The sequence below is a fragment of the Lactuca saligna genome, chromosome 4 (genome assembly GCF_052625555.1).
Source record: "Lactuca saligna cultivar CGN05327 chromosome 4, ASM5262555v1, whole genome shotgun sequence".
Lineage (NCBI taxonomy): Eukaryota > Viridiplantae > Streptophyta > Magnoliopsida > Asterales > Asteraceae > Lactuca > Lactuca saligna.
This window is the reverse complement of record NC_136420.1, coordinates 36300021-36444199: the sequence shown is the minus strand read 5'-3', so window position 1 is coordinate 36444199 and position 144179 is coordinate 36300021.

Below are 144179 nucleotides of genomic sequence, written 5' to 3'. Positions count from 1 at the left end.
CAGAACCAAATACTTTGTTCACCCGGGTTCGGACAAGATGTACCTGGATCTCAAGAAACAATACTGGTGGCCAAACATGAAAGCTGAAATAGCTACATTCGTGGGCAAGTGTCTGACTTGCGCCAAAGTTAGAGTTGAACATCAGAAACCCTCAGGTCTGCTCCAACAACCCGAGATCCCTGAGTGGAAATGGGAGATGATTACCATGGACTTCATCACCAAACTACCCAAGTGTTCTAGTGGATATGATACCATTTGGGTAATTGTCAATCGTTTCACAAAATCCGCTTACTTCATTCCAATTAAAGAATCATACAAGATGGAAAGACTCGCGCGAATCTACATCCAGGAGGTAGTATGTCTACACGGTGTACCTGTATCCATTATCTCTGATCGAGTAGGTTTACCTCCAGATTCTGGCAATCCCTTCAGAAAGCCCTTGGAACCAAACTAGATATGAGCACGACGTATCATCCTCAGACCGATGGACAGAGTGAGAGAACAATCCAAACCCTGGAGGACATACTTAGGGCATGTTTCATTGACTTTGGAAAATCGTGGGACACACATCTATCCTTGATCGAATTCTCGTACAACAACAGTTACCACACCAGCATTAGGGCTGCTCTGTTTGAAGCCCTATACGGTCGTAAGTGCAGATCCCCTCTGTGCTGGGCCGAGGTGGGGGATACACAGTTAGCCAGGAGTCGAGTCCCCAACAGTGCTCTCACTGGTCCTGAAATCATCCGTGAAACCACTAAAAAGATCATTCAGATCTGTAACCGATTGAAAGCTTCACGTGATCGTCAAAAGAGTTACGCTGATAACCGTCGGAAACCACTAGAATTCCAGGTTGGAGACCGTGTCCTCTTAAAAGTCTCGCCCTGGAAAGGCACTGTACATTTTGGTAAGCGTGGGAAACTTAATCCAAGGTACATTGGACCCTTTGAGATCCTCTCTAGGATCGGTCCAGTTGCCTATAAACTTCATTTGCCTCACGAACTTAGTGACATTCATCCTGTCTTCCATGTTTCAAATCTCAAAAAGTGCTTATCCGATGAAACCCTAACAATTCCCTTAGATGAGATCGAGATCAATGAAAACCTCAACTTTGTGGAGGAACCGATCGAAATCATGGATCGAGAAGTCAAACGTACAAAACAAAGTCGCATCTCGTTAGTGAAGGTTCGCTGGAATGCCAAGCGGGGACCGGAATTCACTTGGGAACAGGAAGATTCAATGAAGCAGAAGTATCCACAAATCTTTTCTGATCCATGATTTGTATCTTGTCTTATGTTCTAAACTTTGAATTTCGGGATGAAATTCCCTTTAACGGGGGGATAATGTAACAACCCGAAATTTCCGTACTATCTTTTGTAACTCTTTCGTAGTACAATTCGCGCAACCAATCGTCGTTTACAAATCCGATTTCCGATCTTCCGTATAATTAATTCATTAATTAGTACACATTTAAAATGACTTAATGGGTGTCTTAATACAATTAGAAATCATTCTAACATCCAATTCTAGTGATCGGAATATTTCTAGATATTACTGTATCGGGTTACGGTAACTCAATCGGGTACGACCAAAAGCCTCGTCTAACGCCGGTATCGGGTAGAATTCCACCGTGTCCAAAACTTAAACACTATATAAACGTGTTTAAGACTCCATTTGAAGCCTTTGGCCAATTTATCATTAAACACTTCCAACCTCTCTCCTCATCCAAGTTTAAGGGATCAAAACTCAAATTTAAGGCTTCAAATCTTTAAGGTACTCTCCCTAGCTTGTATTGTAACCTTCATAGCCTTCAAATTGGATTTCAAAGCATGATTTAAGACTATATTCATGAGTTTACGGCCATGGAACCTTCTTGGGCCGTAAATTCATATAACAAGGGTTTTTAAGCCCTAAAACCCCTCCTAAGCAATGTTAGACATTAGTAATGGCTTAAGGAATTCATGGAAGGGACTTACAATAATTAAAACATGGATTTTAAGGGATAAAAGTGAGTTTATGGCCAACACACATTCTTGGGCCGTAAACTCATATTCAAGGGGTTTTTGAGCCAATTAACCCTTCCAAATCATAGTTGGGACTTAGTTATGACTTGTGGGACATGGGTTTTAGCATCTAAACACCTTAAACATGATTTTTGAGGGAAAAAAGAGAGTTTACGGCCAAGACATATTCTTGGGCCGTAAACTCCTCTTAAATGGGGATTTAGTGCCCTAAAACTTGTCCAAATGCCTTGAAACTCAACCAATGGCCTTGTGGTAAAACCTAGATGCATCTAAAAATAGTTTAAGGATTTGCAACATATCAAAAGTATCATTTATAGGAGTTTATGGCATAGGAACATACCCTTGGCCGTAAACTCATAAATCCATGTTAATGATGCATCAAATACACTCAAACGAGTTGTATAAATTTTTAGAATCACATGTGATTGTCACTAGAAGCTCAAAATCAATTTTTCCTTGGCCATAGGTGAGTTTACGGCCGTAAACTCTTATGGGATGACCGTAAACTCCCTTTTAAGTGTTATAATTTCATTCAATTAACTCCAAGGCATTTTAGAAATCCATTCCCACAATCCCCATGTCTATTTAAGCCATTAAACAACCAAAATCACACCCACATGAGTTTACGGCCGTAAACTCATGTATGTGTGTGTTCAACAGCTATAAACTCCTTAAAATGTTTACTCTTGGGGAGTAAACTCAAGTCCCAAGTCCCTAGTGCCATTAGACGTCCGAAGATGTCACCCGGGTCACCCTAAACGCTCATTTTGAGGTCTTTAACTTCATTGGAGTGTAATGTTCCATATGATTAGCGAATGTCTCTCTAATTGTATATATGTGAACATTATATCACTTTACATAGGAACATCGCGAGTAATCAAACCCCAAACCAACGTCTAGTATTCAAAACCGACACGTTTCCGAGTCCGGTGAGTTCATACCCCTACCCTTTTTCATTGTTTTCACTGTTTTCAGGGGGAACACAAGCAAAGTACAAGGGAATTATTGTACTCAAAACATGTTTTCAAATGTGTGTTTCGTATTTCATATGCTTTTATAACTGATTACCACAACTGATAATCATTTGAACATGCAGATCACGTAACATATATTTGTGAAATAGGTCTTTAAACTATTATGTTTTACATATATTTCACAATTGGTTTTTCCACATTTTATCAGTTAAAAGCATGACATTAGACATTTGAACATAATACCTGTACACTGTTTTGTCCTCGATAACACTCCACACACATACACGAGTGGAGGACTATCTTATTATTACTAGTAAATTTGTTAATCATGTATGATTGGAGACACGTCCTCAGGGAACACTCACCCGAGATACGCGAGTGGAGGACTACACCCATAACCAAAATCTCTGGTATTTAGAGAGCGTGAATTGAGTGTATAGATCTATACGGGGCTGACTACCCCACACCTGGCTGCTAGCTACAGCCGAAGCAATATGGTTCAAGGGTGACGAAAGTCATAAGTATGTGGACGACTTATTGCCACATGTGGACTACTTATTGCCACAGGTTTTCAATCTATTGTATGGTTATGGAACTCGCAATTAGGATAACAGAGATTTACTTATAGTAATAATGAACCGCTTTATACATCTTTTACATCTTTTACATCTTTCACGTACTGTAACTAACATTCAGGAAAGTACGGGACTCTCCTGGGGAAAACATGGAACCTAATCACTATTACATCTTTTACATCTTTAACATCGTTTACATTAGAAACCAATATGCAGGAAAGCATGGGGATTTCCTGGGTAACACTTACATAACTATAAAGAGTAACAAACTGGATAACAATACATATTTTACAATTTGTAACATACAATAAGGAAAGTATGGGACTTTCCTGGTAACACATGATAAGTAAACAGAACAGTTTAACAAGTCAGATAACCAACTATACATTTTCACATGAATAAACATGTTTTCAGTGTACAAACTTACTATACTTTACATTTGTGAAACAATAACCAACTATTAAGAAAATATGGGATTTTCTTGGTGCATATAACATTTCAGAAACAGAAAGGAAACTCGAAACATTTTCACAAACGAAAACCACTTATGAACTCACCAGCTTTATGCTGATTTTTAAACCGCTTGTGTTCTCAGGTCAGCGTTAGAACAGGTACTCGAAGATCCTTTTTGCTTGAAGACGGTGTACATAAAGATCCATTTATTTTGTTTATATATATATATATATATATATATATATATATATATATATATATATATATATATATATATATATATATATATATATATATATAGTATCACAACTATACAAACTTTACTTTTGAAACAACTGTAAAACTTTATTATGTAATGTATGGTTGCTTTACTTTACTTACTATGTGCATTGGATTTGATACTCAACGTGGTAGTCAACCCCGGAAATGTTTTCCGCCTTCGGTTTTCGGGGTGTGACAAATAACTATAAATGCAAGTACGACTTTAGGATCCGACCAGCAATCGTAGCTCTTCAAAGTCTCATGGAACTAAGTTGTGCTATTTTTAGATAAGTGATCATATAATCTTATGTTTAAGATATCAGCCAAAAAAATACATGGAACAACGTTGTACTTATTTTTCCTGGAGTTTGTTTCTTGATTTCCGATTTGTTTGACATATAACTTAATCGAACACATCAAGTTAGTTCTGACCGGGCCCGACACATAAGTCAAAAAAACTCATTGAGGGACCCAAGATATCGCTTTTAACCCTCCAAGGACTAAAAGGAACAGATAAACTTTGACTCATATGCTTGTACTAACTAATCATCAAATTGTACACAACAGCACGTTTTATAACATCAAGTTACTAATGCGTTTTCATACTATTAATGTACAATCCAACTCATAGTCAAAAACTCATATCACTTGGTTTAAAGACTTATATGATATTACCATCTCACAATAACTCGAGATAAATTCCATGAAGTGATACAAGTGAGCACGGGTTGAATCCATTACTCAGAACTTATTAGCACTCATGAATGTTGCAGCAACAATTGCTATGCTAATACAAACCCAATTCTTGACAGTCTTATTTCAATACCTACTTCCAAAGAATGATCGACTATGGATAGTTTGAATAATATAATTATTCTGGAAGTCAAAACATGCAAAATGAAACAATAGTAAATGATTGACACAAGACATTACCATACTAGTAAATAAAAAACACCTTTTATTTAAACATCAAATGTCAATTACATTTCAACTATTACAAGTTTCGAAAGCTACCTAATTACTAAAACTAATATGATCCTTCAACCCAATTCGCGTCGCATGTTGTAAATGCTTAACCCTACACAGTCCCTTCGTGAGGGGATCTGTTGGGTTCTCATCCGATGATACCCTCTTTTCCACGAGGAGTCCTTCTTCTATTCGATGTCTAATGAAGTGGTATTTTCTGTTGATATGCATGGATCTTTCGTGATCCCTTGGTTCCTTGGCTAAGGCAACATCACGCTCGTTATCATAGAAAATATCCATAGGCTCCTTTATAGCTGGTACAACTCCAAGGTCTCCAATGAAGTTCTTCAACCATATTGCCTCCTTCGCCGCCTCACTTGCTGCTATGTACTCTGATTCGCAAGTCAAATCAACTACTGTCTCCTGCTTGGAAAATTTTCAAGTAATTGCACCTCCATTTAGGGTAAAGACCCAGCCTGACTGAGAGCAGAAATTATCCCGGTCAGTCTGAAAGCTAGCATCACTATACTCCACTACTCTCAATTCATCACTCCCACCAAGGGTAAGGACCCAGTCCTTAGTCCTCCGCAGGTACTTGAGAATGTTCTTCACCGCAGTCCAGTGAGCCTTGCCAGGATTCCCTTGATATTTGTTGACCATGCTAAAAGAAAATGCCACATCAGGGCGAGTACAAGTCATAGCATACATGATCGAGCTTATAGCGGAAGCATATCCTACTCGACTCATCTCAACCTCTGTACTCGAGTAGTGAGTCTTACATAGTTTAGCATTACTCTGGATTGGTAAGTCACCTTTCTTGGAATCCTGCATGCTGAATCCTTTCAACACCTTATCCAAGTAGGTACTTTGACTAAGTCTAGTTAGTCTCTTACTCATGTCTCTCAAAATCCTTATCCCTAGGATATAGGCAGCTTCACCAAGGTCCTTCATATCAAAACACTTCCCAAGCTAGGACGTAACCTCCTGCAAGGTTGGGATGTCATTTCCTATGAGTAGTATGTCATCCACATACAATACCAAAAAGCAAACTATACTCCCATTAGCCTTAACATATACACATGACTCATCCTCGCTCCTCGAGAAGCCAAACTCTTTGACTTTCTCATCGAAACAAAGATTCCATCTGCGAGATGCTTGTTTTAATCCATAGATGCATTTCTCAAGCTTTCACACTCTATTAGGTTACTTTGCATCAACAAAACCCTCTGGCTGACTCATGTAAGCATCCTCAGCCAACTTTCCATTAAGGAAAGCAGTTTTGACATCTATTTGCCATATTTCATAATCACGAAATGCTTCTATGGCTAGCATAACCCTAATAGACTTAATCTTTGTTATTGGTGAGAAGGTCTCATCATAGTCAACTCCCGGAGTTTGAGTAAAGCCCTTTGCAACCAGGCGCACCTTATAAGTGTGTACCTTCCCATCCATTTTGGTCTTCTTTTTGAATATCCATTTACATCCGACTTTCTTATGACCCGGTACATTGTCAACCAAGTTCCAAACTTTATTGTCATACATGGACTGAACCTCGCTCTCCATAGCCTCTTTCCATTTGGCAGACTCATGGCTTGCCATGGCTTCCCTGAAGTTGTTAGGTTCATCCAAATTTATCAGTGTACTATCACTGATAAATGAATCACCTTCTATAGTAATATGGAAACCATAATAAAAATCAGGTGTGCTCCTAACTCTTGTGGAACGCCTCAGAGGTACGGACTCATCAATTGACTCAAGAGGAGTTTCGTCCTCAAGTTGACTGCTAGTGTTTGAGGTTCCTTCACCGCTTGACTATTGAAGTTGTTCAAGTTCAATTTGCCTCCCACTATTTCCTTGGCTTATGAATTCTCCCTCACGAAAGACTCCTCTCCTCGCCAACAAGACAACATTGTCACTCAGTCTGTAGAAGAGATAACCAAAAGATTTTTGTGGGTAGCCGATGAAAATACATCGCTCACTTCAAGGTACGAGCTTGTTGTGAGTCTCGCGTCTCACGAAAGCGTCGCAACCCCAAATCTTGATGTGGTCTGAAGTGGAAACTTTCCCAGTCCACAAATCGTGAGGTGTTTTGGCAACCTTTTTGGTAGGGACTAGATTAAGGATATGAGCGGGAGTCTCTAAGGAATACCCGCCGAATGAGATTGGTAACGAAGTTGGACTTATCATGGAACAAACCATGTATAACAAGGTTCGATTGCACCTCTCAGCCACACCATTCAGCTGTGGTGTCCTAGGAGGTGTCTATTGTGAGACAATTCCACATTCCTTAAGATAGCCAAGGAACTCGATACTAAGATACTCACCACCCCGATAAGATCCAAGCATCTTTATCTTCCTGCCCAACTGATTCTCAACTTCTTGTTTAAACTCTTTGAATCTTTCAAAGGTTTCTGACTTATGCTTCATTAAGTAAACATAACCATATCTACTATAATCATTAGTAAAAGTCACATAGAAGCGGTTAGCGTCCCTTGTGGTGGTTCTAAAGGGTCCATACACATCTGTGTGTATGAGGTCCAACTGTGACAACCCGATATTTCAAGTCGATGTAATGACCTAAGTTAAGTATTGTAATCTAATTTTGATATAATAAAAATAGCGTCAAAAATTAAATGTTCCAAAGTCTCAATTAGGTTGCATAAGTTAATAGATATCGAAACAAGGTTTTCAGAAATATAAAGAACACAAAAATCCGAGTTATAACGAAGAAGTTATGACCAATCGAAAATCCGCAGCAAAACCGATAAAACACTATTAAGCGTAAAACGTTAAATTTCAACAAAATACTTTTTATCCTTAGGTATCTAAATGAATGTCGTACATATCATTAAACCGTGAACATACATAAAAAGAATGTCCAAATCTGACTTCGTATGAGGAAGTTAGGATTTTTCTAAGTTTCAGAGTAGCGGTAGACAGCTAAAAACTCGAAATAGAGATCAAGTTATATTTAGCCGACACAACCTAAATGAGAGTTGAAGATCTCGAAAATAGGAGTACAACGGTAAAAAGACAGACGAAAACAGACATTAGATGAAGAAGTTATGAATTTTTAATGGTCTTTTCCTATCCCGACCTATTAAAAATATATAATTAAAAATAAAAGTCAAAATTTGCCAACGAAATCTAAATGAAAGTTGTATATTATATTCTCACCTACACATGAATATAAAAAAACGTCAAAAATGGAGCTCATATATGAAAGTTACGCATTTTAGAAAATTGAGGCTCACAAACCGAGGGGGTACGCCCAACGTACGTCATATGGGGCCTCGGATCGACCACGACTCCTTTACACCCGTCTACCCCCCGTCCCATCCAAAGACTGGCAACCGAGGAAGGCGTCATGCAGGACATACACACCGCGTACACGAGTAAGCCCAACGTACGAAGAACGCCTCGCGTACTTCGGAGTACGCCCAACGTATGAGGCCAAGTTCCCCTCTTATAAATAGGATACGAGGTGCCGACTTTTAGTTGCAAATTTACCACCTTCTCTTCCAAATTTCATACATCTACTCTCTCGAGACTATCTCGACATCCCGGTTTCATATCCAAGCTCTGACGGAAGTTCAAAGCCCTGAAATTCCCGAGGAATATAGCACTTTTTGGTCGAAGTGCTGCCCGAGAAAAGTCTTGTTTTCATCAAATCACCACACATTCCAGGTGAGTTCCTACCCCTATATTTTCACGTTTTTACTATATTTTAGGGGGGAAATACAAGTGAAATGCAACAAAAACTTTTGTTAAAATGCAAATTGTTACATACAGTTTCTAATGTTGTATCTACATTTTGTGTATAAATGTTAAGTAAGTAAAATAATGTTATTACAAATGTTATATTTACATGCAATGTTGGTAACACACTAAGGTTTATCATTCAAAGGAAACACACTTTTGAAAAACTATAATAGGTATAGTTTACAAGATATTCATGATACTTTACACTCTATGAACAATATAGAAAGGAATACTTACATTTACAAGAAAAATGGACTTTTCATACGTAAACCTATTTGATACAAACTTTTGTGAGACATTTGACTTCACGTACTTTCAAGTGTGCATTTTAAGTCTTGTATTATAAACCATAATCTCTTGTAGGGAGAGCATGATACTTGTGTATAGATCTATACGGGATTGAAAATCTCGCACCTAAAATGTTAGCTACAGTTAGACTGGTAGGTCTTGTCACAGCCCAAAACCGGAACGGCGGAAACGTTCTGGGGTGGATGACGTCATGTCAAGTATCACAACACATGCATTATAGTAATCAAAGTACAACAAAACATTGCATTAATAGTAATAGTTTTACATGGTTACATTACAAGACTTTAAAGTAATACAAGTAATAGTATAAATACCGCGTGGTACTAAACTATCTTCATCATCAGCTCCGGGGATGTACCTGTCTAATGCTAACCTGAGAATACAAGTTATTTGAAAAGCGAGTATCAGCATTTTTATAATGCTGGTGAGTTCATAAGCATTTAGTGACATTTAATTCAAATAACTTAAGAAAGTAATAGTTTAAGAGATTTCAGTGTATTAGAGTCCTTTCCTAAAAATCCTATATTTTCTTTAATAAAAGCAGCCTTCTACCAAGACTGGTCAGTGATGTAGGGTAAAAAGTAGTTTTCCCTAAATTACTATCATTATCAAAATATTGAATTTGATTATTGAGGAAAGCAACGACATCAGGGAATATCATATGCCTCAGCAGTGAGGACTGCTGACTAAGGCAAAGAACCATAGACTCCAGGAAAGTATCAAACAAACGACACGCTTGGTTCAGTCTATCAAGTGGAGACACAGACCCCAGAAGGTACCAAATGAAATGTACAGCTGGTAAGGTCTAAAACAGTGAACGCAGACCGAAGACGATACCAAATGAAAGGTACATCTTGCAAGGTCATAACAGTGAAGACAGACCGCAGACGATACCAAATGAAAGGTACATCTTGTAAGGTCAAACAGAGACTCGTAACCATACTGACTAGAGTTCTAGATGCCTTAAAGCCATGAATTATAAGGCAACCTAGGATACTCGTAACCATACTGACTAGAGTTCTAGATGCCCTACAAGCATCTATATATTGTGACATTTGTCACCCCTTGGCTTGGTAGGCCGTGGACTATAGCTAGCAGTCAGGGTGCGGGGTCGTCAATCCCATATAGGCCTATACACACAATGTCTACTCTCCCTACAGGAGACTCTGGTTACCAACTAGACGACGGAGAAGGCTGCGTCCTGAAGATGCATCCCAAATAGAGGATAGTGTGTTACTAGGAGGGAGTGGGTTTCTAATGTAAGTGTAGACTAGAGGTAGAGACTCTTAACAGAACTGATTGGAGTACTTCATGTATGTCCATACTCATATATATAGTATATAACTAATGAACCAAACGACTTTCGGATAGCCACCCGATCCCACCAGACCACATCTCAACGAAGAAAAGGAAATAGGGCGGATGAACCTTCCTAAGTCTTTCAATCGTTACTTATATGTATCTATATAAGCACAGACGTACATCTAACTATGACTGAGTGTGTAATAATTGAAGACATATCATCGTGGTGTGAATTCATACAGTGTGTAATAACAAAATTGTAAAGTATAAGTGTATCAAGTATAAGTGATTCTTGTGAAGTAGGAGTGTCTAACGAGTAAAGTAGGAGCGGTCGCAAGTGAAGTAGAAGTGTCGAACAAGTATAAGCGTATCACGAAGTAGAGGTGACAATAAGTGAAGAAAAAGCGTATCAAGTATAAGTGAAGTGGAGTCGTTATTAAGTATAAGTGAAGAAGAATCGATATCAAGTATAAGTGAAGTAGAGTCGATATTACTAAGTAAGAGCGTGAATAAGTATAAGCGTCATCAAGTATAAGAGACTATAGGTATAAGTGAAAGTGTTACCGAGTCAAAGTATAAAATAAGTATAAGTGAAGCAGCAGTATTTAACCAGTAAAAGTATACATCGAAAAGGGAAATCTTTAATGAAAAACCTTTATGTACAGAGAAAATCACAAATTGTATTCCTTTGTAAAATACGTTTAAAACCTTAGAGGATCTTTCATAAACCAATTTAGAATGAATTTGAATAAATCAGTATAAGTAAAAGTTATGAAACAGGTAAAAGTCATTTTAGTGTCCCACTCGGTAAAACAGTGTAAAGTGGTAAAATCTTGTGCATGCGGGTTATCAATCATATGCGATTGACATGATAACTGGCATGTTTAACATGTATTCCCCCCCTATAAAACATTTAAAAACATTTAAAAGGTTCATTCAGGGGTATGAACTCACCTGGTGTAAGTAGGTCCAACGAGAGTGCTGTTTGGGCGTTCGGTGCCACGTAAGGACTCGAACACACTCAATGACCTATTTAACATATGATAACATATGTTCACATACAATTAGTATATTTTATGCTAATTACACAAATATACGCGCTCAAAGGAGCGGAAAACACTTTTGGCTAAGTGTTTGGGTGTCCCGGGTAGCGTTTAAGGGTGCTAAGGGTCTCCTATCAGTTGTGGAACTTTGCTAAACTCAAATATAAAGTGTGTAAATCGACTTAAAGCATCAACATGGACCAAACAAGGAGTTTACAGCCCAACCTAAGGGAGTTTACGGCCGTAAACTCCCAAGGTCAATTTCTTGGGTGTTTGATGCTTCTAGTTTGTTCATAGAATTATTCCAAGCACTTTTCCTAAAAGGTATGTGTGGGTTTGAGGCCTCTAAGGGTACTTTATAGGAGTTTACGGCCTAGGAACTCTCCCAAGGGAGTTTACGGCCGTAAACTCTCAACCTTTGAGTTTAGAGAAGTTTTAAGCCCCTATTGCCTTCCTAGAATTTTCTTATGAAGTTTGATGCTATTTTGGGTGATTAAAACCAACATTTGAGGGGGTTTTGGGGAGTTTACGGCCTAGATAAATGCTTGGGCCGTAAACTCCAAGAAATACCTCATTTTCCTTGTGTTTAAGCCCTTAAATCCTTCCTAACATTTTATAGAGATAACCTATGGTCATTTGGGGGCAAAAACTAACTTTTGGGCATGATTTAGGGTGTTTACAGCCTTGACCTTTGTCTGGGCCATAAACTCCTTTCTTTAAATCATTTTGGAGTGTTTCAAGTGTCTAAACTCAAGAGGATAAGTCCCTAAATTATGTAATAAGCCCTAGGATGAGTTTGGGAGTGTTTTGGGGCACTTTTGACATGATTTTTGAGGAGTTTACGGCCTAAGCTTGTGCTTGGGCCATAAACTCTTGTTTGAGTCCTAAAATCATGCATTTTAATGTTTAAACACCCCAAGGCTATATCCCCTAATTATTTCCAAGCGTATGGACAAGTTTAGAGGCATGTTTGGCACCTTTTTAGGGGTTTACGGCCCTAGAGTGTTCCTGGGCCTTAAACTCCTTATCCCATGCCTTCTTGGATGGTTTTTGGGTTATAACTACAGCTAGTAATGTTTAGAACAAGCTAGGGTAAGCGGACTTATAATTTGGATGCGTTTGGTTGCGGTTTCGGGGCGAAAACGAATCTAGAGAGAGAGTATAGAGAGAGAGTGTAAAAAGTTTCCAATAGGCTCCACTCACCCTTATATAGGGTTTTGAGTCGGGGCACAGTGGAAATTTTACCCGATACTGCCGTTAAACGGGGCTTTTGGTCGCACCCGATTTAGTGGTCGTAACACAAAACTTGACATTTTCCACCTTAATGGAAATGTGTGTCCTGTGTTTTTATTTCCTTTTATCACGACTTAACAGCTTGTTAAAGGTAATCAAATGGAAATGTTTATTAAACTGATGCCCTCTAATTAACGGAACTTTTCAACAGTGGAATATTCCGTTAACGGTAACGGAGAAATGTAACGGGGCAACTTGGGTTGTCACATCATCCCCCCATTAGAGGGAATTTCGTCCCGAAATTTAGATCTAGGCAAGGAAGTAGGTATTAATGGCCAAGTAGAGGTAAGAGAGTACTTCCTATGTGGTTGTCCTCGCATTCCCAAGTGATCTCTGATCTGTGTTTGTCATTTCAACAAACTCTCGCATACTGGATGTGGATTTCATCTTGTGTAGCTAGTGGGTTCCAACTGGTGTATCTACAAGGTTAGGGTTCTCGATGGGTTCTATCAAGATGAGTGAGGCACGAAGAGTGTTGTTGGGAATTCACGTATCAAGTCTAAGAAGTGAGTCGATCGAATGTGAACCTTGTGGTATATCTGAAAGTAGTAGCGTCCTGAAAAGGGTCGGACCATGTCTCCATGAGGATTCTCGGATGGTCCTAAGCTCTTGGAAAGGAGTAGAGCTTTTCAGTACTAAGAACATAGTGTACTTCTATGGCAAGATCAACACTGGCGTGATCGCCATTACGAAGTTCCTAACGTTCTCACTTGTACTGGATGTGTAGTCCTTCAGGTTAGTCCTTAGGAAGCTCAGGTGGTCTTTGGTTTCATGTCTTCTTTCAAATGGCTGATAGAGACTTTCTAGATCGTCGAGTGGGTTGCGTGACTATGGTTATCGGTTTGCTATATAGAGTGTCTATCTCGCGTTTATGCAAAATGAACCTGGACTTAAGAATCTCGAGATAAGGAAACCCTGAGGGTCGGAGAGATAGGGCTTCACTAGACGAGCATTGGACTATCTCGGGCGGTGGTTCTACTATCTGTGCGCAAGATTGTACTCGTGGAACACCTAACAGTCCAATGAATCTCTAAGACTGTGGTTTATTCTAGCGTGGAAAGTGTATGTTCCTGCATAACCCTTCGACTAAAACCAGGGCTGGTGTCAAGTCTATAATCCCTTCGGGATTTGGGTCACGAGGTTCAATGCAACTACTATTGCACTTTGATCAAGTATTCTTGGCTGCGAAGGTCATCCTGTGGGTTCTCGGCATTCTAGTGTCCTCTTCGGAGAATGTATTTCATCGTCTACGAGGCGACAACAATTTCCTCCATGCAATAGGGTGGAGAATGATAGGCACTACCAGTTTGTAACAGGGTGGGCAAAGTGCCTGAGTAGTTAGAGCATCTACTGCCACTACTCTTCCGAAGGTTATGGGTTTTCTTGGTCTAGGTCAAATCTAGTGAGTTTAAAGTCTTCTCACCCGGAACTTTAACAGTTCAACTCGTAGTGATTTTCTTGACTTCGGCTCCTATGTTATGGAGTATGGTGAAAGTGTTTTGCTAAGAGGTTCGTGGTAGGGCTCATGCCTAGCCCAACCACAAATACCGGGTGTATGCGAGCAGTGTACAATTGAGGTCGGCGGGACGTTCAGCTGTGCGACTCCACCCCAAACCCACAACCCAACGAGGAACAGGGAATAGGGAGAAAACACACACCTTTAATCTTTTTGATCTTAATTATATGCCGCCCTTATGCATATACCTGATTATAGCGGTCAATCTCATGAGTTCTATCTTCTGGGTTCACGAACCTGATGTGCGAGGTGCGAAGGGTTTTCCGAGGGAATCTACAGAGTATGCTTCGGTTGGTTGTTGTCTTCTGGAGTATCTTGTAGTGTGTTTCGCTTCGGGTTCATCTGACTACGAGGGGTTGGTCAACAGTGTATGGTACCCTCCCTTGGGTACTTCGAAAGGTTTGAGATAAGAGGGACGATTGACGGATCGTATTAGGTTGGTTTATTTGTGTTAGGTTCAGGTTCGGAAGAACCTTTATTTACCGATATGGCTATGGAGAAAGCTCTTTTTACACAGCACTAAGAATGTACACATGGTTGTACGTGGTCAAACCATGATCAATAGAGTCGTCGAAGTTGGCACAATCCGACATGATGTAAAGTGAAGATCGATAGAGTCATGTGCCGAACAGGCACACTAGTTCTAGGCGTCTCAGGTTCCGACCTACGTATCACTATCGTGGATACTTGGACTGGTAGAGTCGACGCGGAACTATAGAGAGTTCTAAGTGTTTCCAAATAGAGTATCTTTTCATGAACGGATTCTCACGAGGCATTTTTATAATCGCCTCACATATACTAGTCATGTATATTTAAGGTGGGGAGGACTGTTGACTGAGCAACCCCGCCCTAAATCCACAACCAAACGAGGAACAGGAGATGAGGCGGCATTCGCTCACTCTAGGTCTGTCCATCTTAAATATATATGGCCGTAACGTATATGTTTAGCCACTATAGTTTTACCTAATGAATTTTAAATTTTATAACAGTGATGCGAATTTCGCCTTACTGGAAAGAATTTGCATTTGAATTAGTCTTTTATTGTTCTTAGCTTAGTTATCTAATATCGAGAGTCGTACCAAAATCTACCGAGTTCCTTGACGTTTCTCCCTAAGCAGTAGTGTCAGGATCCTTCTGTGTCTTTGTCTTTTCCTTCGGTTGGGCAGTCCTTCTTGAAGTGTCCAAACTCGCCACATAGGCGGCAAACCTGTGTGGCCGCCGCATTGGCGATTGCTGTTATACGTTCCACTGGAGTTCTGCATACACGAGCAGTATGCCCCTTCATGTGGCACCTAGCACAATAGAGTTCCCGGCAGGCACCATGATGATGGTAGCTGCACTTGCTGCAATGGGGAAGGTCTCCTAGATACGGTCTTCTTGGAGTCGGGAGGGAAGGCTTGAAAGGGATACAGATTGCCTCAGCTTGTTGCCCTTCGGAAGGTCCTTGAGCCGAGGTACTTCCCTCCTCTATCTTGAGTTTTCTCTTTAGTGGGTTCAGTTGAGGTTCTTGGGTGGCTGAGTATGGAAGTGTGGGTTGATGCTGTCCATTGTCAGGATTGGAATTTCCAACGGGCACCTTGCTAACATTGGCGTTGTTAGCATTCAGGTGAGCCATGACAGCTGCTACGGCTGCTGAAACTGCAGCTTGGAGCGTAGCTTCATCAAATAGGAGAGTAGGTTTCTTGCTTGTGGATTGGTTACGCTTCTTCGGTGGCATGGTTTTTCCTACACGGAAAGGAATACAAGGTAATGAGAAACGATGGTTAACCCTGGACGTTTCTGTCCTGAATGTATTAGGCATAATATTTTTCCCGTGCCTCGGGTATTGGTTGTCTGAGTGTCGACCTACATCCCTATGATGTAGTCCTGGTAATCGAAGTGAATGTATGAGTATCGGAAAAAGGCCATAAGATGCGAGTCGTTCCTACTAAGTTACCTTTATACATAGAAGGGTTTCACTCTCCAGCCTGGAGAGACTTGAGAACAGTTCGGAACGAAGCTGCGAAAAGAAAGGCTCATGAGGGCTTATGGCTAAATAACCTCACAGAGGTGTGTGGATCCGCTCTAAGCGTATTACTAGCAACGGGAACAAGGCGATTTACCTAACACATAGCGTGAGCAGTGTAATCACTAACTCACTAAATTGTATTATTTTATGGGTGTATTAGCGTGACGAACACGAGGAAAAGACACTTCTCGGGTTCCACGTACTGGCTCCCTCGGTCTGCCTCGTATCTTTGACTGGAATCGGCGTTGGTTTCCTTCGGGTGGTATCCTAGGGTTCTCTTCTCGTATGGACATATTGAATTTCTACTCCGCCTTTCTTCTAATTCCAACTATGGGTGTCATCAATTCATGATGGATGACTGGGAATCTCAGAAGTTTAGGCGAATTCCCCACCGATGTCCCTAAAAGAATATGGGCACTTGGTGCATTCAATAGTCTTGACCCAGTTCATTTATTTCCGAACAGGAAGTCTTCTAAATGAACCTCTTCGGGGTCGGGATCAACTCTTATGTTATGTATTGAAGTGGATAGGGTTTTCTACAGGGTTCGCGCGAGAATGGAAATGTCTAAAGAATCCTATCAAATTATTAACATTTCGCTGGATGATCCATATCGAGTCCTGCTACGATTACAAAGGGTATACACATCATATATAGCTTAGATCCGATAGGCCTTCGAATACGTGATACTACTCTAGGACCACATCCCAACGAGGAAAAGTAAATAGAGCGAAACCACACATTCTTAACCTATGGGATCCTTATTATATATAACCTTGGAAGTATACCCGCTGTACTTGTAGGTGTATCAATAAGGATCTTTTAATTCTCACACTAGGTTATCTATGTATCCTAAATACTCCTATGGTATTTTAAATTCTTGTTTGGTTCTCGTCTTTGAATTATAATTCTGGGTTTAGTGTGAATCTTTTAGCGTTCTAAAATACTCCTATAGTATTTTAACTTTATGTTTGGCTCTAGCAAATCCTAGTTGGTAAGTTTCAGACCTGTTGCACACCACAATCACTCCCGAGCACACGTTCATCGCATGTCGAATAAAGGTAGTTGATCAGGTTACATTTATTCCAGCGTACGATTACATAACTGCCCAGATTTGTCTGTAGTGCTCAACATCCGAAGACTTTTATTCTTGTTCTTCTTGTGATACTTGTGTTCGAGTGTTTAGATTCTGGATGTTATTATACTTTGGTAAAAATATGGTTATATTTTAAAGTATAATTTCTGGGTCAGAGTGTTTTATCCCTTTTGTATTTATAGGCTGTATATCTTTTATGAATTGATATACTTAGCTCACTATAAACAATGCTCTAATACCAATCTGTCACACCCCAAAACCGGAAGGGCTGAAACGTTCTGGGGTGGATGACGTCATGTCAAGTATCACAACACATGCATTATAGTAATCAAAGTACAACAAAACATTGCATTAATAGTAATAGTTTTACATGGTTACATTACAAGACTTTAAAGTAATACAAGTAATAGTATAAATACCGCGTGGTACTAAACTATCTTCATCATCAGCTCCGGGGATGTACCTGTCTAATGCTAACCTGAGAATACAAGTTATTTGAAAAGCGAGTATCAGAATTTTTACAATGCTGGTGTGTTCATAAGTATTTAGTGACATTTCATTCAAATAACTTAAGAAAGTAATAGTTTAAGAGATTTTAGTGTATTAGAGTCCTTTCCAGAAAATCCTATATTTTCTTTTATAAAAGCAGCCTTCTACCAAGACTGGTCAGTGATGTAGGGTAAAAAGTAGTTTTCCCTAAATTACTATCATTATCAAAATATTGAATTTGATTATTGAGGAAAGCAACGACATTAGGGAATATCATATGCCTCAGCAGTGAGGACTGCTGACTAAGGCAAAGAACCATAGACTCCAGGAAAGTATCAAACAAACGACACGCCTGGTTCAGTCTATCAAGTGGAGACACAGACCCCAGAAGGTACCAAATGAAATGTACAGCTGGTAAGGTCTAAAACAGTGAACGCAGACCGAAGACGATACCAAATGAAAGGTACATCTTGCAAGGTCATAACAGTGAAGACAGACCGCAGACGATACCAAATGAAAGGTACATCTTGTAAGGTCAAACAGAGATAACAGACCCCAGACGGTATCAAATGAAAGATACATCTTGTAAGGTCAAACAGAGATAACAGACCCCAGACAGTATCAACTAAAAGATACATCTAGCAAGGTCAAACAGAGATAACAGACCCCAGATAGTATCAACTGAAAGATATATCTAGTAAGGTCAAAACAGTGTGACTCTGAAAAAGGTGACATCAGCATACAGTGTAAATCGCTGACGAAATACCGTTACCTTAAAGCCATGAATTATAAGGCAACCCAGGATACTCGTAACCATACTGACTAGAGTTTTAGACGCCCTACAAGCATCTATATATTGTGACATTTGCACCCCTTGGCTTGGTAGGCCGTGGACTGTAGCTAGTAGTCAGGGTGCGGGGTCGTCAATCCCGTATAGGCCTATACACACAATGTCCGCTCTCCCTACAGGAGACTCTGGTTACCATCTAGACGACGGAGAAGGCTGCGTCCTGAAGATGCATCCCAAATAGAGGATAGTGTGTTACTAGGAGGGAGTGGGTTTCTAATGTAAGTGTAGACTAGAGGTAGAGACTCTTAACAGAACTGATTGGAGTACTTCCTGTATGTCCATACTCATATATATAGTATATAACTAATGAACCAAACGACTTTCGGACGGCCACCCGATCCCACCAGACCACATCTCAACGAAGAAAAGGAAATAGGGCGGATGAACCTTCCTAAGTCTTTCAATCGTTACTTATATGTATCTATATAAGCACAGACGTACATCTAACTACGACTGAGTGTGTAATAATTGAAGACATATCATCGTGGTGTGAATTCATACAGTGTGTAATAACAAAATTGTAAAGTATAAGTGTATCAAGTATAAGTGATTCTTGTGAAGTAGGAGTGTCTAACGAGTAAAGTAGGAGCGGTCGCAAGTGAAGTAGAAGTGTCGAACAAGTATAAGCGTATCACGAAGTAGAGGTGACAATAAGTGAAGCAAAAGCGTATCAAGTATAAGTGAAGTGGAGTCGTTATTAAGTATAAGTGAAGAAGAATCGATATCAAGTATAAGTGAAGTAGATTCGATATTACTAAGTAAGAGCGTGAATAAGTATAAGCGTCATCAAGTATAAGAGACTATAGGTATAAGTGAAAGTGTTACCGAGTCAGAGTATAAAATAAGTATAAGTGAAGCAGCAGTATTTAACCAGTAAAAGTATACATCGAAAAGGGAAATCTTTAATGAAAAACCTTTATGTACAGAGAAAATCACAAATTGTATTCCTTTGTAAAATACGTTTAAAACCTTAGAGGATCTTTCATAAACCAATTTAGAATGAATTTGAATAAATCAGTATAAGTAAAAGTTATGAAACAGGTAAAAGTCATTTTAGTGTCCCACTCGGTAAAACAGTGTAAAGTGGTAAAATCTTGTGCATGCGGGTTATCAATCATATGCGATTGACATGATAACTGGCATGTTTAACATGTATTCCCCCCCCCCCCCCCTATAAAACATTTAAAAACATTTAAAAGGTTCATTCAGGGGTATGAACTCACCTGGTGTAAGTAGGTCCAACGAGAGTGCTGTTTGGGTGTTCGGTGCCACGTAAGGACTCGAACACACTCAATGACCTATTTAACATATGATAACATATGTTCACATACAATTAGTATATTTTATGCTAATTACACAAATATACGCACTCAAAGGAGCGGAAAACACTTTTGGCTAAGTGTTTGGGTGTCCCGGGTAGCGTTTAAGGGTGCTAAGGGTCTCCTATCAGTTGTGGAACTTTGCTAAACTCAAATATTAAGTGTGTAAATCGACTTAAAGCATCAACATGGACCAAACAAGGAGTTTACAGCCCAACCTAAGGGAGTTTACGGCCGTAAACTCCCAAGGTCAATTTCTTGGGTGTTTGATGCTTCTAGCTTGTTCATAGAATTATTCCAAGCACTTTTCCTAAAAGGTATGTGTGGGTTTGAGGCCTCTAAGGGTACTTTATAGGAGTTTACGGCCTAGGAACTCTCCCAAGGGAGTTTACGGCCGTAAACTCTCAACCTTTGAGTTTAGAGAAGTTTTAAGCCCCTATTGCCTTCCTAGAATTTTCTTATGAAGTTTGATGCTATTTTGGGTGATTAAAACCAACATTTGAGGGGTTTTTGGGGAGTTTACAGCCTAGATAAATGCTTGGGCCGTAAACTCCAAGAAATCCCTCATTTTCCTTGTGTTTAAGCCCTTAAATCCTTCCTAACATTTTATAGAGATAGCCTGTGGTCATTTGGGGGGCAAAAACTAACTTTTGGGCATGATTTAGGGTGTTTACGGCCTTGACCTTTGTCTGGGCCGTAAACTCCTTTCTTTAAATCATTTTGGAGTGTTTCAAGTGTCTAAACTCAAGAGGATAAGTCTCTAAATTATGTAATAAGCCCTAGGATGAGTTTGGGAGTGTTTTGGGGCACTTTTGACATGATTTTTGAGGAGTTTACGGCCTAAGCTTGTGCTTGGGCCGTAAACTCTTGTTTGAGTCCTAAAATCATGCATTTTAATGTTTAAACACCCCAAGGCTATATCCCCTAATTATTTCCAAGCTTATGGACAAGTTTAGAGGCATGTTTGGCACCTTTTTAGGGGTTTACGGCCCTAGAGTGTTCCTGGGCCGTAAACTCCTTATCCCATGCCCTCTTGGATGGTTTTTGGGTTATAACTACAGCTAGTAATGTTTAGAACAAGCTAGGGTAAGCGGACTTACAATTTGGATGTGTTTGGTTGCGATTAGAGAGAGAGTATAGAGAGAGAGTGTAAAAAGTTTCCAATAGGCTCCACTCACCCTTATATAGGGTTTTGAGTCGGGGCATAGTGGAAATTTTACCCGATACTGCCGTTAAACGGGGCTTTTGGTCGCACCCGATTTAGTGGTCGTAACACAAAACTTGACATTTTCCAGCTTAATGGAAATGTGTGTGCTGTGTTTTTATTTCCTGTTATCACAACTTAACGGCTTGTTAAAGGTAATCAAATGGAAATGTTTATTAAACTGACGCCCTCTAATTAACGAAACTTTTGAACAGTGGAATATTCCGTTAACGGTAACGGAGAAATGTAACGGGGCAACTTAGGTTGTCACAGGTCTGGGGTGACATATCATTCCAACGCCTAAAGGACGTTGTTACAGGCAATCTGGGTCAATAGTATGATTATAAAACTCACATGAAGTATTGAAACATTTCAATTACGAGGCTATCAATTGTCTTAGTGCTTATATATACATATATAAATCTACTTACACTATTTTAGGTGTGGAAAATACTTATGCATTCCGGTTTTTAGAACTTTTAAAACTACTATTCATTTATGGAAAATATTGGGATTTCTAGAAACAAACTCAATTACTTTATACAAAAAGGCATATAATTCTTATACAAAATGCTTACGAACTCACCAACTTAATTGTTGACACTTTTTGAAAACTACTTGTATTTCTCAGGGATTCAGTAATACAAGTAAACAACTGCTTTTGGGAAGGGACACTAAGGCGTCAATTTCAAACTTATTATATCATCATAATGTAATTTCTTTTGAAACATGTATTACAATGAACAATGTAACTTTTTAAATTATATTTATGATGGTTGGGTATGCTTTCTTTACTATTTACTCAATTGTTATGATACTACATGAAGTCATCCGCCCTCAAATAATTCTGCCGCTCTGGTTAGGGGGTGTGACACCAACAAACCTTCACCCCTAGCACAAGTACCAATGAAGGGTGATTTAGCCATTTTTCCAAGTAAACGAGATTCGCAACTATCATCTAACTTTAAGTCAAATAACTCCAAGACTCCAGCCTTTTGGATTTGGCCTATGCGTTTCATGTTGACATGTTCAAGACGACATTGCCACAAGGATGCCTTATCCAAACTAGTGGAAGACTCAATATGCAATACATTATTTCCTAAGTTGTCTACAACCAACACAGTTTCATATACACCATCAGAAGGTAATGCTTTAAATTAAAAAAAAATACCATTATAAAAGGCATTAATACCACCACATTCATTATTAAATGAAAAAGTAAATCCGTGTTTGTACAAACCATGAAAGGAAATAATATTTCTCACTATTTCAGTTGAGTAAAAACATTTATTCAAATCTAATATTAACCCACTACTAAGCAATAAAGAATAAAATCCAATCTCGGTGACAGGTGAAGCTTTTCTATTTCCCATGATCAAGTTTATCTTCCCGTGCTCCACATCCTCACTTCTTTTTAGGCCCTGCAAATCAGAACAAATGTGAATTCCACACCCTGTATCAAGGACCCAAGAATTAGTATGTGGTGAGTTATTAGACAATATAGTGTAAATACATGCATGGTTGGGTTTCACTTTCCCATCCTTAACATCCTACAAGTACTTGGCGCCGCTTCGCTTTTAATGCCCTCTTTCCTGAGAGTAGAAGCATTATGCATCCTTTGGGTTGGAAGAGGGAATGGAAAACCCACCTTTGGTTCCACTCGAAGAGGAGCCATCAAGAGACTTTCCTTTGCTACCCTTCGAAGGGGTTTTCCTCTTTTTCCCTTTACCTTGCCTGATTGCCAGAATAGGGGTTGTTGTAGGAGTGGTAACTTCTTACCTTTGAGACTACTTTCAGTAGTCCTCAAAAGTCCTTGAAGTTTGCTAAGTGTGACTTCCTCCTTGTTCATGTGATAAATCATGCGGAACTGATCATAACAAGAGGGTAAGGAGTGTAGAATGATATTTATTGCTAACTCCTCATCAAAGTTCACATTTAACTTTAGCAAACAGTCCATGAATCTTTTCATTTTTTGCATGAAGAGATTAAACTAACCTTTAATCTATAAAGATCGATTAGATCTTGAACAAGTATATAAACAAAAACAATATGAACGCAATAAAAAGAATAAGTCAAGATGGAATCAAACGTGTCGAATGATTAAACAAAATCCTCAGAAGAGCTCGATTAAGAACATCAACTGTAGTGGATTGGAAGGTTACAGCAATGATCAAAGAAACCTGTTATCGTCTAGATGTATCGCTATTTTCAGATCTCTAAAACCTTAACCTAATATGCATGCAAGTGTAAACTTATATACAAAACATAAAAGGTTCACGGCTGGATAGGCCCAAACCGGAATACAAAGTAACACAATCTGTCGAGCCCAAAAGACGCAATCTTCAAAATAATTTTCAGCCCAACAATCTCCCCCTTTGCGTCAATTTGGAGCGAGACCTTCATTCTCTTTTCACAGCAGAGGGCTTCTTTGCCGTTTCAAAAATCTTCGGTATTAAAGCCAGAATATGATGCCTGAAGGTGATATACCAACGAAGCATGTCAGTGAAGTTCTTCTTGTCTGCTGTTGAGTTCTGTTTGCATTGGTGAATGATATTGATAATATGCTCCAGACAATCTGTAGAAAACAGATGTTTGTCTACCAAAGCAAAAAGAAACTTATGCTTGTCGCCTCTGGTGAACATAACCGTCAGATTGGAAGAATCAATTTGCCCTATCTTCATTTTATGAACATCTCCGGTCTTGGAAGTGGGCTTGACGGTCGGTTTCTTGTTCATAACTCTTGCTATTTCCTGATCCATAGTGGCGAGCTCATGGACGTAGGAAGCCAACATTCTTTTAAGATGTTTAAGAATTGGTTCATACTCTCTTTGGTTGGAGAGAAGAATGTTGTATAGCAAAATCCAATCATGCGGATTCAGACTGGGAAGATCTGCCAGAGAAATAAGATGTTCTGTGTTGGCCGTTCCTCTGTTGATTTTGAAATTAACGTTCACAAATTTCCCAGCCTGCATCGGTTTCAGTACCTTGACTTTAATGATTTTCTGAGCACTCCATGTCAAGTACTACGGTTGACCATATTTCAGATAGAAATCTATTAGCTCTCTGTCAAGCTTCAGGTTCGGATGAGGGACATCGGCAGTGACATCAAAGCAATGAAATGTGAAAGCTTTGCGCGTGATGGGCATGTCGAACTGCGAGTCTTTTGTATTTTCACACTCAAAGGATGCAATCGGTTCCAACCAATATATGGAAGGAAACTCAATCGCTTGATTGATGAGTGTGTCTCTATCCCAATCTGGGAACAGAGTCTTCTTGGCTTGAATGGCCTCCTCATCCTCCCTGATCTTTCTTTCCCTGGCCTCGGCCTCTCGAGCTATCCTTAGAGTTTCATCAAGCTCTTTGTCCCTTTTCTTGCGTTGAAGAGCTTCAGTGATAGTTTCGTCTGAATCTGATTCACTCTCAACTAGGACTTGTTTCCCAGAACCCAAAGCTACATTAACCTTCGGTTATGTCTTGGACACACCTTCCTCTCCCCCATGTCTCGGAAGAACAAGCTTCTCCGAGACACCCTTCATTTCACTTAAGATATTAATAGCAGGAAGGAGTTTCGCCTGGAGATGATGTCTAATAGTGAGGGTTAGGAAGGGATCATGGGTGTCAAGAACATTTGTTAGCATATTCTTGACATCACTAGCGCAACTTTGAAGAACTGCCCGCTGAGTCTGTAGCAAAGTAATTTCCTGTTGTGCCTGGGCCAGTTGGATCTTTTGAAGGTCGATGGTTGCCTGGTGCTTGACAAGATCTTCCTTCAGGGTGCTCTCGGCTGCCAGAGAGGCAAAACGTGAATCCAAAGATTTGAGAAATGAAGTGGATTCAATTTTGAGGTCAGCACGCAGAGCCTCAAATTTAGTGGTTTCACCCTGAAGGGTAGCCGAGAAAGAGTCTACAGACGCTTGAAATTTGGCCGCACTAGCATCAGCATCTGAGTTGTGTGAACAACCTCAGAAAATTCCTTGGTGGCTTTTGAGCATGAAGCAGCTGAGTTATCTATGGCGTCAGTTGAATGATCCAAGGCGTCAGCGTACGTCTTGATCGCAGACTCTATGAAGGCTTTGAGCACAACACCCCCGTAGGCTTTATTGTCAGCCAGCAGACTGTCAAGTTTGGCGTGAATTTCCTGAATCTGCTGACTTGAAACAGGGGTATCGGCATCTGTGTCTGTAGGGATCCGGTAGGGGCTATAATAGATAGAGTCGAACTCTTCATCGTCGCCCCCCAAGGTAGCACCGGAGTTGGAGGATGGAGACGGAGATGGGGGAAGGTTGATGACCCGGGTTTCAACCACAGTAGCAACCCCTGTATCAGATACATTGACCGTTACTGGTGGTTGGGAAGAGGTGATGGTAACAGATTCGGTGATAATGGGCGTGGAGATAGAGGATGAAGGTTGAGAAACAGATAAGGGAATGTTAGGTTCTGTTGTGGTTTGGGGGATAGATATAGGAACAGAAAGTGTGACCTTCTGTGTGGGTGATTGGGGAGGGGTTGGAATTTTTGGGGAAGTAGGAGGAGTGGGTGATTTGGTAAGTTGGGGAGATGTAGGTGGAGAGGGTGATTTGGTAAGTTGGGGAGATGTAGGTGGAGAGGGTGATTTGGGAATTGGAGGAGATACTTGTGAAGATGGTTGTTGAGGAGACTGAACGGGTGTTGTTTCGGTTTTAGGAGCAGCAGCTTCTGTTTCTAATGGTGCATTCGGTTCTGATTCAGAAGAAGGAGACCCTTTGGCTCTTTTAGCCATCTTCTTTACCTTTTTCGATTTTGACTGAGAAGGTGCCTCTACCTCAGATTTGTGTTTGGAGGACCTTCTCTTTCTCTCCTTCTTTGGTGCGGTTTCTTTCTTCTCCGCTTTCTCCTTTTTGCTCGCCCTCTTGCCACGATTGGCAGGTTGATTGAGGGCATCAAGAGCAGCACGTTGTTCCTCAGACAGAACCCTAGGAGGCAAGGGTGTTCTGGTGCTGTAGTCAGCCATGATTTTGCTGTGTGGCGTGACGCACCTATACATGGACTCAGGGATCAGTCCATAGTGAGAAAACTTACTTGGATCGGAGACTATGATCTTCTTGGTGTGGTAAGTGGCAATTGAAGCCGTAAGAGCATCCTTCATTACCGGGATGTCAAGGGAATCCATGGCCCTTCTGGTAATAAGCGTCCAAAACCTGCCGCACGATATCTCGGAGTACCTGGCAGTTGTGTTAAGACTCTGAACAACTTGAGCCCAGATTATGGACCCATAATCGAGATTAATGCCGTTGTAAAGACCATACATGATGGTCAGAAACCCTTTGCTTGTGGTGTCAGAACCACCACATCTCTCCGCTAAACCCTTAATTAGAAGGGTAAGCAATCCGTTCCATTGAGACGGAAGACAGGATTTCTTGACTTTGGCAATGGAGGTAAGAACATCCGTATACCCCATCTCATACATCATTGAAAAAAGTTGTGCCGTGGAGATGAAGTCCGGTGAGATGATGGAGGAGTAGACAGCAAGCCCTAGAAGAGAGCAAAACCGTGTTTTGGACACCGAGGTTTTCTTGTCGTGAATGGTGAAGAAGATGCGGTCTTTATGTTTGTCGTAGTTGGCCGTTGTGTAGACTTGGGAGAGTAGGGACATGGGAACGGCCTCCACTTGCGTTAGTGCCAACAACAATGGGGAATATTTGAGGCATTCCACCACGTATAGCATGTATGAGTCATAAAGGAATGGGGTCATCTCTATGATCAAATTCTGATTAGGTTTGATTGAGAGCAAAGAAGAGGATGCAGATTGATCTTGTGCGGAAGAAGAAGTCGCCATTGTTGAGTTGTGGAAGAAGATGAACAGTGGTAACTTTTTCAGAGAGAGAATTCTTGAGAGGTAAATGCCAAAGAACACGATCACGCCTTATTTATACCGTTCACAGGAGAGAGAAAATCGTGATGATGAAGAAACCAAAACGTCACCTGAAAAAGCGCGATTGGAAGTTATGGTGTATCCCAGGAATACGTCAGCACACGTGGGTGTGAAACAAATCAATCGCACGCGCCCAAATCCTTTTCGTACCATTTGAAATTCCTTGTGCCCTTGTTTGGTTACAACTGAAACTTAAAACCACATACCAAACAGCAATTTAGAATGTTGGAAAAATTAATTTCCGTGTATAAGAGTGTGAAAGATAAAGAAGTAAATCAAAGGTGTTTGGGATGTGAGTGTTGTCTATAAAGAAGACAGAAAGCAGAAGATTCCGGGCAAGAATCGCTTCCTTCAAAGCCAAGAGTGACTTGAAGTGCTTGTGTGGTTTCCCGAGAAATACGATCAGTTTTCTTTTAAGAAACAATGAAAGGCATCTTTTGATAATGGCTGAAGGGTGGCTGAACTCAAACCAAGCATCAAGTCTTAACATAAAATTGAGCGTTGGTAGAGTTACCTGTGAGACCAATGAGATCTGTTGAACAGGTAGGTGAGAAGTATTTCGTGACGTGAATGGGATAGACAGAAATCTTAAGAAAAAATTAAATTGGACCTCTTTGGGAAGAAATGTCTTAGGTGGAGACAATTTCATAAAAGATCACACAAAAAGAAAAGAAGATTTCCAAGTAATAGCTTGAGTTTATCACTCACCGTCAATTCATTTCAGGTGTTGGATTTTGGGTTTCACTTAGAACGTGGTAAACGAATCTAAGATCATAAACACAGATGTTGTGCAACCATAAGCCTCAGTGGTAAAGACCGAAAGCATCAAGGGTTACTTTGGGGAATCGAAGGTAAATGAAAAAGATGAGGAGAGGGTTAAGAGACCGAACGTACCTTCTGCTACAGAAATGGGACAAAGCAGAGCAACTCATGTTTCAGATGAGTAGAGGAAGGTAGCTCTAGACCGAGTGTGAGAGAATAGCCTGATTGGGAAGAAATGATAGGTGTTGATCGAATCATTAAGGCATGCTCGAGGTCATAGAGGCTTGCGACAACATACAACAGCATGCTTCTAGGGACGTCTAACTAGTCTGATAAAGAAAAAAACATACCTGGGTAAACACTATAGAAGAAGATGCTTGTATTCACCTGTGCAAAACATACACCGACTAGAAAGATAAAATGTTTTTGTAATTTTGGAATTTTTCTGAAAAATAAATAAAAACAGAAAGATAAAATGTTTTTGTAATTTTGGAATTTTTCTGAAAAATAAATAAAAACAGAAAGATAAAATGTTTTTGGAATTTTGGAATTTTCTGAAAAATAAATAAAAACAGAAAGATAAAATGTTTTTGTAATTTTGGAATTTTTCTGAAAAATAAATAAAAACAGAAAGATAAAATTTGTACAACAAAAAAATTAGGAAGCAGAGAGAGACAGATCGATCTGTGTATTTCGGTGATAGTTTCAGAATCGAGAAGAATTGAGCGGTCTATCTTGGTCGGTTCCGTAAATCTTTTAGAGCAGAGAGAGACCGAGCGTGTTGTTTGCTTGAGCGCCTTTAAATTACTGGTACAGAGAGGGACCGAGCGGTCTGGTTGTTTCGGTTCCTTTATTTTACCAGAGCAGAGAGTGACCGAGCGGTCTGGTTGTTTCGGTTCCTTTATTTTACCAGAGCAGAGAGAGACCGAGCGGTCTGGTTGCTTCGGTTCCGTTAAAGCGCCAGAGCAGAGAGCAACAGAGCGGTCTGGTTGCTTTGGTTCCGTTAAAGCGCCAGAGCAGAGAGCAACAGAGCGGTCTGGTTGCTTCGGTTCCGTTAAAGCGCCAGAGTAGAGAGCAACAGAGCGGTCTGTTTGCTTCGGTTCCTTTAAATCGCCAGAGCAGGGAGCAACAGAGCGGTCTGTTTCGTTCGGTTCTTGATTCTTAAATAGAGATTTGAGGATTTGGGACCGACTCTGCAACCATCATACCCAAGCCTTGCAATATTTTATTGAATGATGCTTCAGGAAGAGCTTTTGTAAAGACGTCAGCCAGTTGATCAGTGGTTCTTACGAAGTGAACTTCGACGTTTCCATCTTCCACGTGATCTTTGATGAAGTGATACCTCAGTGCTATGTGTTTGGTTTTGGAGTGTTGCACGGGGTTATGACAGATCCTAATTGCACTTTCAGAGTCACAATATAGTGGGATCTTCTTCATATTGAGTCCGTAGTCTCGAAGTTGACTTTGGATCCAAATCACTTGTGATGTGCAGGATGCAGCTGCAATGTATTCTGCTTCGGCAGTACAACAACGACACGCACGTTTGTTTCTTGGATTGCCAGCTGACTAACTTCCCGTCAAGAAATTGACAACCACCAGTTGTGCTTTTACGGTCGAGTCCACAACCTCCAAGGTCAGCATCAGAATAGGCTTGAACAAAGAAGCCTGAGTTGGATGGATACCATAGACCTAAGGAGGTGGTTCGCTTGAGATATCGTAAGATGTTCTTCACTGCAAGCATGTGAGGTTCGCGTGGGTTTGCCTGAAATCGAGCACAATAACACACAGAAAACATGATATCAGGTCTGCTAGCAGTTAGATACATCAGTGAGCCAATCATTTGACGATAGAGCGTGATATCGACAGTTGGTTTGTCTAGGGATGGGGTAAGCTTGGTGCCGAATACCATTGGGACTTTGACTTTTGTGTCTCCCATCATACCAAACTTTGCTAGGAGAGTCTTCGTGTAAGCTTCCTGATTAATAAAGATGCCTTCGGGTCCCTGTCTTATGTTTAAACCAAGGAAAAAGTTAATAGGACCCATTGAGCTCATTTCAAACTTAGTCTCCATCAGCTTTCTGAATTCAGCTGTTAAGCTGGGATTCATGGAGCCAAAGATGATGTCATCGACATAAATTTGAACTATCATAAGGTGGTTACCTTCCTTTTTGCGAAAGAAGGTTAGGTCAACCGAACCTTGTTTAAATTTAGACATCTTTAAAAATTTTGTAAGCGTTTCATACCAGGCCCTCGGAGCTTGCTTGAGGCCGTACACAGCTTTATCCAAAATATAGCAATGATTTGGATGCTTTTCGTTCACGAACCCAGGAGGTTGCTCCACGTACATAGTTTCTTCGAGTTCTCCATTGAGAAATGCACACTTGACGTCCATTTGGAAAACCTCAAAGTTCTTGTGAGCAGCATAAGCCAGAAATATTCTAACAAATTCTAGCCTAGCTACTGGAGCGAAAGTCTCTTCATAGTCTATCCCTTCCTCCTGACAGTATCCCTTTACCACCAGACGAGCCTTGTTCCTTATAACATTACCTTCCTTGTCCATTTTGTTCCTAAAAACCCATTTGAGACCAACAACCGAAGCATCTGGAGGAGTTGGAATGAGGCGCCAGACTTTGTTCCTTTCAAATTCGTTCAGTTCGTCTTGCATTGCTTGAACCCAATCAGAGTGATCTAGAGCAGAGTTAACAGTCTTCGGTTCAACTTTTGATACGAATGAGTTAAACATACAAAACTCAACTTTTGAAAATAAGGATGTCTGTTTTGCCTTCAGTTGTGATCGGGTCAGAACCTTTTCAGAGACATCACCCACTATTTGAGAAATAGGATGATTTCTGGTCCATTTGATAAGAGGAGGGTAATTCGGATCAAAGGTTAGGTCTAGTTCAGCATTAATCATTTCTTCTGGCTTAGATTGGCTATCGTAACCGAGCGCCATATCATTATGTTCCCCCTCAATTGATGAGCTTTGAGAAACATGAAGATCAGGTGTTTCTTGTGGTACTGAGCTTCCAGGTGTTGAAGCACCTTCGGTTGGAGAAGCACCTTCGGTTGATGAAGGACCTTCGGTTGAAGTTGTAGAATTGGGCTCCCCCTGGACTTGTGAGCTTGGCTCCCCCTCGACATGAGTGATTGGCTCCCCCTCGACATGAGAGCTTGACTCCCCCTCGACATGAGAGCTTGGCTCCCACTCGACATGAGAGCTTGGCTCCCCCTGGACAGAAGCGTTGTTGGGTGGAGAGTCATTAGTGGTCGATTCTCCTTCATGCATTCTTCTTGCAGCATCTTCGACAATCTGCTTCATATGATCAATTTTGTTGTCTGCTGCACCTGCTTCGGAGAGTGAAGCTTTCTCTGGTTCGTCAAAGAGCTCCAGAAATGTCTCGAATAAATTGGCGACCGAAACTGTGACCTTGTTAGTTAGAGGAAAGATTTCCCCTGCGGTGTCTTCTTTGGCCTGTAGCTTCTTGACATAGCTATCGTCAAAGGTCACATAGTATGTTTCTTCAATCCTTCTCGAACACTTGTTTAGGACCCTGTACGCCTTGGATGTGAGTGAGTAACCCAGAAAAATTCCCTCGTCGGCTTTGACATCAAACTTGTTGCGGTGTTCTTTAGAATTAAAGATGAAACACCTTGAGCTGAACACATGGAAAAATTTCACATTGGGCTTTCTGTTGTTCAGTATCTCATATGGAGTGAGCTTGAACCTCTTGTTGAGATAGGACCTGTTCTGTGTAAAACAAGCAGCCGAAATAGAGTCAGCCCAAAAATAAAGAGGTAAGGAAGAGAAACTTAGCATAGTTCGGGCAGCTTCACACAAATATCGATTTCGTCTTTCGACTATTCCGTTTTGTTGCGGTGTGTAGGGAGCTGAGAAATTGTGACTAATTCCCTTTTCTGCAAGAAACTCTTCAAACTCCCTGTTCTTGAATTCGAGACCATTGTCGCTTTTGATGTTGCGAACAACCTTCTTGAGTTGTACTTCAATTTGCTTGATAAACACTTTCAGCTTTTGAGTCGCTTCAGATTTGAGCTTTAGAAAGAACACCCATGTAAATCGTGAAAAGTCATCAACAATAACAAGAATATACTTGCTACCACCGATGCTTTCGATAGATGAAGGACCACACAAATCGATATGAAGTAATTCGAGTGGTTCAACAACTTTTGTGTTGATTATAGATGGGTGACTTTGACGACTCTGCTTCCCCATTTCGCATGCAGCACACAAATGATCTCTGTCGAACTTGAGCAATGGAAGACCCCTAACATGACCTCCAGTGACAAGTCGGTTGATATCTTTAAAATTGAGATGAGATAATCTTCGGTGCCACAACCAGCTTTCGTCGGATTGAGCTTTTGACAACAAGCATATAGCTGGGTTTCCTTTGATGGGTTTAAGGTTTAAGGGAAACATTTCACCCTTTCGCTCTGACTTGAGAATCACTTTCTTTGTCTTTTTCTCTATGATTTGAGAACCTTCATCATCGAACGAGACTTTGAGACCTGTACCTCCAACAAGCTGAGATACACTAATGAGGTTGTGTTAGAGTCCTTCCACATAAGCCACCTTCCTTATAGTAAAATCCCCATTTGTTATCATCCCGTATCCCTTTATGGTGCCGAAAGAATTATTTCCAAACTTGACGTTGCCACCATTTGCAAGTGATCTGTATTCCCTAAGCTCCTCTTTCCTCCCTGTCATGTGACGTGAGCAGCCACTATCGATGTACCATTCTTCGTCGAACTGCTCATCACTTATAACCTGCAAAAATTAGGCAGATTTAGGAACCCAAAGTTTCTTGGGTCCACGTGAGCTTTGCATGGGAACGGGAACAGTAAGAGAGACGTCAACAAGATAAGTTCGTTTTATGAGAGTTGTTTCATCTTTCCTTTTAATGGTAAAAACTTTTATTTTGTTAGGATTGGATGTGTTCGGTTTGGACTCTGGTTTGGATTCATTGACCTTCTGCTTTCCTTTTTGTTCAGCTGACGAATGAGATTTTTGAGAACAAAAGGAATCAGTTTTAGAATAAGATGGAGATAAATCGGTGGAAGTAGAAGAATTAGAAGAACGAGAAGAATTAGAACGAGAGGGTTTGGATTGAGAGGATTTCCTGGCTGGAGACTCTAGGTGACCCTTTTGCTTTTGATCGTTGGAGGGACTGACCTTAGAGTTTTGTTCTCTTTTGACTTCAGAACCGAACCTTTGCGTTCGGTTGGAGCTGTCTTTGGAACCAAACCTTTGGTTTCGGTTGAAGTCTTTTTCAGAACCGAACCTTTGCCTTCGGTTGATATCTTCTTGTGAACCGAACCTTGGCTTTCGGTTTTTGTGACTTTCAAGCTTTCCTACAAGATTGTTTTCATACTTCAGATTCTTGTCTTGGTGTGAGAAATATGCATTCTGGGAATGCTAGAATTGTTTCCTTTCAGAAAGGTTCTTCCTGTATCTATTGTTCCTTTCTCTCTTCCTATTCCTCATCTGTGTAGGTTGATGATGAACATTTGCTTTCGGTTTCAGTGTCTCCTTTGCTGGTTCCTTTTGAACTGCAGGAGTTTTACTTTGAGTCGAAGGAGCAGAGGGAATGTCTTCCTTTACCGAACGATCATCCTTCTGAGGAATATCTTTTGTACCACTGGTACTTGGCTCATCGAAATTGTCCGGCTTATTCAAGGGTTCAGGTATGTATCTTCCTTTGCTCTTCCAGGAGGTTCTTTCAGATAAACCAATGGTTTCGTTTGCATTATCTATTGGAGCTTCCCAGAAGTATTCATCGCAGCCATCAGCATTGTCTTCGTTTACAATAGCTGTGAGTTCAGCTGTTTGATGTTCGGTAACTCCTGTCACCTTGTATACTTGATTCGGAGTGGTCCTGACCTTTTGATACACAACTGCTTTCTCAACTAATATTGGGGACTTTTGATGGGACAACCGAGCGAACTCCACTAAATTTTCAGAAATAAGATTCTTGTGGTTTTCAGGTTCGGTTTTAATAAATTCTGAGCAGTCAACCGTGTCCTCTACAGAAATTTCACTCATGTTTTCGTCCTCGTTAAGCTCAGATGCATTTTCAACATCAATTTTTTTTTCTGAGCTTACGTTGGCGTTTAAAGAGTCAAATTTTTGCATGGTTTCGGTTCTCAGTTTAAGTCTGTCATTTTCATCCAAAAGATTTTTAAGCATGTCCTTGTGGTCTTTGGATTTAATGAAGGACTCAATTTTGTCCAGTCCATACATGTAGGTCGGATTGACATCATCAGACGATATCACACTCTCACAATTGTAGGCTTCGGCATCGATTTCATCTTCCTTAAACTCTAGGAAGGACAAAATCATGCGGTGGATCTTTTGGCCTATTTCACAATCCAAGTGAAGTTGAGTAATATTAGAGTATAAACATTTAGCAATTAAACAAAAAACATTCCGCTGTTTTAACAATTTTAAATTGTCTCTTTGCAAATAAATGTTTTCGTCTCTAACTTTAACTAGTTCCGACTCCTTTAACTCGATCCACATTCTTCGCTCCTCACTTTTCGATGCCACCCTGCTCAATTGATCAGTTAGGTTAGAATTGGTGACTCGAGTTTGAGTTAAGCTACTATCTAGATGAGAAATTCTTGTATTAACATTTTTTAGTTCTTTCTCATATGAGGTTGATGGTACTTTGGATGAAACAAAAACAGATTGTACCTTCTTTATCAGTTCATCGAGCTCACTGAACTGTTGGCTAAGTGGTTTGGCCGCAAAACACATATCCTCCTGTACCTTCGGTCCATCGCTTCCTCCATCGGTGTTGTATCCCCTCATTTGAGATACGTCAGTCACCATGAAGCATCTTCCTCCACTGCTTTCCTCCTTAGCCACATAAGCCTTTCCATGGGTAGGCTTCCTCACTTCATCGTCTTCTGAGTCGGTAGACCAAACTTCCGTGCTACCGAACTCGTCACCTTTAACCGAACCCTGCACAATAAGAGCATTAACAGAAGGGTTAGCAGTAGACTTCTTCTTTCTCAACTCGTCCAATCTTTTCTGCAACACACCTTCCTCATCATTTCCATCATCTTTTTCAGCCATCTTCTTAAGGACACAGTCCTTGGCATAATGGTTTTTCCCACCACAGGAGAAACAGCTTACTCCGGAATCGCCATCCACCTTCGGTTCCTTCTTGTGCTCCTCAGCCTTTGGTTCATTGTTCACTTTTTCAGAGCTGTAACTCCCCTGCCAGTTTCGGTTTTTGTTGCTGGGGAATCTCTTCTTTATGAACCTCTTGGGATTGGACACCATCATGGCATAATCCTCAGACGTGAGATCATATTCCTCCAGGTTGAGGTCTTCATCCTCCATCACAGCTTTACTTTTAGATAGGAGGGCCAACGAACCAAGACTAGTAACGACATTCTTTTCTTGCACCACAATCTTCTCTTGGGACTTAAGAATACCCACCAGTTTCGCCAAAGAGTATGATTTAAACTGCTCATGGGCTTTGACTGTGGAAACTACTGCTCTCCATTCAGACCTCAATCCGTTCAAGAAAGTAACCTTTTGTTCGATAAGCTTCCTTTCAATATCGTGTTTAATCATCTTGCTGAGAAGATGATTAAAACGATCAAACGTCTGGGTCACCGTTTCTTCGGCTCCTTGCCTGAATTCTCCAAACTCAGATAAAAGCAAAGTTTGAATAGAATGTTCAAGATCCTCATCTGTAGAATACAGTTCACGAAGTCTATCCCAAACTTCCTTTGCCGTCGTGCATGAGCTAACCAACCTGAATGTGTCGGACTGAAGGGCGAATCTGATCAACCTTAATGCCTTGATATTGCACTTGAATTTATCCTTTTCATCTTGTGCAATGTCCTTCACGTCCTTTAGCAGATCATTGTACTCCTTTTGTGTCTTGATGATTCTGGACGATGCAGAATGAGAAAACGGTCCATTGGTGATGGCTTCCCATATGAGATACCCATTATCCTCCGATCCAATCACGTAGTCTTCAAAGTGATGCGCCCATACTTCATAGTCATGGGTGTATAAGATTGGAATCTTTGTCGTCGAACCGATGCTGTTGGAAATATTAATAAGGTTTGATTGCATGGCGTCCATTATGATCGTAAAAACCTGTTCAAAGATCAGACTTGTAATAAAGCAGATTAGGGCAAAACAATAAATATCAAGATACGTCAATAAAGAGATGACGGCTCAATAAATATTGATAATTGCGGAAAAACCCTAATTGAAATCTTTTTCACAGAAAAGATGTGTATCGATTACATAACCTGGCTCTGATACCAATTGAAGAGATTAAACTAACCTTTAATCTATAAAGATCGATTAGATCTTGAACAAGTATATAAACAAAAACAATATGAACGCAATAAAAAGAATAAGTCAAGATGGAATCAAACGTGTCGAATGATTAAACAAAATCCTCAGAAGAGCTCGATTAAGAACATCAACTGTAGAGGATTGGAAGGTTACAGCAATGATCAAAGAAACCTGTTATCGTCTAGATGTATCGCTATTTTCAGATCTCTAAAACCTTAACCTAATATGCATGCAAGCGTAAACTTATATACAAAACATAAAAGGTTCACGGCTGGACAGGCCCAAACCGGAATACAAAGTAACACAATCTGTCGAGCCCAAAAGACGCAATCTTCAAAATAATTTTCAGCCCAACACTGCAGGTGGCCCGTGATAGACTCTCCGTCATTCATTTCTATTGTTATCATGGAGGTGATGATTTCATACCTTTCCTAACAAGCAATCTGATGGTATCTTTCCATCGGGTCCTGGCGGATCTCATAAGGGTAGAAATCTTCATAGGATTTCTGGAGTTCTGCTGTCATGGTAGCCAACATGATACAAGATACCTTAGTGGCATCCTTCTCATGGGTAGTGTACTCAACAATCTCCTCTGGAGTAGCATATGACTCATCGATGACCTTAAGCTCCTTGTCGAGGACATTTTCCTTTTCCTCATAACGAGTGACCATCCTTATGTTCCTAATCCAATCATTGAAATTAGTTCCATCAAAGATGACTCTCTCACAAAGATTCATGAGAAAGAAGGAGCCAGTAGGGTTTGAGCCAGAAGCATTGTTGGAAGACATCTGAAAAGGAAGAAAGACAAATTTAGATTAGATAAATAGCCCTTAATATGACACCCAAATGAAATATTAAGGCTAGGACCCAACACAATATTTTATAACTTGGAAGAGGGATGCCGTAATCCAAGCTACAAAATATTTAAAGGTAGGTAAATGACAATTTACCAATTGCCACCATAAAAACGAAATAGATTATTAGATTTTAATTGGATCGAAACTCCTAGATCTTTTGAGATTCAATGAACACTTCAATGGCATGTTTAAATCTCGATTATGCCCTTCAAGTTTGTGACTGGGATATTGAGGATCACAAACAATGTGTGAATAACCATTCAAATTAACTTGGTACTATTAATTTTATCACCTAATCGATGTGTCGATTAACCACACACGCTCCACCAATCTATGATAAAACTTAAGCCCCCATTTTCCACCCTTGTTAGTCGAAGTTAGTGTGTCGGTTAACCACACACACTCCACTAACAATTTAGCAAGGTGTTAAGTGTAATTTCATGGGTTAGAATCAATTTCACATTTTCCTAAAGTAACTAAGATTGGGAATTTATAAAAGGTTTAGTTACTTTATTATCATTATACTTTTAATGAGAATTATAGTATTTGTCCTACCCGTTCGGCTAACGACCCTCCACTGGTCAAGGAAGCGGTGGGTGAGAGTGGATACTCATTAAGCTGTCATTTTATAGGCAACAACCTTATACCACCTTATAGACCGGCTTCGTGAATGAGGCCTACTAACGGTAAAACTGACTTTATATATATATATATATATATATATATATATATATATATATATATATATATATATATATATATATAATTATTAGACTTTTTATAATATAATAGTATAAGGGTTGAATTTTAAACTTTTGAAATTCTAGGGATTCGAATTAAAGTATTCTAAAGTGACTTTACAAATTCCAAAACTTGAGGGCAAGTTTTGAAACTATTCAAAACCTTTCATTTCTATAACTTATGAGTTTTAAAGATTTTAATGGAAAAGACCTATGGAATTCCATAACTTGAGGACAACTTATGGGGTCCATTAAAAAGCATCTAGATCAACAATTAAACTAACAAGCATGTCAAATAATTTCTATGATCTAATAAAACTCATAAGCATGCATAATTCATATCAACAATTTTCAAGAATCATATATACTTAATATAAAACTTGAACTTTGACAATTATGTTTGAAATTGGATTAGCAAAATCATTACAACATCAAAACAGGTTTAGCAATCTAAAAACGGTTTAGGGTAATGATCCTAGTCTAATTCCATCATTGAAACTCAAAATTCTGCACTCAGGGCCTCCAACTTGTCGAGTGCATGAACCAACTCGACGAGTTGGATGAATTTTAACATGGACTCGTTGATGCCATTTCAATGAACATCTTAGTGATCTCAGTCACCGATTATGTGGTATGTTTGAGTGACAGATATTCTTAAGCGAGTCGCTCCCTTTCTACCAGTGGGACATACTCTGCCCTGAACTTTTCAACAAATTGCTCCTAGGTCACCGCATTCTTCTCAGCATGTGAATATTTCTTAGTAACAAAGTTCCACGAGTCTTTTGCTCCCGAAGGAAGAAGATTTTGTGCATATCTAAACTTCAGGTTAGCCAGACAAGCACAAGTGTAGAAACATCCTTCCACATCTGAAATCCATCTCATGGTAACAATTGGATCCTTGACACCATCAAACTCTGAGGGTTTGGTGTTGTTGAACTCTCGGTAAGGCATTTCCTTGTCTCTAGACGGTGTTGCAGCAGAAACAACAGTAGTGGCTACGGCGGCAGCAGTACTAGCGACCGCAACATACCGTTCATCAAACAAGGCTATTAATTCGGTTTTGATGGATTCGAATATTTCTGGAATCATCTCCCTTACAGCTGCTGATACCGCTGCCTCTATCCAATCCCGTATATCAGTCTCGCTTGGACCTAACCCGTCCGTTCCCGTTCGAGAACCAGAACCGTTTTCTCTTGTGATCATTACTATTCTGATGATATAAAATGGGAATAAATTAATATGCATGTTGTCACACCCCAAAACCGGAATGGCGGAAACGTTCTGGGGTGGATGACTTCATGTCAAGTATCACAACACATGCATTATAGTAATCAAAGTACAACAAAACATTGCATTAATAGTAATAGTTTTACAAGGTTACATTACAACAATTTAAAGTAATACAAGTAATAGAATAAATACAGCATGGTACTAAGCTATCTTCATCAATAGCTCCGGGGATGTACCTGTCTAATGCTAACCTAAGAATACAAGTTATTTGAAAAGTGAGTATCAGCATTTTTACAAATGCTGGTGAGTTCATAAGCATTTAGTGACATTTCATTCAAATAACTTAATAAAGTGATAGTTTAAGAGATTTCAGTGTATTAGAGTTCTTTCCAGAAAACCCTATATTTTCTTTAACAAAAGAAGCCTTCTACCAAGACTGGTCAGTGTAATGTGGTAAAAGAAGTTTCCCTTAATTGCTATTATTATCAAAATACTGAATTTGATTATTAGAGAAAGCAAGAGACATCAGGGAATAACATATGCCTCAGCAGTGAGGACTGCTGACTAAGGCAAAAGAGTCATAGACTCCAGGAAAGTATCGAACTAACGACACGCCTGGTTCAGTCTAACAAATGGAGAAACAGACCCCAGAAGGTACCAAATGAAAGGTACAACTGGTAAGGTCTACAATAGTGAACGCAGACCGAAGACGATACCAAATGAAAGGTACATCTTGCAAGGTTATAACAGTGAAGACAGAATGCAGACGATACCAAATGAAAGGTACATCTCGCAAGGTCAAAACAGTGACTACAGACCGCAGACAGTATCACATGAAAAGACACATCTAGCAAGGTCAAACAGTGTGACTCTGAAAAAGGTGACATCAGCATACAGTGTAAATTGCTGACGAAATACCGTTACCTTAAAGCCATGAATTATAAGGCAACCCATGATACTCGTAACCATACTGACTAGAGTTTTAGACGCCCTACAAGCATCTATATAATGTGACATTTTTCACCCCTTGGCTTGGTAGGCCGTGGACTGTAGCTAGCGGTCAGGGTGCGGGGTTGTCAATCCCGTATAAGCCTATACACACAATGTCCACTCTCCCTACAGGAGACTCTGGTTACCAACTAGACGACGGTGAAGGCCACGTCCCGAAGATGCATCCCAAATAGAGGATAGTGTTTTACTAGGAGGGAGTGGGTTTCTAATGTAAGTGTAGACTAGAGGTAGAGACTCTTAACAGAACTGACTGGAGAATTTCCTGTATGTCCATACTCATATACATAGTATATAACTAATGAACCAAACGACTTTCGGACAGCCACCCGATCCCACCAGACCACATCTCAACGAAGAAAAGGAAATAGGGCGGATGAGCCTTCCTAAGTCTTTCAATCGTTACTTATATGTATCTATATAAGCACAGACGTACATCTAACTGCGACTGAGTGTGTAATAATTGAAGACATATCACCATGGTGTGAATTTATACAGTGTGGAATAACAGAATCGTGAAGTATAAGTGTATCAAGTATAAGTGATTCTTGTGGAGTAGGAGTGTCAAACGAGTGAAGTAGGAGCGGTTGCAAGTGAAGTAGAAGTGTCGAACAAGTATAAGCGTATCACGAAGTAGAGGCGATAATAAGTGAAGCGAAAGCGTATCAAGTATAAGTGAAGTAGAGTCGTTATCAAGTATAAGTGAAGAAGAAATCGTATCACTAAGTAAGAGCATGAATAAGTATAAGCGTCATCAAGTATAAGCGAATATAGGCATAAGTGAAAGTGTTACCGAGTCAGAGTATAAAATAAGTATAAGTGAAGCAGTAGTATTTAATAAGTAAAAGTATACGTCAAAAAGGGAAATCTTTAATGAAAAGCCTTTATGTACAGAGAAAATCACAAATTGTATTCATTTGTAAAATACATTTGAAACCTTAGAGGATCTTTCATAAACCAATTTAGAATGAATTTGAATAAATCAGTACACTACTAGAAAAAAGCCCTTTAATGACGCGCAAACAATGACACGCGGTGATTTACGATACGCAAAAGTGTGTGCCCCAAAAATAATGTCATCTCTTCTAAAATTTGAAGGATAGAGGGCGCGCATTTTGTGTGCGCCCTAAAATTAGTGTCAGAAAAGAAAAAAAAAAGAAATAGGGAGGATGCCTTTCATAAGATGTGCGTCATGTAAGTGTGTCGCTTTATATTTTTTTAATGAAACACGCGTTTCAAGCGGGAAATGAAATCTCAAAAATTAAAACCCCGCCTTTTCTTCCAATTAGCAAGAAAGAATCCTAGGGTCTTTGTCTTCCGCTCTCTCTCTCTCTCTCTCTAACCTAAAACCCAACCTGCGATTTCATAGATATCTCCCATGGCTGTAACAATGAAAAAAGAAAAAAGACGCCACGTCGGTGAATTTAGGGTTGGAAGATAACAATGATGAGTGGGTCAACCCTCATGAAATCGATCCACACTTGCTACTTTTCTCCTACCTTTCTCTCCACCCTTCTCTTTCACCATAATCATCTTCTTATTCATTCACAAAATATTCAACATGAAAATCAAATTGCTGTTTCATATTTCATTCATTCATATAAAGCCCTGATATTTCAATTCGATTTTGAACCCTACCTAAATCATCATCCTGGAAAAACCCTAGCACATCATCCCTAAAACGCCCAATAGAAAAAAAAAACCCAGATTTAAATCCTAAATTGATTCAGACGATGAGAACTTGGATGAAGCCGCACCTTCTTCACCCTCCGGTTCGACTTCATGGCATTGTTGATTCAAAGTTTTAGGTAATATTTCTTGATATTGTTATACTCTTATCTCTTCAACTATCTTCAATCGCTCGCTTCAATGTCTCCAGTCGATTTCATTATCTTCAATCGATCAAAGTGAAAGATGCCTATATTTTCGGAGTTGATTTGTTAGGGTTCTTTCACATCCCTATAGAGGAGACCGCGATCTCCTACTCTCTATGCATCTCAGGTATTCTTTGTTCCTTCTCCCCTATTCTCATTCTTGTTTGATGTCTTAGGTTCGACACTTCTCAACAACATTCGTCGACTTACTCGTAGATTTCCTTCAATTCGATGTTTCTCTTAACCTAGGAAGCATGAATCTGGTGGTTTCGAGGTTCAAGATGTGTCGGTTCCTGATAGTGTCGACGGTGGCGACTACGAGGAAGTCGAAGTTGGCTGAAACAGTTGTGCTAGGTTTTAGCAACAAATTTATGGACATCCATATACATATTGCGATTTCAAAGTCATCTTATGAAATCAACATTCCCTCAATTTGAATTTGATGCAGGTAATACACGACCCAATACAAGTTTCTCTCTCTCTCTCTCTCTCTCTCTCTCTCTCTCTCTACTACTCGACAACCACCAAGGCACCCACCACCCTTCGTCTTCTCTCTGGTTCACCACCGCCGTCAATAGAGCCCCATTATACATATTAGTCATGCTTTAACTGCTACTATCCAGGTTAATTTTTTAAAGAACTCTTACATTAGGAGATATGCAACAATTCTTGTGTACTTACTATTTTATGTTTCTCAACATTAGCTCATGGATAGGATGTTTGATGAATTTGCAAATCTCTGGATGAAAATGAAGATTCAAGTTAAAACCAAAGAAGAGCTTGATTCAAAACAGTACATATTCAGACCTCGTGCTTTTGACATTAAAGATGTCATTGAAATGGACGTATCTACCCTCGAAAGTTCGATTGCCAATGAAGCTTTCTCAGAGTGGAAGGAGTTGGCTTCAGAGGAAGTATCTGTTGAAAGTGAAAAGGTAAGCATTCCTCTTGCTAACATTTGTTAATGCAATTATACTAATGGAAGAAATTACTTCATTTGTTAATCGAAAAATAATTTGGGTTTGATACTGCTGTAGAGGAAGCTCAAAGAGCAAGAAATTTTGCACATGTGGAAGTGGAAAGTGTTGAAAATGGAGTTGGAATAGTGAAACTTATGGGTCGATATAGTGGCAAGTATCTATCTTCAATCTCCTCATGAAATAATAAATTGTTAAAAAGTTAATTTTTTTTTTCTCTCATTTATTCTTCCAAACTTGTTTGACCTTTTTGAGGATTCATTGCCATGTTTTCCATGTTGGCAAGACAAGATGTGGTAACTAAGTAACAAATTTGTAATATTATTAGTTTTATTAATCTGTAAATCAAGAATAAAATAGATATGTTAATAATAATTAATATGTGTTATTGTAATTGTAAAACAGGATTGCTGCCTGATTCCAGAGTCTCCATTTATCTAGAAGGGCAAGGTGGTCTTTTTGAGTTCATTCAACATAGACTTAAAGAGAATGGGCATGTGGTGACTGTGTTTGGCTGAAGGAGCAGACCAAGAATATGTTTCTGAAAGTGTGAATGCAGTTGAAGAGAGAGAGAGAGAGAGAGAGAGAGAGAGAGAGAGATGCATCTGGAAATAAACTGCTTATTGATAGCAACTTATTAGATCATTTGTGGGTGATGATGACCCAATCCCAGATGTGAGGAAGCCTGCCAAGCGACAGTCTGGTAAAGGTTGGTTTCTCTTCAATTGCTTGATTCTTTTACTTATAACAAGGTTAAGTATTACCTTTTCTTTCTGTATCATTTGCAGGTATTTTTATGAAGTATAGAAATTCAAGATTCTCATACACAAAAACTAGAAGAAAAACTACTAAATAAAAAAATTCCGAAAATACCCCTGTATCTTATTTTTTGATTTATCCTAACAGGTAATGCAAATGCTCATTATCTGCAAGCTCGTCTATATCTATATCTATGCCTGAATATAATAATACAATGGACATGTTGATGAGGTTGCTTACTAGTACTAGAGAGGATTTTTCCTTGAACGAGTTGATGGAATAATTTTTAAGAACATGTAATTAAATTAAGCAACATAAATATTGGTACTATATTGTAAGAACATGAAGGGCGACTCAAAGCAACTCCAACTGATTCCAATAAATTTCCAAGAAGACATGCATAACCAGGGAACTCAGCTGATATGTCAACAGGTAATATTTTTTCATAATTTTGACTACATGTTGCCATTTTATGACGATAATACTAACATAGCCCCTGTGAAACATAAGTCTAGACATAGAAACAATGACAAATTTCAATATGTGGAAGCCAAATAAAATAGACAGATGAATTGATGAAATGTTTTTACAACTGAATTACCTCCTTTTGGTGACGAAAAATCTTCCATAGAAAAGGAATTGTTAGAATTTGGGAGGCATAACTCCATTGAAGGTCAATATATGGACAAACACAATACCCTTGACCAGTATGAGTAACAACTAGGGCAAGAACACGCTCCATTAAAGATACACTTCCAATTCGGCTTTCAGAGTTTAAACTTTCCTACAAAAATTTAAATAGTAACAAGTAAAAGATAAGGTAAGACTAAAACAGGATGCAGATTTTAAAAAACTAAAACATATTAACAATTAACATACCCTTCCTGTAATAACAATCTCCCGGAAAATCTTATATATGTTTTGTTGCAAAAGATAACTGGCTATCTTACAAGACCAAGGAAGCTTGGGATCAATCAACAATGCAGCTGCTTTCAACAAGATACTTGTTGGTGTATTTGAGTCCAAATATGTTGATAACAATTGATGAACAACTTGTGGCTTGACAGGTATGCATGCTGTTTAGATTTAATTTAGGGTGGACTTGTAACATGATTGGTTTATTACTTAGAGATTATGATGGAAAAGTTACTCATGAGGAAATGGCATCTGCAGCAATATACTTGAAAGATACTTTAGGCAAGGAAGGGGTTCAGGAGCTTATCACCAACCTTTCCAAAGATAAAGATCACCCTCGTTACTTTACAACTTGTAAAAATTTACTCCAAAACAGAATGCACTTGATTCCCAAAGATAAAGTTCCATTCATTTGGCAACCAAACAAAGCTCAAATTCCAATTCCTTCAAAATCCACACCACACCCTAATAACTTTGTCTTTATACCCGACAACTTGACTTGTTTTGGTATGTGTATTGTATGACAGAGGGGAATATTCTTGTTGAAGACATAGTGAAATTGGGCATTCGAGCAGAGGATGCTGGCTGATTGATCTCAATTCTCTCAACAACCACAGATGAGATGAATAATGGTATTGTATTCTTTTGTTTGATTTTAGATGTAACTAACTAGTATATGTATAACTTCCAATACCTTTTTTTTTTACTTTTTGTAGCCAGATTGTGAGGCTAGCTTGCTGAGTGAGTGAAATGGTTTATTTTTTTAACCCTGATCTATTGTTACTTAGGCCTTGTTTATTTTTTCTTATTCTTGTGGAACCAATGAGCAAATAACGTATGTTTTTTTATCAAGCTGTTGTATCTATTCAGACCCGGCTTAGAGAAATGGTTGCAAGAGATGAGTTCAGAAGAAGAAGAAACAAGGCTGCAACTATAGTTCAGGTACTATGGATGAATTATGTTTGTAAAGTATTTAAGAAAATGATTAGAAACAAGGGTGAATTAGTACAGATTAGTTAGCTACTTGCAGGTTGATCTTGAAAAAGCAAAGGGGCAATGGATTGTATTTTTTGTATCTAATTTGTTTGTAAATTTTTGTTACAACTTCTATTGATTTGTTTCATCTTTCCATGGAACGATTATTTGTATGACATTAAATTTATGCAATGGATTCTATTTTTTGTATATGATATTTTATTTTCTATTATGAAACATTAAATACAAATTTAATTTGAAAATACGTAAATCCAAAAAAAAAAAAAATTTAAACATTTTAAATTATGATACGCAAAAATGTGTGTCATCTTCATTTATGACATGACCTTTCTTGACAGGGGATTTCTTGATACGCATTGCGTGTCATTAACACGCGCGTCGTAAGGTTACGACACGCGAATGCGTGTCGTCTTCCTTTATGACAGGGCCTTCCTTGATACGCATTGCGTGTCGTAAACGCGCGTCGTAATTGTGCGTCGTAAATGAGCGTCGTAAATGCGCGTCGTCTCTCTTTATGACAGGGCCTTCCTTGACGTGCATTTGCGCGTCGTCTGAGCCTTTTACGACGCGCAATGAGCGTCGTAAAAGGCTGTTTATCTAGTAGTGGTATAAGTAGAAGTTATGAACCAGGTAAAAATCATTTTAGTGTCCCACTCGGTAAAACAATGTAAAGTGGTAAAATCTTGTGCATGCAGGTTATCAATCATATGCGATTGACATGATAACTGGCATGTTTAACTTGTATTCCCCCTATAAAACATTTAAAAGCATTTAAAAGGTTCATTCAAGGGTATGAACTCACCTGGTGTAAGTAGGTCCAACGAGTGTGCTGTTTGGGCGTTCGGTGCCACGTAAGGACTCGAACACACTCAATGAACTATTTAACATATGATAACATATGTTCACATACAGTTAGTATATTTAATGCTAATTACACAAATATACGCGCTCAAAGGAGCGGAAAACACTTTTGGCTAAGTGTTTGGGTGTCCCGGGTAGCGTTTAAGGGTGTTACGGGTCTCCTATCAGTTGTGGAACTTTGCTAAACTCAAATATCAAGTGTGTGAATGGGTTTAAAGCATTAACATGGACCGATTTGGAGTTTACGGCCTAACCCAAGGGAGTTTACGGTCGTAAACTCCCAAGGTCATATTCTTGGGTGTTTAATGCTTCTAGCTTGCTCATGGGATTTTTCTAAGGACTTTTCATAAAAGGTATGAGTGGATTTGAGGTTTCTAAGGGCATTATATTTGACTTTACGGCCTAGGAACACCCCCATGGGAGTTTATGGCCGTAAACTCTCATACTTTGGATTTTGTGAAGTCTTAAGCCCTAAATACCTTACTAGCAATTTATAATGAAGTGTGATGCTATTTTGGAGGATTAAAACCATCATTTGAGTGGGTTTTGGGGAGTTTACGGCCTAGATAAATGCTTGGGCTGTAAACTCCAAATCAAGCCTCATGTCATTGTGTTTAAGTCCATGAATCCTTTCTAGCATTTTATAGAAATAGTCTAAGGCCATTTGGGGGTAAAAACCACACTTTTGGGCACATTTAGGGGTGTTTACGGCCTTGGTATAGACCTGGCCGTAAACTCCTTTTAATAATTCATTTTGGAGTGTTTCAAGGGTCTAAACTCAAGAGGATAAGTTCCTAAATTATGTATGAAGCCCTAGGATGAGTTTGGAGTGCATTTGGGACCATGACTTGGGGAGTTTACGGCCTAAGCATGTGCTTGGCTCGTAAACTCTTCTTTGAGTCCTAAATCCATGCATTTTAGTGTTTAAACACCCCTAGGCTATATCCCCTAATAGTTTCTAAGCTTGTGGTCAAGTTTAAAGGCATGATTGGCACCATTTTAGGGGTTTACGGCCCTAGAATGTTCCTGGGCCGTAAACTCCTTATTCCATGCCTTCTTGGATATTTTTGGGCTATAAACATAAATCACTATGTTTAGAATAAGCTAGGGTAAGCAGACTTACAATTTGGAAGCGTTTGGTTGCGGTTTCGGGGCGAAAACGGGTCTAGAGAGAGAGTATAGAGAGAGAGTGTAAAATAGTCTCCAATGGACTCCACTCACCCTTACATAGGGTTTTGAGTCGGGGCATAGTGGAATTCTACCCGATACTGCCGTTAAACGGGGCTTTTGGTCGCGCCTGATTTAGTGGTCGTAATAATAAAACTTGACATTTTCCAAATAAATGGAAATATGTGTCCTGTGTTTTTATTTCCTTTTATCATGAACTAACGGCATATAAACATACACAATTGAAATGTTTATTAAATTTGACGGTTTCTTATTAACGGAACTTTTGAACAGTGGAAAATTCCGTTAACGGTAACGGAGAAATGTAACGGGGCAACTTGGGTTGTCACATCATCCCCCTATTAGAGGGAATTTCGTCCCGAAATTCAGATCTAGGCAAGGAAGTAGGTATGAATGGCCAAGTAGAGGTAAGAGAGTACTTCCTATGTGGTTGTCCTCGCATTCCCAAGTGATCTCTGGTCTGTGTTTGTCATTTCAATAGACTCTCGCGTACGGGATGCGGATTTCGTCTTGTGTAGCTAGTGGGTTCCAACTGGTGTATCTACAAGGTTAGGGTTCTCGATGGATTCTATCAAGATGAGTGAGGCATGAAGAGTGTTGTCGGGAATTCACGTATCAAGTCTAAGATGTGAGTCGATCGAATGTGAACCTTGTGGTATATCCGAAAGTAGTAGCGGCCTGAAAAAGGGTTGGACCATGTCTCCATGAGGATTCTCGGATGGTCCTAAGCTCTTGGAAAGGAGCAGGGCTTTTCAGTACTAAGAACATAGTGTACTTCTATGGCAAGATCAACACTGGCGTGATCGCCATTACGATGTTCCTAACGTTCTCACTCGTACTGGATGTGTAGTCCTTCAGGTTAGTCCTTAGGAAGCTCAGGTGGTCGTCGGTTTCGTGTTTTCTTTCAACTGGCTGATAGAGACTTTCTAGATCGTCGAGTGGGTTGCGTGACCATGGTTATCGGTTTGCTATAGAGTTTCTATCTCGCGTTTGTGCAACATGAACCTGCACTTAAGAATCTCGAGATACGGAAACCCTGAGGGTTGGACTATCTCGGGCGGTGGTTCTACTATCTGTGCGCAAGATTGTACTCATGGAACACCTAACAGTCCAATGAATCTCTAAGACTGTGGTTTATCCTGGCGTGGAAAGTGTATGTTCCTGCATAACCCTTCGACTAACACCTGAGGCTGGTGTCAAGCCTATGATCTCTCCGGGATCCGGGTCATGAGTTTTTACGCAGATATTTTCACACTTGACCAAATATTCTGGGCTGCGAAGGTTATCCTGTGGTTCTCGGTATTCTAGTGTTCACTTCGGAAAGTGTAATTCTTCGTTTACCGGGCGACAACGATTTCCTCCTCGCGAGAGGGTAGAGGATGATAAGCACTCCTCGTATATAGCGGGGTGGACGAAGTGCCTGAGTAGTGTGAGCATATATTGCAACTACTCTTCCGAAGGTTCTAGATTTTCTTGGTCTAGGTCAAATCTAGTAAGTATAGAGTCTTCTCACTCGGAACTTCCTCGTTCGACCCGCAGTGATTCTCTCGACTTCGGCTCCTATATTATGGAATATGGTGAAGGTGTTTTGCTAAGAGGTCCGTGGTAGAACTCATGCATGTCTTAACCGCCAATACCGTGTGTATGCGAGCAGTATACAGTTGAGATCGGCGGGACGTTCAGCTGTGCGACTCCACCCCAAACCCACAACCCAACGAGGAACAGGGAATAGGGAGGAAACACACACCTTAAATCTTTTTGATCTCAATTATATGCCACCCTTATGGATATACCTGATTATAGAGGTCAGTCTCATGAGTTCTATCTTCTAGGTTCACGAACCTGATGGGCGAGGTGCGAAGGGTTTTCCGAGGGAATCTTCAGAGTATGCTTCGGTTGGTTGTTGTCTTCTGAAGTATCTTGTAGTATGTTTCGCTTTGGTGTTCATCTGACTACGAGGGGTCGATCAACAGTGTATGGTACCCTCCCTTGGGTACTTCGAAAGGTTTGAGATAAGAGGGACGATTGACGGATCGTATTAGGTTGGTTTATTTGTGTTAGGTTCAGGTTCGGAAGAACCTTTATTTGCCGATATGGCTATGGAGAAAGCTCTTTTTACACAACACTAAGAATGTACACATGGTTGCACGAAGTCAAACCATGATCAATAGAGTCGTTGAAGTTAGAACACTCCAACATGATATAAAGTGAAGATCGATAGAGTCATGTGCCGAACAGGCACACAAGTTCGAGTCATCTCGGGTTTCATCCTACGTATCACTACCGCGGATACTTGGACCGGTAGAGTCGACGCGGAACTATAGAGAGTTCTAAGTGTTTCTGAATAGAGTATCTTTTCATGAACGGGTTCTCACAAGGCATTTCTATAATCGCCTCACATATACTAGTCATGTATATTTAAGGTGGGGAGGACTGTTGACTGAGCGACCCCGCCCTAAATCTACAACCAAACGAGGAACAGGAGATGAGGCAACATTCGCTCACTCTAGGTCTGTCCATCTTAAATATACATGGTCGTAACGTATATGTTTGGCCACTATAGTTTTACCTAATAAATTTTAAATTTTATAATAGTGTTGCGACTTTCGCCTTACTGGAAAGAATTTGCATTTGAATTAGTCTTTTATTGTTCTTAGCTTAGTTACCTGAGATCGAGAGTCGTACAAAAAATCTACCGAGTTCCTTGACGCTTCTCCCTAAGCAGTAGTGTCAGGCTCCTTCTGTGTCTTTGTCTTTCCCTTCAGTTGGGCAGTCCTTCTTGAAGTGTCCAAACTCACCACATAGGTGGCAAACTTGTGTGGCCGCCGCATTGGCGATTGATGCAATATGTTCCACCGGAGTTCTGCATACACGAGCAGTATGCCCCTTCATGTTGCACCTAGCACAATAGAGTTCCCGGCAGGCACCATGATGATGGTAGCTGCACTTGCTACAGTGGGGGAGGTCTCCTTGAGATGGGGAGGGAAGGGTTGACAGGAGTATAGACTGCCTCAGCTCGTTGCCCTTCGGAAGGTCCTTGAGCCGAGGTACTTCCCTCCTCTATCTTGAATTTTCTCTTTAGTGGGTTCGGTGAAGGTTCTTGGGTGATTGGGTATGAAAGTGTTGGTTGTTGCTGTCCATTTGCAGGATTGGAAATCCCGACAGGCACCTTGCTAACATTGGTGTTATTAGCATTCAGGTGAGCCATGACAGCTGCTACGGCTGCTGAGACTGCAGCTTGGAATGTAGCTTCATCGAATAGGAGAATAGGTTTCTTGCTTGTGGATTGGTTACGCTTCTTCAGTGGCATGGTTTTTCCTACACGGAAAGGAATACAAGGTGATGAGAGACGATAGTTAACCCTGGACATTTCTGTCCTGAACGTATTAGGCATAATATTTTTCCCATGCCTCGGGTGTTGGTTGTCTGATTGTCGACCTACATCCCTATGATGTGGTCCTGGTAATCGAAGTGAGTGTATGAGTATCAGAGAAGGCCATAAGATGCATGTCGTTCCTACTAAGTTACCTTTATACTGAGAAAGGTTTCACTCTCCGGCCTGGAGAGATTTGAGAACAGTTCGGAACGAAGCTGTGGAAAGAGAGGCTCATGAGGGCTTATGGCTAAATAACCTCACAGAGGTGTGGGGTTCCGCTCTAAGTGTATTACTGGCAACGGGAACAAGGCGATTTACCTAACACATAGCGTGAGCAGTGTAACCATTAACTCACTAAATTGTATTATTTTAAGGGTGTATTAGCGTGACGAACACGAGGAAAAGACAATTCCCGGGTTCCATGTACTGGCTCCCTCGGTCTGCCTCGTGTCTTTGACTGGAATCGGCGTTGGTTTCCTTCGGGTAGTTTCCTAGGATTCTCCTCTCGTATGGACATATTGAATTTCTACTCCGCCTTCCTTCTGATTCCAACTCTGGGTGTCATCACTTCGCGATGGATGATTGGGAATCTCCGAAGTTTAGACGAATTTCTCACCGATGTCCCTAAAAGAACATGGGCACTTGGTGTATTCAATAGTCTCTACCCAGTTCATTTATTTCCGAACAGGAAATATTCTCAATGAACTTCTTCGGGGTCGGAATCAACTCTTATGTTATGTACTGAAGTGGATAGGGTTTTCTACAGGGTTCGCGCGAGAATGGAAATGTCTAAAGAATCCTATCAGATTATTAACATTTCGCTAGATGATCCATATCGAGTCCTGCTATGATTACAAAGGGTATACACATCATATATAGCTTAGATCCGATAGGCCTTCGAATACGTGATACTACTCTAGGACCACATCCCAACGAGGAAAAGGAAATAGAGCGAAACCACACATTCTTAGCCTATGGGATCCTTATTATATATAACCTTGGAAGTACACCCGTTGTAGTTGTAGGTATATCAATAAGGATCTTTTAATTCTCACACTAGTTTATCTATGTATCCTAAATACCCCTATGGTATTTTAAATTCTTGTTTGGTTCTTAACTTCTGAATGTCATTCTGGGATTAGTGTGAATCTCTTAGCGCTCTAAAATACTCCTATAGTATTTTAACTTTATGTTTGGCTCTAGCAAATCCTAGTTGGTAAGTTTCAGACCTTTTGCACACCACTATCACTCCCAAGCACATGTTCATCACATCTTGGATAAATGTAGTTGATCAGGTTACATTTATCCCAGCTTACGATTACATAATTGCCCAGGTTTGACGGTAATGCCCAATATCCGAAGACTTTTATTCTAGTTCTTCTTGTGATACTTGTGTTCGAGTGTTTAGATTCTGGATGTTATTATACTTTGGTAAAATATGGTTATATTTTAAAGTATAATTTACTGGTCAGAGTGTTTTATCCCATTGCATTTATAGGTTGTATATCTTTTATGATTTGATATACTTAGCTCACTATAAACAATGCTCTGATACCAATCTGTCACACCCCAAAACCGGAACAGCGGAAACGTTCTGGGGTGGATGACTTCATGTCAAGTATCACAACACATGCATTATAGTAATCAAAGTACAACAAAACATTGCATTAATAGTAATAGTTTTACAAGGTTACATTACAACAATTTAAAGTAATACAAGTAATAGAATAAATACAGCATGGTACTAAGCTATCTTCATCAACAGCTCCGGGGATGTACCTGTCTAATGCTAACCTAAGAATACAAGTTATTTGAAAAGCAAGTATCAGCATTTTTACAAATGTTGGTGAGTTCATAAGCATTTAGTGACATTTCATTCAAATAACTTAATAAAGTGATAGTTTAAGAGATTTCAGTGTATTAGAGTTCTTTCCAGAAAACCCTATATTTTCTTTAACAAAAGCAGTCTTCTACCAAGACTGGTCAGTGTAATGTGGTAAAAGAAGTTTCCCTTAATTGCTATTATTATCAAAATACTGAATTTGATTATTAGAGAAAGCAAGAGACATCAGGGAATAACATATGCCTAAGCAGTGAGGACTGCTGACTAAGGCAAAAGAGTCATAGACTCCAGGAAAGTATCGAACTAACGACACGCCTGGTTCAGTCTAACAAATGGAGAAATAGACCCCAGAAGGTACCAAATGAAAGGTACAACTGGTAAGGTCTACAACAGTGAACGCAGACCGAAGACGATACCAAATGAAAGGTACATCTTGCAAGGTCATAACAGTGAAGACAGACCGCAGACGATACCAAATGAAAGGTACATCTCGCAAGGTCAAAACAGTGACTACAGACCGCAGACAGTATCACATGAAAGACACATCTAGCAAGGTCAAACAGTGTGACTCTGAAAAAGGTGACATCAGCATACAGTGTAAATTGCTGACGAAATACCGTTACCTTAAAGCCATGAATTATAAGGCAACCCAGGATACTCGTAACCATACTGACTAGAGTTCTATACGCCCTACAATCATCTATATAATGTGACATTTGTCACCCCTTGGCTTGGTAGGCCGTGGACTGTAGCTAGCAGTCAGGGTGCGGGGTTGTCAATCCCATGTAGGCCTATACACACAATGTCCGCTCTCCCTACAGGAAACTCTGGTTACCAACTAGACGACGGTGAAGGCCGCGTCCCGAAGATGCATCCCAAATAGAGGATAGTGTGTTACTAGGAGGGAGTGGGTTTCTAATGTAAGTGTAGACTAGAGGTAGAGACTCTTAACAGAACTGACTGGAGAATTTCCTGTATGTCCATACTCATATACATAGTATATAACTAATGAACCAAACGACTTTCGGACGGCCACCCGATCCCACCAGACCACATCTCAACGAAGAAAAGGAAATAGGGCGGATGAGCCTTCCTAAGTCTTTCAATCGTTACTTATATGTATCTATATAAGCACAGACGTACATCTAACTGCGACTGAGTGTGTAATAATTGAAGACATATCACCGTGGTGTGAATTTATACAGTGTGGAATAACAGAATCGTGAAGTATAAGTGTATCAAGTGTAAGTGATTCTTGTGGAGTAGGAGTGTCTAACGAGTGAAGTAGGAGCGGTCACAAGTGAAGTAGAAGTGTCGAACAAGTATAAGCGTATCACGAAGTAGAGGCGATAATAAGTGAAGCGAAAGCGTATCAAGTATAAGTGAAGTAGAGTCGTTATCCAGTATAAGTGAAGAAGAAATCGTATCACTAAGTAAGAGCGTGAATAAGTATAAGCGTCATCAAGTATAAGCAACTATAGGTATAAGTGAAAGTGTTACCGAGTCAGAGTATAAAATAAGTATAAGTGAAGTAGTAGTATTTAATAAGTAAAAGTATACGTCAAAAAGGGAAATCTTTAATGAAAAGCCTTTATATACAGAGAAAATCACAAATTGTATTCATTTGTAAAATACGTTTGAAACCTTAGAGGATCTTTCATAAACCAATTTAGAATGAATTTGAATAAATCAGTATAAGTAGAAGTTATGAACCAGGTAAAAATCATTTTAGTGTCCCACTCGGTAAAACAGTGTAAAGTGGTAAAATCTTGTGCATGCAGGTTATCAATCATATGCGATTGACATGATAACTGGCATGTTTAACTTGTATTCCCCCCTATAAAACATTTAAAAGCATTTAAAAGGTTCATTCAGGGGTATGAACTCACCTGGTGTAAGTAGGTCCAACGAGCGTGCTGTTTGGGTGTTCGGTGCCACGTAAGGACTCGAACACACTCAATGACCTATTTAACATATGATAACATATGTTCACATACAATTAGTATATTTAATGCTAATTACACAAATATACGCGCTCAAAGGAGCGGAAAACACTTTTGGCTAAGTGTTTGGGTGTCCCGAGTAGCGTTTATGGGTGCTACGGGTCTCCTATCAGTTGTGGAACTTTGCTAAACTCAAATATCAAGTGTGTGAATGGGTTTAAAGCATTAACATGGACCGATTTGGAGTTTACGGCCTAACCCAAGGGAGTTTACGGCCGTAAACTCCCAAGGTCATATTCTTGGGTGTTTAATGCTTCTAGCTTGCTCATGGGATTTTTCTAAGGACTTTTCATAAAAGGTATGAGTGGATTTGAGGCTTCTAAGGGCATTATATTGGAGTTTACGGCCTAGGAACACCCCCATGGGAGTTTACGGCCGTAAACTCTCATACCTTGGATTTTGTGAAGTCTTAAGCCCTAAATACCTTACTAGCAATTTATAATGAAGTGTGATGCTATTTTGGAGGATTAAAACCATCATTTGAGTGGGTTTTGGGGAGTTTACGGCCTAGATAAATGCTTGGGCTATAAACTCCAAATCAAGCCTCATGTCATTGTGTTTAAGTCCATGAATCCTTTCTAGCATTTTATAGAAATAGTCTAAGGCCATTTGGGGGGTAAAAACCACACTTTTGGGCACATTTAGGGGTGTTTACGGCCTTGGTATAGACCTGGCCGTAAACTCCTTTTAATAATTCATTTTGGAGTGTTTCAAGGGTCTAAACTCAAGAGGATAAGTTCCTAAATTATGTATGAAGCCCTAGGATGAGTTTGGAGTGCATTTGGGACCATGACTTGGGGAGTTTACGGCCTAAGCATGTGCTTGGGCCGTAAACTCTTCTTTGAGTCCTAAATCCATGCATTTTAGTGTTTAAACACCCCTAGGCTATATCCCCTAATAGTTTCTAAGCTTGTGGTCAAGTTTAAAGGCATGATTGGCACCATTTTAGGGGTTTATGGCCCTAGAATGTTCCTGGGCCGTAAACTCCTTATTCCATGCCTTCTTGGATGATTTTTGGGCTATAAACATAAATCACTATGTTTAGAATAAGCTAGGGTAAGCGGACTTACAATTTGGAAGCGTTTGGTTGCGGTTTCGGGGCAAAAACGGGTCTAGAGAGAGAGTATAGAGAGAGAGTGTAAAAAAGTCTCCAATGGACTCCACTCACCCTTACATAGGGTTTTGAGTCGGGGCACAGTGGAATTCTACCTGATACTGCCGTTAAACGGGGCTTTTGGTCGCGCCCGATTTAGTGGTCGTAATAATAAAACTTGACATTTTCCAAATAAATGGAAATATGTGTCCTGTGTTTTTATTTCCTTTTATCACGAACTAACGGCATATAAACATACACAATTGAAATGTTTATTAAATTTGACGGTTTCTTATTAACGGAACTTTTGAACAGTGGAAAATTCCGTTAACGGTAACGGATAAATGTAACGGGGCAACTTGGGTTATCACACATGTATAACTCAAAATAACAGACCCTTTACAGTTCCTTAGTAACTTTGTGGCTTTTCTTGATTCATGTATAGATCCTATGCTTCCAGTATTACGGACCCATACTACTTTCCACACCTATCCATACTAGATCCAAGAATTATCCCAATGTTTCCAAGTCACTACACTTCTCTACCAATAGGCCTTTTCACACACATAGTTTTACAGGGGCCAATCTATTAGTTTCCCTAGACTTTCTTCTAGGATTTTTACTAATCGTACAATTAGAAATCTCTCCTAACATCAATAGTCGCCTTGTGTATGCAAATCGTACATAATCCAGGATCGGATAGACAGTCAAATAAATGATTCTACCCTAAGTCCACAACCAAACAAGGAACAGGAAGTAAGGTTGAATTAAGCATTCTAAGGCTATAAAATCCTAGTTAGCAACCATTTAAAGCATACATTTAGTAACTATTGATATCAACATAGGTTTCAAGTAGCACATAAAAGCAATCCCTAGGGCTACAAGGCACACTAGATATTAGACAATTTAAAATGCAACTCCTGAAAAGATCCTTAACCCTTAAACTAGCATGCATTTCTAATAATTCACATATCAACAATATAAACAATATGGATATATTGGGAATCCTTTCCTTTCTGAGCTCCGGCTGACTGTACGCATCACATCCTTTCCATTTAAATAAAATTCTTTCAAAATAACACATATTCACCATGAATAAATGAAGATGTACGGATGCATCACTAAAACTTAACACGTTTACTCCTTACAAATTGGAAATATGGATGTTTTACAAACCAATACGTGTCATCAAATCTTGCCACAATTTCTTAATAAGCCTTAATGTTTTTCTTTAAAAGAAATTCTCATAAACACGTAAAATACTTATTTGTGAAACTAAAGCAATCTAATTTATGAAACTAATATATATAATTTTCCTTTTATAAGAACGTACTTATTTGGTTAGCGTACTTATTTGGTTTGACTAACTTTATTACGTTTATTATGTGTCCATTTTAATTTTCAAAATAACATATTAATTTTCTATTTATAATAACCAATAATATATATAGATCGTATATTTATGATCGATATGCTTTTACCTTTATTTTGATATAGCATTGCCCTAATTCAAATTATATCCAATATATTTAATAAAATATACTTGGATATTATTTTACGATCAATCTAAATTTTATAATTAATAATCAACGCCGTAAAATATAATTGGTTAATTGTAGGTTGAAAATACGGGTATTACAAATATACTTTTAACTTTTATAGTTGGTTAAACGTCTTTAGTTGGTTTATACGAAAACAACAAGTATTATGGTTAACATAATGTAAAAGTATATTTTAGGTTATAATAACATAAGATATTTATGAAAAAGGTAAATGGTACAAAAAACACTCTTTTTACACAGAAATTCGATTTTGACACCGTGTTTTTTTTGTGTCAATTTTGACACTGTGTTTTTCAATTTGTTACAATTCTGACCACTTGACCGGTTAACCAAGTTATATGCTGATGTGCATGATAACGTGTCAGTTTTGATGATGTGGCATGCTGACGTGTCAAAATTGATTTTTTTTTTCCACAAAAAACACTAAGTTTTCACTTTTTTTTCGATTTTGACACTAAGTTTAATTTTTTATTTCAATTTTCACACTATATTTTTTTTGTTCCAATCGAACATTATTTATCAAATTTTGTTCAATTTTATCTATTTTTCATTTAATACCGTATAAATATATTTTTTCTATTACATTTTAAACCGTATAAACATAGTTTTTTCTTTTAAAAACCACATTTTTATTTAGATACAAGGTGTTTTTTTTTTCTTACATTCAAAGCATTAGTTATATCATTAGAATCAAACTAACCATAAGCTTCTAATAAGATGTAAACGTTTGATGGGTTACAAACTTGATATCCGAGTTTTGATAAACTACACGCCTCCGAACTTCCAAACACATTTTAAAGTTGCATATTTAATATAAAATGCAATTTTTATATAACTAGTACATATTTATACATAAAAATATGGTTTGAGTGTAAAAAAAATGTGTTCATACAAAACTATGGGTTTTAAATGAAAAAAAAAAAAAACATATTTATATGATTTAAATGTATTAAAAAAATATTTATACGGTTTCAAATAGAAAATTGTCAACATTGTACAAAATTGGAAAAAATGATGTTCGATTTGGAACAAAAAAACATAGTTTCAAAGTTGAAAGAAAAAAATAAATTTATTGTCAAAATCGAAAAAAATAAAAACTTAGTGTTTTTTGTGAGAAAAAAATTCAATTTTGACACGTCAGCATATCATGTCAGCATGCAACGTCATCATGTCACGTCAGCATGCAACCTGCTTAACCGGTCAAGTGGTCAGAATTGTAACAAATTGGAAAACACAGTGTTAAAATTGACACACAAAAAAACACGGTGTCAAAAACGAATTTCTGTGTAAAAAGAGTGTTTTTTGTGCTATCTACCTTTATGAAAACATATTTTTTAAATACATAAAAATACAGATTTTACAATTATAGCACTGTAATACATATTATACGGAAACATATTTTTAAATACATAAAAAAAAATATTTTACATAAAAACACATATAAATTATTTGGAATTTTTTTTACAATACACTAAAATTATATTTTGTTTGATTAAATAAAAGTTTTTTTTTTAAATTATTTATTTCTAAGGTTTTTACGATTTTACATATTATAAATTAGTTTTATGAAATATAAATTATTTGTACTTTTAGCTTGGTGACTAAAGTTTTTGACTCCTTTTATTTTCTAGCATTTCTCAGACAAATTATAAAAATGGTTTGTGGCTTACCAAATATCATTAGTTCAATACATTTTATATCTGAAAAGATGAGAAATACCCTTACGAATTAAGTCTGTAACGACTGAAAATAGACAACGACAATAAAAAAGGACTTTTCATGCAAGTTTTACAAACCACAATGATCATTTATGACAAAAAAAGATAACGAAGACAACGTTTGTGATTTTTGATAAACCATATGAACTATTTACTTAACTTGTCTATATTTAATGTATACAAGATACTTAATTGGAAAATCGCATCAGTCTCATATTTTAACTCACTTACGTTTATGATAAAAAAAAAAATCACACAATTATGATATCTTAATTCCAACTTAGAGCAAGCCGTAACAATCAGTAATAAAAATAATTGAGAAGTAAGATTCGTGATCAACCAGAAAGTCTGTGAATTGGTAATAATTAGGAGCAACAATCGATAATAGGCTCACAGAAAACAACCATTTTATTGAGTCGATGGAGAATTATCAACAAAAATCACACTTATACAATTAAGTTTCCGTGAAATAACTAAAGATTTTTTTTAATTAAAACTTAGATTAATCAGATTTGTGGAAATCACTCAAAACGATGTAGTTTAAGAGTTAGGTATATAAGTTTATAGATGGTTCTCAAGTATATTCACTTTTCATATATATATATATATATATATATATATATATATATATATATATATATATATATATATATATATATATATATATATATATATATATATAGATATATATATATATATATATATATATACACTAGCCGTTACCCGCGCACAGCAGCGGGGACAAATAGCTTCTTTCAACGATATTTTTTTAAAGAAAAATGTTATGTTCCAAAAGAAAGTTCATGCCGTGGGTGAGAGGAATAGCGGTAGTCGTGATAGTGGTTGGTTGAAAGCGGAAGGAGGCAGAGCGGCTGTGGTGGTCGTTATACTGTCTTTGTTACTGGTTAGGGTTCTTCGAGAGAGTGTGCGTATATTTCTTACTTTGAAGGGATTACGAAGATAAATATTATGAGATGGCTTGTTACCAATGTGAGAAAAAAGATCCTCTATAAATTGTTGACATTGACCGCTTCAAATGGCTGAAGTGTTGAGATTGACGTGTTCAATTTGCAAATTAATTTTTCTATTAATTTGATACGAGATTTTTAGGGGATAAAGGATAAGGTTAAAGTTTTAATATTATTATATTATAAATGGGTCGTACTTCAAGCTTAAAAGTTTGGACGTCTTAAAAAATAATATTATTATATTCAATTTATTTATAGAAATAGTTAGATTTCTTTTATAAGTAGTATATATATATATATATATATATATATATATATATATATATATATATATATATATATATATATATATATATATATATATATATATACTACTTCGTTTTGGATTTGATTATTCATTTATTGCTCTTATTATCTAAGATATCAATTGCGCGCTATAGCGGCGTTATGGCGTTTTGCGGAGGTCAGGAACCGCTATTTTCAACTTAGCATTTTCATTTCGCCGTACCGCTATTAGCGGCGCTATTCACCGCTATTTACCGCTATTTCAATAACCGCTATAGCGGCGCTACGGGCGCTATTCCATTTTCATTCAAATTTTGGGTCATTTGGTTACTTTGTCAATGAAAAACTAGTTTTAATGATCTCACTACACTTTCATTTTAAAATGACCAAACAACTAATATAACTAAAAACATTCAAAGCAACTACGTCTACCGACAATTCTCTTTCTCATCTCTTTCTGTACTCACGACAACTTGAACAACTATGGTCGGACTCCATTAATGATTTTTGTAAATCGAACCACACCTATGAGACTACGACTTGGGACTTAACTCTTTATATCAACCATGACCTACTAATATGATATTGAACACGAGCAATACAATTAAACTCTATTTGTCACTTTGACACTACCTAGTTTCCATATTACCATAATAAAATATTATATTATGTTTTTATATGACTTTTTAGGTTTATGATATTAATTCTATATAGACTTATAGTATTAATACTCATATATATATATATATATATATATATATATATATATATATATATATATATATATATATAATATTATAAATTATACGTAATATTAAAAAACCACTATATCACCGCTATACCACCGCGATAACCGCGATCTCAAATAGCGGCATGTGACCGCTATTGAAATTTTGACCGTGATAACTGCATAGCTTATTATATACACATAAATTGCGCTTAAGCCTTATCTATTCAATTGATTAGCACCATTAATGTGTAGTTTGATTCCTCAAGTGAGGAGTAAAGATATAATATAAAAAGAGGAAATAAATGAAATAAATGCTTTCACAAATATGATTAAGCTTATATACCTAATCCTCAAAATACGTCGTTGGGTGATTTTCACAAATATGATTAATCTAAGTTTTAATTAAAAAACATTTTCCTTAATTATTTTCCATAAACTTAATTGTATACTTGAGATTTTCCTTAATTATTCTCAACAGACTCAATTAAATGGTTGTTTTATATGAACATATTAAATTAATTGCTGCTTTTGATTATTGTTAATCCACACGCTTTCTAACTGATCATGAATCTTATTTCTTAATTATTGTTACTACTTGCTTTAAGTGGGAATTACGATATCATACTTCTGCGATTATTTTTTATCACGAACCTAAGTGAGAATTAAAATATGAGACTTATGCGATTTTTCCGTTAGGCATCTCGTATACATTAATGATAAACAAAATTACATAAATGGTCTTTGTGGGTTACCAAAGTTCACAAAATCAGTTCCAGCTAATTTTTTTTGTCATAAATTGTCATTGTAGTTTGGAAAACTTGTATGGAATGTCCTTTTTACTAACTCCGTGCAAATCGTTAGGGACTGAAATCGTGAGGGTATTTTCATAAATTGTCATTGTAGTTTGGAAAACTTGTATGGAATGTCCTTTTTACTAACTCCGTGCAAATCGTTAGGGACTGAAATCGTGAGGGTATTTTCATATTTTTAAACATAAAGGGTATTGAATTCGTGAGATTTAATAAACCATATGTATCATTTATGTAATTTTTAGAAAATAAACGGAGGATGATTAGAACTTGGGATCTCCTCCCCTTCCTCCTTATCAACTAAAGCCTTTAGCCACCTTGTTAAAAGGCACAAATACTTAATAGTTCCTAAAAGTAATTTATAATATGTAAATTCGTAGAAACATTAGTAATAAAAAAAATTTAAAAATTCATATTTTTACAATTTTTTTAATAGAACAAAATATATTTTTAGAAAAACTACAAACAATTCATATGTTTTTTTACGTATTTATTTTACATAAAATATATTTTTTTATGTATTTAAAAAATATGTTTTAGTATAATATGTATTACATTGCTATGATCATAAATCATATTTTTATGTTTTCGTAATTTTTTTACATTCATGTAAAAAAAAAAGTTTTTTTTTTACATATTTATTTTATGTAAAATATGTAATTTTATGTATTTAGAAAATACGTTTTCATATAATATGTTATTACATTATTATAACCATCTAAAGACGTTTAACCAACTGAAGACTTTAAAAGTATATCTTTGGATTATAACAACATAATAATATATTATACGAAAACATATTTTATATATATATATATATATATATATATATATATATATATATATATATATATATATTACGTAAAAGTAACACGTAAAAGGAACTAATTTTTCTACGTGAAAGCAAAAATGTTTATTTTTTTTATGAAAACGTCAAAATATGTTTTAAAATCATAGCAATGTAATAAAATATTATAGGAAAACTTATTTTTTAAATATATAAAAAAAAATTACGTAAAACTAATACGAAAAAAATGTATAAATTGTTTGTAACAATATTTTTTTTACAGTACAATAACATATATTTTGTTTTATTAAAAAAGTTTTTTGTAAAACTATGTTTTGAATTTTTTTTATTATTAATGTTTTTATGATTTTACATATTATAAATTAGGTTTAGGAAATATAAATCAATGATTTAGCGTAGTGGTTAAAGACGTTGGCTGATAAGAAGAGGAGAAAAGGTCGTTAAAAATGGAAGGTTTCGGTAAAAATAACCTTTTATACAAGTTTTGCAAACCACAAGGATAATTTATGTGAAAAAAGATTAATAGGAACCGAGTTTGTAATATTTGGTAAAATATAGGAGCCATTTATGTAACAATGTCTTAATTATACATTAATGGTGAGTTTGTTTCTATTTTCTTTTTTCTTTTTTTTAATTCGTGTTTGATCATTTGTCAAACCATCTGTTTCATTAATTTATGTTATTACTAGGTGTGAGATATATGTATTACATGAGTTTATTTAAAAAAATTAAATATGAAATTTTAACAATTTGAAAAGTTTGAATTTATAAGAAAAATGAGAAATCTTTTGAATTATTAACATTAAAGAGACTTTAATGTATTAGATACATTACATATATAAATTATTTCTAATAAATATCTTACATATATTACCTTACATATTAAATGTGGACTTTTAATTTAATAAAATGAAAAATACAATAAAATAACAAGTGAAAAATAGAAAATTTAAAATTGTTAGAAAATAACATGTGTCCAAATGAAGGATAAGAGAACATGTGGCAAAAAAAGCTTTGATTATTATAGTAGATATTATATTTTTTTGAGGAATCAAACCATACAATAATGGTCGTAATCAATAGCACGGTTAATGGTCAACACAATTTATGTGTATAAGGTGAATAAAACAAATAATCTCTTTCAAAAGGAGAGTAATTTAATTATCAATTGCACAGTGAAGGCTCCACACAATTTATGTGTATATAATAACGAGAATAACGTGTTTTCTCTCTCTCTCTCTCTATATATATATATATATTAGATTAATGTGAGATGGTTTAATTTTGTGAGACCGTGAGACGCATTTTTTTATTTATTTTTTTTATTTTTTTTAAACTTTTTTTAGTTAATTCAAGTTTTAAAAAAAGAATTTTTTTGATTTTTCCATTTATTTTGCATTTTAAAATTATTTTTAGAATATGTACAGTGTAATATTCTATTTAGAATATTTCACGTATTTTTCAAAAAAACTAGGATTTTTATTTTTTATTTTTTATAGTTAATTTAAGTTCCGAAAATAATATTTAAAAAAACAATTTTTAGATTTTTCCATTTATTTTGCATTTTAAAATTATTTTTTAGAATATGTCAGTGTAATATTCTATTTAGAATATTTCACGTATTTTACAAAAAAAAAAAAAACATGATTTTTTTTATTTTTTTTTATTATTTTATTATTTTTTTAGTTAATTCAAGTTCCGAAAATAATATTTAAAAAAAGAATTTTTGGATTTTTCCATTTATTTTGCATTTTAAAATTATTTTTAGATTTGGTCTAACGATTTCACAAAATTAAAATGATCTCAAATGAACACATATATATATATATATATATATATATATATATATATATATATATATATATATATATATATATATATATATATATATATATATATATATATACACATATATATCAATTGCACAGTGAAGGGACCACACAATTTATGTGTAGATAATAACGCGAATAACGTGTGTGTGTGTATATATATATGTTCAGGTTCATTTGATACCAATTTAATTTTATGAAACCGTGAGAGCAAATTTAAAAATAATTTTAAAATGCAAAATAAATTGAAAAATTGAAAATTTGTTTTTTTAAATATTATTTTTGGAACTTGAATTAACTAAAAAAAATTAAAAAATAATAGAAAATTTTTTAAAAAAATCTCATTTTTTTTAAATACGTGAAATATTCTAATAGAGTATTACACTGACATATTCTAAAAAAAATTTAAAATGCAACATAAATGGAAAAATCTAAAAATTATTTTTTTTTAAAATTATTTTCGGAACTTGAATTAACTAAAAAAAATAAAAATAAAATTTCATTTTCTTTTTGAAAAATACGTCAAATATTCTAATAGAATATTACACTGTACATATTCTAAAAAATAATTTTAAAATGCAAAATAAATGGAAAAATCCAAAAGTTCTTTTTTTAAATATTATTTTCGGAACTTGATTTAACTAAAAAAAATATAAAAAATGTGTCTCACGGTGTCACAAAATTAAACCGTCTCACATGATCCTAATTATGTATATATATATATATATATATATATATATATATATATATATATATATATATATATATATATATATATATATATATATATATATATAGGGTAAAGTGAATATACCTAACAACCTTATATAAGCTTAGGTACCTAACCTTATCAAACTACGTCATTTTGCATTAAATTTTCATTGCAATCATCCAAGGTTATTAAACTTCATCCCTAAAATTGATTTACTTCAAAAAAATTTGGAAATTCATCATTATATTTCTCCTACATCCTATCATTTGTAGCGGTAGGATATGAAGCCCATCAATTGGTATTCGATAGAAAGACGTGATGTAAAGGAAAGATATTGTTGAATGTCCAAAGATTTTGGAAGTAATCAAGTTATGGAGTTGAAGTTTAAGAACCTTAGGCAATTACAATATAAATATGATACAAACCGATGTAGTATTATGGAGTTAGGTATATTCACTTTACCCATATATATATATATATATATATATATATATATATATATATATATATATATATATATATATATATATATATGTATATATATATACATATATATATATATATATATATATATATATATATATATATATATATATAAGTTGATATCAGTTGAGAACTCATAGTTTACCGACAACTTGAGAACTAAAAATGGAGTGTTACATCAAAATTATCTCATTAAGGGTATGACCGTAATCTTATCGATTTCATGTAATGTTTACTTTTTTGTGTTATTGGACAGGATTAACATACTAAATCAAATTTTGGATTTATTTTTTTAAATAACTTTTGATTTTTTTTAAATGGAACATTTTTTTTATTTTTTTTTTAGAAAACATGACTTTAAAAAAATGGAAGAAAAATAATTTTTTAAAAAACTGCAATTTTTTTCAAAAAAAAAAAAACTAAAATTCTTTTAAAAAACTGCATTTTTTCCCAAAAAAACTGTAATTTTTAAAAAAATGCATTTTTTTCAAAAAAAACTACAATTTAAAAATAAAAACTACGTTTTTTTTTAAATCTGCATTTTTTTCAAAAAAAAAAAAAAAAAAACTCCAATTTTAAAATAAAAACTAAAATAATAATTAAAAAAACCCTAATTTTTTAAACAATAAAAAAATCAATGTTTTAGGTACGTATATGCATCTTTTTTCAAATGCATATATATATACATATTTATTATATTATAATGTTCATAAGTAAATCATAAAAAATCTTGTTTTTAATAATGAATCCATAAAAATAATAGTACAAATATTTTATTCGATACAAAATAAAATATAAAAACTAAAAAAAGCTACAAAGATTTACAGGGTTATCATTTCTTCATCTCAATATGTTTCTATATTTTTTTTCAATTTATCACTTTTTACATCTTTAAAATTTTCCACAAATTCTTTCAAATCTGCAAGAAAATTAAAAAGAAAAATGATTAATCGAAGAACAATCACAAAAATGCATATGTATATATTATGTGAGATTCGTATGCGATTATATAGTATGATATTCAGATGTGATTATATCTTTTAAGATTCAAATGTGAAGTTCACAAAAAAATAAAAACGAAGAACACTCACACAAAATGCATGTGTGCATATAGACGTAATTCATATGTGATTTACTCGTGAGTTACATATGAATTACATGTGATTCATATGTGAATTACATGTGATTTATATGTGAATCACATGCAATTTATATGTGAATCATATGTGATTTATATGTGACTCACATGCAATTTATATGTGAATCACATGTAATTCATATTTGATTCACTTGTGAAATTACATGTGATTCATATGTAAATTACATGTGATTTACATAAGAATCACATGTAATTTATATTTCATATGTGATTCACTTGTGAAGTATATGTGATTCATATGTGAATTACATGTGATTTATATGTGAATCACATGTAATTCATATGTGATTCACTTGTGAATTACATGTGATTTATATGTGAATTACATATGATTTATATGTGAATGACATATGATTTAAATATGAATCACATGTAATTCATATTTCATATGTGATTCACTTGTGAATTACATGTGATTCATATGTGAATTACATGTTATTTATATATGAATTACATATGATTTATATGTAAATAACATGTGATTTATATGTGAATCACATGTAATTCATATTTCATATGTGAATCACTTGTGAATTACATGTGATTCATATGTAAATTTCTCATTTTTTAAAGATGGATTTGAATAACATTGGAATTATAAGAAGGCCAAGAAGCATTCCCTGAATTTAAAAAGAAAATGTAAAGTATGATTTATTGGTGATTTTGAAAAGTATATAATTAAATAAATGTTTTTAACAAGCATACATGTATAATAGTGTTTATATCACTTCTTTCCACCCCATATGTAATAGAACTCAACCTTGATATTGTACATGCAAACATATCTCCAAAATAAACAACAAATCCAGCTGTAACAAAGTACTTCACCTAAAATAGAAACAATTGCTTTAGTTACTGAAATTGTAAAATGATGAAAAAGGAAAGCGAAGAAGAAGAAGAAGAAGAAGAAGAAGAACATGCTGGAAATGTGTTGAGAACTTGTTTAATTAATTTCACAACTGATACCCCATGACATACAATCCACAAAAAAAGTCAATGCCATGTTCCATTCTTCCAGATGCAAAAATTGAAGTACAAGTTTTGAAAAAATTGAGTTCTGAGGGGTAAATTAGTCAATGAACTCACCGGAAGATGATTTTGCAGCAAAAGATAGATAGCACACTATTGTAAACAGGGATATGGAACTAATGTTGAACTTCATATGACAATCGTTATGAAGAGATGTAATTCATATTTCATATGTGAATCACTTGTGAATTACATGTGATTCATATGTAAATTTCTCATTTTTAAACATGGATTTGAATAGCATTGGAATTGTAAGAAGGCCAAGAAGCATTCCCTGAATTTAAGAAGAAAATGTAAAGTATGATTTATTGGTGATTTTGAAAAGTATATAATTAAATAAATGTTTTTAACAAGCATACATGTATAATAGTGTTTATATCACTTCTTTCCACCCCATATGTAATAGAACTCAACCTTGATATTGTACATGCAAACATATCTCCAAAATAAACAACAAATCTAGCTGTAACCAAAAGTACTTCACCTAAAATAGAAACAATTGCTTTAGTTACTGAAATTGTAAAATGATGAAAAAGGAAAGCGAAGAAGAAGAAGAAGAAGAACATGCTGGAAATGTGTTGAGAACTTGTTTAATTAATTTCACAACTGATACCCCATGACATATAATCTACAACAAAGTCAATGCCATGTTCCATTCTACCAGATGCAAAAATTGAAGTACACACTACTAGAAAAATAGACTTTTACGACGCGCAAACAATGACACTCATTAATATATGTTATGCAACCGAGAGTGACATTAAAAATGTGTTATCTATTCAGAAAATTTAAGGATTTAGGTCAAGCATTACTGCGCGCCCTTAAATTATTGTCAGAATAAAAAAAATTAAAAACACGGAGGGCGCTATATCTTAAATGCGCACCCTCTGTAGGTGTCGCTTTAGAATTTTTATGAACGCGCGTTCTTTAGTTACAAGCGGGAAAAGAAAAGCCGAAAAAATTAGAAAAGCCCGCTACCTCTTTGACCTAAGCGTTTTGACGCATCTTTCATTCTCCTCACACTGTTGCGCAACCTATTTCAAGGTTACCATTTCATCTCCATCTCTCGACTTCATCATCTCAATGAAGAAAAAAGGCTTCTGATTTCCATTATCTGCTTCATCTCTGCTGTGATTTCACCTAATTCATCTATGTTGTTCTTGAGAAAAAAGGCCACCCAAGTATTAACTCTTCAAGATTCAGGGTCCCAACACCCCATTTACATCGGACCACCAACACCACCGCAAACAAAGGTTCAAATCCCCCTTTCCTACCGGTCGAAAATCGCTTCTCCTTACAAGCCCAACATCCGATTGACGGGTTTGATTCTTCTCTTATGGTTATATAAAGGTATGTTGTGCTTACCATCGTTCATCTACCTTTTCTCCATCCACACTCGGTACCTTTTTGTATTTGGATCTGTTAACACTATACGTCTCTTCTTCTTCCTCTCATACCGACGAATTAGGGCAAAATCTTCACCATCTTCAGTCATCTATGGAGGCCAACAACACAAAGAACTATGAGATATTGGGTGTTCAAGTCCATCGATTTCTTTGTTGGTGTTGCTTCAATCTTGGGTTAGAGAATTGAAATGGATCTGACTGAAGAGATCGAAAACAATGGTGGCATATGGGCTTTGGAGCAGAAGACCGATCAACCAATGGACGAAGAGGCTGGTAGTACAGGTTTAGGTTGATGATGCTTCATCGCCTGTGAGTTCTGTTTTGTAATTCTTTCGTGGTTCTGTTTCTCTTATTATAACTGCTTCTTGGATTTTATTGTTTTGTTAGGATGATTTATTGTTTAATCGGCAGAATAGGGCTAATTATTTATGTTTTTGATTGAAATCGATGCTTGAACTTGGGTCGGTTTGCGAATTTACTCTTGTTGATTGGAAAATTGTACAGGTTTAGGTTGTAGGCTTCTTTATAATTCTTCCCTTACTTCAATTTTGAGTTCTTGTTGATCTTTTTACTTGAATTTTTTGCCCCATTTTGGTTCGACCAGTAGGTTATTTTGTTTTAGTGTAATTGACAGCTTAGGGCTAATCATGGTATGCTCAGTTGTAATAATCTCAGTGCAATTCTCTCTAGTTGAATTCTAATTTTCTATTTGTCTACGTGAACTGCCTTGTAGCTTTTGACCTGTGTGTGGTTCATTATGAGATGGAATGAAAAACTACATATTTTCTTTGACTAGTTGATAAAAAGTTTATGAATTTTCTTTGTATGCTTTTGGAAAAAGAAGTTATTAGTTTAATACTTATTCTTCTTTTAACATCATTTGCTGCACAGACTAACAAAATTAGAGGAGGAAGAAAAGAATATAGTAGAAACGAGGAAGAAGAAATTCTTTGCAGAAATACTTAATGCAATAAGGGAACTCCACTTCCAAGTTCAGGCCTCTCAAAAACGTAGGAAGCAAAGGAATGATGTTGTTCAGGTATGTAAATTATTTCCCTATATTTATATCTATGTATAATCTATAATGTATCTAGTTTTATACATAACCTGATTAGTTCTACTGCCATATGCTTCTATCATGTTGCTATTAAAGTGTATTGAGCTTATTTGGTTTTCTTTTAGATAAGCCTTGATGTTATCTTTTTTGTTGTTACAGGCTTTGGTGCCACTATTGTTGAAAATTCTTGTGTCTGCCCCTCAAGTTATATTTGGATGCTATCTTATTTAGCATATATAGATGTAACCGTTGTCCTTTTAATATGTTAAGAACCAAGTTTTATTCAGTTAAGTTATCTATAGCACCAACCAAAATTGTTCCTCTGTTTTTTCTTGTTTCTGCTGTTCTAATCCCTCTTTTCTTCTCCCCTAGTTCTTCTGTTTTTCCTTTGTGAACAAGGTACAGGTACAACTGCGAATATCACCCATTACATATTCAACAGAAGTAAAGGAAAAAAAGTAATTGGTAGGTTGAAATTGAGAAATTCTCCATGATTTCATTTGTCATATACTTACTTAAGTAATACCTCCATCTTATTAGATGAATATCCTGATTTAAAGGAAAATGAGCAGCTTGCCATGGCTATTCAAGAAAGCTTGAACATCAACATGAACTCACCACCACGAAATAACCATGGAAGCATGTTTCCTCGTTTGCCAAGTTTCTTTCCAAGTGTATACATGTAGTGTTTTTTAATACTTATTTTTTCTTCCAATATTACCCTTTGCAATCCATCTGAAACATGTGGAATGTAGGATATGTGCAGGTTGCAATGGTGAAATTGGTCATGGGAGGTTTTTAAGCTGCATGGGAGGCGTTTGGCATCCAGAATGTTTCCGTTGTCATGCTTGCAATATTCCACTATCTGATTATGAGGTCCAACTCTACTCCAATTCTTTAACAAGGTGTTCCTATATTCCTTCTTAAGGTTTATAATTTAAAGACAAAAAAAAGATGTCGGATTTGGATTCAGAAGTCCATGAAAATCACAACATTTCTTGTTTCTTGAAAGTTTTAATTTCAAAATTTTACCTTTTTACCCTTTATCATCTATGTAGTTTTCCATGTCTGACAACCGTCCGTTCCACAAATCATGATATAAAGAACATCCTCACCCAAAATGTGATGTTTGCAATAACTTTGTAAGTTTCTTGTTTGTTATGCACTTTTGAATCCCTAAATACATATCCTAGCTCAATCATCTTCACATAAATCTCCCAGAGATAACCAATAATTTGATTTTATTGTAAATTAAAAAAAATGGTCCCTATGCCTCCTGTTTTGACCACGTTTAGTCCAAAATTAAATTCTTTTTTAGTTTCGGTCCTTATCTCAAGTTTTCATATCGATTTTGGTCCTTATTTCAAGGTTTTAAGAACCAAAATCAATATGAGAGCTTGAAATATAAGGACTGAAGTTGAAAAAGTTGTCAAATTTAGACTAAACACTATAAAATCAGAAAGCACATGGACCCTTTTTGTAACTTAAAGTTTATATATGCATCTGAAAGTTTAGATTTGAATAGTTATTTGAGACCTTTCCACATGTGATAAATTCTTCCCAAGTTTTCTATTTTAATGTCAAATCTTTAACATAACTTTGTTCACCTCATTAACTTCCAATCTAAATCAATGCAACAAAGATGTAGGCTTAGTGAAAGAACTCATGGATGATTGTTTGACTAGTCAACTCTCCAATTCCCTTCGTCAACACGATGTTGTTTTGCATTGGGCCCCATGTATGAAGGTCATGACAACAGTGGATGCAAAAAATTGCAGTCTCAAATCAACCACTTGGAAGACACTAAAGGTTTGACTTTTTTTTATTATTCCGAATAGATTTTATTAATCCTTGTAATTATACTTTTATCTTTTTTCTATCAAATGTGCATCCTCAATTCAGTCCTTGATAAGTGCCTAAGGCTGCTTGGTTTTGAGTTGGCAGCACCTTGCGATACCTCTTGCAAACTCAGGTATGTAGCTTTATTATTCCGAATAGCTCTTGTTTTCTAGTATTAGAAGATCATATGTCTTGATTTCTTGCATAACAATAGAGAGATATTGCAGCATCTTTAATAGAGCTATGTAGCATTATAATCCTTCAAATGTGATGGAAACATATGAGGTGCAGTGGATAAGCAAAGAAAACTCTTAATCCCAATGATGTCAATAATCTTCCAGAAACTAAAAATCTTCATTGTTTGTACGATGCATGATATATTTGCATCCCATGCTATATTATTTAGATGCTTTAACTTTCATTAATGGGTTTGAATGTTGGTGTTTAGTAATTAAACTCAATTTATTCCTCTTTTTATTAACAACTTTTATTTATTCATGATATTCAGCTATCTTCTGCTTGTGGGCGGCTTGTAATTTCAAGTGATGGAGTCTGGGATGCTCTTTCCACTGAATCAGCTCTGGAATGCAGTCGTGGATTGGCTCCGGAATCAACAGCAGCACAAATTGTCAAAGTACGGAAACAAAAAAAAATGTTAAATTTGTAATAAAATATTATGCAATAATTTCTATTTTTGTATGACATTAAATTTTATGAAATGGATTATATATTTTGTATATGATATTTATTTTCTATTATGATGCATTAAATGCAAATTTAGTTTGAAAATTAGTAAATCTATAAACAAATATATTTTTTTAAACATTTAAAATTATGATACGCAAAAATGTGTGTCATCTTCATTTATGACATGGCCTTTCTTGACAGGGGCTTTCTTGATACGCATTGCGTGTCATTAACACGCGCGTCGTAAGGTTACGACACGCGAATGCGTGTTGTCTTCCTTTATGACAGGGCCTTCCTTGATACGCAATGCGTGTCGTAAAGGCGCGTCGTAACTGCGCATCGTAAATGAGCGTCGTAAATGCGCGTCGTCTCTCTTTATGACAGGGCCTTCCTTGACGCGCATTTGTGCGTCGTCTGAGCCATTTACGACGCCTAATGAGCGTCGTAAAAGGCTGTTTTTCTAGTAGTGACAAGTTTTGAAAAAATGGAGTTCTGAGGGGTAAATTAGTCAATGAACTCACCGGAAGATGATTTTGCAGCAAAAGATAGATAGCACACTATTGTAAACAGGGATATGGAACTAATGTTGAACTTCATATGGCAATCGTTAGGAAGAGATGTTGAATTGGTGTTCTAGGATTCATGGTGACACATGAAGTAAAGGAAAAAAAAGTACACAGAGGCAAGTAGTAGAAGTGGCCCAATATTGTAATCTTATGAATTCAACCTCTGGAAAAGGAGATATGAGAAAATGCAAAAGGTTATAACTTATTAGTGTTGAATCATTAAATTGACCCTCTTGAACTTTCTTGCTACTGCAGTCATCACCACATCCGCAGCCAAGTCTCTCTAACAAGCGTCTGCAGCCATCGTCAGAAGAAACCGTAGTCACTCTTTATTACTCTGTTTATTTTGTCTTATTTAAATTCTGTCTATTTTCCAGTAGGCCTTGCATGACTACTCATAGAGAACGTTTCTACTGTATTTCATGAGTCTCTATAAATAGAGCTCATTTCTCATGTAATCAGTACGTGTGTGAATCTCTCATCAAATTCTAATACACATCTCAAAGTTCTCATTCTATCTTACTTATCAAATATTCTAACTCTCATAATCAATCACCATCTCTCTTCGGAGCAAATCACTTGTGACTTAATCACTAAGCTAGATATCATTTACTAACTGGGTTTGAATGCATTCCTTGTTATGAATCTGCTTATGTGTATACTTGATATAATAATTGTTGGCATTTACATTTATTTACTTTTCGCATCTAACTCACTAACTTCTAACTCTTAATATTATTGTTGAGCTAACAGATCCTTCGAGATTAACTATTCCACTATATACTTGTTCTAACAATTTATTCAAGTGTGTCTCAAAGTTTTTCTCTCAACAATTGGTATCAGAGCCATAGTGGTTGCTTTTTGAATATCAGAACTCTGATTTTTCAAAGGGCCTTCTATACCACTGAAGCTCATATTCAAAAATGGCACAAGCTTTCTCTCTAAATGTTTCCAATAGTGTTGGTGGTTCAAATCGATCCCCAATATTGGTTGCAAATGAGTATCATCACTGGTCACAAAGAATGGAAAGGTACTTAAGAAGACTTGGAAGAGACATATGTCGATCTGTTGAAGAAGGACCACACGTTCTTGTTCTCACACCGGCTCAAACCAACGGTGCCACTGTCAAACTAAGAGGAGGTCAACCAATCATGACCCATCCCACCAAGGATGATCTAGACAAAATGGAAAACGATGAAATAGCGTTTTATGAGATATCGTGTGGAATTGCCCCTGACAACTTTGATATCAACATAAATTGCAAATCCGCAAAAGAGATCTGGGAAGTGCTCAAGAATCTGTACAAGTGAACCGAACAAGCTCAGGAAAAAAATCTTACTACTACACTCAATGAGTTCAACAACTTTAAAGCTCATACGTGTGAAAGCCTAGAAGACTCTTTCAAAAGGTTCAACCTGATAGTGACTAAACTATCCAATGTGGGTACTGTAAGAAGGAACCATGAAACAAACCTCAATTCTTAATTGGGTTGGGAAGACATTGGACAACGGGCAAAATGATTGTTCAAGGAGATAGGAAAATTCATTTGTTGTCCCTCTATAAGCTCTATGGAGAATTATAAGCTCAGGAGTCCATCGTGCTCAAGGACTGTTCAGACATTGGGGTTCCACTTGCTCTAATAGCACAATCACCTCACACTCAAACACATCCCACTTCGTATGACTCTCCACCACAGTCATATGAAGCAGACTCAGAGTATGACGATGAAGAAGAATTTCAAAATTCCATAGCTCTTGTTACTCAAAAATTCAATCGATTACCACCTTCACAACCGACCACCTTTCAACCGCAACTTTCAAAACAATCATTCTCATTTCACCAAGAATCCTCACCCTCCACCGCATTCTCAGCAAGCTTAACCTAAAGATGCACCACCGAAGTCTCATTCTACTGACTCCGGTACACCTTCAGAAGAAAAAAGTGATGTGGTTATATGCCATAAGTGCAACAAAGAGAACCATTTTGCAAAAGACTGTAAGGCAAACATTGTAAAAGACCAAGCTTTCTATCTCAGAATGGCTCACGAACTGGAGGAAAAAGAAAAAGGGAAAGCTTATGTTGCTCAACTGAAAAGAAATCATCAAGTGTGGTCATCAGGAGATGAGGATGAGGACAATCACATCAAAGGAAAATGCAAGATCTGTATGGTAACAACTGCTGATGAAGACGACTCAACCAAAGTAAAGAAAAACCATTGCTATATGGCAAAAGATGGAACCCTCAACATTGTGGAATAGGTAAAGCTTATGATTCAGTCTTTAAATTATAGCATGCATGACTGTCAACCTTTCATAGACACACTTAATGACACATGTGCTGCCGTTCTTAAAGACTACAATAAAGCCTTAGATGAGAAGAACATTGCATCACAGGAGATGTTCCACGTTAGAGGACGTTTGGATAACAAGAGACTCAAAATGGATATGTTAGAAAAGGACTTGATGTTAGAAAATGATGCTAGAATGCTAAGTGAAACACAACTAGAGATAGCTTTGAATCAGAGAGACTTAGCACAGAGTGAAATTGTATGCTTAAATCTTTTAATTGAAAAGCTTTTTAATGAAACTAAAGCCATCGAGAATCTAGTTAACAATGGGAATGTTGATAATACTTTCAACTGGGGTTGGTCCAATGGGTATCCAACCGCAACCGATTCCTCACCCCGGTTCACCCCGGAACGTCCCTATGTTCCTCCTAACTGCAACTTTTTGTTTCCAGTCAATGACAAAACATTTCCTGAGGATATCCAAACTCATTTTGGTAAACTCCATAATCTGAGTAATAATTGTGTTATCGAAGAAATTCTTCCTGAATTTTCTAATCATGTTGATAACACAAGTCATTTCGATTCTCAGACAACATCCGTAGTTGATGAGGAAATTGTTGATGAAAATCCTGAAGTCACATTGGATTTCCCATCTCTGCAGTCTGACTGCAGTATCATTAACTATAGTCATGAACCGCAATCTGTTCCACTACCTAGTGTCAAATGTCCTACTGAAGTATTCACTAAGACTTACTATGCGGTTGTTCAAATCACTACACCACAAACCACAGTCAAGAGTTCTATTACTATTGAACCAATCAGTCATGAATTACCAATCGAAAATTTTGAAGTTGGTCAATGTTCTCAAAACCATGATTTTCCAGTTCGGATGAATCAAGTCCCCAGTTTTCTAAACCTTCAAAAGATTTAAGGAAACTGCAACTAAATATCACTGACTGCGGTTCTCATAAAACCGAAGCAAAAAGAGTTTGAAGAATTTCGTTCTCGTAGCAAGCAAAGGGAAGATTATTCAAAACAAAAGAAATTTGTTAAAATTCCCAAGTCAAAAAGTCCAGAAAAACTTGCTTTCTCAAATTATCATTTCAAATCAAGAATTTCCAAGAGAACGAAAGGGAAGGACCTCACAGTTTCTAACACTACTCAGAAATCATCTGACACAAACTTTAAAAAGGAAAAATCTTTTCGATCAAATGGTTTTCAGGTCTATTCATTAGACAATCCAAAATGGAAGGGTATTTTGCCTACCCCAACCTTTTCAAAGTCACTTTCAAAAGCTCAAAAATGGAAAGGCATTTTGCTAACTCCAACACTCAAAAGGTCAAATCAAGAGTTTAAGAAATCACCTCACAAAAGGTCTGCATGTGCCTGCACACTTGCGAGACCTGTAAAGACCACCTTTTCAAATTACACAAACAAAGTTGTCAGATCTTACAATCCTCGGACTGGAAAAAGGCATACCTTTTCGTCAATACCACAGACCAAGCGTAATGTCAGTGTAAATGCCAAAAAGTCTACATGTCAATGGCAGTGTCAAAAGACTTATCTTCATGACAAATCCCAGTTTTCTCAAAAAGCTCGTAACTATTCTCAATCTTACAAGCCGACAAAAAATCTCAAACACCCAGGACTAGGTTTGAAAATTAACCTAAAATTTGTCCCTACAACCTCACATCATGCATCAATTAAACAAACATATGTGACTCCGGGCTCCAAACTCGCTTGGGTGCCCAAATTAACCACTTAATTTTTGCAGGCTTTGTGCAAGGAGGATCAAGAAGAAGAATGGTTGATCGACAGTGCCTGCTCCTTGCACATGACCGGAAGGTTGGAATACCTTCAGGACTTCAGGCCAGTTTGTAATGGGGGTAATGTCACTTTTGGAAACAATGCAACTGGGATTATCCGAGATTATGGTGTTCTTACTACGTGAAACTTCTCAATTAAAAAGGTTGCCTATGTGGAAGGTCTGAAACACAATCTCATTAGTGTTGGCCAACTATGCAACACAGGCCATCGGGTTAAATTTGATGATCAATTCTGCTATATAATGTCAAACAATAGAAGCACTTGTCTGATCAAGTCCACATCCGAAGGCACTATGTATCCACTGGACATCTCTCTAATCATTAGCAAACCGCAACTTTGCTTTCTATCAAAAGCAGTATTCGAAGTGAGCTGGCTCTGGGACCGGAAGCTTGCTCATCTCAACTTTTGATATATCAACAACCTAGTGACAGGGGAACTAGTATGTGGTCTCCCCATTCTAAAATTTCACAATGAAACACTCTGTCCTGCATGTGAATGTGGTAAGTAGTCAAGGGCAAGTCATCCATCAGTGATCGACTCTTCAATTACAAAACTGTTGGAACTACTTCACATTGATCTCTGCGATCCATCTACTGTAGCCAGTCTTCACCACAAAAAATATATACTGGTTAGAGTGGATGATTACACACATTTTACATGGGTCTTCTTTCTTCGACTCAAGTCAGAAACACCGCAGGTATTCATCAGTTTCATCAAAGAGATCGAGCTTCAAATCAAATTGCCAGTACGACGCATCTGCAATGACAACGACACTGAATTCTCCAATTATCTACTGAATGATTTCTTTGTATCCAAGGGTATAAGTCATAATTTCTCAGCTCCCTATACCCCACAACAGAATGGTGTTGTTGAAAGAAGAAATAAACTATGGTGGAGGCAACCAGATCAATGCTCACCTTTGCCAATCTTCCTCTGTACTTCTGGGATGAAGCCGTAGCAACAACTTGTTTTGTGAAAAACCATAGCATAGTGTGAAAACGTCTCTGCAAAACACCATATGAAGGTCTCAACAACCGCAAGCCTAACGTCCGCTTCTTACACATTTTTGGATGTAGATGCTTCGTAATCAACAACCAAAATCACCTCAACAAGTTCGCACCCAAATCCAATGAAGGCATTTTCCTAGGCTACTCAACCAATAAAATCGCATATCGGGTTTTAATAAGACGCACAAGGCTAATTGTCGAAAGCTTTGACGTAAAGTTCGACGATTCCTATGTCTGCAACGCTGCTCCCTCCATTGAAACAAAATCAATTGAATCTGAAATTTCTAATTCTTCGGGTCCACTAAACATAGTTGAAGTTAACTATGAAGATCTTTTTGATCCAATAGAGACAGCCAAGTTATCCGAAGTTCTTGTCTCTTCGGAAGCTCAATTACAACATGCTGAAGTATCTGGTCCTACGCCTTCCGATGTTGTGTCTCTAAGTACTTCCACCTCGCCAGTTGAGGGGGAAAACTCAACTCCGAATCATACTACAACCATCGAGGTTCCAGTACTATTCGAAGCAGTTCATTCATCCGCAAAGAATCTCAACCATCAAACATCTCTTCGGACTCGGATGAGGAGAACATAGAAAATATTGACACTAGATCAGATCCTAGAATTTCCTCTCTCCCATTAGCCCAAGAGGAACACCCTCATGTTTATGAAGAGATCCCATCAGCAGTCCAGGGGGAACCTCTTCAATCTACTGCAACACCAATAGCTCAAGACAACTCCGCAGGCTGTTCTCAAGTCCAGGGGGAATTGCCATTCCCTATCTCAAATTCTTCTGACATTGAAGACATCCCCTCTACCACAACTGCTGATCACCTGCAACTGCATCTTTACATATGGACGAAAGACCATCCAACTGGTCAGATCATTTGCAATCCATCAGCAGGCATTCAAATCAGATCTTCACAAGACTTATCTGATCACTGCCACTTCTCAGCCTTTATGTCCTCCGTCGAAACCCGATCAACCAAATAAGCTTTACTAGAGTCCGGCTGGATTGCTGCGATGCAAGAAGCGCTAGCAGAATTCGAACGTAACAGTGTGTGGCAACTTATTCCAAAACCGCAAGGTCACACCATTGTTGGCACTAGATGGGTGTTCAAGAAAAAGCTTGATGAGTCCGGATCCGTAATCAGAAACAAGGAAAGGCTAGTTGCAAAAGGCTACAGTCAACTCGAAGGTGTTGATTATGATGAAACGTATGCTCTGGTGGCTCGAATGGAGGCTATCCGAATCTTTGTAGCATTTGCAGCCCAGAAAAACATCAAAGTGCATCAAATGGACGTTAAGAGTGCATTTCTTAATGGGGAATTAAAAAAAGAGGTTTATCTTCAGAAACCTCCGGGCTTTGAAAGTATAAAATTCCCTGATCACTGCTGTAAACTTAAAAAGGCAGTATACGTTTTGAAGCAAGCCCCAAGAGCGTGGTACGAGACTCTTTCTGAATTTCTTGTCTCGTCGGGATATAAAAGAGGAGTAATTGATCCCAAATTATTTAGAAAAGCAAATGGTGATCACCTTATGCTAGTACAAATATATGTGGATCATATCATCTTTGGATCCACAGATCAGAGGATGGTGGATGACTTTGCTAGGCTAATGACTAACAAATTTCAGATGAGCATGAATAGAGAGATTAACTTCTTTCTAGGACTTCAAGTTAAACTAATTTCTCAAGGAATCTTCATCCATCAAGAAAAAATATACCTTTGAGCTGTTGAAGAAATACTCAATCGACAACTGTTCATCGGCTAAAGTCCTTATGACCTTTGGTCATAAGATATCTGCTGATCCCTCTGGCGAACGTGTTGATCACAAGACTTATAGAGGCCTCATTGGCTCTCTCATGTACCTCACTGCTAACCAACCCGATATAGTTTTTGCAATAGGTGTATGTGCAAGATATCAGGCTGATCCAAAAGTATCTCATATGACCGCAACCAAACAAATTCTACGGTACCTGAAAGGAAGCAAGTCTCTTGGCCTATGGTATCCCGCAAGCAATGACTTTAGACTTTAAGCGTTTACCGATGCGGATCATGCCAGGTGCAAACTTGATCAAAAGATTACATTTGTTGGATGTCAATTTTTGGGAGGTAGACTTGTGTGACAACCTGAAGTTATTCCATAATTGTAACCCGTTCCGTCAATAAAAATTCGTCCTTTTTCGAATTGTTTCCGTTACATTTTTAAATTAAGTCATTTAATTTTGAGACTTCTATTATGACTTGATGGGTGTCCAAACATGGTAGAAACTCAAGAAAACACTTTCAATATTCAATCGGATAATTTTTAGTTTCGACCATGTCGGGTTACGACAACTTAATCGGGTACGACCACAAGCCTCGGTAAACATCAGTATCGGGTAGAATTCCACCGTGTCTCAAACTTAACCCATATTTAAAGTTCAAATAACCTCATTTTGAAGCTTTCCACCCTCTCTCACAACTCTCTCTCTCTCTCTACAAACTCAATTCTTGGTCCAAAATCATCCAATTCAAGCCTCAAATCATTAAGGTAACTGTCCTAGCTCATAGTATAACCGCTTTGGCTTTCAATTTCATGTTCAAACTACGAAATAGGACCATCAACATGTGTTTATGGCCCTACAATAGTCCTAGGCCGTAAACACACATAAAATGGGTTTTGGAGCCCAAAAACCCTCCCCAAATCACTTATGGAGCTTGGAAATGACTTAAGGGCTTATTGGAATGGACTAGAAACACCATGAACTCATCATTTAAGGGGTAAATATGAGTTTACGGCCCAAGATCATGTTTGGACCGTAAACACCATTTCATGGGCAGTAAACACATTTTAAGGTGTTAAGATGCTTCTTAAACACCTCCTAAGCCTTGGAATAAAGTCTAGAAGCAACCAAAAACGAGTTAGGGACCTTAAACTTGATAGAAAACACTCCCTAAGGAGTTCACAGCCGTAAACCCCACAAGGATGGGTTCCTGGCCTATAAACTCCTATAGCATGGTCAAATGATGCCTTAACTTCATCCTATGACTTGGATACTGAGCTAGAAACACTTGGGATTGACCTAGGACCACCAAAACACATTAATTCATGGCACATAAGAGTTTACAGCCATAAAATCATAGTTTACTGCCATAAACTCCTCAAATGGTCCTTAGGATGCCCAAATTCCCTTCCAATGTCTCAAAACCAAACCTAGCATCACCCCTCATGAGCTATAAGACCATTAGACAACCAAAAACACCCCCAACATGAGTTTATTGGCATAAACTCATGGGGAGTTGGTCATTGGGCCAAAAACTCCATTGGGAGTTAACTTTTGAAGAGTAAACTCCATATCCCAGATATACACATCCATATATACCACCCAGGTCACTCCAAACACTTGAATTGAAGTGTTTTCGCGTCTAGAAGTGTTTACTCTTATCTAATTAGTGGTTCAAAGTCTAATTAGATACAATTATGTATCTCTTCATATTACATAGGAACCTCGCTCGTTCTCAAGCCCCGAACTGACACCTAGCATCAAATCGACATAGTTCTCGACTGGTGAGTTCATACCCCTACGTTTTCCATGTTTTCAAGGGGGAACAAAAGCAAAAGTACAAGAACATCTTGTACTTAAAGTTATTATTTCATTTGAATAGTTTCATGTTTCATATACTTTAACACTGGAAACCATTTTAACCAATAGCTTGTCTTGCAGAGTTAGTTTTCAAACTAATTGCTAACCTGATTATATAGTGTTATATTATATGTTTCACCAATGATTTTTTTTTTCACTTCATTTATGTTAAAATCATTAACCAAGAACATTAAAACACGTCCTCAGTAACACTCCACAGAGATACGCGAGTGGAGGACTCCCGTCGTAACCATAATCACAAACAGGATTTTACACATTATTACTTGTAAATTTGTTAATCTTAATAATTGGAGACACGTCCTCAGAAACACTTCACAGAGATACACAAGTGGAGGACCGCCCCCATAACCAGAATCTCTTGGAGGGAGAGCGTGACTTGAGTGTATATATCTATACGGGATTTACAACCCCGCACCTGGCTGCTAGCTACAGTCGAACCGAAAGGTTCAAGGGTGACGAAAGTCATAAATTGATGATGGATTACTTATTGCCATATATATAGTCTATCGTATGGTTATGGAACTCGTAATTTAGATAACATAGATTTACTTGTTGGTAATAATAGGTATAGTAAACTAATAACCTTATGAATTAGTTTACTTTTCACACAATAGTTTTATATACATGATAAAATTATCACACATTTCAAGGGTAACCAGGTTTTCAGGAAACATCACATGAACACTTTAAGTATGGTAGATACTTGTACACTACATTCAGAACATATAACCGATTTCAGCCTTTTAAGGAAAATAAGGGTTTTTCTTGGGATAACAAACTCTACATAACCAGAACGTATAACAAATGGATAACCAAACTTTACATATAAGAAAATATGAGATTTTCTTGGATAACAAACTTTTTCAGAAACCAAAGGAAACTTGTTCATTTTCGGAAACAAACCTCTTATGAACTCACCAGCTTTATGCTGATTTTCAAACTGTTTGTATTCTCAGGTCCACATTAGACAGGTACCTGCGTTCTTTTGGGAGAAGACGGAGCGTTTTAGAAGTCACATCTTTGCTTTTGTTCAAACTTTTGTATAGATAAACATGTATCACTTTACTTTTAAACAAATGTAATTATTCATATGTAATGTAATGTTTCGTGTTTACTATGCTTACTATGTACATTGGTTGTGATACTTACATGACGTCCTCCGCCCCGGAACGTTTCCGCCTTCGGTTTCGGGGTGTGACAGATTGGTATTAGAGCCCTTGTTTATAGTGAACTAGTATACCAAAACTTTCATGGTATAAGACTATAAACATTAAGGGGCCAAAGTGCTCTGAACTAAAAGTATGCTTTAAAATATAAGTATTTTCAAAAGTATACAAGTATACCTAACCGCCGGAATCCGTAAGTACGAGTAGAACAAAACATAAGTAAATGGGTGATGTGTGCTACGTTTAAACCTGGGCAGTTATGTAGTCATGTTTAGGGTCATTATTGCCTGATCAACTATATTCATTCGAGACACGGCCAACATGTGCTTGGGAGTGACTGTGGTGTGCAGCATGCCTAAAACTTACCAAAGATCCAAACAATGATTCATCGATACAAAGAAACGTAAGATACTATGTGAGTATCTTAGTTAGAATCAAGTGCTTTGTAGAAATTCATTCAGAGTGATGCTACTCCTTGCTTCCTTAGCAATAGTTTATCTGCTTTGATAACTCTTTCTTGTTTTATCGCTTATTAGAGCTTTATAACTGTCATAAAGAGATATTTCTTGTTCCATATCTCTTGATTCAATTCAGAGGACTTATGATCCTCTCTTTCCTGGCAATTATAGATCAAGATGCCTCCAAGAAAGAGACCCAACTCAAAGAACAACAATCCTCCTCCGCCACCACCTCCTCCTCAATTTGATCCCGCCATGTTTCAAGCAACTGTCAATGCTGCTGTAGCTACTACCATATCGCAAATGAACCTTGTTGGTTTAGGCGGGTTAGGAGGTGGCCCTCAACCTGAAAACCTAGAAAGTAGCCAGGGACACCAGAAGGAGTGTTCTTATAAGGACTTCATGAACGCGAAACCCACGCCCTTCAATGGCACTGGAGGTGTCATTACCCTAACCCAATGGTTCGAGAAAATCGAATCTATTTTCGAGATCTATGCCTGCTCTGAATCCGATAAGGTGAAATTTGCCACTTGTATCTTCATCGACAAAGCTATGACTTGGTGGAACGGCCGAGTCAAATCCTTAACTTTACCTATAGCCAATGCTATGGGTTGGGAGGTCCTGAAAGAGCTTCTGATTAGGGAATACTGCCCCCGGGGCGAAATGCAAAAATTGGAACATGAACTCCGGAACCTGAAGATGAAAGGTTCTGATATCGCCGCTTATACCTCCATATTCGATGATTTGGCGCTCCTCTGCCCGGGGGTGGTTACCCCGGAAAGTAAAAAGATTGGTAGATTTATTTGGGGGCTGACCAAGCCAACCAAGGGAAACGTTTTGGCTGCGAAGCTAGACACATACAATAGTTCCAAATGCCTGGCACAAACTTTGATCGACCACAGTGATGACATTGGGGAAGCAACCACCACTTCGGAGCCGATGAAGAGGAGTGGTTAGAAAAGGAAATTCTGGAAGAAGAAGAAGGGTCAGTCTTCCCAAGAGTCTTCAAAGAAATAGCAAACTATAGCAGTCCATGCTGCTACTATCCCTGCTGCTGTTTCTGCTGTTGGATCCACAACCCAAACACCTACCAATAGGTATGCTGGTACCCTCCCTCTCTGTGACAAATGTAAATTCCACCATAACCCCGACCCCTGCTGTGATCTATCCTGCTCCAATTGAAGCAAAAGGGGCATACAGTTCGATTCTGCAAAGCCCCAACTCAATCAACAAATCAATCTTCCAGAGCGGGTGTCGGTCAGGCCTGCTACGGATGTGGGGAAGTAGGGCATTTCCAGAGAAACTGCCCCAAGGCAACAACAACGGGTAACACTGGGAGAGTCCTAAGTATCGGACGAGAGGAGGCAGTCGCCGATCCTACAGTTGTCTCAGGTAGGTTCCTTCTCGACAACTCTTATGCTAGTATCCTTTTCGATTCTGGTGCTGAACGAAGTTTTGTTAGCCATACATTCAAACATTTTCTAAAAATTAATCCCCAACCATTAACCAAAACGTTTACCATCGAGATGGCTAACGGTGAGAAAGAAAGCGCTAGCGACATATTCATAGGTTGTACCCTTACCCTGAACGATCATTCCTTCCCCATCGACCTAATGCCAGTTTCCATTAAGAGCATTGATGTTATTATTGGCATGGATTGGTTGAGTCCCAATCATGCTGATATCCTTTGTTTCGAGAAATCCATCCATCTCAACCTTTCCTCTAGCCAAACTCTCATGAACTATGGCGATAAACTTAGTTCCAATCTTCGTATCGTATCTTGCATCAAAGCTCAAAAGCTCCTGCGAAAGGAGTGTCACGCATTCCTAGCTCATGTGATCAATGAGAAACAACAAGTTAAAGACCTCGAGAGCATCCCCAAAGTCTACAACTTTCCCGATGTCTTTCCCAAACGTCAAGTCGAGTTTCGCATCGACTTAATTCCTGGAGCCAATCCTGTAGCCAAATCTCCGTATCGCTTAGCCAAATCCTGTAGCCAAATCTCCGTATCCAGTCATCTTAATGAGCTGCTCGACAAAGGGTTCATCAGAACGAGTTCCTCACCCTGGGGAGCCCTGGTATTATTTGAGAAGAAGAAAGATGGATCCTTTCGGATGTGCATAGACTATCGAGAGCTGAACAAATTGATAGTCAAAAACCGCTATCCTCTTCCCCGTATAGATGACCTCTTCGATAAACGTTAGGGAGCCAGTTACTTCTCGAAGATAGACCTCAGATCAGGGTACCATCAGCTTCGAGTCCACGAGAATGATGTTTCCAAGACAACATTCGAAACTCGATATGGACACTACGAGTTCGTAGTGATGCCCTTCGGTCTAACCAATGCACCGGCTGTGTTCATGGACCTGATGAACCGGGTGTGTCGTCCTTTTCTGGACATGTTCATCATTGTGTTCATTGACGACATACTTGTCTATTCCCGAAGCGAAGAAGATCACAAACAACACTTGAGGTTAGTGTTAGAAATACTCAGAACGGAGAAGCTATACATGAAGTTCTCTAAGTGTGAGTTTTGGATTCGAAAGGTAGCTTTCCTTGGTCACGTGGTAAGCGAGGAGGGTATACACGTAGACCTGTCCAATATCAAGGCGATAGAGAATTGGTCGGCACCGAAGACACCCATAAAAATCCGTCAATTCTTGGGTCTCACTGGCTACTATCGCAGGTTCATCCAGAATTTTTCCAGAATCGCCAAACCCCTAACCACTCTAACACAGAATGGTGTACCCTTTTGTTGAAGTGAAAAGCAAGAATCTGCTTTCAAAATGTTAAAGCAAGCCTTGTGCAGCGCACCTATCCTGTCCCTTCCCGAAGGGACAGAGGATTTTGTTGTTTACTGCGGTGCGTCCAATCAGGGTTTAGGCTATGTGCTTACGCAGAGAGGAAAGGTTATCGCTTATGCGTCGAGACAACTGAAGGCACACGAAGTCAACTACACGACTCATGACTTGGAGTTAGGAGCAGTGGTCTTCGCACTGAAGATTTGGAGACATTACCTCTACGGAACTAAGTGCACGATCTTCACTGACCATAAAAGCGTACAACACATCTTCAATCAGAAAGACTTAAACATGAGACAGCGGCGATGGGTAGAACTACTCAGTGATTATGAGTGCGAAATCCGCTACCATCCCGGTAAGGCCAATGTGGTACCAGATGCCCTGAGCCGAAAGGAGAGTTCAAGCCGCAAGGTGAAGACATTGATGATGATCGTCCATTCTTACTTACCCGCACAGATCGGAGAAGCCCAGTTGGAAGCCCTAAAACCAGAAAATGTTTTGAACGAAACCTTGAGAGGAATGGAGAAGAAACTTGAGATCAGAGGTGACGGAGTCTACTGTTTCATGGATAGAATCTGGACCCCAAAGTTCGGAGGTTTCAGAGACTTCTTCATGACCGAAGCACCCAAGACCAAATACTCTGTTCACCCAGGTTCGGACAAAATGTACATGGATCTCAAGAAACAATACTGGTGGCCAAACATGAAAGCCAAAATCGCAACCTTCGTGGGCAAGTGTTTGACTTGCGCCAAGTTAAAAGTTGAGTACCAGAAACCCTCAGGTCTGCTCCAGCAACCCGAGATACCTGAGTGGAAATGGGAGATGATTACCATGGATTTCATCACCAAGTTACCCAAATGTCCGAGTGGGTACGATACCATTTGGTAATTGTCGATTGTTTGACAAAATCCGCACACTTCATTCCGATTAAAGAATCGTTCAAGATGGAAAGACTCGCGCGCATCTACATCCAAGAGATAGTCTGACTGCACAGTGTGCCTGTGTCCATTATCTCCGATCGAGATAGCAGGTTTACCTCAAGGTTTTGGCAGTCCCTCCAGAAAGCTTGTGGAACCAAGCTGGACATGAGTACAACTTATCACCCTTAAACAGACGGACAAAGTGAGAGAACTATCCAAACTCTAGAAGACATGCTTAGAGTATGTGTCATCGATTTTGGAAAGTCGTGGGACACACATTTGCCTTTGATCGAGTTCTCGTATAACAACAGCTACCACACCAGTACCAAGGCTGCCCCGTTCGAAGCACTCTATAGTCGCAAGTGCAAATCCCTTCTATGCTGGGCCGAGGTAGGGGACACGCAGCTAGCTAAGAGTCGAGTCCCCGACAGTGCTCTCACTGGTCCTGAAATCATTTGCGAAACCACCAAGAAGATCATCTAAATCCAAGAATGACTGAAAGCTTCATGAGACCGACAGAAGAGTTACGCTGACAAACGACGGAAGCCATTAAAATTCCAGGTTGGAGATCGCGTCTTGTTGAAGGTCTCACCCTGGAAAGGCACGATATGCTTTGGAAAGCACGGAAAACTTAACCCGAGATACATAGAACCCTTCGAGATCCTCTCTAGGATCGGACCCGTAGCCTATAAACTCCGATTACCTAAAGAACTTAGTAACATCCATCCTATATTCCACGTCTCTAATCTTAAGAAGTGCTTATCCGATGAAACCCTAGTAATCCCTCTTGAAGAGATCGAAATCAACGAAAACCTAAACTTTGTGGAGGAACCAATCGAAATCATGGATCAAGAGATCAAACATACGAAGCAAAGCCGCATCCCGATAGTGAAGGTTCACTGGAACGCCAAGCGGGGACCCGAATTCACTTGGGAGCGCGAATACTAGATGAAGCAGAAGTATCCGCATCTCTTTCCAAACCCATGATTTGTATCTTAATGTTGAATTTTGGGACAAAATTCCCTCTAACGGGGGGATAATGTGACAAATCGAAGTTATTCCTGTTGGATTAGTGTCTAAGTCCATAACTATTTAGGTATGTACTTGACCCGATGGTGCATGGTCCTTTTGGGTTGCCTTCACCAAAGCAACTTGATAGGATGAATTATGGAGAAAAAGGATTAAATATGATTTATTAATATATTATGAGATTAATATATTAAAGGAGAAATCATATTGTTTAATTAATATTAGTCAAGAATTAATAAGAATTAAGTTTGTGGCTAAAAGAGATTAATTAAACTTAAGGGACTAGAATTTTAATTATAAGATAATTGCAATTAGGCTATGGATTACCTTATATTATAAGGTTGGACTAATTCTATGGGGAAACCCATAAGAAATTGTTCAAGGCCTTTAATTAAAGGAGTCCATGGGTTGCTTAGGGCTTAAGTATCCAAATTAGGGTTTCCTTGTTAGATAACCCGAATAGCCTCACTATATATAGAACCCTTATGCCTAAAAAACGTGGACAAGCTTCCTTCTAAGGTTTTGGACGGTTTTGAGCAGCCTCCTTCTCTTCTCCTCTTCATCCTCTTGCTCTTGGTGTTTGTGAACCATTAGAGGAGTGACATTTGTGACTCTAAGCTTTCTAAAGTGATTACAAGAAGGAATTGTGATTGTTATTGCTACATAACAATCAAGGTAATATCTTAAACCCATTATTATGTTAATGCCGATTATAATATGCTAGAATTAGGGTTTATAGTCTTGGATATATTGCATGTACAATAGAGAAACCTAGATCCAAGCATTAGGGTTTGTATGAGCACATAGGATGTTCTTATGACCAAAACCCATCAATTCCATCATTGTAACCCGTTCTGTCAATAAAAATCCGTCCTTTTTCGAATTGTTTCTGTTACATTTTTAAATTAAGTCATTTAATTTTGAAACTTCTATTATGACTTATTGGGTGTCCAAACACGTTAGAAACTCAAGAAAACACTTTCAATATTAAATCGGATCATTTTTAGTTTCGACCATGTCGGGTTACGACAACTTAATCGGGTACGACCAAAAGCCTCGGTAAATGTCAGTATTGTTGGATTAGTGTCTAAGTCCGTAACTATTTTGGGATGTACTTGACCCGATGGTGCATGGTCTTTTTGGGTTGCCTTCACCAAAGCAACTTGATAGGATGAATTATGGAGAGAAAAGATTAAATATGATTTATTAATATATTATGAGAATAATATATTAAAGGAGAAGTCATATTGTTTAATTAATATTAGCCAGGAATTAATAAGAATTTAGTTTGTGGCTAAAAGAGATTAATTAAACTTAAGGGACTAGAATTTTAATTATAAGATAATTGCAATTGGGCTATGGATTACCTTAGAATATAAGGTTGGACGAATTCTATGGGGAAACCCATTAGAAATCATCCAAGGCTTATTAAACAGGGGGTTCGTGGGTTGCTTAGGGCCTAAGCATCCAAATTAGGGTTTCCTTGTTAGATAGCCCTAATAGCCTCACTATTTAAAGAACCCTTAAGCCCAAAAAAACGTGGTGAACTTGTTCTCTAGGATTTCCACACCTTTTGGGCAACCTCCTTCTCTTTTCCTCTTCATCCTCTTGCTCTTGGTGTTTGTGAACCATTAGAGGAGTGACATTTGTGACTCTAAGCTTTCTAAAGTCAATACACGAAGGATTTGAGATTGTTATTGCTACATAACAGTCAAGGTATGATCTAAACCCTAATTCGTATGTTATATTGGTTATTATATACTAGATCTAGCGTTTATAGTCTTGGATGAATTGCATGTACAATAGAGAAACCTAGATCCAAGCATTAGAGTTTGTATGAGAACATAGGATGCTCTTATCGCAAAAACCCATCAGTGGTATTAGAGCCTTGATTGGTTTCTATTGTATTGATGCATATTTGATCGAAATCAGCACTGAAAATCGAAATTTTTTGTTTCTGAGTGTTTGACTCGCCGAGTCACTTGGTGAACTCTCCGACTCAGCTGTACTCGACGAGTCCAGGTCCAAACTCGACGAGTCAAAGCGTCTGACAGCTCATATTCGTGATTTTCTTCCTGTTTTGGCTTTGGATAATTACCATAAACATGTTTTTGTTATAAAATCCAAATTTTATCAATATTTGGTGATTATCCTTACCTAAATAGAAGATAATTGTCAAAATTTAGATAATAATTTGTTTTATTAGATAAAGTTTGATTATTTGTAATTTAGATTTGAATTATCTTGTGAAAAAAAAATTTAATTTTTCCCCTTTAGGTTTTATAGTTTAAATTTGAACTTAATAGTTTTGTTTTAAAATTTAAATAGTTAAAACCTTAATGTTTTGAAATGTTTCAGAACTTGCCCTCAAGTTTTGGAATTTAAATTTTAATTGAAAAGTTTGATTTTGAAATATTTAAATGCTAAACCCTAATGTTTTGAAATGGTTCAAAACTTGACCTCAAGTTTTGGAATTTAAAAGTTGATTAAAAGTTTAATTAGGAATGTTAAATTCTAAAACCCTAGTATTGTTTTGAAAAGTTCAAATCACACCTTTATGGTTTTATTAATTAATTAAGGTGTATAATTAAAAGAGGTTTAAGAGATCCATAAAAGTTTTGGTTTACAAGTTAATTGAATTAAAAGTATAATTGTTAAATTAGACCACCTAGTATTTTAAAAGTGTAAAATACACCCTATACTATATATAACATTAAAAGTCTAACATTATATATATGTATCAGTAAAAGTTAGTCTTACCGTTAGCAGGCCTCATTCACGAAGTTGGTCTATAAGGGGTGTTTAAGGAAATTGCCTATAAAATGGCGATTAAATGGTTATCCATTCTTACCCACCACACTCTTGACTAGTGGAGGGTCGTTAGCCGAATGGGTAGGATAGGACAGAACCTTCCATTATAAGTATAATGAAGTAACTAAATGTTTTACAAATTCTCAATCTTAGTTACTTTAGGCAAAAGTGAATTGATGCAATTCCATGAAATTACACTTTGTCCCCTTGCAAAGACGTTAGTGGAGCGTGTGTGGTTTATCGGCACATTAAACGGTTCTAAGCAAAGGTGGCAAAGGGTGACTCAATGTTTGTCATAGTTCGGTGGAGCGTGTGTGGTTTACCGGCACATCGAATAGGTGACCGTAACATGTGAGGGCACCATGTAAGTTTGCATGGTTATTCACACCCGCTTTGTGATCCTCGGTATCCCAGTCACAAACTAGAGGGGCATATCGAGATTTAAACATGCCTATGAAATGTTCAATGAATCTTAAAGGATCTAGGAGTTTTCATAAATTTAAAACTTAAATTTCTTTTTCGTTTTTCATGGTGGAAAATTAGTGAATCGTCATTCACTTACCTTCAGATTTTTCTGCAACTAGATTATGGCATCCCTTTTCTAGGTTGTAGCGTGTTGTGTTGGGTCCTAGCCTTAATATATCATTTGGGTGATTTATTAAGGACTCAGTCGATCAACTAACTTGAATTTGTTTCTCCCGTTTTGTAGATGTCAAAGTACGACAACTATCATCTTCCCAAATCTCGTGGAGCAAGCATTCCACATGAAAATGATATTCCACGATTCGATCGAGGAACAAGAAATAATGCTTCACTTTCCTCCTCCTCCTCCCGTTGTTCTCCCTAACCCACAAGATCGAAGAATTGAAAGATTCAATGTCACTAAAGCCCTATTGGAAATGAAACATGAAGATGGTAAACCCGTGTGTGCCCACGTTCTAGGAATGAAATCACACATCGATAGGTTGATAATGTTGGGTGCATCATTCCCTGATGAGTTGGCTATAGGCTAGGTTCTACAGTCACTCCCTGAATCATATAATGAGTTCAAAAGAAAGTATTATATGATGGATCATGACGAAAACCTCATCGACCTAACTTACATGCTCATTGCTGCTGAATCAAAAATGATTTGGCAAAGCAATGGAGCGTATTTGTTGGGAAAGTCAACCAACCATGAGTCTAATCACGAAGATTGCATTTGAATGTTTTGCCGGATCAGTGAAAATAGAGGAAGCTTGATGAAAGAGCAAAATGAGTCTAATCACGAAGAAATGGATCTCGATCGCATGGATTCGTAGATTAGATTTTGAGCTTAGAAAGTTATGATAGAGTTGTTAGGAATATTCAATTACATAGTATTTCAGTTGATTTTGCATTGTAAGGACAAACGTTTTCCGCTGTTTTTATGAATAAAATAAATTTTGGTTTGACTCATTTATTTATTTATTTCCTTGCAATGAAATCGTTATGAAAAATTGATGTTTGCATATTTCTACAATGAATGAATGTGATTCTTAATTATGTTATTTGTGGAAATGTCAAGAATTTACCAAATAGGGAAAGTTTCTCATCGCCCAAGTTTCAATTGGATAGAGACTTGGAATCATACAACAAGTATTGCATGATGAATGAGAAGTTTCATATTTGGAAATTAGACTAATTCGTTGACAAAGTGTCAAGTGAAGGACTAGGAGATCGAGTACACAAGGTTATGTGTTGATCAAGTCCACCACAAGAGTAACAAAGATATTCGTCATGATTTACTAAGGTTAAGTAAATATGATTACACTTATGAGATTAAGTGTAATTCTTAGTTGATTATAAGAGTTTAAATCAATAGCAGAACGCATAAGAAGACTCAAGTAGGCATAAAGATAAAAGTTTCTCTATTCTAAGAAGAAGGGAAAGTACCTTTTATTATGTTTTATGATAGGTCTTAATGATTAAGAACCATATCTCAATTGATCCTCTAAGTGAGTCTTAGTGCAATTGTATGTCTAAGAAGAGGAATCAAGAATTGAAGAAATGGTTAAATCAAGAAGTCAATCATACTTCGTTCCAAAACAAGTCTTAAAGTTAAGATTGTGACATTGAGTGACAAGTCTTAAGAAGGTTTATAACATTCATCAAATGTAGAATTTGGAAAAAGGTTTTTCTTATTCTTGCACATTTGAAATTGGAAAGTTATGATGTCTTGGATAAGACAAAGACCAACTAGGACCAATTTTGAAGTGTTTTGTCTTGACAAAAGCTACACTAACTCTTGAATATTTGTTTGTCAAGAAATGCTTATTGACAAGAGAATTTATATGTCAAGGAGTCAGTGGGAGTCTTAATGGTCTTGAAAGGTTTCAAGAATAAATCAAAATAAACCTTATTGAACATCACTAGCACACGACTTGAGGTTGATAACCTATTGTGTTGACACTATCTTGTTTCCGTGCCATTCTAATTGAGTTAATTATGCATGTAAGTTCTATGAGTTCTCATTTGAATGCATAAAAGGCAAGGAACTTGATTAATGAATAGTACATTGATAAGAAAGGGTGAGCTGCTCAACTACTTGGAAGACATGGTGGGCAGCCGTGTTACCATAAAGCAAGAGATCAAGATTTTAAAAAAAAAATCCGTCCGTAAGAGTTTGGATTTGTCACAAACTTTGGTTTGACAATTCGCATGGGTAAGAACACATACACCATTAAAATCTAAGTGTCATAAGATTTGATCATTCATGAAAATGACTGTGCTTTCACTAAGAAAGATTTTAAGAAGATAGCAATTGTGAAATTCTATTCTCAAATTTGATTATGGTTACGGTATCCCTTTCCATGATTCGAATTGTGAGATTTGGCAATTAGTCTTAATTATTTAGATACACATATGAGCTATCTAAAAGAACAATGTATAAGTTCAAGAAGCCTTGATAAAGGATTATCAGAGCATAAGGTATTAGAAACATGAACTTAAGAAATTCAATAAGTATTGTTTTTCTGGAAGTTAAGCTGGTTTCTGAATACATGTAAAAGCTAGTGGGAGCATAAGTGTTATATTTATAATAATCATCATGATAGTGGGAGCATAAATGTTATGATTTTATGATTATTTAGGCAAGTACTGCAAGTTAGCAATATTAATTATAGAAAACAAGAGTCATACTTTGCAAAGTTGTAAGGGTTGAATAGTTGTTTTGCTATAATTAAGGGAGAGACTATTATGCTTCATTTCAAATCTAAAGGCTTAGATTGTGGAATGTTAATATTTTTGGTCAAAGATACATAGATGTGTTCTTAAATTTCGATTATGATTACGACATTCCTCTTCATATTTCGAATTATGAGAACATAGCACATAAAATATTATGGTAGAAGATTGATAAAGTATTAAATCTTCATGTAAGACATTATGCATCGTGTTCCAGTACGCTTCGGGTATAGGATCGATTGCAAATGCTATAATATTTGACGATTCTAAAATTTTCCAAATGTATAACGCATTTAGAGGGTAAAAGGACTAGAATCGGTTTTGACTAAGATAATTAAACTATCAAAGGACGATCCAAAGCTCGCTGAGGATTTGTCGCTTGTGAGTAGTTGGAAGTATGATATTGGATGGAGCATATCAACATTATTATGAATAGATAAGATTCTATTATGAATGAGTTGTCATATGGTAAGTATGGAAAGGTTTCCATATTGGGAGTTAGATATTGAGAATCTATGTCTAAGATTAGAAACTTTTATGCAAAAGGATGTTCAAAGGAATGTACTTTGAGTAAGAGATATCACATCTATGGAATTATCTTGTAACAATCTCCAATAGAGGACTTTGTAATTTCATTGGCACTAGTCCTTGTGACTTTAGTGCAGTGATATTACGAAAGGATCATTGCATAAAATGTTAGAATCTAGCATATTCTATAAGTGGCAAGAATTTGATATTCTTTCACTTATAGAAAGGATTAGGAGTTTTGAAATGAGTATGATTGGTAATGTGTTCATTTGATCTATTTCACAAAGCAAGAACCATATGTAAACATTGTGTGCATGCTAAGAGCATGGGACAAGTGTGGTAAGTAATTCAAGTAAGAAGTTGATTACCCGAAAAGACAAATAATGAGTAATCGATATGGTGATAAATAAAAGGTGTTTTATTTATACTCAAAGGTTGAGGCCATATAGGATTAGTATTATTGTTGTGTTTCACCTTGCAATGTTTTGACTTCCCGAATAATTAAATTGGTTCAGAACAATCAAATTATTCGAACAGACCATAGTCGTTCATATGTTGGAAGTAGGTATGAATGAAGATTGTCGTGAATTGGTGTGTGGATTGTCTAAAGAGCATTAGACATAAGCAAATGTTTGCTGCAACGTTCATGAGTGCTTATGAATATAATTTGAGCATTGGAATAAACCCATGCTCACTTGGATCACTTCATGGATTTTATCACGAGTGATTGGTGAGACGATAACATCTTATATTCTTGAAACTGAGATGTGTGAGTTGTATCTTGCGAGTCGGTTGCACATTGATAATATGTAAACACACCAGTAACTTGGTGTTATAAAACATATTGTTGTGTGTGATTTGGTGAGTGAGTGCAAGCAATCATTGAGTCAAAGTTTATCCGTTCCTTTTATCCAAAGTAGGATAAAAGCGATATCTATGGGCCCCTCGATTATTTAGTGATGGCACCTAAGCGCTTGGCCAAGCCGGGACGAAATTGATGTGTTCAATTGTAGTCTGTTGTCAATCGTCATAAATTTGAATTCGGGAAACAACATATAGATAGAGAGAATGATTTAGATCCATGTCTCAGTCTATACGATATCTAGAATGGAGGAATATATGATCCGTTATCTAAAGGACACGCGTTTTTGATAAGATCAGAGTTGACAGCGGATTTAGAAAGCTACGATTGTAGATCAGGACCTGAAGTCATATGCATAATAGTTATTAGACTTATCCAAGTGGGAGACTGTTGGATTAGTGTCTAAGTCCATAACTATTTTGGTATGTACTTGACCCGATAGTGCATGGTCCTTTTGGGTTGCCTTCACCAAAGCAACTTGATAGGATGAATTATGGAGAGAGAGGATTAAATATAATTTATTAATATATTATGAGAATAATATATTAAATGAGAAATCATATTGTTTAATTAATACTAGTCAATAATTAATAAGAATTAAGTTTGTGGCTAAAAGAGATTAATTAAACTTAAGAGACTAGCATTTTAGTTATAAGATAATTGCAATTGGGCAATGGATTACCTTATAATATAAGGTTGGACGTACTCTATGGGGAAACCCATTAGAAATCGTCCAAGGCTTATTAAAAAGGGGGTTCATGGGTTGCTTAGGGCCTAAGCATCCAAATTAGGGTTTCCTTGTTAGATAATCCTAATAGCCTCACCATTTAAAGAACCCTTAAGCCCCAAAAACGTGGTGAACTTGTTCTCTAGGGTTTCCACACGTTTTGGGCAACCTCCTTCTCTTCTCCTCTTCATCCTCTTTCTCTTGGTGTTTGTGAACCATTAGAGGAGTCACATTTGTGACTCTAAGCTTTCTAAAGTCAATACAAGAAGGATTTGAGATTGTTATTGCTACATAACAATCAAGGTATGATCTAAACCCTAATTCATATGTTATATTGGTTATTATATACTAGATCTAGGGTTTATAGTCTTGGATGAAGTTTTCCACCCTCTCTCACAACTCTCTCTGTACAAACTCAATTCTTGGTCCAAAATCATCCAATTCAAGCCTCAAATCATTAAGGTAACTATCCTAACTCATAATATAACCTCTTTGGCTTTCAATTTCGTGTTCAAACTATGAAATAGGACCATCAACATGTGTTTACGGCCCTAGAATAGTCCTAGGCCGTAAACACACATAAAATGGGTTTTGGAGCCCAAAAACCCTCCCAAATCACTTATAGAGCTTGGAAATGACTTAAGGGCTTATTGGAATGGACTAGAAATACCATGAACTCATCATTTAAGGGGTAAATATGAGTTTATGGCCTAAGATCATGCTTGGACCATAAACACCATTTGATGGGCAGTAAACACATTTTAAGGTGTTAAGATGCTCCTTAAACACCTCCTAAGCCTTTGAATAAAGTATAGAAGCAACCACAAACGAGTTAGGGACCTTAAACTTGATAGAAAACACTCCCTAAGGAGTTCACGGCCATAAACCCCACAAGGATGGGTTCCTGGGCCGTAAACTTTTATAGCATGGTCAAATGATGCCATAACTTCATCCTATGACTTAGATGCTGAGCTAGAAAGACTTGGGATTGACCTAGGACCACCAAAACACATTAAGTGATGGCACATAATAGTTTATGGCCATAAAATGATAGTTTACTACCGTAAACTCCTCAAATGGTCGTTATGATGCCCAAATTCCCTTCCAATGTCTCAAAACCAAACCTAACATCACCCCTCATGAGCTATAAGACCATTAGACAACCAAAAACACCCCCAACATGAGTTTATGGCCATAAAATCAAGGGGAGTTGGTCATTGTGCCAAAAACTTCATTGGTAGTCTACTCTTGTAGAGTAAACACCATATCCAAGATATACACATCCATAGATACCACCCAGGTCACTCCAAACACTTGAATTGAAGTGTTTTCGCGTCTAGAAGTGTTTACTCTTTCTAATTAGTGGTTCAAAGTCTAATTAGATACAATTATGTATCTCTTCATATTACATAGGAACCTCGCGCGTTCTCAAGCCCCGAACTGACACCTAGCGTCAAATCGACACACTTCTCGACTGGTGAGTTCATACCCCTACGTTTTCCATCTTTTCAATGTTTTCAGAGGGGGGGGGGGGGAATACAAGCAAAAGTACAAGAACATCTTGTACGTAAAGTTTTTATTTCATTTGAATAGTTTCATATTTCATATATGTAACATCCCGGAATCGCAAGAATAGAGTTGAAGGGCTAAAAGTGTAAGTTTCGGAGGGTGACTCGGCGAGTCCATGGATAGAATCGGCGAGTCAGGTCGCGACTATGGTCGCGTATCAAGTGGCCTACTCGGTGAGTCCAAAGATGGACTCGGCGAGTAGGTGCTGTGTGGAGAAAACCCTAAATTTCGGGGTTGAGCCCTATATAAAGATCATTATGCCTCTCCACAGCCTCCCCTATTCCCCCTTGAGTCCCAAAAACCCTAATTTCATGGAGAGCCCCATTGTTGAGCAAATTAGAGCTTGGAGAGGTGTTGGTTGAAGAAATCTTGAAGGAGAAGTGGCTTGGATCAAAGGGCTTTGCTTGGATTCGATTTTCATTGCTGTTGAGGCATCCTTTGGAGGTAATACTTTCGTTCTTGGGCTGTGTTTTCCTAGTTTCTCATTTTGGGGTTGTGTGGGGAGCTTGGTTGTGTGGCATCTTGATGTTTGGAGGATGGATCTGAGGTTGCTACCTCAGATCTGGAGTGGAGAAGATCTTAAGAGCATTAAAGCCCCGGTTCTTGTGTTGTTAATGGAGCTATCATGTCCCAAACCTTGGTTCTAAGGTGAATAAGGCCTAAATCTCTTTAGATTCACGTAAAGTTTGCCACTTTACGTGATGGATGGATTGTAGGAGGTTGGATCTATGTTTTGGATCAATTGCATGGCCTAAGATGCTTTTGTATGGATTCAGACCAGTAGTACTCGACGAGTCACATGGGTGGACTCGACGAGTTGCTTGAAGATGGCCTGGAACACGGCGAGTTGGAAGAACAACTCGGCGAGTAGGTTGAAGATAGCCTTGGACTCGGCGAGTCTGTTCTTGGACTCGGCGAGTCGTGTCAAAGAGTCCCAATATTTTTGGTTGAGTCGATGAATCAGTGAGTCAGGGGATGACTCAGTGAGTTGGGTGCGAGTGGACTCAGAGTTGTTGGACTCGACGAGTCTTGGGCTGACTCGGCGAGTTGGGTCGCTGATTGAGGGAAGTTCTGAGCTTAAGGACTCAGCGAGTCATCGGGTTGACTCGGCGAGTAGGGTCAGTTTGGGGTTGACTTTGACTTGTCCAAGGTTGACCAGTTGTCTTCCAGGGGTATTTTGGTAATTAAGGGTATTTATTGAGTTGTATGTTTTGATGTTCAGTGGAGGAGTTCATGTCAGAGTTTGGAGCAACGGGATCTTATCCTTTCAGCCAACAGTTTCGAGGTGAGTTATCCTCATTGTATCAACAGGGTCTAAGGCACCAAGGCCGGCCCTTTATTGGATTGAGATTCGGATGTGGTTATTATGATATTGTTTGATGTGTCTTCATCCTGGTAGCTAGGATGGTGCATGCTAGGAGACCTTGTTAAGGTCAGTTTCCCGATATATATAAAGTAATGCTATGCTAGTGACCGGTTAGGTCGGCAACCTGGTTAGGGTAATGATATGCTATGTGATCTGCTTGCTCGGTTTGTTGACTATGACTGTTATATGATTGTATGTTTTGTGCACAAGGTTGTTTGGACTGGAGATGGGTTGAGGCGGGTCCTGCTTTGTGCTGTAGGCCAAGATACCCAGGGCAGACCGGATATTCCGAAGGCCCAACGAGCGGTCCAGATAGGCTATAGGCCCCACGAGGGCGGACCAGACGTGCCGAGGCTCGGAGAGTGGACCAGGCCGACTGAAGGCCCGATGCGGGCGGACCAGTGACACTGCAGACTCACAGTGTGGTCCAGGTGGGTTGAAGGCCCGATACGGGCGGACCAACCCCACTGTAGACTTGAAGGACATGACTAGACCTGGAGGATGGATCCGGTGGACTGAAGGCCCGATACGGCGGACCAGTCACACAGTAGACCCGATATGCATGGCTGTTCTATGTTAGTTATGTTATGAATGTTTTATATGTTTTGGACTGGAAGGTCGCAGCCTGGAAGGGCGTATACGTGGTTGGTATTTTGGGGGTATCTCACTAAGCTTTCGGGCTTACAGTTGTGGTTTAATGTTTTTCAGGTTCTTCAGGAGACCATGGCAAGGCGAAGGCGCGATCGTACCGTTCCTCATGATTTTGTAGCAATGTGATTCTGGGAATACTCTAAATGATTTGTATTGAAAACCTTTTTGTAAACAATTTAATGAAAATCGGGTTGTTTTGAAAAGTTTAAATTGGTTGTATTTTTCGGACGTTACAAGTTGGTATCAGAGCCTTGGTTTGAGTGAATTGGAGGAACACTTGTGTGACTCCAATCTCAAATCGAGGAGGGTTTTCAAAAGAGAATTTAAAATGGTTTTCAAAGTAAGTAAAGGAGGACGCGGAGGTACGATCAGCCGGAGCCAGTAAGTAACCCCAAAATACCATACATGACAATTGTTTTATTGAGTTTTGATAGAATAGCATGCTAGAGTTAGGCTAGGGATCTTCAGGATTTCTTGATGAGTTTCCTGATTTATGATGCCTGCTAGGCTAGGGTTCCTTGTGAGAGATTTCTAGTGTTCCTCTAGTTGTGAGGATAGAGCGTTGTTATGCATGTCGCTAGGGTGTTGTGGGAGTACTTCATAAAAATATGGGTAGGTGTGGAAGGTAGTATAGGCCCGTACTACCGAAAGCACGGACCCATACGCGTATTAGGGAAACCATGACCTCTAGGGTTGGGTTGAGAGTTGGTTCCCGGGATAGTGGAATATGTCTGAGATTTTGGTGTTTTATTTTCAGTATGGAGATTTCAGGGCACGCTGGGAGTGGATCCGGGTCAGGATTAGTAGCAGGAGAGGGAGTTCCGGGTGGGTCTGTACAGCCCGAGGTTGTCAGTCAGATGAGTACGCACGAGTTGGATGCGAGGATTTGTGAGATCCTGCATGATGAGATTGCTGCATTGTTTCGGGCTGAGCTGTCGGAGCTGTTTGGGTTGATCAAGACCGCCATGGTGGAGTATTTTGATGAGCGCTATGCGGCTCTCACGGAGACGGTTGCCGCGACGGCTACAGCAGCTGTAGCAGCGGCGGGGGGAGGAGCTAGTAGAGGTTTTCAGTATCGGGACTTCGATAATACGAAGCCTCCCACTTTTGATGGGGTTCAGGATCCGATCATTGCTATGAGATGGTTATCAGATGTGGAGGGATGTTTCTTCACGTGTTCATGCCCTGCTGATCAGAGGGTGAGGTGCGCTCTAAACCTGTTAAGGCTCGGGGCAAAGGATTGGTGGAGATTGACCACGGGGTCGTACGCGGATGCGCAGAGGGATGCGATTTCATGGGATCGATTCAGAGAGATGTTCAACACTCGTTATGTTCCGCAGGTCGAGAGGGAGAGGTTGGCTCAGGAGTTCTTGAAGCTGAAACAGGATTCGGAGTCGGTGAGGGAAATCACCAGGATGTTTACTGAGAGGGCGATGTTTTGCCCTGAGTTCGCTTCGGAGCAGGCTCAGATGTCTCGATATCTGAGTATGCTAAAGAGAGACATCAGACAGTTTGTGTCTGCGCAGAGGTGCGAGACTTTGCTGGAGTTGCAGGAGGCCGCTAGACGGCGTGAGTTAGAGATTGAGTTACAGATGCGTGAGCTGAGGCAAGCTCCGGTTCAGTCGCAGCCGGCGACGAAACGGTCTAAGACCGTTGATTCCAGGATGGGAGATCAGGGTAGCCACGTCTGTGGAAAGTGTGGAAGGGGTCACGCCAGAGTTTGTCGGTCCGGTGGAGCATGCCGCAAGTGCGGAAAAGAGGGACACTATGCGAGGGAGTGTCGGCAGTCAGTGCTGGTTCGGGATTTGAGGATATGCTATCATTGTCATTAGGTTGGACATTTGAAGGTCAACTGTACACAGCTTGCTGCTGGACCGGTGCAGGCTCCAGCACCGGCTACGTTGAGGATCACAGGTGGAGGTCAGGGTGGAGCGGAGCCTCCAAGGGCTTAGGGGCGTGTTTTTCAGCTTGCTGCTGCGGGTATGTTTCTTTCTGTTGTTTTTGATTATTTATGATTATTGTGGAGTATTGTTATCTGCTAGTTTCGTTGGTTGGTTATGAAATTGCGTTTCGGGTTTTCGTGTGATATCCGTCGTTCCTTGAGGGTTTGGCGAGTTGTGATCGAGATTTCGTTTTGGTATCCTTTGTTCCTTGAAGGACCGATATGGTTATGGATTAGTACTTCGAGCCATCGTTGATTATATTTGTGAGGTTTGGTGGCGGATGCGGCGTTGGTTTGAAGGCCGGGTAGATTCTGCAGTCTGAGGAATGGATATTTGAAGATTGGGTTCCTTTCGAGCGGGTTGTTCAGTGTGGAAACATGATTTTTATGAAAGTTGTTAGCGCTGGTGAGAAACATTTTGCGTGTAAGTGTTGATTTTCTGCAAGGTTGCTTTGGGAGATCGGTGATGGCGACCGATGATTAATTGTCAGTGTCTTAAGTGGGGGAGAATTGGAAATTCTCCGGATGATCGTTGGGCCCGAGAGGTTGTTTAGCTGCTTGGGGAATTCAGCGGTATTTCTATCAGCCGAGAGCAGGCTCGTATGGGTGAGTAATAGGCGTGCGGGGCGGAATACAGACCTAGAACAATTGATTGTGGAAGGCATGGGAGCAGGCCGGGATCGAGTATGTATGATGGAGATAGAGTTCGGAACCCCTACAGGGCTAGAACGGTATGCACGGGAGGATTTCCCGAAGGGATAGTTCAGAATGATGAATGCTAGTTGAGCGGTCCGGATAGACTAAAGGCCGGTAGGCGTACCAGTCAGGCCGAAGGCTCGGAGGACGGTCCAGTCAAATTGGCTGAAGGTTCTGAGAGTGGTCCAGATTGGCTGAAGGCTTGGGGAGGCGGTCCAGTCATGCTGAAGACTCTGTGAGTACTGTTGGATCGGTTCGAGGTTATGGGTTGCGTAGGTTGCAGTGTGATTGCATTGGGAGGTCTGTCCCCGGTTAGCGATCTTGAGCAGCAAAGGTAGTGCATGGGCTTGAGAGTCCCTGCGATGAGAGTCAGAGTAGTGGTGATGTATGGATGTCAGGTGCGCTTTAAAGAGGTAATGTAGCGTGGGATGAGCACCATAGTGCCTGTCATGGTGATAGGGCAGACGAGTGGTTTCCTTGGTAAGGAAAGAGGGAGGAATGAAATTCCAAAAGGGAGTGCGAGTTCACGGAAGTGAAAGCGGCAGTGTAGAGTTATGATTGGAGTGGTCTGTCGATGGTCTTTGAGTAGCGTGTTGCGGCGGTAGAATAAAAGCTCATTCGACTTGATATGTTTGCTCAGGGCGCGGAGGGAATACCGCAGGCGTAGAGCCAGGGAGAGGGGTTCGGAAGGGATGCAGAGAGAGAGTCTTGGACTCTCAGTGAGATTCTGATCAGGGTTTTGGGTATGTATTAGCGGTTCATCCTGGAAAGATGTTTGAGGATATCATCAGTGTATCGGGTTTTCCAAACCTGAGGGTGCTAGAGCTAGATCAGCATGTGTGTGTGATTGCGAGAGGAGAACTCGGGGGAGTTACTCCGAAATGGAAGAATGGGTCTTTCTGTCGTCATGGAATGGATAGAGTGGGATTCGGATCAGGGATCCGATGGTTCGTGGTTTTCTAGCCATATGAGTCAAGTGAAAGATGAGAATTGGAGCAGTAAGGCATCATGGGTAATTCTCGGTTGTTGAGTGCGGCTATCGGAGAGTACAGCTGGTGCCCGGTTTGAGTAGGTGGTTGGGACACCGTATGGAAGGAGAAAGTGAGCTTCTGGTTTCTATGGTTGTGCCTTGAGGGACTGGGTTCGGTCAAGGTCAGGCGGCGTGTCGTGGGAAGTAATTTGAAGATGAGATGTTGTAGGCTTCGAGGACAAAGCCTAATTTAAGTGGGGGAGAATTGTAACATCCCGGAATCGCAAGAGTAGAGTTGAAGGGCAAAAAGTGTAAGTTTCGGAGGGTGACTCGGCGAGTCCATGGATAGACTCGGCGAGTCGGGTCGCGACTATGGTCGCGTATCAAGTAGCCTACTCGGCGAGTCCAAAGATGGACTCGGCGAGTAGATGCTGTGTGGAGAAAACCCTAAATTTCGGGGTTGAGCCCTATATAAAGATCATTATGCCTCTCCACAGCCTCCCCTATTCCCCCTTGAGTCCCAAAAACCCTAATTTCGTGGAGAGCCCCATTGTTGAGAAAATTAGAGCTTGGAGAGGTGTTGGTTGAAGAAATCTTGAAGGAGAAGTGGCTTGAATCAAAGGGCTTTGCTTGGATTCGAGTTTCATTGCTGTTGAGGCATCCTTTGGAGGTAATACTTTCGTTCTTGGGCTGTGTTTTCCTAGTTTCTCATTTTGGGGTTGTGTGGGGAGCTTGGTTGTGTGGCATCTTGATGTTTGGAGGATGGATCTGAGGTTGCTACCTCAGATCTGGAGTGGAGAAGATCTTAAGAGCATTAAAGCCCCGGTTCTTGTGTTGTTAATGGAGCTATCATGTCCCAAACCTTGGTTCTAAGGTGAATAAGGCCTAGATCTCTTTAGATTCACGTAAAGTTTGCCACATTACGTGATGGATGGATTGTACGAGGTTGGATCTATGTTTTGGATCAATTGCATGACCTGAGATGCTTCTGTATGGATTCAGACCGGTAGTACTCGACGAGTCACATGGGTGGACTCGACGAGTTGCTTGAAGATGGCCTGGAACTCGGCGAGTTGGAAGAACAACTCGGCGAGTAGGTTGAAGATAGCCTTGGACTCGGCGAGTCTGTTCTTGGACTCGGCGAGTCGTGTCGAGGAGTCCCAATATTTCTGGTTGAGTCGATGACTCGGTGAGTTGGGTGCGAGTCGAGTCAGAGTTGTTGGACTCGACGAGTCTTGGGGTGACTCGGCGAGTTGGGTCGCTGATTGAGGGAAGTTCTGAGCTTAAGGACTCGGCGAGTCATCGGGTTGACTCGGCGAGTAGGGTCAGTCAGGGGTTGACTTTGACTTGTCCAAGGTTGACCACTTGTCTTCCAGGGGTATTTCGGTAATTAAGGGTATTTATTGAGTTGTATGTTTTGATGTTCAGTGGAGGAGTTCGTGTCAGAGTTCGAAGCAGCGGGATCTTATCCTTTCAGCCGACAGTTTCAAGGTGAGTTATCCTCATTGTATCAACAGGGTCTAAGGCACCAAGGCCGGCCCTTTATTGGATTGAGATTCGGATGTGGTTATTATGATATTGTTTGATGTGTCTGCATCCTGGTAGCTAGGATGGTGCATGCTAGGAGACCTTGTTAAGGTCAATTTCCCGATATATATATAAAGTGATGCTATGCTAGTGACCGGTTAGGTCGGCAACCTGGTTAGGGTAATGATATGCTACGTGATCTGCTTGCTCGGTTTGTTGACTATGATTGTTATATGATTGTATGTTTTGTGCACATGGTTGTTTGGACTGGAGATGGGTTGAGGCGGGTCCTGCTTTGTGCTGTAGGCCAAGATACCCAGGGCGGACCGGTTATTCTGAAGGCCCAGCAAGCGGTCCGGATAGGCTGTAGGCCCTACGAGGGCGGACCAGACGTGCCGAGGCTTGGAGAGTGGACCAGGCCGACTGAAGGCCCGATGCGGGCGGACCAGTCACACTGCAGACTCGGAGAGTGGACCAGGTGGGTTGAAGGCCCGATACAGGCGGACCAACCCTACCGTTGACTCGAAGGACATGACTAGACCTGGAGGATGGATCCGGTGGACTGAAGGCCCGATACGGCGGACCAGTCACATAGTAGACCCGATATGCATGGCTGTTCTATGTTCTGTTATGTTATGAATGTTTTATATGTTTTGGACCGGAAGGTCGCAGCCTGGAAGGGCGTATACGTGGTTGGTATTTTGGAGGTATCCCACTAAGCTTTTGGGCTTATAGTTGTGGTTTAATGTTTTTCAGGTTCTTCAGGAGACCGTGGCAAGGCGAAGGCGCGATTGTACCGCTCCTCATGATTTTGTAGCAATGTGATTCTAGGAATACTCTAAATGATTTGTATTGAAAACCTTTTTGTAAACAATTTAATGAAAATCGGGTTGTTTTGAAAAGTTTAAATTGGTTGTATTTTTCGGACGTTACAATATACTTTTAACACAGAAAAGCATTTTAACCAACAACTTGTCTTGCAGAGTTAGTTTTCAAACTAATTGCGAACCTGATTATATAGTGTTATATTATATGTTTCACCAATGATTTTTTTCACTTCATTTATGTTAAAATCATTAACCTAGAACATTAAAACACGTCCTCAGTAACACTCCACAGAGATACGCGAGTGGAGGACCCCCGTCGTAACCAGAATCACAAACAGGATTTTACACATTATTACTTGTAAATTTGTTAATCTTAATAATTGGAGACACGTCCTCAGAAACACTTCGCAGAGATACGCAAGTGGAGGACCGCCCCCGTAACTAGAATCTCTTGGAGGGAGAGCGTCACTTGAGTGTATAGATCTATACGGGATTGACAACCCCGCACCTAGCTGCTAGCTACAGTCGAACCGAAAGGTTCAAGGGTGACGAATGTCATAAATTCATGATGAACTACTTATTGCCATATATAGTCTATCATATGGTTATGGAACTCGCAATTTATATAATAGAGATTTATTTGTTGGTAATAATGGGTCTAGTAAACTAATAACCTTATGAATTAGTTTACTTTTCACACCATAGTTTTATATACATGTTACAACTATCACACATTTCAAGTGTAACCAGGTTTTCAGGAAACATCACACGAACACTTTAAGTATGGTAGATACTTGTACACTACATTCAGAACATATAACCGATTTCAAACTTTTAAGGGAAATAAGGGTTTTTCCTGGGATAACAAACTGTACATAACCAGAACGTATAACAAACGGATAACCAAACTTTACATATAAGAAAATATGGGATTTACTTGGATAACAAACTTTTTCAGAAACCAAAGGAAACTTGTTCATTTTCGGAAATAAACCTCTTATGAACTCACCAGCCTTATGCTGATTTTCAAACTGCTTGTATTCTCAGGTCCACATTAGACAGCTACCTGCGTTCTTTTGGGAGAAGACGGAGCGTTTTAGAAGTCACGTCTTTGCTTCAGTTCAAACTATTGTATAGATAAACATGTATCACTTTACTTTTAAACAAATGTAATTATTCATATGTATTGTAATGTTTCGTGTTTACTATGCTTACTATGTACATTGCTTGTGATACTTACATGACGTCCTCCGCCCCGGAACGCTTCCGCCTTCGGTTTCGGGGTGTGACAGATTGGTATTAGAGTCCTTGTTTATAGTGAACTAGTATACCTAACCTTTCATGGTATAAGACTATAAACATTAAGGGGCCAAAGTGATCTGAACTAAAAGTATACTTTAAAATATAAGTATTTTCAAAAGTATACAAGTATACCTAACCTCCGGAATCCGTAACTACGATTAGAACAAAACATAAGTAAATGGGTGTTGTGTGCTACGGTTAAACCTGGGCAGTTATGTAGTCGTGTTATAACGCCAGTGTTTCTGGGCTAAAAGCATTAATAATGTTGTAATAGTCTAGGTCAACCTTTGTAACTCATTTTGAAGTAATAAAGAGAAATTATGTGAATATCATGTGAATTATATGCTTATTTGCTTAATTATTATGATTTAATTAATTAATAATGAAAATAAGCATTGAAAATAAACATTATAAAAAGATGATATCTTTTAAGAAAGTTGTAGTGGCCGAAACAAGGATTTCGGAGATATAAAGAACGCCGAAATCCGAGTTATAACGAAGAAGTTATGATCTATCGAAATTTTGCAATAGAACCGACACGGCACTGGGAAGTGTAAAAAGTGAATTTACGATAAAGTGATTTTTAGCCATAGAAATATAAAAAAAAGTCATAGTATTCGTTAAGCCGAGAATTTTGATAAAAAAAACGTCCAAATCTGACTTCGTATGAGGAAGTTATGATTTTTATAAGTTTTAGCTTAGCAGTAGACAGCTAAATACTCGAATTTAAGATCGAGTGATATTTAGCCGACACAACCTAAACGAGCATCGAAGGTCTCGTCAATAGTAGTACAACGGTAAAAAGACTGACGAAAACGGACGTCGGATGAAGAAGTTATGAATTTTTAACGGATTTTCCTGTCCCGGACTGTTAAAAATAAGAATATTAAAATTAAATTCAAAATTAGTGAACGAAGTCTAAATGAAAGTTTTAGAGCGTAGTTTTAGCTACGCGTGCATATAAAGAACGTCAAAAACGGAGCTCGTATGCAAAAGTTATGAATTTTAGAAGATTTGGGTGAAATTTTCAAAAAAATCGCATGGATGAGAAGCAGCCACATCGCCCTCGCCTCGTGTACCGGAGCTACTGCGTACGAGATGTGTCCGAATCTGAGACTGACGCGTGTCACAATTCCCTTGGACTGAAGTCTCGGCCAATCAGAAGAGGCCTCGTAGCCATCTCGTGTCCGAGTCTCGCAGGGGCCACGTCCGAGCCTGACACAAGTAGCGTAGCCCGTCTCCGTGTCTCGCCCTCGCTGCTGGCACGCGCCTCGCTCCTTCGCTGGCACGTCCTCCCTCTGTTTTCCATCCTCGCAAGCACTATGTGGACCCTTCTCATCCACAAGGTCCGAGCCCTCGACCCTATATAAAGGGGGGGGGGGGGCTGCAAGCCTTCCCGGGTACTTTTGGAAAATTGACATTTTCACCCCTAAACTTATATTTTGACTATTTTGACTTCCCCCGAAGCCCCGGTATCATTTTTAAAGCCGGAATACATCCCGAAGTGCCCAAAAACCCGGAAATTTTTATCTTTTCGGTTTTAAAGCTCCAACCCTCGTAGAGCCCGGTTTCTCAATAAAACTCCTGGTTTTATCGGAAACGATCATTTTAAGGAACAAATTGCTACCCGATTATCATCAAATAAAGTGAGTGTATAGTCACTTTCATGTTACACATAGATGCGAAGTATTTTCTATAAAATACGTGTTGTGTGTAATTATATTGATTGTTTATTTGAGATGACTGTTGAATAAATGTTTATACAAGTTATAAACTGTATATGTACTTTTATCTACAAATATGTTGGGTATAACATGGGTAGATGAAATAGTTGATGTGTGATAAAATGATGAGCAACCTCGATATTGTTGTTGTTCCAGTCATCTAGCGGAGTATGGATGACGACCACAGACTTTTCTAGATAATCTAGTGGAACGCTAGCAGGCTCGCAACCTGTAGGTGTTTGCGGGCTTAATGTTCACCGGTGTACTCCATCCCCCTCATGGTTGCCTTACGGACATATATGGCTGAGGAATCCCCTTAGCAGTAAAGTCCATCCCGATGATAAAATCCTTAGACTAGATCCCTTGTAGAGGTGTTTAGGGACATAAAGTGAGGATAACGGGAATGGGTAATCAGGGTTATTGTTGGTTTGATAAAATTAATAAATTTATTGTTGATCGATGAAATTAATAAGTTTATTATTATTTGTAGGTTGAAAACCCTATATGCTCACCAGGCTCCCAAGCCTGACCCAATCAGCTTTCTGTTTTACAGGTAGTGGACCCAAAGCATAATTTGGATGATGATGAGGGATTTTTGGATTATAGGACATTAGTTGTAAATAACTGCTGTAAGGCTTATAATGTACTGTTTATGCTTTTGATCTGTATCAAATATGACATCCCAAGTCTTTTTAGTGAAGTACATTTCTACGGAAAGGCTTTGATAAATCTTTATCATATTTTTATTTTGGGAACAAATTCCGCAACACTTTTATATAAACTATTACTCTGATTTTCAAACAAGCATAAACAAAAATCGGTCTTTTCTGGCCGTGAAATTGGGGATGTCACAGTTGGTATCAGAGCATTAGTTTAAGCAAACTAGGAATTTGTAGGATTTATAGACTTAAACTCATAATGCTAAGCGATGATTGTGAGGTGTGAGCACTAGTATAATTTAGTAATGATGCCTAAAATGTTTTTATGTGCTAAATGTTAGTGTTTGCCATACATGATATTATTTGTTCGGATCTATGGTCTGTTGCCGACCGGATCTCGAAAACCTTATGTGTGTAGGATTCTAAGAGTATGATTACGATATTAGAAGTAGCATGTAAACCTTTCAGAATCTATAGTAAATAAAGATCTAAATTCACCCTATTCGGTGTATAGATCAAGATGACAAGAACCCGCAGTGGAGTCGGGAATGCAAATGGAAATAGGAATCAACCACCAGTACTTGAGCAAGTACCTGTTGAAGGAGTTGCACTGGAGCCAATAACGATGGTTGGAGTGCAAATGATGATTCAGACAATGTTGGATCGTCATATGGAGGAGACTAGGAGGTTGCTACAACAGAATAGGGAAGAAACTACGATACTTGTTGAACAGCCTGATTTGAATGAAGGGCGACTGGTAGGAGGGAACTACAGTGGGACTGTTGGTCAAGCCAACTGACCGATAGTTAGACGAAACAACCAGAATGGAGGAGGTGATGGACATGGATGCAAATACAAAGATTTCATGGCATCCAAACCACTGTGTCTATCCGGAAGTCCAACGCCAGTGGAAGTTATAAATTGGGTCTCCAAAATGGAGACAATGTTTGAAAGTTGTGAGTGCAACAACAAACAGAAGTCCGCACTTGCAATTCCTCTGTTGAAATCTGGTGTATTGAGCTGGTGTATGTTACTAGCTGATTCGATGCCAAAAGGAGAAGCTATCAAGATGTCTTAGGAAGATTTTGTGGTACAACTGAAATTGGAATACTGCTTTGAGCAGGATCTTCTAGAAATCAATAATGAGTTTCAGAATTTGAAGAAAGGAAAAATGAGCGTTACTGAATACACTGCTAGTTTCACTGAAAAGATGAAGCTTATTCCATACTTAGTTCCAACTGAACTCTCTAAGGTCAATAAGTTTGCACAGGGTCTACTAGCGGATTTTGGTCCAATGGTTAAGCAAGCAACCAAATTGAAGGCTGCCATCTGGGCTGCTAAGAATGTTGAGACCCAGATCAGGGAGAAGGGTCTGGAAAGGATAGATGTTGGTGAGAAGAGGAAGTTCGAGGGACCTTCAAGGCCCAACAAGAAATGTAAATTATCAAAGTCTGGTTCAAGAGGAGGAGGAGGAGAAGCAAAATGGTGCGACAAGTGTAAGAAGAAGCATGTTGGGAAATGTGGCAAAGAGGTCACATGTTTTAAATTTGGAAAGCTTGGTAATTATGCCAATGAATGCACCCTCATCAAGAAAGTTTGCTATGGGTGTGGTGAGCAAGGGCACATTTCAAGGGATTGCCCAAAGAAGAAAGGAGAAGCAAGGCCCAATCTTCCACCAAAGCCAAAAGCCAGAGCCTTCCAAATGACACTTGAAGCTGCAAAGGAGGAAGTGGGTGTCACTTCAGGTACTTTTCTCTTAAGCGAATTGCCTGCCCAAATTTTGTTTGATTCCGGAGCCAACTACTCCTTTATTTCGCATGAATTTGGTAGAAAACTAGCTTTGCTTGTCGATAGACTAGATAATGCTTTAATAGTCGAGGTTGCTAGTGACAAGTTTGTACCTGTTAGTAATCGTATTAGGAACATCGTTATTAACCTAAACGGAAACGAATTCCATGAGGAGCTATTACCCATAGAGTTGAACGGTTTCGACATCGTTTTGGGAATGGATTGGCTTAGCGCCAACGATGCTGAGATTCTTTGCAAGAAGAAGATAGTAAGGGTGAACCCACCCGGAAAAGAGTCATTTATGGTGTATAGGGAAAAACGCCGAGTGAGTTCTGGAATCATCTCCACAATGAAAGCCATAAAATGTTTGGCCAAGGGATGTACATCATATCTAGCGTTTTTGATCGATGCTAAGAAGGAAAAGAAGAAGGTGCAGGAGATACCAGTGGTGTGTGATTTTCCAGAAGTCTTTCCCGAAGATCTTCACGGATTACCCCTTGATAGACAAGTAGAGTTTAGAATAGACTTGTTACCAGGAACAACACCAATAGCAAAATCACCATACCGATTAGCACCAACGGAGATGAAGGAGCTTATGACACAACTTTAGGAACTATTGGACAAAGGTTTCATTAGACCTAGTTCATCACCCTAGGGGAGCTCCGATGTTATTCATAAAGAAGAAGGATGGGAGCATGAGAATGTGCATTGATTACAGAGAGCTGAACAAAGTAATGATAAAGAACAAGTACCCGTTGCCAAGCATCGATGACCTGTTCAACCAGTTATAGGGTTCGAGCTATTTCTAGAAGATCAATCTTAGGTCGGGATACTACCAATGAAAGGTGAGAGAGCAGGATATCGAAACGACTACATTTAGAACAAGATATGGACACTATGAATTTTTGGTTATGTCGTTCGGACTAACCAATGCCCCAGCAGCTTTCATGGATTTGATGTATAGTGTTTGTAAACCATTCCTAGATAAATCCGTGATAGTATTCATAGAAGACATCTTACTTTTTTCGAAAAGCAAGCAGGAGCATGAAAAGCATCTACGTGATGTGCTAGAAGTCCTGGAAAAGGAGAAGTTGTATGCAAAGCTCTCAAAATGTGAATTTTAGATTCAAGAAGTCCAATTCTTGGGTCATGTGGTCAACCAAGATGGGATAATGGTTTATCCAGCAAAGATTGAAGCTGTAATGAAGTGGGAACAACCAAAAAGTCCCACAGAGATCCGAAGGTTTTTGGGATTAGCTGGATATTACCGAAGGTTTATCCAATGCTTTTCTTCGATAGCTGCTCCATTGACAACCTTGACCCACAAAGGAGCTACTTATACTTCGAGTGAAAAGCATAAGGAAGCCTTTGAGAATTTGAAGAAGAAATTATGTGAAGCACCAATTTCTTCTTTACCCGAAGGAGTTGAAGACTTCGCAGTCTATAGTGATGCATCAAGAGTTGGGTTAGGTTGTGTTCTGACCCAACGGAATAAAGTGATACCCTACTCATGATTTGGAGTTGGCAGCGGTAGTTTTCGTTCTAAAAATATGGAGACATTACCTCTATGGCACGAAGTGCAAACTTTTCACTGATCATAAAAGTCTCCAGTATCTATTTAATCAGAAGGAATTGAATATGAGGCAATGATGCTGGCTGGAATTACTCAAGGACTACGACTGTGAGATACTTTATCACCCTGGTAAAGAAAATGTTGTTGCTGATGCTCTCATTCGGAAAGTCAACCTTGAAAAGTACAGGCCAAGAGCGTTGAGAGTTGAGGTTGTCTCAACAATTGTGGAGAGTATAAAGAAAGCTCAGGAAGAAGCTTTAGAGAAGAATGACCGAAAAGAAGAATGTTTGGGCACAACATTAGTATTCGGTACAAACAACCAAGGGTTAAAGGTATTCCAAGATAGGATTTGGGTTCCTAAGATGAGAGGAGTAAGATATTTTCTGATGGAAGAAGCTCACAAGACCATGTACTCGATTCATCCCGGCAGTACGAAAATGTATAGGGATTTGAAACCCTATACTAGTGGCCAACGATGAAGCTCGATGTTGCTATGTATGTGGCCAAGTGTGTGACATGTGCAAGAGTCAAGGCACATCATCAGAAACCGTATGTGAGTTTAGAACCTTTAGCTGTACCCATGGGTAAATGGGAAGACATCACCATGAATTTTGTGACTAAACTACCCAGAACAAAGAGCGGTCACGACATGATTTGGGTGGTCGTGGATCGTTTCACCAAGAGTGCACACTTCATAGCAGCCAATGAAAAATCGTCTATGGATAAGCTTGTGAATGCTTACGTGAAGGAAATTGTGAGACTTCACGGTGTTCCTCTAACAATTGTATCAGATCGTGATAGTCGTTTCACGTCACGATTTTGGAAAAGTCTACAAGAGGAAATGGGTACCAAGTTGTGTTTAAGTACAACTTACCATCTAGAAACTGATGGTCAGAGTGAAAGAACAATACAAACACTTGAAGATATGCTGAGAGCATGTACCCTGGAATTCCAATGTAACTGGGATGAACATTTACCTTTAGTAGACTTTTCCTACAACAATAGTTTCCACTTGAGCATAAAGATGGCACCTTATCATGCTTTGTATGGATAAAAGTGTCGTACGCCATCTTGTTGGCTTGAAGCTGGAGAAAAGAAGTTTATGGGACCTAAGATAGTCCATCAGACTGCTGAAAAGTTGAAAGTGATTAGGGAAAGGATGTTAGCAGCTCAGGATAGTCAAAAGAGCTATGCTGAAAAGAAAAGAAAATCGATAACATTCGAAGTTGGTGATTCGGTTTTGCTTAAAGTCTCACCGTGGAAGGGACTTATAAGATTTGCTAAAAGAGGAAAGTTGAGTCCAAGGTTTATTGGATCGTTTAAAGTTCCTCAAAGGATTGGGAATCAAGCTTACAAGCTAGAACTACCAGAAGAACTAGATGGTATTCATAACACTTTCCATGTGTGTTATTTAAGGAAGTTTACGGGAGATGTTCCCAACATAATTCCAATATACGAGTTAAGGCTAGATGAAAGCAAGAGGTTAATCGAAGAACCAGAGGCAATCGTTGACCGTAAGACTAAAAAGTTGCAACGCAAGATGGTTGATTTAGTGATTGTGCAATGGAAACATACGAATGGGCTAAATCTCACCTGGCAAACGGAGAGTGACATGATGAGTCGCTACCTGCATTTGTTTGCTGATGTGTGATTCCGGGGACGGAATCATCCTAAAGGGGGAGAGAATTGTAACGCCCGTGTTTCTGGGCTAAAAGCATTAATAATGTTGTAATAGTCTAGGTCAACCTTTGTAACTCATTTTAAAGTAATAAAGAGGAATTATGTGAATATCATGTGAATTATATGCTTATTTGCTTAATTATTATGATTTAATTAATTAATAATGAAAATAAGCATTGAAAATAAATATTAGAAAAAGCTCATATCTTTTAAGAAAGTTGTAGTGCCCGAAACAAGGATTCCGGAGATATAAAAAATGTTGAAATCCGAGTTAAAACGAAGAAGTTATGACCTGTCGAAGTTTCGTGACAGAACCAACACGGCACCGGGAAGCGTAAAAAGTGAATTTACGATAAATTGCTTTTTAGCTTTAGCAATCTAAACAAAAGTCATAGTATTCGTTAATCCGAGAATTTTGATAAAAAGAACGTCCAAATCTGACTTCGTATGAGGAAGTTATGATTTTTCTAAGTTCTAGCTTAGCAGTAGACAGCTAAATACTCGAATTTAAGATCGAGCAATATTTAGCCGACACAACCTACACGAGAATCGAAGGTCTCGTCAATAGTAGTACAAAGGTAAAAAGACTGATGAAAACAGACGTTGGATGAAGAAGTTATGAATTTTTAATGGATTTTCCTGTCCCGATCTATTAAAAATAATAATATTAAAATTAAATTCAAAATTAGCTGACAAAGTCTAAACGAAAGTTGTAGAGCGTAATTTTAGCTACGCGTGCATATAAAGAACGTGAAAAACGGAGCTCGTATGCGAAATTTATGAATTTTAGAAAATTTGGGTGAAATTTTCAAAAATTTCGCATGGATGAGAAGCAGCCACGTCGCCCTCGCCTTGTGTACCGGAGCTGCTGCGTCACCGAGATGTGTCCAAATTCGAGACCGACGCATGTCACAATTCCGTCGGACCGATGTCTCGGCCAATCAGAAGCGGCCTCATAGCCATCACGTGTCTGAGTCTCGCAGGGGCCACGTCCGAGCCTCGCACGAGCAACGTAGCCCGCCTCCGTGTCTCGCCCTCGCTGCTGCCACGCGCCTCGCTCCTTCGCTGCCACATCCTCCCTCTGTTTCTGAGCCTCGCAAGCACTACGTGGACCCTTCTCAGTCACAAGGTCCGAGCCTGCGGCCCTTTATAAAGGGGGGGCTGCGAGCCTTCCCGGGTACTTTTGGAAAATTGACATTTTTCACCACTAAACTTATATTTTGGCTATTTTGACTACCTCCGAAGCCCCGGTATCATTTTTAAAGCTCGGAATACGTCCCGAAGTGCCCGAAGACTTGGAAAATTTTATATTTTTGGTTTTAAAGCTCCAACCCTCGCAGAGTCCGGTTTCTCAATAAAACTCCTAGTTTTATCAGAAACAATCATTTTAAGGAACGAATTGTTGCCCGATTATCATCAAATCAAGTGAGTGTATAGTCACTTTCATCTTACACATAGATATGAAGTATTTTCTATAAAATACGTGTTATGTGTAATTATATTGATTGTTTATTTGAGATGACTGTTGAATAGGTGTTTTATACAAGTTATAACTTGTATATGTATTTTTATCTACAAATATGTTGGGTATAACATGGGTAGATGAAATAGTTGACGTGTGATAAAATGATGTGAGGCCTCGATATTGTTGTTGTTCCAGTCATCTAGCAGAGTATGGATGATGACCACAGACTTTTCTAGATAGTCTAGTGGAACGCTAGTAGGCTCACAACCTGTAGATGTTTGTAGGCTTGATGTTCACTGGTGTATTCCATCCCCCTCATGGTTGCCTTATGGACATATATGGCTGAGGAATCCCCTTAGCAATAAAGTCCATCCCGATGATAGAATCCTTAGACTAGGTCCCTTGTATAGGTGTTTAGGGAAATAAAGTGAGGATAACGGGAATGGGTAATCAGGGTTATTGTTGGTTTGATAAAATTATTAAATTTATTGTTGATCGATGAAATTAATAAATTTATTATTATTTGTGGGTTGAAAACCCTATATGCTCACCAGGCTCCCAGCCTGACCCACTTAGCTTTCTGTTTTACAGGTAGTGGACCCAGAGCATAATTTGGATGATGATGAGGGATTATTGGATTATAAGCCATTAGTTGTAAATAACTGCTGTAAGACTTATAATGTACTGTTTATGCTTTTGATCTGTATCAAATATGACATCCCGAGTCTTTTTAAAGAAGTACATTTCTACCGAAATGCTTTGATAAATCTTTATCATATTTTTATTTTGGGAACAAATTCCGTAACACTTTTATGTAATATATTACTCTGATTTTGAAACAAGCATAAACAAAAATCGGTCTTTTCTGGCCGTGATATTGGGGATGTCACACATGTCTAGGGTCAATATAGCCTGATCAACTATATTCATTCGAGACACGGCCAACATGTTCTTCGGAGTGACTGTGGTGTGCAGCATGCCTAAAACTTACCTAAGATTCAAACAATGATTCATCGATACAAAGAAACGTAAGATACTATGGGAGTATCTTATTCGGAACCGAGTACTTTGTAGAAATTCATTCAGAGTGATGCTACTCCTTCCTTCCTTAGTGATAGTTTATCTTCTTTGATAAATCTTTCATGTTTTATCGCTTATTAGAACTTTATAACTATCATAAAGAGATATTTATTGTTCCATATCTCTTGATTCAATTAAAAGGACTTATGATCCTCTCTTTCCTGGCTATTATAGATCAAGATGCCTCCAAGAAAGAGACCCAACTCAAAGAACAACAATCCTCCTCCACCACCACCTCCTCCTCAATTTGATCCCGCCATGTTTCAAGCAGTTGTCAATGCTACTGTAGCTGCTACCATATCGCAAATGAGCCTTGTTGGTTCAGGCGGGTTTGGAGGTGGCCCTCAACCTCAAAACCTAGGAAGTAGCCAGGGACACCCGAAGGAGTGTTCTTATAAGGACTTCATGAACACGAATCCCACGCGCTTCAATGGCACTGGAGGTGTCATTACCCTAACCCAATGGTTCGAGAAAATCAAATCTATTTTCGAGATCTGTGCATGCTCTGAATCCGATAAGGTGAAATTCGATGCTTGTACCTTCATCGACAAAGCTCTGACTTGGTGGAATGGCCGAGTCAAATCCTTAACTTTACTTGTAGCCAATGCTTTGGGTTGGGAGGTCCTGAAAGAGCTTCTGATTGGGGAATACTACCCTCGAGGAAAAATGTAGAAATTGGAACATGAACTCTAGAACCTGAAGATGAAAGGGTCCGATATCGCCGCTTATACCTCCAGATTCAATGATTTGGTGCTCCTCTGCCCGGGGATGGTTACCCTGGAAAGTAAAAAGATTGATAGATTTATTTGGGGGCCGACCCAGCCAACCAAGGGAAACGGTTTGGCTGCGAAGCCAGACACATACGATAGATCCAAATGCCTAGCACAGACTTTGATCGACCATAGTGTTGACATTGGGGAAGCAACCACCACTCCGGAGCCGACGAAGAGGAGTGGTGAGAAAAGGATATTCTGGAAGAAGAAAAAGGGTTAGTCTTCCCAAGAGTCTTCAAAGAAACAACAAACTGTAGCAGTCTATGCTGCTACTATCCCTGCTGCTATTTCTGCTGTTGGATCCACAACCCAAACACCTACCAGTAGGTATGCTGGTACCCTCCCTCTCTGTGAGAAATGTAAATTCCACCATAACCCCGGCCTGTGATGTGATCTATCGTGCTCCCACTGCGGCAAAAAAGGGCATACAGTTCGATTCTGCAAAGCCCCAACTCAATCAACAAATCACTCTTCTAGAGCGGGTGTCGGTCAGGCCTGCTATGGATGTGGGGAAGTAGGGAATTTCAAGAGAAACTGCCCCAAGGAAACAACAACAGGTAACACTGGGAGAGTCCTAGCTATGGGACGAGAGGAGGCAGTCGCCGATCCTACAGTTGTCTCGGGTAGGTTCCTTCTCGACAACTCTTATGCTAGTATCCTTTTTGATTATGGTGTTGAACGAAGTTTTGTTAGCCACAGATTCAAACATTTTCTTAAAAGTAATCCCCAACCATTAACCGAAAAATTTACCATCGAGATGGCTAACAGTGAGAAAGAAAGCGCAAGCGACATATTCATAGGTTGTAACCTTACCCTGAATGATCATTCCTTCCCCATCGACCAAATGCTAGTTTCCATTAAGAGATTTGATGTTATTATTGGCATGGATTGGTTGAGTCCCCATCATGCTGATATCCTTTGTTAAGAGAAAGCCATCCGTCTCAACCTTTCCTCTGGCCAAACTCTCATGATGTATGGTGATAAACTTAGTTTCGATCTTCGTATCATATCTTGCATCAAAGCTCAAAAGCTCCTGCGAAAGGAGTGTCACGCATTCCTAGCTCATGTTATCAACGAGAAAGAAGAAGTTAAAGACCTCGAGAGCATCCCCGAAGTCTGCAACTTTCCCGATGTCTTTCCAAAAGAGCTCCCGGGAATTCCTCCCGAACGTCAAGTCGAGTTTTGCATCGACTTAATTCCTGGAGCCAATCCTATAGTCAAATCTCTGTATCGCTTAGCCCCGATAGAAATGTAGGAGTTATCCAGTCAGCTTAATGAACTTCTCGACAAAGGGTTCATCAGACCGAGTTCCTCACCCTGGGGAGCCCCAGTATTATTTGTGAAGAAGAAAGATGGATCCTTTCGGATGTGCATAGACTATCGTGAGTTGAAAAAATTGACAGTCAGAGTGAGGAACTACACGACTGTGTGCTTATGCAGAGAGGAAAAGTTATCACTTATGCCTCGAGACAGCTGAAGACACACAAAGTCAACTACACGACTCATGACTTGGAGTTAGGAGCAGTGGTATTCGCACTGAAGATTTGGAGACATTACATCTACGGAACTAAGTGCACGATCTTCACCGACCATAAAAGCCTGCAGCACATCTTCAATCAAAATGACTTAAACATGAGGCAGCGGCGATGGGTAGAACTACTCAGTGATTATGAGTGCAAAATCTGCTACCATCCTGGTAAGGCTAATGTGGTAGCAGATGCCCGGAGCCGAAAGGAGAGTTCAAGCCGCAAGGTGAAGACATTGACGATGACCATCCATTCTCACTTACCCGCACAAATCGGAGAAGCCCAGTTGGAAGCCCTAAAACCAGAAAACGTGTTGAACAAAACCTTGAGAGGAATGGAGAAGAAACTTGAGATCAGAGGTGACTGAGTCTACTGTTTCATGGATAGAATCTGGACCCCAAAGTTCGGAGGTTTCAGATACGTCGTCATGACCGAAGCACACAAGACCAAATACTCTGTTCACCCAGGTTCGGACAAGATGTACCTGGATCTCAAGAAACAATACTGGTGGCCAAACATGAAAGCCGAAATCGCAACCTTCGTGGTCAAGTGTCTGACTTGCGCCAAGGTAAAAGTCGAGTACCAGAAACCCTCAGGTCTGCTCCAGCAACCCGAGATACCTGAGTGGAAATGGGAGATGATTACCATGGATTTCATCACCAAGTTACCCAAATGTCCGAGTGGGTACGATAACATTTGGGTAATTGTCGATTGTTTGACAAAATCCACTCACTTCATTCCGATTAAAGAATTGTTCAAGATGGAAAGACTCGTGCGTATCTACATCCAAGAGATAGTCTGATTGCACAGTGTGCCTGTGTCCATTATCTCCGATCGAGATAGCAGGTTTACCTCAAGGTTTTGGTAGTCCCTCCAGAAAGCTCATGGAACCAAGCTGGACATGAGTACAACTTATCACCTTTAAACAGACGGAAAAAGTGAGAGAACTATCCAAACCCTAGAAGACATGCTTAGAGCATGTATCATCGATTTCAGAAAGTCGTGGGACACACATTTGCCTTTGATCGAGTTCTCGTATAACAACAGCTACCACACCAGTATCAACGCTACCCCGTTTGAAGCTCTCTACGGTCGCAAGTGCAGATCCCCTCTGTGCTGGGCTGAGGTAGGAGACACGCAGCTAGCTAAGACTCGAGTCCCTGACGATGCTCTCACTGGTCCTAAAATGATTCGCAAAACCACCGAGAAGATCATCCAAATCCAAGAACGACTGAAAGCTTGACGAGACCGACAGAAGAGTTACACTGACAAACGATGGAAGCGATTAGAATTCCAGGTTGGATATCTCGTCTTGTTGAAGGTCTCGCCCTGGAAAGGCATGATACACTTTGGAAAGCACGGAAAACTTAACCCAAGATACATAGGACCCTTCAAGATCCTCACCAGGATCGGACCCGTAGCCTATAAACTCCGATTACCTCAAGAACTTAGTAACATCCATCCTGTATTCCACGTCTGTAATCTTAAGAAGTGCTTATCCGATGAAACCCTAGTAATCCCTCTTGAAGAGATCGAAATCAATGAAAACCTAAACTTCGTGGAGGAACCAATCGAAATCATGGATCGAGAGATCAAACGTACTAAGCAAAGCCGCATCCCGATAGTGAAGGTTCGCTCGAACACCAAGCGGGGACCCAAATTCACTTGGGAGCGCGAAGACTCAATGAAGCAGAAGTATCCGCATCTCTTTCCAAATCCATGATTTGTATCTTACTGTTGAATTTCGGGACGAAATTCCCTCTAACGGGGGGATAATGTGACAACCCGAAGTTATTCCATCATTGTAACCCGTTCCGTCAATAAAAATCCGTCCTTTTTCGAATTGTTTCTGTTGGGTACTTGGTGTTGCGTCTTCGACTCGCTTCCTAGCCCATCTTTTTAGCGGTATGGGCCTCTCCATCCGTATCTTATTTTCTAGGGTTTGTGTATAAATAGATGTTTGCATGCATCTTTTTAGTAACTGATAGATCGGGGTTTTTACGTGTAATTTTAGAAGATATCTTTTGTAACCCCATAATCCTCTACAGCGGAAGTTCTTTATCGAGCTCTGTTGAGGATTGAAAGTTCTAATCATTCAACACATTCAAATCCATTCTTGAGTATTGTTTCATTGCTTTACATTCTTTATATACCTGTTTCAAAGATCTAATCGATCAAAGAGATTTATATCTAATCAATTGGTATCAGAGCGGGAGGCTGTGTAATTCATACACATCTCTTCTGTGAAAGAAGCTATTAGGGTTTATTCCGCATTAACTAATATTTATTGAGCCGTCACCCCATAATTGACGTATCTCATTACTTGTTCATTTTGCCCTAATATTATACATTACAAGTCTGATTTTTCAAACAGGTTATTCGATCAAGCATGGACGAGTCGCCATCCAATCCCATTAATATTTCCAACAACATTGGATCAACAACGAAGATTCCCATCCTTTACACCCAAGATTATGAAGTCTGGGCACATCACTTTGAAGATTATGTTATATGATCTGAGGACAATGGATACCTCATCTGGGAAGCATTCGTATCGGGACCCTTCGCTCATTCTGCAACTTCGAGGATTATTAAAACTCGAAAGGAGTATAATGATCTTTTGAAAGACGTTAAAGATGTTGCACGAGACGAAAAAGATAAATTTCAGTGCAATATCAAAGCATTGAGATTAATCAGATTTGCTCTTCAATGTGACAGTTTCAGGCTGGTGAGTTCATGTACTACTGCCAAATAAATATGGGACAGGCTTCGAGAATTGTATTCTACGGACGAAGATCTTGAACACTCCATTCAAACCTTGCTCTTATCTGAGTTTGGTGAATTCAAGCAGGGAGCCGAAGAAACCGTGACTCAAACGTTCGATCGCTTCAATCATCTTCTTAGCAAGATGATTAAACATGATATTGAAAGGAAGCTAATTGAGCAGAAGTTTACATTTTTGAACGGCCTCAGATCTGAGTGGAGAGCTGTAGTGTCCACAGTTAAAGCGCATGAGCAATTCAAATCTTATTCTCTAGCGAAACTGGTGGGTATTCTGAAATCTCAAGAAAAGATCGTACTACAGGAGAAAAATGTAGTTTCAAGGCTGGGTTCATTGGCCCTACTATCCAAAAGTAAAGCGGTGATGGAAGATGAAGACCTCAACATAGAAGACTATGATCTTACTTCTGAAGACTATGCTATGATGGTATCAAACCCCAAGAGGTTCATTAAGAAAGGATTTCCCACCAATAAGAACTGAAATTTGCAGGAAAGTTATAGCTCTGAAAAGGTCAAAGACGAACCAAAAGCAGAAGAATCCAAGAAGGAACCGAAAGCTGAAGGAGATTCGGGAGTGAGATGCTATTACTGTGGAGGAAAGAATCACTATGCTAAAGATTGTGTCCTCAAGAAAATGGCAGAAAAGGATGAGGAAAAAGATGAAGAAGCTTTGTTGCTGAAAAAGCTGGATGAGATCAGGAAGAAGAAATATACTGCTAACCCTTCTATGAATGCTTTAATTGTACAGGGTTTGATAGCAAATGATGAATTCGGAGGAGTGGAGGTCTGGTCAACCGACTCCGAGGATGATGAAGTAAGGAGGCCTTCTCATGGAAAAGCTTATGTGGCGAAAGAGAAGGATAGCAGTGGAAAATGCTTGATGGTGTATGATGTATCTCAGATGAGGGGATACAACACAAATGGTGGGAATAAAGACACGAAGGAGCAACAGGACATGTGCTTTACAGCTAAACCGCTCAGCGTGCAATTCAACGAGCTTGATGAACTGATCAAGAAGGTACAATCAGTTTTTGTTTCATTCAAAGTCCCACAATGCTCATATGAAAAAGAATTAAAAAATGTTAATTCAAGAATTTCTCATCTAGACAGCAGTTTAACTCAAACTCGAGTCACCAATTCTAACCTAACTAACCAAATAAGCAGGGTGTCTTCGAAGAGTGAGGAACGGAGGATGTGGATCGAACTGAAGGAGTCAGAGTTAATCGAAACCAAGGACGAAAACATTTACTTTCAAAGATACAATTTAAAACTTTTGAAACAGCGAAATGTTTTTTGTTTGATTGCTAAGCGTCTTTACAATAATATTACTCAACTTCATTTGAACTGTGAAATAGGGCAGAAAATTCATCGTATGATTTTGCCCTTCCTTGGGTTTAAGGAGGATGAAATCGACGCTGAAGCATACAATTGTGAAAGTGTGGTTTTGTCTGAGGATGTTAATCCGACGTATATGTATGGTCTAGACAAAATTGAATCTTTCATTAAGTCCAAGGACCATAAGGACATGCTGAAAAACCTTTTAGATGAAAATGAAAAACTGAATCTAAGGACCGAAACCATACAAAAATTTGACTCATTGAATGCCAATTTGAGCTCAGAAAATAAAATTGATCTTGAAAATGCATCTGAGCTTAATGAGGATAATGACATGAGTGAAATTTCTGTAGAGGATGAAGTTGACTGTTCTGAGTTTGTCAAGAGCGAACCCGAAATCCACAAAAATCTCATCTCAGAAAATTCTGTGGAGTTTGCTCGCTTGTCCCAACAAAAGTCCCCGAAACTTGAAGAAAAGGCTGTTGTTTACCAAAAGGTAAGGACAACACCAAATCAGGTGTATAAGGTCACAGGTGTAACCGAACATCAGACAACCGAACTCACAGCCATTGTAAATGAAGACAATGCTGATGGTTGTGATGAGTTCTTTTGGTCTGCCCCTATCGACAATGCTGATGAAACTGTTGGTCTATCAGAGCAAACATCCTGGAAGATAAAATGAAGATATATTCCGGAGCCACTGAACAAGCCTGATAACTTTGACGTACCAAGTACTAGTGGTACAAAAGATGTTCCTAAAGAAAAAGCAGATTCGAGTGAATCATCATCAGCTCAAAGTGGACCTGCTGACACAAATCAAAAACAAAAGGCGAACATCCATCATCAGCCAAAACAGATGAGAAATCAAAAACAACAAAGGAATCAGAGATACAAGAAGAATCTTTCTGAAAGAAAACAGTTTTGGCAGTCTCAAAATGCCTATTTCTCATATCGTGACAGAAATTTAAAGTCAAAGAAAAATACTGTTGGATCTCAAGAGAGAAATAACAACCGAAAGCAGAAGTTCGGTTCAGAAAACAGTATCATTTGAAAGCAGAAGTTCGGTTCAGAGAACAGTATCAACCGAAAGTAGAGGTTCGGTTCAGAGAGCAAAAGAGACCAATATTCTAGGTTCGGTCCCACTGATAATCAAAACCGAAAGAGTCACCTAGAATATCAAGTCAAGAAATCATCTTAGTCTAAATTCTCTCATTCTAACTCTTCTAATTCTTCCAATCATTCTTCTTCTCAACCCCATTCTAAATCCAATTCTGCTCGACCTCAAAAACCTAAATCTTCAACTGACATGAAAGGGAAATCAAAGGTTTCGTCAGTTAAATCCGAATCCAAACCAAAAGCATCAAATCCCACTAAAATTAAAGTTTTCACCATCAACAAGAAAGATGAAACAACGTTAATAAAAAGAACATATTTTGTTGACATCTCTCTTGCTACTCCTGTTTTTGTGAAAGGCTCACGTGGACCCAAGAAACTTTGGGTTCCTAAATCTGTTTAATTTGTGCAGGTTATCAGTGATGAGCAGTTTGATGATGAATGGTATATCGACAGTGGCTGCTCACGTCACATGATAGGAAGGAAGGAAGAGCTAAGGGAATTCAGGTCTCTTTCAAACAGTGGAACTGTCAAGTTCGGGAACAACTCCTTCGGAACCATAAAAAGCTATGGAATGATTACAAACGGTGATTTCACGATCAGGAAGGTTGCATATGTAGAAGGACTACAACATAATCTCATCAGTGTATCTCAGCTTGTTGGAGGTACTAGTCTCAAGGTCTCGTTCGATGATGAGGGTTCGGAAATTATTGAGAAGCAAACGAACAAAGTTATTCTCAAATCAGAGCGCAAAGGTGAAATGTTTCCCCTAAATCTCAAACCCATCAAAGGGAATCCAGCAATCTGCTTGTTATCAAAAGCACAATCTGACGAAAGCTGGCTGTGGCACCGAAGGCTTTCTCATCTCAACTTTAAGGATATCAACAAACTTGTCACTAGAGGTCATGTTCGTGGTCTTCCATTTCTCAAGTACGATAGAGAACATTTGTGTGCCGCATGTGAAATGGGGAAGCAGAGTCGTCAAAGTCATCCATCAATCATAAACACAAAAGTTGTTGAACCACTAGAGTTACTTCACATTGACTTGTGTGGTCCATCATCAATCGAAAGTATCGGCGGTAGCAAGTACTTTCTTGTTATTGTTGATGACTTTTCGCGTTTTACATGGGTGTTCTTTCTGAAGCTTAAATCTGAAGCGACTCACAAGCTAAAGATGTTCATCAAGCAGGTTGAAGTACAGCTGAAGAAAGTCGTTCGGAACATCAGGAGCGACAATGACCTGGAGTTCAAAAATAAAGAATTCGAAGAATTCCTGGCGGAAAGAGGAACTAGTCACAACTTCTTAGCTCCCTACACACCTCAACGAAATGGAATAGTTGAGAGGCGAAACCGATCTTTGTGTGAAGCAGCTCGAACCATGCTAAGTTTTGCTTCTTTACCTTTATATTTTTGGGCTGATGCTATATCTGCAGCTTGTTTTACACAGAACAGGTCATATCTCAATAAGCGATTCACGCTCACTCCTTATGAGATCATCAACAACAGGAAGCCGAACGTTAAATTCTTCCATGTGTTCGGTTCCCGGTGCTTCATCTTCAATTCTAAAGAACATCGCAACAAATTTGATGTCAAAGCCGATGAAGGGATTTTTCTGGGCTATTCTCTCACTTCTAAAGCGTACAGGGTATTAAACAAACATTCGAGGAAAATAGAAGAGACATATTACGTGACCTTCGATGATAGCTATGTCAAAAAGTCAAAAGCCAACATAGACACAACTGGTGAAATCTTTCCTCAAACAGGTCAAGTCACAGTATGAATTGCAAATCTCTTTGAGAAGTTTGTCGACTTATTTGATGAACCAGAGAAGGCCATTAACTCGGAAGCCAGAGCAGCAGACAACAAGGTGGATCATCTAAAGCAACTAGTAGAAGATGCTACAAGGCGAATGAATGAAGGAGTATCCAGTTCCAGCGCTTCAGTCGAGGGGGAGAACACTGATACTGCAACACCCGAAAGTACTGTAGCACCCGAACGTTCCGCAGCACCAGAAGGCACTGTAGCAACCGAAGGTACTGTAGCACCTAAATGTCCCACAGCACCAGAAGGTACTGTCGCACCCGAAGGTACTGTAGCACCTGAACACTCCACAGCATCTGAAGGCACAGGAGCACCCAAACTCTTCACTATACCCGAAAGTCCGACTGTTCCAGAAAGCTCATCATTCGAGGGGGAGAATGCCAATATACTTTATGACGATGAAAGTCAATCAGAACCAGAAGAGATGGTAAACGCTGAATTGGATCCTTCCTATGATCCGAATTACCCTCCTCTCATCAAATGGACCAGAAATCATCATGTCTCTCAAGTTGTAGGTGATGTTTCTGAAAAGGTTCTGACCCGATCACAACTTAAGGCAAAACAAACTTCCCTATTTTCCAAAGTAGAATTATGTATGTTTAATTCCTTTGTTTCAAAAGTTGAACCCAAGACAGTTAACACTGCTCTTGATCACTCCGATTTTGTTCAATCTATGCAAGACGAACTGAACGAATTCGAAAGGAACAAAGTTTGGCGCCTCATTCCAACTCCTCAAAATGCATCATTTGTTGGTCTCAAATGGGTATTCAGGAACAAAATGGACAAGGAAGGGAATGTGATTCGAAACAAAGCACGTCTGGTAGTGAAAAGATACTATCAGGAGGAAGGAATTGACTATGAAGAGACTTTCGCTCCAGTTGCAAGGCTGGAATCTGTTCGCATTTTTCTTGCCTATGCAGCATACAAAAACTTCGAGGTCTACCAAATGGATGTCAAATGCGCTTTTCTGAATGGAGAACTCGAAGAAACAGTCTACGTGGAGCAACCTCCTGGCTTTGTCAATGAGAAGTTCCCAAATCACTGCTATATTCTGGACAAGGCGATTTATGGTCTGAAACAAGCTCCTAGGGCCTGGTATGAAACGCTAACAAAGTTTTTAAAGATGTCTAAATTCAAACAAGGTTCGGTTGACCCAACCTTCTTTCGTAAAAAGGAAGGTAACCACCTTATGATTGTACAAATTTACGTCGATGATATCATCTTTGGCTCAACGAATCCCAGCTTAACAGCTGAATTCAGAAAGCTGATGGAGACTAAATTTGAAATGAGCTCCATGGGTCCGATTAACTTTTTTCTTGGATTAAATATTAGACAGGGACCCGAAGGCATATTTATCAACCAGGAAGCATACACCAAAAATCTTCTTGCCAAATTTGGTATGATGGGAGATTCAAAGGTCAAGGTTCCAATGGCATTCGGCACCAAACTCACCCCTTCACTGGAGAAACCAGCAGTTGACATTACGCTATACCGCCAGATGATTGGGTCCTTAATATATCTTACTGCTAGCAGGCCTGACATCATGTTTTCCGAATGTTATTGTGCTAGGTTTCAGGCGAACCCACGAGAAACTCATATGCTTGCAGTGAAGAATATACTCAGGTATATGAAGCGAACTACCTCTCTCGGTCTATGGTATCCATCCAACTCAGGCTTCTTCGTTCAAGCCTTCTCTGATGCAGACCTTGGAGGATGTGGTTTAGACAGGAAAAGCACCATAGGGGGTTGCCAATTCCTTGATGGGAAATTGGTCAGCTGGCAGTCAAAGAAGCAAACCTGCGTTTCCCTTTCTACAGCCGAAGCAAAGTACATCGCAGCCGCCTCCTTCACATCTCAAGTCATATGGATCCAAAGCCAGCTCAGAGATTATGGACTTAACATGAAAAAGATCCCACTATATTGCGATTCAGAAAGTGCAATTAGGATCTGTCATAACCCAGTACAACACTCTAAGACCAAGCATATAGCACTGAGGTATCACTTCATTAAGGACCATGTGGAGGATGGAAATATCGAAATTCACTTTGTTCGAACCACCGATCAACTGGCAGATATCTTCACCAAAGCCCTACCTGAAGCCAGTTTCAATAAAATCCTTCATGGTCTAGGAATGATGGAATCTGAATCGGTACCAAAGACTTCATCCCAAAGTTAAAAGTAAGGAGCAAAATGAACCGAACGTTCGGTCTATTTCAGGTTCGGTTCACATGGGAACCGAAATGAACCGAACGTTCGGTCTATTTCGGGTTTGGTCCCATAGCACTTATTTTCGCTCAATCTCAAAAAGGTATTGTCTTTGGTTGTACACTTTTGTAAAGCTGTTTTCCAAAAATCCAAAAATATTTTTTTTGGAACCGAAATGAACCGAGCGTTCGGTCCATTTCGGGTTCGGTTCAAATATTTTTTTTATTATTACTTATTCTATTTTGGTTTTTCTCTTTTTTAAAGTTGTTTTCCAAAAATCCAAAAATATTTTTTTAGGAACCGAAATGAACCGAGCGTTCGGTCCATTTCGGGTTCGGTTCAATTTTTTTATTTTTTTATTTTTTTATTTTTTTGGTTTTTCTCTTTTCAAAATCTTAAAATCTCCAAAAATATTTTTTCTCTCAGTCTTGTTTAAATATAGTTGGGATGGGTTTGGTTCTTACTCTTTATATTAACTAGTTAAGCGTCCCTAGAAGCATGCTGCTGCATGTTGTCCAAAGCCTCAACTGATTTTGAATAAAAGCCTTAATGACTTGGTATATACAAACCTTGTCTTCCCAATAAGGCTGCTCCATTTATTCTAATCCTGAGCTACCTTACTCTTTTCTCATATGGGTTGGGAGTTTCCTGCTTGGTCACTATTTTCAGCAGAGGTACTATCGTTTCTCTTCACCACCTTACTCTTCTCCATCATATTTCGGTCCCATATCGTAACCCTTGAGACTCTCAGAATTAACCACTGAGGTTTACGGTTACAAAATCTCTGTGTTTATGATCTAAGCCACATGTCACTACCTGCTTAGTGAAACCCAAAATTCAATACCTATCATGAATTGACGGTCAACATGAAATCTCTCTCTGGTTGTGTGATTCTTATGAATTTGTTATTTACCATAACATTTCTTCCCTTAGAATCCAGTTAATTTTTTTTTTGAGATTTCACCATCATATATCTTCTCCAAGTCACTATTTCTATTATCCAGCCTACTTGTTCAACAGACCACATTGGTCTCACAAGTACTTCATTTAGTCTCGGTCTTATGTCAAGGTCCGGGATTCTAAACTGAAGCGAAAGCCACCCTTTTAAGCCTAACAAAAAGATGCCTTTCAACACTTCTTAGAAAGTGATTGATCGTAATTCAACGGGAATCCATACAAAGACTTTAAGATCTCTCTTGACCTTGAAGAAAGTGATTCGTGCCCGGGATCAACTGTTTTGTGTCTATTTTGACATCACTACTTCCCATATATATCTCGCTTTATTTCCTTATCTTTCACACTCTATGCACAAAAATCTTTGATTTTCCAAAATTCTCGTTCGGTTACCTTATAATCTTATGTTTGGATGACAGCTATTAAACAGATAAGATGCTGACTCAACCGACAGAGTAACGACCTCAATAGTGAGGTGACGGGCACGCGTGCAAAACGGAACAGTTCTTCTCTCTCATGCGTAATCATTGGTGGTGCCAACCGTCGCGCTTCTGTCAAATCCGAAACCGTTTTATGTATCAAGAAGATTTGGGGATGATCTTTCTCTCTCCTCTACCCACGGTATAAAAGGAACACATCTGCTTCATTCCAAACTTACGACAATCAAAACTCAAATGAGCAAAATCAGGCGATTTCTCATCTACTGTTCATCTTCTTATACCTTCAACAATGGCGGATTCTTCATCAGTTCAGGAAACCTCCTCCCGCACAAATATTCTTCCAATCCGCGCCCAACAAAGCCTGGTGATTGATCTCAACCCTAAAGCTTACAAGAATTATATGTATCCCATGGTGGAGTGCCTAAAATACTCTCCATTGGTGCTCTCTCTTTCCAAGGTCGAGGTTGTGCCGATGGAATGCCTTTCCCAGGTCTTCTCCACAGCCCATTATGATAGATCAGTGGATCGCATCTACTTTGATCTTCTTTCTCAAAAGACCTCCATCTCCAAACAACGATTCTGTTGGCTCCTAGGTTTTGAAGCCGATGAATCTAGGGTTAATCCTGACACCATTACCGTCGGGCAATTATTTTCGATGTTCTACAATATGGGTTACACGGAGATTCTCACAACGGTCACAAAATTCAAGAAATCGTGTCTCCCTCCTCCATGGAATGGTTTCTTCACCATTCTATTCAAAGGGCTCTCTGAGCGTAGTTCTAGTTCTAATGGGGCCAACAAATTGTTTATGACCATTCTCTATGGTCTATATCACAGCCTTAACCTCGACTATGGCTCGGTTCTATGGCAGCAACTCATTCAGAGGCTAGCCTCCTCCTCTCGCCACACTGAGGTATCCTACGCCAGGTTCTGGACGCTCATCACCAAGTGGGCCATGGACAAACTTCATGTTCCTACTGTTGCAGGTTCCCTTCTCTCCACCATCAGCGTCTTCCATACCACCAAAATAATTGTCACCGATCCGACAAAATTTTCTTTCGTCGGATCCATTCCGGACTCTATGTCCGCTGGGGTGTCCAAGGAAAGCATCATAATGAAAGCCTACAAGGACTTTCGTCCTTCGGGCCCAAGGGAACTTTCTGCTGAAATGGTTCAGTCCATTAATGATGCAGATAAACCTGCTGCTAGAGGGAAGAAACCCGAGCAAGGGAAGATAAAGAAAGCAGCAAAGGGGGCAAAGGGTCCTTCTCCTAAGAAGCGAAAACCCTCAAAACTAGATCTTTCCCCACCAGCGAAGAAGAAGAAAGTCCAACCTAAGAGAAAACTTATTCTCTCTTCTTCCTCCAGCGACTCGGAAGAGAACCACTCTGACTCAGATGAGTGAGCTAGAGGCGAAACTCCGCCTCACTCGCCTGGTCATGAGGTACATGTTTCATCAAAACCTCCTTCCCCTTCTCCTATACCCACCTCTTCCATTCCCATCATAACCTCCTCCATTTCCATTCCCTTCATATCTAACCCTATTTCTATTCCCCCCATAACTACTTCTCTTCAAACCACAACAACCACCCTTCCCCCACCACTTTTTACAGAAGCCACCACAACTACCACCCGTGAAGTTCCAACCAACGTATCTGATACAGGGGTTTCTACTTCACAACCCGAACCTACTTCTGCTCCCGAACCCACTATCACTACCGAGCCACCAACCGCACCCTTATCTCCCACTCAATCTGCTGAAACCGAAACCTTTTTGGGAGGGGAGGATACCGTTTTTGACTCCATCTACTACAGCCCCTATCAACTTCAGAGTGATGATGATGATGATGCTCCGGTCACTAAAAAGCACATCAAAGAACTCCACGAGAAGATTGACAATCTTGTGGCTTCTTCCTCTTCCTCAACATCTCACTTTTCGGAGGCTGCCATTCAGGGTATGGTGGAGTCACTCTGTAAATCACATGAAGCCTCTATCAGCTCAGCTGCTGCTGCCATTGATAAATCCACGAAGGCTAGTGCTGTTGCGACCGAAAAAGTCGAAAAACTATTTCAAGACGCCTAGATCTGGCTGGAGTCTTTACAGGCGGCATCAGAGACAAACACTAAGAAGATCCGCACCGTTGTGGAGAAGCTGGTCCATTCCTTCGAAACTGAAAAAGACCAATTTGCCAGCTTTCGCCAAAAACTCAAAGAAGACAACCAATCATTTCAGTCTTCGGTTGCGGATCGTCTTCTTTCCTTCCAAGCCACTCTTGCTGCCGAATCTACCACAAAGGAAGAGCTTGCCCGAAAGTCTTCCGAGCTTACCTTGGCAACTCATCAGCTCTACCAAGCCGAGAAGGAGATCGATTCTCTTCGGTCTGAGAAAGCTGTGGTCAAGAGTTGTGTTTCAGATATCCACGGAGCTCTGTCTAACATCATTGAAGCCCATGATCTGATTCTCAACTATTCGGTGAGGCGTAGTCTTGCAGAGAAGCTCGCTCCTGCTCTTGCCCTGCTTAGCCGTATTGAAAGCATTCCTGAGCAGGAGGACCATCCGAAACAAGGGGGAGAAAATAAGTCCACAGCTCAACAGAAACCCCCTCCAAGTTCCAAAGCTCAAACTATTCCATTTTCATCACTTGTCCCTCCGAAAGCACCCAAACCAACATCTGGTCCTTCATCAGGTTTGAGTGCTCAAACCAAAGCCAAACAAATTGCCGACGACAGTGATGAAAGTGATGATCAAGAACCGATTGTCAGCTTAGTCAGGAAGCAGACCAGAGAGAGAGCTGGATGAAAATGCTTGCATAGTCAGGGAAGCCGAGGCCAAGGAGAGGAAGATAAAGGAGGCTCATGATCTCCTTGAAAGCAGGAAAACTTTGTTTCCTCCTTAGACCCTCGAAGTGCTCATCAAAGAAGCCATTGAGTCCCCTTGCACTTTGTGGCTAGAACCGGTCATCTCCCTAGACCGTGTCAATTCGGTCGATTCCCAGTTCGACATGCCCCTGACCCGAAAGGCCTTCATCTTCCATGCGTTCGCTCTTATAGCTGAAGTTCCCCATCCTCACCCGAAGGTGGATACGGAGCTTATAGACTATTACCTGAGGACTGCTCAACCTCAGTACCAAACTTGGAGCGCACAGAAGATAACCAACGTTCGGGTTCTCAAGCCTGTTCATGAAGGTAATTTTGTTAATGTTAGATTCAAGGTCTTGAGGGGATCTGAAAAATCTGAGCATTCCATCTCTCTGGCTGATCTTCCCAACCTCAACCCTCACGATTGGATTGTCTTGCACAACATTCTTCTTGTCAATGAAGCTGAATATGGTCTGATCATAGACCATTTCAAGAGAATGTTAGTTTGCTATATTTTGGAGGTGGCTAAGCTTGATCAAGAGGTTGCTAATGTTCTGAGGAAGAAGCCCATCATCACTCCAGTCGGTTCTGCAAGTGATATAAACCGAATGAAGATGGGAAAGATTGATCAGAAACAGAACTCAGTCATGTTCACCAGAGCAGAAGGTCAGAAATGCCTGTTTGCTTTGGCTGACAAATATCTCTACACTACTACCTGTCTGGAGCATGTTCTGGGTATAATCAATCGCTGCAAGCAGAACTCGGATAGTGATAAAAAGTACTTCAATGATATGATAAACTGGTACATTCACTTCTGACAAACACTTCTTGCTATCATCCCCTGCCTGTTCAAGACCGTCAAGAAAGCCAGTGCTGCGGGGGCAAGCAAGCTGGAGTGAGGTCTCGCCCCAATTGATGCAAAGGGGGAGATTGTTGGGTACTTGGTGTTGCGTCTTGGGCTCGCTTCCTAGCCCATATTTTATACGGTATGGGCCTGTCCATCCGTATCTTATTTTCTAGGGTTTGTGTATAAATAGATGTTTGCATGCATCTTTTTAGTAACTAATAGATCGGGGTTTTTACATGTAATTTTAGAAGATATCTTTTGTAACTCCAGAATCCTCTACATCAGTAGTTCTTTATCGAGCTCTGCTGAGGATTGAAAGTTCTAATCATTCAACACATTCAAATCCATTCTTGAGTATTGTTTCATTGCTTTACATTCTTTATATACCTGTTTCAAAGATCTAATCGATCAAAGAGATTTATATCCAATCAGTTTCCGTTACATTTTGAAATTAATTCATTTAATTTTGAGACTTCTATTATGACTTAATGGGTGTCCAAACACGTTAGAAACTCAAGAAAACACTTTCAATATTCAATCGGATAATTTTTAGTTTCGACCATGTCGGGTTACGACAACTTAATCGGGTATGACCAAAAGCCTCGGTAAACGTCAGTATCGGGTAGAATTCCAACGTATCTCAAACTTAACCCATATTTAAAGTTCAAAAAACCTCATTTTGAAGCTTTGCACCCTCTCTCACAACTCTCTCTCTACAAACTCAATTCTTGGTCCAAAATAATCCAATTTAAGCCTCAAATCATTAAGGTAACTATCCTAGCTCATAGTATAACCTCTTTGGCTTTCAACTTCGTGTTCAAACTATAATATAGGACCATAAACATGTGTTTATGGACCTAGAGCAGTCATAGCCTGTAAACACACATAAAATGGGTTTTGGAGCCCAAAAACCCTCCCAAATCACTTATAGAGCTTGGAAATGACTTAAGGGCTTATTGGAATGGACTAGAAACACCATAAACTCATCATTTAAGGGATAAATATGAGTTTACGGCCCAAGATGATGGTTGGACCGTAAACACCATTTCATGGGCAGTAAACACATTTTAAGGTGTTAAGATGCTCCTTAAACACCTCCTAAGCCTTGGAATAATGTCTAGAAGCAACCACAAACGAGTTAGGGGCCTTAAACTAGATAAAAAAAACACTCCCTAAGGAGTTCACAGCCGTAAACCCCCCAAGGATGGGTTCCTGGGCCGTAAACTCCTATAGCATGGTCAAATGATGTCTTAACTTCATCCTATGACTTGTATACTGAACTAGAAACACTTGGGATTGACCTACAACCACCAAAACACATTAAGTCATGGCACATAATAGTTTACGGCTGTAAACTCATAGTTTACTACCGTAAACTCCTCAAAGGGTCCTTAGGATGCCCAAATTCCCTTCCAATGTCTCAAAACCAAACCTAGCATCACCCCTCATGAGTTATAAGACCATTAGACAACCAAAAACACCCCCAACATGAGTTTACGACCATAAACTCATTGGGAGTTGGTCATTGGGCCAAAAACTCCATTGGGAGTTTACTATTGAAGAGTAAACTCCATATCCAAGCCATACACATCCGTAGATACCACCCGGCTCACTCCAAACACTTGAATTGAAGTTTTTTCGCGTCTAAAAGTGTTTAATCGTATCTAATTAGGGGTTCAAAGTCTAATTAGATACAATTATGTATCTCTTCAGATTACATAGGAACCTCACACGTTCTTAAGCCCCGAACTGACACCTAGCATCAAATCGACACACTTCTCGACTGGTGAGTTCATACCCCTACGTTTTCCATGTTTTCAACGTTTTCAAGGGGGGGAATACAAGCAAAGGTACAACAACATATTGTACTTAAAGTTATTATTTCATTTGAGTAGTTTCATATTTCATATACTTTTAACACTTGAAACCATTTTAACCAACAACTTGTCTTGCAGAGTTAGTTGTCAAACTAATTGCGAACCTGATTATACAGTGCTATATTATATGTTTCACCAATAATTTTTTTTTCACTTCATTTATGTTAAAATCATTAACCTAGAACATTAGAACACGTCCTCAGTAACACTCCACAGAGATACGCGAGTGGAGGACCCCCGTCGTAACAAGAATCACAAACAGGATTTTACACATTATTACTTGTGAATTTGTTAATCTTAATAATTGGAGACACGTCCTCAGGAACACTTCACAGAGATGCGCAAGTGGATGACCGCCCCCATAACCAGAATCTCTTGGAGGGAGAGCGTGACTTGAGTGTATAGATCTATACGGGATTGACAACCCCGCACCTGGCTACTAGCTACAGTTGAACCGAAAGGTTCAAGGGTGACGAATGTCATAAATTGATGATGGACTACTTATTGCCATATATAGTCTATCGTATGGTTATGGAACTCGCAATTTAGATAACAGAGATTTACTTGTTGGTAATAATGTGTCTAGTAAACTAATAACCTTATGAATTAGTTTACTTTTCAAACAATAGTTTTATATACATGTTAAAACTATCACACGTTTCAAGGGTAACCAGGTTTTCAGGAAAGATCACACGAACACTTTAAGTATGGTAGATACTTGTACACTACATTCAGAACAGATAACCGATTTCAAACTTTTAAGGAAAATAAGGTTTTTTCCTGGGATAACAAACTGTACATAACCAGAACGTATAACAAACGGATAACCAAACTTTACATATAAGAAAATATGGGATTTTCTTGGACAAAAAACTTTTTCAGAAACCAAAGGAAACTTGTTCATTTTCAGAAATAAACCTATTATGAACTCACCAGCTTTATGCTGATTTTCAAACTGCTTGTATTCTCAGGTCCATAGTAGACAGGTACCCGCGCTCTTTTGGGAGAAGACGGAGGGTTTTAGAAGTCACGTGTTTGCTTTTGTTCAAACTTTTGTATAGATAAACATGTATCACTTTACTTTTAAACAAATGTAATTATTCATATGTAATGTAATGTTTCGTGTTTACTATGCTTACTATGTACATTGGTTGTGACACTTACATGACGTCCTCTGCCCCGGGACGTTTCTGCCTTCGGTTTTGGGGTGTGACAACTTGTCAGCTGGTCATCACGGAAACAGAGTTGTGTTTCATTGTCTAACGCAGAAGCTGAATATGTGGCAGCAGCCAGCTGTTGTTCTCAGGTGTTATGGATGAAAACACAATTGTTAGACTATGGATACATAATGTTGCGGATACCAATTTACTGTGATTCTGAAAGTGCTATAGGGATTTCCCACAATCCTATCCATCACTCGAAGACCAAGCATATTGAACTACAATATCATTTCATCAAAGACCACATTCTGAAAGGTAACATTGAACTCATCTTTGTCCCTACACATGAAGAAATTGCTTATGTGTTTACAAAAGCACTTAACTCTACTAAACTCAATGCATTGTTACAAATGTTTAGAATGATGAATTTGGACCCTTAATTCTTCTTGAATTGATAGCTACCACAAACCATTCATAGTCTCCATTGTGGTTCTAAATGAAAGTTATTTATAATGAATGGTTTTGGGATATCCTGTGTACTGCAATCCATGTACCACAACCATATATTATACATATCATTCATTGGTCCCTTTTTGTTTGTTATTACTAATCTACCTTACAAGTGCTCTTCTCAGTTTCTTCTGCTATGATCATCCGCAATGGCAAAGGATCCAACCACTATGATGAGTCCATCTGTAGTCTCTCTCTCTTTTTTTTTAAATAAAATAAAAAAAACTTTAAATTTCCTTAAAAAATAATAGTGTGCTATTTAATGGTAGTTCATTAAATAAAAATTAAATATAAAAAAAATTCCTTGAGAAACTGTCACACTCTCTTTCTTAAAACACCTTTGTGTCAGACCTATTTTAGGTGTGATGACAAAAAGATTGCCTCTCCATAAACATATGCTCAACCTGTCCCTTCCGTATACCTAGCATGTCCCATCCATTACAACTTCCTCTCCCCCTCCAGATGATTGCCAGACGTGGTAATGCACGCCTGACTTTTCATTAAATGCTGGCCACTTTTGGAAAATCTCTCAAATGGGTCTCAAGGAAAGCCCTAAGGAGAAACCAACCAAGCTCTTGGAACTGGTATGGAGTATTTTCACCGGTCATGATGTTAACTATGGGCAAATTCTTTGGAACGATTTCCTTTAATACATTCCCAAGGAAAGCCCTAAGGAGAAACCAACCAAGCTCACCTTCACTAGGTTTTGGTCCCTTTGCATCTCTGATCTTCATTCAGACGCATGAGTCAGCATGGGTGACGACATAAACTTCTTCGTCACCAAGGATCTTAAAAGGTACACTCCTTCTTCTGATCAAACTCCTTTTGGATCTATCTAAAGACTCTCAGCATACATTCTTTCATCCTTTGGTCTTGAGACTGCTGATGTCTTAGACCACATAGAGGCTACGAAGGGTATTTCCCCATACTCCCTTACCCCGCCTCCTCCATCCGCAGTTGTTATCCCTGAAGGTACCGCAGTCCCTTCTTCAACCACTCTATCAAATCTTTCTGGGAGAAGAAAACATTTAGCATCCAAGAAGTTACCCCAACTCCCAAGAAGAATGCTCCCAAAACAACCACACCCTCCAAAAAGCGTAAGTCTCAAACTGTCACCGTACCAGACAGTGATTTTAATGCAGATGCGCAACCAATTGCCATTCTTAAGAAGAGATGAACCACTCCCCCTAGCTAAATGTGCGACCGGACTGATACCTCAACCTCTCAACAGGATCCGGTAGTCCTTGGGGTTGCCGCAGACCCATTCAACACAACCATTGAATTCCACTCAAGCTCATCAAGTGAGCATGTTTCATCTCATCGTGGGGACACCCCACCAGTACTATCACAAGAGGATGATACTAGTCCACACCCTTAGGTCTCCAAGGCTTCTCGAATTCACTTACTTTCTCCTGAGGAGTTGAACTCTATCCTTATAAATGTTACCCAAACACTTCAATCACCTCCCCAAACGCAGGACACTTTTTCCACCACTGGCAGAATTGAGCCGAGGCCACACTTGACCACGGGTCAAGGAGACCAAGGACGCTCAGGAAATCCTACCCTACTTACATCTGATACAGGTGGTTTAGGCACGGTGAGCACTACTATGCAAGGATCCGTGAACCCAAGGGACACCTTGGTGCAAACTCAAGGAATTGACGGTTATAAGCCAAATGATTCTTTCAGCCGGTATCAACCATCTAACGAAGCTGAAGTCAAAAAATATGCAACTTTCAGAAGGGCCTTCCAAGCCCGTAAAGATCAACAAGTCAAGCAACAGCAACAGAAAGAACAAGAAATACAATCCGTGGCTAAGTATTGGGCAAATGCTATCAGCAATGCCAATACCGTAGCCACTATTCTTAAAGTTCAAAGTTAGATGGATCAAATGGATGAATCTCTTCAAAAGCATCAGGCAAATGCAGCTGCCCAACAAACATCCAAAGTTCCTCCTACTCCAGTCGTTGAAGCATCACAAGACGAAGGACCCGAAATCGAAATCAGCTCTGCACCCACGTTTGGTCTTGATGATGATGACATTCAAGAGGTAAACAAACCCTCTCCTTATGATGACGACTTAATGATGTTTGATGAAGGTGAAGAATCCAGTGGCTCTCACCACTCTACCTCAAAACCTAAAAAGAAGAAGAAGAAGAATGTAGTGGCTAGGAAAGAATTCTTAAATCTCCAAGCCAAGGTCGATCAAATCCTGACTACGGTCAAGTCAACTCAACCACAACCAGATGATATTCTTGGACCGCAGTCACTGATTGAAAGGATTGAGCGACTGGAAGCGCATGAGAGAATGACTGCGGAGCATATTTCTTTGAAAGTAGAAATGGGGATCAGGTCCTTTGACAATAATCGTCAAGCTGACCACAAGGAATTCATTGCTACTGCTGATTGTCTCATCACTGAACTCACCACAGTCAAGACAACTCTTCAGGCAGCCATTTCAGATCAAGCCTCCAATTCTGCAACATTGATTGTTGAGACTCACTCGGCCTATGATTCCGCAATCTTTGTTCTTCAATCAACTATCAACCGCCTGTAACGATCCTTGACAACAAATTTCCATGGTCCTGAAATCCTTCATCTTGTCAAGGAAATCCACAAACTGCTTTTCAACTCCTCTATCCTAAATAACCAACAACTGGTTGATGCCATGAAGTCTCAGTTTCAAGAAATTTTCTCCAAGGTAGATGGCCTTCGGTCTTGGCTTGAGGAATCTCCAAGGGTGCCTTCTTCAAGAGGGGGAAGTGAAGAAGAAGTCCATCATTCTCCACATCAGAGTCCCCCCATCATCACTGAAAAAATCCTTACATCGCAACCATCCCATCACACTCCACCTCACCAATCTCCACCTCATATTGAAATCACCCCAAAAAAACCAGAGACTCCCCCACATTTTAAACTCCTTGCGGAACATATGTCATCTCCAAGCTCAACCGATTCTCCTGCCACCATCCAAAAGAAAAAAGACTGGAAGTCAACCAAACTTGCTGAAGAATCTAGAGATTAAGTGGTTTCGACACTGTCATGGAGGAATCCCTAATCAACTCTTGGGTCAATCCCCACAGATGGCTGCAAGATGAAGATTACGTTCCCCACCTCATATATGCAGAACCGCCTCCTGATGGATACTGGGATGTTCCAATCTCGCCCAATACCACATACTTCACTTATTTGAGTAATTCGATCGAAGCCTTCCCGATGCTAAAAGACTACCTATGGAGTTTGAGAGACTTAGAGCACATATGGTCCAATGACAGACCATTCGTTGTCGTAAATTACAAGGTTCCGAATTTCATGAAGGCATAATTTTTCCAGTACACCCTCACCCGAAGGGGACATGACTATGTTCTCTCCCAAGCGGACTTCCTTAACATGAATCTGGAGTAAGTTTTTCTCATTGCCAAGGTATTTTAGAATAAGGATGAGAAATACCGAAAGATGAAGACTGCACTTGATAGGGCCAACAACTTCTTGATGGAAACGGTTTGCGATTTTGCCAAGATTGATGCCGACATCCATTCCATCATTTCCAAGAAGGTTGATCTACCACCCCTCGACCCTGTACCGATGCCCACCGAAGGCTTTGCAAACAGATCTCTAGGTGTAACCAACTTTCCTGAACTTGGCATCATTTTCAAAAGGAAGACTGACAACATCAAATATTTTATTCCTATGATTGCCATGCATCGGCTCACCAGGAAGCAGCTTGACATCTGCCGAATTACAGTATTAAAATCCAAATTCACTACCGCAGAGGTCAAGTTTGAGATCTTGAGAAGGATCACCTGGTTGGAGAATGTCAGGAAGTTCTGGTGGATTTTGATCAAGTATCTCCATCTTGATAAATGATCAGAAGTTAAAGAGGTCACTTAGGGGGAAATTGTTGAATCATTAAAGTGACCCTCTTGAACTTTCTTGCTACTGCAGTCAACACTACATCCGCAACCAAGTCTCTTTCACAAGCGTCCGCATCCAACGTCAGAAGAAACCGCAGTCACTCTTTATTACTCAGTTTATTTTGTCTTATTTAAATTCTCTCTATTCTCCAGTAGGCCTTGTATGGCTACTCATAGAGAACGTTTCTACTGTATTTCATGAGTCTCTATAAATAGAGCCCATTTCTCATGTAATCAGTATGTGTGTGAATCTCTCATCAAATTCTAATACATATCTCAAAGTTCTCATTCTATCTTACTTATCAAATATGCTTACTCTCATAATCAATCACCATCTCTCTTCAAAGCAAGTCACTTGTGACTTAATCACTAAGCTAGATCTCATTTACTAACTTGGTTTGAATGCATTCCTTGTTATGGATCTGCTTATGTGTATACTTGATATAATAATTTTTGTCATTTACATTTCTTTACTTTTCGCATCTAACTCACTAACTTCTAACTCTTAATATTATTGTTGAGCTAACAGATCCTTTGAGATTAACTATTCCGCTATATACTTGTTCTAACAATTTATTTAAGTGTGTCTCAAAGTTTTTCTCTCAACAATTAGATCACAATAATGAATGATTTTTGTTTTTGTTCCCTATAATTGAATTCTGTGAATGTGTGTGTTTGTGTGTGTGTGTGCGCTTGTGTGAATGTCGATTCTAACAAGTAAAAGAGAGGATTTAATTTAGAAACTATGCACCTTCAACTCCTACTTCATGCACCAATTTTATCATTTCTAACTAAAGTTGGAATCATGCCTCAAAAACTTAAACAAATCAAGTTTTTTCAGTCCAATGTTCGGATTCCAATGATTATAGGATAGAGTGGAATTCACATAGCAAAAAGACTATTTTTGGTCCCTGAGTATTGCTTAATATTTTATTTTATTTTTGCAATTTCGGTCCCAAAAGTTGAGTAATTTTACTTGGAATAGGGACCAAAACTCTTAGGGTCTAAAAATGAAAAAACAAAACAACTACACTCAAGGACCAAAAATTTAATTTACTCTATTTTTGAATTCAATTCCATTTTGGAGAGATTAAATTAAATTTTTGGAGGATAAACTTTACAAAATAAAAAGCAATGTAATTTACTGGTATTGTAGTATTTGGTAAAGTTTTACATACAAATCGCCACGTGGTGACAAAGTGTACAGCATATTCGATAATCAACTTCCTGCTGCCTTAAAAATATTACAATTTGACAAACTACTCTCTATAGAAAATGGGAGAAAATTAATCACTGAAGTCGATGGTTATCAACCTCATTTGATAGCCCCTGAACAAGATAGTGTCATGTTATTCCTACCATTTGTCACAAGGTGAGGGTGGGTATTTGATAGCTATCAAGAAAATGAGATTACTAATTAATAAGTTTGATACTTTAAAATGTTTATAGAATCAAGATTCAAGAATTGGTCTTACATGAGATTTTAGTGCTGTGGGACGAGATTTAGGAGTTCTAATTTGACCCATGATTGGTTTCTGTGATTCCGATTCCAGTGAAGGAAATAGAGGGGTACCAGAGGGTGTTAAAAGCCTGAAAAAGAAACAATTTTTAGGGAAAAATAACACAATGATATCATCTTATCTAAACTTAAATCATGTAATACAAATTATTACCAATCATAATCATTTTTATCATTTTCAGAGTTGAGAAATTCATCAGCACTAGTATTTCTTGTTGGTGTTGCTGCAGGCATACCAAGCATTGGTGAACATACTTCAATTGATCTTAGGAAATCAATATAAGATAGTTTAATTTATTTCAACTTGAAATGGAATCTTTCCAATCCTTGTACACGATAATTAGTCAAAAGAATAATTGTAGTTAGACAGTTTGATAATCAAAATCTTAATCCTCATTAATATCAGTATCATACTTTTACTATAAACAACATTTCATATATAGGGAAGAAAACACAAATCTTTTTGTGAAAGTCATGAGTATAACTGGAAAGTAACGATATCTAAAGTTTTTTAAAAGAATAAAAAATGAAAAGAGTGATTTACATAGTTATGAATGAACTCTTCTAAGTTATGAAGAAGATTGTTTCGCTCTTTTTCTCGTTTCCTCATTTCCAAAAACAACCCTAGCT